The sequence below is a fragment of the Ranitomeya variabilis genome, chromosome 8 (genome assembly GCF_051348905.1).
Source record: "Ranitomeya variabilis isolate aRanVar5 chromosome 8, aRanVar5.hap1, whole genome shotgun sequence".
Taxonomy (NCBI): Eukaryota; Metazoa; Chordata; class Amphibia; order Anura; family Dendrobatidae; genus Ranitomeya; species Ranitomeya variabilis.
Genome location: NC_135239.1, coordinates 169,462,680 through 169,575,559, shown reverse-complemented (window position 1 = coordinate 169,575,559; position 112,880 = coordinate 169,462,680). Strand labels below are relative to the sequence as shown.

At 45.1% G+C, this 112,880-nt stretch overlaps 1 protein-coding gene across 5 annotated transcripts; it reads right to left on the bottom strand.

Moving 5' to 3' along the window:
- Positions 1-3,790: 3,790 nt before the first annotated feature.
- On the bottom strand, positions 3,791-92,303 carry LOC143787817 (6-phosphofructo-2-kinase/fructose-2,6-bisphosphatase 4-like). 5 transcript variants are annotated; one of them, XM_077276913.1, is made up of 15 exons: positions 39,518-39,772; positions 37,339-37,455; positions 36,309-36,405; positions 34,572-34,638; positions 34,186-34,260; positions 32,550-32,606; positions 31,499-31,620; positions 28,489-28,696; positions 23,676-23,822; positions 19,902-20,006; positions 17,656-17,785; positions 10,604-10,666; positions 8,348-8,412; positions 6,629-6,698; positions 3,791-5,997 (listed from the first exon to the last, which is right to left on the bottom strand). In XM_077276913.1, the coding sequence occupies exons 1-15, from the start codon at positions 39,723-39,725 to the stop codon at positions 5,990-5,992; spliced, it is 1,539 nt and encodes a 512-aa protein (XP_077133028.1). In that variant the 5' UTR covers positions 39,726-39,772; the 3' UTR covers positions 3,791-5,989. The 5 variants fall into 5 exon arrangements, with proteins under 5 accessions (XP_077133028.1, XP_077133030.1, XP_077133032.1 ...); XM_077276916.1 differs by lacking the exon at positions 39,518-39,772 and adding an exon at positions 92,106-92,293 and having other exon boundaries at positions 5,855-5,997; XM_077276914.1 differs by having other exon boundaries at positions 5,855-5,997; positions 6,635-6,698.
- Between the last annotated feature and the right edge of the window lie 20,577 nt (positions 92,304-112,880).

Below are 112,880 nucleotides of genomic sequence, written 5' to 3'. Positions count from 1 at the left end.
ACCGGAGAGATAACATGGCCAAACAAGTGACATCTAGTCAATAGGGAACCTGTCGGGTACCCGCGGCCTCAGAGACCGGCCCCAATACCACGAATCCAGCTTCCAGCAGTGTCTCAGGCACCCGAGACAATAGTTATTACTGGGACAATAAAGTTTTAATTCACGTGCAAACGAATCTGGCGAGTTGTAAGGAATTTTGTTTGCCGAGAACAATTAACCTTTACACGCTGCTCCTGGCCAGGAAGGGAAGACATTGCACACACGCTGGAGACATCAGGGGCCTTATACAACACCTTTTAAAAGGGACTGTCGTGAATACAAAAGTGATTTTATATCAATATATATTTTTATATATTTTTTCAATTCCGATATATATTAGAAAAAAAAAAAATTAAGTTTGGAAAAGTTATAAAAATAAGTTACCTTTTAATGCTACATTTTCATATTTTCCACACTAGAGGAAGCAGCTGTACACATTTGCCCCCCAAAATTAAAAAAAAAAACCAATAGTAATACTAACTAGCTTTATATTTGCTGCTGAGGTGGGCAGTAACGTCTCCCCTTCTGGGTGGTTAGTAAAGGGGGAGAGGATAAGGTTTGGAATCACAGTGTAGAACCTTTTTTTTTTTTTGGGGGGGGGGGGTGACGGCACTGTGATAAGTGTGTGTATGGGGCACCCTTACCCCCTTTTGACTCATTTTCTCCCTTCAGTAGAACCATAAGCCGCCAATCATAACCAAGCTTTGCTTTTGATGAACCAGAAGGCACAGTGTAAACCCGCTTTCTGCTCTTTGGCAGCGCAGTATTATGAAGTGTTGTCGTGAGCACGATGGGGCAGATCTACTAAGCTACATGTGCCAGCATTCTGGTTTAATTGGCACCACATTAAAAAGTTGCAAATGTTGAACCAGGCGCTATGCGTATTAGATATACTTATCAAGAGGTTGTGGCCTATGAAAAAGTGCCATAGGAAAAGGGTGTAATCTAAATTTATATTCTCTTAAAGGGAATCTGTCAGCAGGTTTTTGTTGTGTAATCTGAGTGCAGCATAATGTAGGGGCCGAGACTCTGATTCCAGCGATGTGTCACTGACTGGCTTGGGCATTGCTGTTTCAATACAAAATCAGCAGTAGGTCATTACCCTGACATGTGCAGGGTAGTCCACCTCCATCCCCACCACAGATTGTATAGTGACAGAAAGCTGCCAATCAGGGGTGTGGGCGAGGATATACACAGCTCAGCATTCAGAGCTCTGCTAGATCTGCAGCAGAGAAAACGGATTCTATAACAACAGCTGCACTCAGTAAACTAAGTGACACATCGCTGGAATCAGGGTCTGTCCCTACATCACTGCTGTCAGATTACATAGAAAAACCTGCTGACAGATTCACTTAAAAAAAAAAAAAAAAAATTGTGCCACAACCTGGTGTAGACTTAGTGAACCAGTCAGTCAACTAATAAGATAAATGGAGTAAACTTTGGTGCAACTTTAGTTTTTGTCTAACAGGGCGAGACATTCTGATTAGTGATGAGCGAATGTGCTCAGCTGAGGCGTTATCTGAGCATCTTCGGCGTGCTCTAATACTATGTTCTAGTCCCTGCGGCTGCATTTCTCGTGGCTGTTTGACAGCAGCATCAAATGCAGGGATTTTCTGTTTATTAGCCAATCCCTGCATGTGTTGCTGCTGTCAAACAGCCATGAGAAATGCAGCCGTGGGGACTAGAACATAGTGTTAGAGCATGCTGAAGATACCGGGATAACACCTCAGCAGAGCACATTCGCTCATCACTAATTCTAATAAGTCTGGTGCAATTTATAGACTGTCTCATCTAAGTTTGCACCCTCTAAAAGTTTGACGACTTTTGTAAATCAGCCCCAGAATGATCGGCTCACAGCCCATGTGAAACCTGAAGCTATAAATGCTCACACACAAGCCAGGGATAAAATAAGTAATGGCTACATTCACCCTCACAAATTGTTCCAATGCATCTAAACATCATAATTACACGGTAAGTGTCGTCTATTTCCAGCTTTCCTGCAGACTCCTCTCCAGGGTACACGTCAATGCTGTGGACTCTGACCCTGCAGTTGTCCTATTGCCATTTATATACTGCTCAAAAAAATAAAGGGAACACAAACAACAGAATCTAACTCCAGGTAAATCAAACTTCTGTGAAATCAAACTGTCCACTTAGGAAGCAACACTGTTTGACAATCAATTTCACATGCTGTTGTGCAAATGGAATAGACAACAGATGGAAATTATTGGCAATTATCAAGACACACTCAATAAAGGAGTGGTTCTGCAGGTGAGGACCACAGACCACATCTCAGTACCAATGCTTTCTGGCTGATGTTTTGGTCACTTTTGAATGTTGGTTGTGCTTTCACACTTGTGGTAGCATGAGACGGACTCTACAACACACACAAGTGGCTCAGGTAGTGCAGCTCATCCAGGATGGCACATCAATGCGAGCTGTGGCAAGGAGGTTTGCTGTGTTTGTCAGCGTAGTGTCCAGAGGCGCTACCAGGAGACGTGGAGGGGGCTGTAGAAAAGCAACAACCCAGCAGGACAACAACTACCTCCGCCTTTGTGCAAGGAGGAACAGGAGGAACACTGCCAGGGCCCTGCACATGTGTCTGCACAAACGGTTAGAAACCGACTCCATGAGGATGGTCTGAGTGCCCGACGTCCGCAGATGGGGGTTGTGCTCACAGCCCAACACTGTGCAGGACGCTTGGCATTTGCCACAGAACACCAGGATTGGCAAATTCACCACTGGCGCCCTGTGCTCTTCACAGATGAAAGCAGGTTCACACTGAACACAAGTCTGGAGACGCCGTGGAGAGGGATCTGCTGCCTGCAACAACCTTCAGCATGACCGGTTTGGCAGTGGGTCAGTGTGGGGTGGCATTTCTTTGGAGGGCTGCCAGCCCTCCATGTGCTCGCCAGAGGTAGCCTGACTGCCATTAGGTACCGAGATGAGATCCTCAGACCCCTTGTGAGACCATATGCTGGTGCGGTTGGCTCTGGGTTCCTCCTAATGCAGGACAATGCCAGACCTCATGTGGCTGGAGTGTGTCAGCAGTTCCTGCAAGATGAAGGCATTGAAGCTATGGACTAGCCCACCCATTCCCTAGACCTGAATCCGATTGAACACATCTGGGACATCATGTCTCGCACCATCCACTAGTGTCACGTTGCACCACAGACTGTCTAAGAGTAGTGATGAGCGAATATACTCGTCACTCAAGATTTCTCGAGCAGGCTAAGGGGTCGTCCAAGTATTTTTTAGCGCTTGGAGATTTAGTTTTTCTTGCCGCAGCTTAATGATTTACATCTGTTAGCCAACATAAGTACATGTGAGGATTCCCTAGCAACCAGGTAACGAGTATATTCGCTCATCACTATCCAGGAGTTGGCGGATGCTTTAGTCCAGGTCTGGAATGAGATCCCTCAGGAGACCATCCGCGCCTCATCAGGAGCATGCCCAGGCATTGTAGGGAGGTCATACAGGCATGTAGAGGCCACACACACTACTGAGCATCATTTCCTTGTCTTGAGGCATTTCCACTGAAGTTGGATCAGCCTGTAACTTCATTTTTCACTTTGATTTTGAGCATCATTCCAACTCCAGACCTCCATGGGATATTGTGATTTACATTGATCATTTTTAGGTTTTATTGTTCTCAACACATTCCACTATGTAATGAATTTAGATTTATAACTGGAATATTTCATTCAGTGATATCTAGGATGTGGGATGATAGTATTTCCTTTATTTTTTTGAGCAGTGTATATCCCTCCTATTTCATCTTCGCTTACTAAACATTTTTATTAAGAATCATAAATGACAGCGAGGAGGAAGCATGACTGCAGGATCTGACTACACAGGTGTTTGTAGTCTGTTACCATGGAGACAGGAAGTCCTGCATAGGGGAGTCAATATTTAAAAATTTTATTTTTTGTTTGCACTGAAGCAATAGAACAAATATCTGCAGGGGTGTATATAGCCAATAAATATATATATTTTTTACATTTTTAAAACATACCATGTTTAAGTATAGATCGTCTGTTAGCGCTTTAATAATGTATGTACAATGCAATATTTTATATTAAATTCTCTTTACTGTATATATGGATTTAGAACAAACTCTTTGGGGCAGATTCATCAAAGCTTTTACATCAGATTCTCACTCATTTGGATCAGTGCCGCCAAAACAGGCAACGCTGGGGAAGATCCAGGGCATGGCCAGGCCGGCCCGTTCGTCCAGTGCAAAAAGTGCCTGCGTTTTGTATGGCAGAAGTGTTAGTCCAGTCCCTGACTAAAGTAGCACTTCGGGCCTGGCGCATGCCACGCAAAAGATGCGCCAAATTCATCACATGGCGTGCATGTCTCAATGAATTTGATGCCTTGTAGTCCAGCAAGACCGGCACAGCACGAGCGTGTGCAACGCCAATCCTGATTAAATCGGCCCCACTGGAATTAGGTTCCACTTTGTGCTAAAAAAAAAAAAATATATAATAGCTATATAAAAGCATATGGGGAAAAAAAAAAAAAAGAAATCCCTGCCTTCACCCCCTTTATGTAAAGATGGTGGTGAATCATCTTAGAGAGATCAGTACTATACATATTGCACATTGCTTGCAAGCCCCAGTGCCCTGATCCAGCAGCTGTAGAGTTAAGCCATCTTATTTTACAAGCAAAATCATAAAAATACAAAATAGATAAAAGACAAAATCACAGAAGGAGGAGAACCAAAAAACATTTGCACACGAATGATCTGCATCAGTGCAGGAGGGTATGGACGGAGACTGCGCGGCGACCATTTCTGGGGTGAAGTAACCATGTACCTTGAGCAGAACCCTGCACTGATGCCCTCTATAGGCAGGGACCCTGGGCCTTATGTGGAATGATCTGGATTTTACAGTGATGCAATACAAAAAAAATGCATTTTAAAGTTAAACATTTTCTTGGATAGAAACGAATAAGAAAAACAACCAATAAAAATCACTTCCCCCAAAGCCGGATCCATGCTCCTTATGAAAATACTTCTCAACATCTAGGGCTTTACAGTGCAGTTATAACGTAGAAGGACGTCATGTTTCCCGGCAGAGGGGATCTCCCAACGTGAATTAGAAAAAGGAATACTTTTATAACCAAACCACGTGATAATCCTAAGCAACCCTATGAAAGGCTCATGATACATTGTGATACTTGCCAGTCCAAATAAAAATAACGACTGGTTAGAATAACTACTATGTTCTACTCTGAGATAACAAATTAACATTTTAACAGTATTTATGGCAGAAACCACTAAGTTGTGTCCATCCAAACTGCCCACTGCATGAGGTCCATGTTTTCTACGTTTTGTTTTTTTTTGCACACTATTACCTTGTTTATTCCATTGAATGCAGCAAAATCAATGTTCCCGTAAACGCCACTAAATGCTTTCCACAGCATTCATGTCTCATTAAAAGAGTTTGCCCTCTGGTGGCTAAATTCCAGTACTGCACTAGTGATGGAACAAAAGCATCTGCCCTCTGGTGGCTGAATCGCAGAACTGCAATAGTGATAGAACATGCAGAGGTTGCTTGTGCTTTCAGTGTTTAACCTGAATGTGGTAAGGAGGCATAGCTGCCATGATCACAAAAAAGGAGGAAAATGCATTGAAATGGCAAAAAAAAAAAAAAATCTGAAATCATCAGTACGTTCCCAACATAAAAACGGAGTGTTTGAACCCAAATATATCGATTACAGTATTTGTTACTTTTTAAAACCATTTATACCACCCAAACACTAAAGAACGTGTCTGCAGTTCCACTGGTAAAAAGAGACACCATGATTACAGCTGCTACATGTCCGTCTTAACCCCATCAGCGGCACTGGAAGATACTGCATTAAGAAATGGTGGCTACGGGGTCACCCCTCCGGCTAAAGATGATTCGGCACAGTCTGCAGAGCGGCTTCACTGGAGCGATCGACGTCAACGTTCTGGAAGAGAGAGGAAACGGTAATGACATGAGTACATAGTTCACAGGATGCAAAGGGAGAATCATTCTGGAAGATCCGTTACGAAAAGGCAATAATCGCTCCACTCCCCATACACCTGCTATAATACATATATCATCTATCTGTAGAGCACTCGGATGACATCTGAGTGCAGTCAGAGAGCCGCACACTTACAGAATGGAGACTTTTTTTCTGCACATCAGAAAATTGGATCAGACCGAGATTAGCATAATTGCCAAGATTCTCTTGAAGAGGAATCAGCTTGTGCGCCTGTGGCCAATACTATACTGTTCTGTGCGGACAGTGTTTCTCGCAGGGTTATCCCACCCCCCCCCCCCGGCCGTGCTACCCCTCTATACCATACAGCCATACATAGAGAGCACATGTACCGCAGACGGTCAGTGAGATTTCACATGGATTTGCAGTAATTAGATGTTAATTGGCAGCAGATTTGATTCGGAGATTAATTAGGACACCCCACACCTACAGTCACACGGCCGTCGGGGTCTTCACATGATACATAATTTGACTTCAAATTAAAATACAAATGAGCGAAATTAACCATGGATTTGGGATTAATTCAGGCAGCAGTAATAAAAACGAGTAAAGGCACCATTACTGGGTCCACGGTGGTCGGGCACAGTTATCAGGGCAGCCTCAGATGGCCGGGATATATCTACGTTCTAAGGAGCAGAATACCAGAAAGTCATGAGGCAGAGTTCTGAACAAATGGTTTTTAAGATTATATATTCTGGAAACAAAATGGGAAAGTAGGTAGAAATTACAAATATATTTAGTTCTGGAGTCCTGATTAATTACTACTGTCACAAAACAAAACAAAACAGGAAAATCTTTAAAAAAAAAAAAGTTCAGTACCCACGATCATCAGGGTATTACCCAGCTACTTGGGCTTTGCCAATATGTACTTTGCGCTCAGTGCAGCACATACAACGCCAGCGCTCAGTGGCGCATACACACACACACAATGCCAGCGCTCAGGACAGCACTCACACAATGCCAGCGCTCAGTGGCGCATACACACACACAATGCCAGCGCTCAGGGCGGCACTCACACAATGCCAGCGCTCAGTGCGGCACTCACACAATGCCAGCGCTCAGTGGCGCATACACACACACAATGCCAGCGCTCAGGGCGGCACTCACACAATGCCAGCGCTCAGTGCGGCACTCACACAATGCCAGCGCTCAGGGCGGCACTCACACAATGCCAGCGCTCAGGGCGGCACTCACACAATGCCAGCGCTCAGGGCGGCACTCACACAATGCCAGCGCTCAGGGCGGCACTCACACAATGCCAGCGCTCAGGGCGGCACTCACACAATGCCAGCGCTCAGGGCGGCACTCACACAATGCCAGGGCTCAGGGCGGCACTCACACAATGCCAGGGCTCAGGGCGGCACTCACACAATGCCAGGGCTCAGTGCGGCACTCACACAATGCCAGGGCTCAGTGCGGCACTCACACAATGCCAGGGCTCAGTGCGGCACTCACACAATGCCAGGGCTCAGTGCGGCACTCACACAATGCCAGGGCTCAGTGCGGCACTCACACAATGCCAGGGCTCAGTGCGGCACTCACACAATGCCAGGGCTCAGTGCGGCACTCACACAATGCCAGCGCTCAGGGCAGCACTCACACAATGCCAGCGCTCAGGGCAGCACTCACACAATGCCAGCGCTCAGTGCGGCACTCACACAATGCCAGGGCTCAGTGCGGCACTCACACAATGCCAGGGCTCAGTGCGGCACTCACACAATGCCAGGGCTCAGTGCGGCACTCACACAATGCCAGGGCTCAGTGCGGCACTCACACAATGCCAGGGCTCAGTGCGGCACTCACACAATGCCAGGGCTCAGTGCGGCACTCACACAATGCCAGGGCTCAGTGCGGCACTCACACAATGCCAGGGCTCAGTGCGGCACTCACACAATGCCAGGGCTCAGGGCGGCACTCACACAATGCCAGGGCTCAGGGCGGCACTCACACAATGCCAGCGCTCAGGGCGGCACTCACACAATGCCAGCGCTCAGGGCGGCACTCACACAATGCCAGCGCTCAGGGCGGCACTCACACAATGCCAGCGCTCAGGGCGGCACTCACACAATGCCAGCGCTCAGGGCGGCACTCACACAATGCCAGCGCTCAGTGCAGCACCTGTTGGCAGAGATGTAATGATCGCACAGGGAGACTGTTCGATTAAAAAATAAATAAATAGTGCCTGAAAGAATATCCTACCATCTAGCTAGATTTTTTTTTTTTTTTTTTTTTTTGACGGTTCCATTACTAGGCAGACATTCAGAGAGTGGCTTACCTCGGGTTTATCCCTGTGAGTGTTTACTGCTTCCACACTTAGACTGATCGTTTCCACTTTACAACCTATAGAGGACACCAAAAAAATCAGCAAATGTAAATAGGTCACATATAGCTGTATGTTACACTCTTAAAGTGGGACGTCATTTACTGAAAACCCATCTTCCCTGCCTGCAATTTGTAAAAAATGTTTAAAAAACTTTTAAAAAAATAAACAAAAAAAAAACTACTCTACTCACCCTTCCCAGGTCTCCGTGCAGCTCCTGATTGCAGCACTGCTGCAGTTTAGAGCAGTGGCGGAGACTCAGAGCTAGACCAGGGATGGTACACAAAGCTTAAGGCTATGTGCACACGTTGTGGATCTGCAGTGTTTTTTTCATGCAGAAACGCCGCAGATCTGCAAGTTATTTACAGTACAATGTAAATCAATGGAAAAAAAAAAAAAAGACGCTGTGCTGATGGTGCGGAAAATTCCGCACGAAAAACTCTGCGGATTAAAAGGAGCATGTCATTTATTTGTGCGGATCTGCAGCGTTTTTGTACCCATTCCATTATAGAAATCCGCAGGGGTAAAAACGCATGAAATCCGCATAAAAAACGCATCAAATCCGCACCTTCGTTTTCTGCCAAGAGATGCAGAATCCGCACAAAAAAATTCTAGAGGCAAATCCGCAACATGTGCACATAAACTCTCCCCATAAAAAATAAGGCTATTTATTTTTTTAAAACTAAAACTTACCTGCACCTGGGGGTTTTCTGGAACTGGAAAACCCCTTTAAAGTTATAGCATTATGTACCATGCTGCATAAAATACAGAGCGCTGTAACAAAACATGGAACACGACACCAGAAACGATGCATCTACTGATACTGCATCCCAGTGACGAGCAGTGCGGTGAATAAAGGGATGTGCAGATTGTTATCCTACAGAAGAACAATGTCAGACATCATCTTCATGCAGAACCGCCTGCACCTCCTCTTCGGTAGGAAAAATATTGGGGTGGAGGACAGTTTAACCCCTTGAAAAAAAAAAAAAGGGGGGCATTTATTAAGCAGATTTCGCACTTCCAACACGCTCAGTCCCAGTATGAACCACAATGCCTAGACCCCTTTCACATCAATTTTTTGTCAGTTACAATCCATCTAATTTTGAAAAAAACGGATCCGGCGACTGATGCCGCTGAATCCGTCCGTTTTATTTCTCATAGACTTGTATTAGCGATGGATTGTGACATGTGGCCTCACGTTTCATCTATTGTTCGCCGGATTCGTCGAAAATTGTTTGTCCGGCGGCTGGAGACAACAGACAAAGTAATGTTTTTTGTGTACGTCGAAAAAACGAACAGCGGCGGATCTGTTGCTTGCTAGAATGGAAGCCTATGGCGCCGGATCTGTCAAATGACGGAATCCGGCGACTGATTACGCTTTTTTTTTTTAACTGAGCATGCTCCGATCCAATTAGCCAGATCCGCTGGTCAGATATGTCGCATCAGTTTTTCACAATCTGCCAACGGATTGTGACCAAGGGCAAAAAACTGATGTGTGAAAGGGGCCTAAACCAGTCGCCGGGTCTCCAGACCAGAACTGATCAGCCTGACTGCCGATCTGGACATCGTGGTCCGTAATCAGACCGTGAATGTCTGACTTGTGAAACCTGCCAAAGAGATGAACATAAGAGGGACAAAAGCAAGAAACTGGAAGACACGGGTGTTACTGGATGAACAACCTTTGACACTCCCTGCTAGGACCAAACAGTGCTGAGGACCTCAGCTCCCATGATTTCTCCATAGTCCCTCCATGCAGCTTATTAGGAGAAAATCAGTGAGCAGGATGATCAAAAATACAAAGCAATAAGTATATAATACTTAAAAGGAGACAGTCACAGCCCCCAATAGTAAACTACAAAAAAAACAAAAAACTTCACACTTACTTAATTCTGTTCGGAGGTACTAGTCATTTTTTTGTTTGTTTTCGTGGCAGACATGAATTGGCCAATTTATGCACTAAGTACCTTAATTTTTATAAGTATATTCTATAATATCAGTACTGCAGATCAGATTCCATATATTCAGTGTTTGCAGACATCTTGGGGCTTACACAGACTGCTGCATTCTCTGGTTAGTATATTATGCAGTCAGGGCAGCTTGCACCTGTTCACACTTGCTTTATTCTGTTCGGAGGTGCTGGTCATTTTTTTTTTTTTTTTTTCCTGGATGATCAAAAAGTCTAGAAAAAGACTCAAGAAACTGTGGTCTTACCGTAAGCTATGGGCGTCAGCTTCAGGACCGTGTGAAGGGGGCACTTGAGGTAAGGCAGCCGATCTGGAAAAGTAATTTAACATCCAGTAGTGTTATAGAAAGAACAATCCTTAGAAAGAAAATATGGAATCTTGACAAATTGAATATGATGATATTTTTCCCTATAAGCTAGCAAGAATGCAGACCGTTTCTTTATCGCCTCTCATTGGGGGACACAGGAACCATGGATGTATGCTGCTGCCATTAGGAGGCTGACACTATGCAAATAAAAGTGTTAGCTCTTCCTCTGCAGTGTACACCCCACCGACTGGCATTATACTTCAGTTTAGCTTATTGTCAGTAGGAGGTGGACACGGGTCTTTCATTAGACCCTTATCTACCTCAATGTGCGTCGTTTCTTTTCAGGTTTTCCAGAAGGGATACAGGGTGAACAGTCACACCTGTAGTCCCACAAGGCGGACTATGAGTACGGCGTGTACTGCCACCCCATATCCTCATAGATCCCTCAACAGGACCAAGGACCTAGCACACAAGCGTGCTCAGAAGTCCGGTCCTGGCCCCGTCCCCCACCCACTCGCCTACCAGAGCCTGTCGGTCGGAGGAGACGAGGACGTCCGTCACCAGCTCCACGGACGTCTAATATCTTCCATGTTTTTAAGGTTAGTACGACGGCGTGGGATGTTAGGTGAGTATTTTGTGCTCCCTATCAGTTGTTCTTAGGGGGCCTCTGTGGATTCCCTACCTTTCCTGCGACTCTGTGCGGCGCCTTACAGACAGCTGCACTGCTATTTCTGCGGCCGCACTACTATCCCTGTGGCCGCACCTTTTCTGCAACTGGGCGACAATTAGGGACAAAAACCGGGCCCATCTTTTGCGCGGCGGCCCTGATGACCGGCCGCGCTGCTTCCCCACGGCGGCAATCGCACTGTCTTGTCTGCGGCCGCATCCTCTTCTCTCTGCGGCGCGGCTCCCCTACAGGCAGCCGCGCCGATTTTTTCCCCGGCGGCCGTATCCTTTTAGGTGACTCGCCTCCTGCGGCCGCCAGCTTCTAATATAGGCCCCGGCTGTTCCCGGGGCCTACTTCCGGCACCGGCGCTCCTCTTCATCAGCCGGGGCTCACGTACCTTTTCCTTTTGCTCCCGCACACATTTCGGCGGCCAGCTTCTAATTTAGGCCCCGGCTTTTCCCGGGGCCTACTTCCGGTGCCGCGCTCCACCCACTTCCTGTTTCATCGGGCGGGCTTTTCTCCCGCCCGACATTCTGTGCACTGCCCACCGGCGCCTCTGTGTCTGGCTCCGCCCCCTTCCTCCAGGGACAACGTCTGTGTGTGCTCACCGCTTCTCAGCAGCAGGAGCTCACGCAGCGCGCCCCGCACCATCGCCACCGCATCTCTTCTGCACAGCACGATCTGCGCAGAATACAGCACCTCAGGGCAGGAGTTCTCCACCCACAAGCGGGACATCTTCCAGGACCGGGTCCGTGAGTAGCTGCACTGCAGACTGACACCCTCTTCTGCCCCACTGTCCCCTAACCCGCTGGCATTTTCTTCAGGGACCTCTCAAAATGTCTAACTCTAAAGGGGGCCGCTCTCGTCCCCCTACTTCTTCATCTTCTGTCTTAGTCAAGTACTTTGCATGTTCGTCCTGTAACAGCAAACTTCCCTCAGGTCAGTCCTCTCCGCTATGTCAGTCCTGCAGCAATCTGATTGTTCCCACCGCCCAGGATCCCCCGGCCGATCCGCCTGAGAGTGATACCCCCATCCCAGGCTGGGCCTCCTCTCTGTCTCAATCGGTGGCCGATTTAACACGGGTGTCTCAAACCCTGGTGTCCGTACTGGATCGATTACCCCTGCAGACCCCTGCAGTTGCCAGCGGGTCGCAGGAACCGCCGCCCGAGCTCTCCTTGATAGACCGACGTTCCTGTCTGGACCTTTTGTGGCTTGAGTCCTCTTCTCGCTCCATCTCGCCACACGGCCCTCCCCTGCGGTCGGTGTGCCCCCCGATCCTCCTCCCCTGAGTCAGGCGAGGCATTCTCTGATGCGCCCTCGGAGGATATTTCGGAGCTGGATTCTAACCAAATCGCAACCATGAGGGATATGGTCCAGAATCTCATTGGGGCAATAAACCAAACCTGTGGCATCAAGGATCCCTCTACGGAACCCGCAGATCAGGCGGTTTCGTTTAGACGGGCCAAACCACCTTCCAAGTTTTTTGCTCCTCATCCTGAATTCGAGGAAATCTGGTCGAGAGAGAGATCGAGAGAGATCGAGAGATCGAGAGAGATCGAGAGATCGAGAGAGATCGAGAGATCGAGAGAGATCGAGAGATCGAGAGAGAGATCGAGAGAGAGAGAGAGAGATCGAGAGAGAGAGAGAGATCGAGAGAGAGAGAGAGATCGAGAGAGAGAGAGAGATCGAGAGAGAGAGATCGAGAGAGAGAGAGAGAGATCGAGAGAGAGAGAGATCGAGAGAGAGAGAGAGAGATCGAGAGAGAGAGAGAGATCGAGAGAGAGAGAGAGAGATCGAGAGAGAGAGAGAGATCGAGAGAGAGAGAGATCGAGAGAGAGAGAGAGATCGAGAGAGAGAGAGATCGAGAGAGAGAGAGATCGAGAGAGAGAGAGAGAGATCGAGAGAGAGAGATCGAGAGAGAGAGAGAGAGAGAGATCGAGAGATCGAGAGATCGAGAGATCGAGAGAGAGAGATCGAGAGAGAGAGATCGAGAGAGAGAGATCGAGAGAGAGAGATCGAGAGAGAGAGATCGAGAGAGAGAGATCGAGAGAGAGAGATCGAGAGAGAGAGATCGAGAGAGAGAGATCGAGAGAGAGATCGAGAGAGAGAGATCGAGAGAGAGATCGAGAGGGAGAGGGAGAATACCTGGTCTCCGCCTCCCTGGATGCCGCGTCTTGTGCGGCTCAGGCTTCCAGCAATGCTGTTCGCATCCGCCGGACCGTTTGGCTCAAGGCCTGGCAGGCGGACTTATCTTCCAAAAAGTCCCTTACCAGTCTGCCCTTCCAGGGCTCTCGTCTATTTGGTTCCCAGCTGGACCAAATCATTAAGGACGCCACCGGGGGTACAAGTTCTCTTCTCCCCCAGGCTAAGCCTCGTCGCCCTCCTAGACGGCAGTTTCGATCCTTTCGGCCGCTTCGCTGCGTCAAGCTCCTTTTCCCAGCAGCAACAGAGGCCACAGGCACGTCAAGAGAAGAAGGTGGTGTCCTTTAGGCCCACTCCGTCCTGGAGTCCTCGCTACTCCCAGGGTAGATCCTCCAGGCCCAGGACTGGAAGATCCACCTCTGCATGACTCTCGGCAAGACTCCAGCCCAACTCCCAGGTTGGGCGGCCGTCTTCTCTTTTTCAGCGAAGTCTGGATTTCCGCAGTAGAGGACGCATGGGTCAGGGAAGTTGTATCCTCGGGATACAAGATAGAGTTTGTTTCACGACCCCGGGATCGTTTCTTCGAATCCCGTCCTCCAAGAGATCCCGCTCTAGTTCCGGGCTTCTTCGCAGCCATCGCGTCTCTCCTCAAAGCCGGGGTAATCGTTCCCGTCCCAGAAAAGGAACGGGTTCACAGGTTTCTATTCAAACCTTTTTGTGGTACCGAAAAAAGACGGCAGAGTGCGTCCCATTCTGGATCTCAAATTGCTGAACAGGAGAGTCCGTCTGAAGCACTTCAGGATGGAATCCCTTCGTTCGGTAATTGCTTCCATGGAGGCTCAGGAATTTCTGTGTTCCATAGACATTCAGGACGCCTACCTCCATGTCCCGATATTCCCCAGACATCACCGATTCCTGCGCTTTGCGGTGCTCCAGGAACACTTTCAGTTCGTCGCCCTGCCATTCGGTCTTGCAACCGCCCCAAGAGTCTTCACGAAGATCATGGCGGCACTGATGGCCATCTTGAGGGTCAGAGGTCTGGTTCTGTTTCCATACCTCGACGACATCCTCATCAAGGCTCTGTCCTTTTCTCAGGCCCACGAAAGCCTGTCCATCGTTCGACACCCTAGCCCGTTTCGGGTGGCTGGTCAACCGGAAGAAGTCCTGCCTTATTCCTTCTCAGCGCATCATCTTTCTGGGCATGCTCTTCGACACTCGTCAGACCAAGGTCTTTCTTCCCGAAGACAAGAGATCCATTCTTCGTCGGGATATACGCGTGCTCCAGGGCCCTCGGTCTCCCTCCTTCCGATCGGCCATGAAGGTTTTGGGGAGGATGGTAGCAACATTGGAAGCGATTCCCTTCACCCAATTTCACTCGCAACCTCTTCAGCAAGCCATCCTGTCTCAGTGGAACAGGTCTGTCTTCTCCCTGGACCGCCCGATCCGACTCTCTCCCCGGGTCAAACGGTCTCTCAACTGGTGGCTCAAGTCACCTCTTGTCTCCCAGGGCAGGTCCTTCCTTCCAGTTCACTGGCAAGTGGTGACGACGGATGCCAGCCTGCTCGGCTGGGGTGCAGTGTTTCACCACCTGACTGTACAGGGCCGTTGGTCGGCGCAAGAGTCAACCTTGCCGATCAATGTCCTCGAGATCCGGGCCATTTTTCTGTCCCTTCGTCACTGGGAAAGGATTCTCAGCTGCCTTCCAATCCGAATCCAGACGGACAATGCCACGGCGGCGGCATATGTCAACCATCAATGGGGGACTCGGAGCTCCTTGGCCGAGGTATCCAAGATCCTCCTCTGGGCAGATGCAACGGTTCCGGTGATATCCGCGGTGCATATCCCTGGCGTGGACAATTGGGCCGCCGACTTCCTCAGCCGCGAGGGTCTCGCGGCAGGGGAATGGTCCTTACATCCGGACGTCTTCCATCAGATTTGTCTTCGATGGGGGACTCCGGACGTGGACCTTACGGCGTCTCGAATGAACAGGAAGGTTCCGCAGTTCGTCTCCAGGTCTCGCGATCCTCTCGCAGTGGGCGTCGACGCTCTGGCCATTTCTTGGTCACAGTTCGTGCTGCCCTACCTGTTCCCACCCCTTCCATTACTTCCCAAACTGTTGTAGAAGGTCAAAGCGGAAGGGGTGCTGGTCATTCTAATCGCCCCGGATTGGCCCAGGAGAGCTTGGTTCGCGGAGCTCGTCAATCTTCTCGCGGACGCTCCCTGGCGCTTCCAGACAGGCCCGATCTGCTGTCTCAGGGTCCGATCTGCCACCCGAATTCTCGGTCGCTCAGTTTAACGGCGTGGCTGTTGAGACTGCAGTTCTAAGAGCGTCCGGCCTTTCGGCCCGGGTGATTCACACCATGATTCAGGCTCGGAAGCCTTCGTCTTCCAGGATCTACTATCGTACCTGGAAGATTTATTTCAGTTGGTGCGAGTCCAACCGCGTTTCACCTATGTCCTTTTCCCTGCCTTCCATCTTGGCTTTCCTTCAGGCAGGACTGGATTCGGGCCTTGCTCTTAGTTCCCTAAAGGGCCAGGTTTCTGAGCTTTCCATCCTTTTTCAGAAGACTTTAGCTTCCCGACCACAGGTTAAGACCTTCCTTCAAGGAGTAGCCCACGCGGTCCCTCCGTACAGGGCCCCTGTGGATTCATGGGATTTAAACCTGGTACTGGACGTTCTGAGGGTTCCCCCCTTTGAGCCTCTCAGGGAGGTTCCCCTGTCAGTTCTATCTTGGAAGGTGGCCTTTCTTGTGGCCATCACTTCTATCCGCCGCGTTTCTGAGCTGGCGGCCCTGTCTTGCCATCATCCGTTCTTGGTCATCCACCAGGACAAGGTGGTCCTCAGGCCTCCGCCTTCTTTTCTTCCTAAGGTGGTTTCCACCTTCCACCTCAACGAGGACATCGTTCTACATTCTTTTTGTCCAGCTCCGACTCATCCTCTGGAGCGATCGTTGAACAAGGTGGACCTTGTCAGGGCAGTGGAGATCTATCTGGATAGAACGTCCACTTTCCGGAAGACGGATTCTCTTTTCGTCATTCCTGATGGCTCGCGCAGAGGCCAGCCGGCTTCTAAGGCGACTATTGCTCGCTGGATCAGAACGGCTATTCTGGAGGCTTACCGGGTCAAGAACAGAGTGCCTCCTTCTGGGATCAAGGCTCACTCTACCCTGGCAGTCGGCGCCTCCTGGGCCGTGCACCACAGGGCTTCCGCCCTACAGCTTTGCAAAGCGGCAACCTGGTCTTCCATCCACACGTTCGCCAAATTTTACAAGGTCCATACCTACGCTTCGGCGGACGCCAGCCTAGGCAGAAGGATCTTGCAGGCGGCAGTGGTGAGTCCTCTGACCTGATGGAAGTCAGTTTTTCCCGCCCTTGGGACTGCTTTGGGACGTCCCATGGTTCCTGTGTCCCCCAATGAGAGGCAATAAAGAAAACAGGATTTTTGGTTGCTTACCGTAAAATCTGTTTCTTGGAGCCTCCATTGGGGGACACAGCACCCTCCCAATGTTTCTCAGTTTCTGTTTTATGTTCTATCACTGTTATCACGTTTACAGTTCTCAAGTTTGTGGTTATGGTTTTCAACCTTGTTATTTATCTCCTACTGCTTTCTCACTAACTGAAGAGTATAATGCCAGTCGGTGGGGTGTACACTGCAGAGGAGGAGCTAACTTTTTTTATTTGCATAGTGTCAGCCTCCTAGTGGCAGCAGCATACACCCATGGTTCCTGTGTCCCCCAATGGAGGCTCCAAGAAACAGATTTTACGGTAAGCAACCAAAAATCCTGTTTTCTACAAAAGTGATAAAAGTGCAAGGCGACCACTCCAATGAGAGATTAGGAGTGAACTAGTGATGGGGGTAAATACTTCTGCACTCCACTTGTTATAATAAAAAATATGAAAGACAAATGTGAGAATATGATCCAATATCTTGCAAAAACATTCCATTAATCAATGGTACTAGGGCTGCACTCCCATGTCTACTTTTCCAGTTATGGCCTTTACCAGGGCTGTGGAGTCGGTAAGCCAAACCTCCGACTCCTCAATTTCCATGACTCCGACTCCACAGCCCTGGCCTTTACAGTCATTTACTGCGGCAGACGGATGTACAGGTTCTCCGCCATGACCAGCTGAGTGTATTGGCCGACATTCAGAATAAACGTGCAGCTAGGCGTCCGGTCCTCACCTGCAGTCTTGTCCAAGAAGTAGGCCAGCAGGCAGCGCATGACGGCTTGGTGGCAGATCACCAGCACGTTCTCCTGCCGCTCCAGCTCCATGATGACCGGTTCCAGCCGTTGCACCAAGTCCTCGTAGGACTGAAAAGCAGATCACTCCGTTACACAACATAATGTGGGCAGACGGCATTGACAGAAGAGTAACTGGACGCAGACCAAATTAAAACACTTTAAAAAAGGGAATCCGTTTTTCCCACCCAGTCTGAGAGCAGCATGATGTAGGGGCAGAGGTGTAGGAATGTGTCACTCACTGGGCTGCTGGCTGTAGTTTTGATAAAAATCGGTTTCATCAGCAGGAGAGTATCACTACAGGACTAGTAAACCTGCCGCCATGTAGTCCTCCATAATCTCTGTATAACCCCACCCCCAAAACTGACGCATAACCTGGCCGTACCCCTAACAGGCCATGGAGATTTTACACAGCTCAATTTGCTAATTTTTCAACTATACTCTGAACAACCGGTTACCAGCTGGCCATTACAAGGTGCACCCATCGGTCTCCAAGCAGGCACCGGCCATCGTGCAGCCATTAGTCAGGTCAGGAAGGCAGCGAGAAAACAGCCAGCAGCTGTCACTGCGTCCTGATTAACCTAAACAGTTTTTACATCCAAAAGACAAGAAAAAAAGGCTTCCTCTGCAATTCTGCACTATGAAGAAACAGAAAAACTTTACCGACCAGGTCATGGCTTATAAAGTCTGGGGTTACCATTTGTATGGTTTAAACCCATCTCCAAGATCCTATCCCAATATATAGTAGGTGTTATAGTAATAATATTAGCAAATACCTCCAATTAGAAATGTAGTATAGTTTTTCTGATTGACTGTCGCTTTCCTCATGTGCAGGACAATAGGTATCCATGGCTACGACCACTGATATAGTGAGTTAGCTAGTTGCTAGTAGTCGTAACCATCGATACCCAAGGTCCTGCAATGCCTGCACATGAGGAAAGAGACATAGCTAATCAGAAAAACTATACTATACTTCTAACTGGAGGAATTTGCTATTATTATTACTACTACATATGGGGATAGAACATTTAAAGTTCTCTGGGACAGCTCCAATAAGATATAGGTGTGCATTTCCAAACCACCAGAGCCTTCATCATTACTATACCTTTCCTACATTCCTTCTTAGGACACTAATGGCATATCCACTGGGGTCTGAAATGATTGTGGGGCAGAGGGGGGCTAACGAACGGAGTCAGGCTGTATACTCTAGTAGAAGTGACTGCAGACAGCTGCACAAATGACAGACCACCTCAGCATTTCATCTCTGCCCGAATCTCGTAACCACCTCACCAGGTGGGCTGGGGACCCCCTATTTTCTACAATGGTTTGGGTCGCATAGTTTTTAAAATATGTCCTTCATAGAAATATCACTCTAAGGGGTGAAAAAGAGGGAATAAATTGGAATTCATAAAATGACACTGTCGTAGGAAGCCTCACTGCTGTGACAGTACATGGCAGGTTACCTCCAGGTTACAGCAGCAGAGCCTTTCACTTCCAAAAGCATTTAGGATTTTTTTTCGCCATTTTGTTCTATTCCTGGAGAACCTCTTTACAGCAGTTTTATCATTCTTGCTTATTAGTGACAAATGCTCTACAGTATATACTGTATATTAAGGACCCAGGTTATAGTTATAGTGCACATTTTATATTCAATACCTTTAAAACATGGGCATCCTGCTCAATCAATCTTCTGGGTGGTCTTACAGAATAAGAGGCTACCTCCATATGCTAACAGGTTCCCCCAACTGTACAAGAACCTCTACATCCTACTGTACATGGGGCAGGCGGCAGACGTGCAGAGGCGGCAGACGTGCAGGGGCGGCAGACGTGCAGGGGCGGCAGACGTGCAGGGGCGGCAGACGTGCAGGGGCGGCAGACGTGCAGGGGCGGCAGACGTGCAGGGGCGGCAGACGTGCAGGGGCGGCAGACGTGCAGGGGCGGCAGACGTGCAGGGGCGGCAGACGTGCTAATGTGCAACCAGGTCAAAACTCAAGTATTCTGCAAGAGGATATTGTTGGGATTTGGGGATATTTACCAGGTGAGCACTGATGTTTTATAAGGCATACCTTATAAACGCAAATATACTGATGCAGAGAGTCCCCTAGAATATGGCATCCCACTAACTAGAGACCACCACATTCGCATTATGATCTAGTTCCAGATATTTAACCCCTTCAGAGCTACTAACCTCTCCTTTTGGATAACGGTATCTGTATTTATCTTGGTCTCGCAGGGCAAACTCCAGAGGATACGATTCCTGAATTTCTTCATAACGCATCTCTTCACACACGCCCTGGGAGAAACACAACAGGCCAGTTAGATCCACAAGTCAATGGCATGTGAAGCCCATAACTTCTGATGTACGTTTATGTCATAGGTGGCTAAGGAAAGTGTAGAGTCGGTTCAGGAGTTGAGCCTGCACCTTAAGAGGCAGATGGCGGCCGTGTTACATAGCCGGCATCTGCCTGTAACTATATTAATTGGGGCCAGCTCAGACTGCTGTAGTCTGAGCTATGTAAATGCTGTTGTCAGTCTCTGACCGCGTTATTTTAAGGACGTCAGTAATGAGGAACACATGGGCTCCCATTAACTCCTATGATGTGATCAAGGAGCAAAAGATAGGTTAGCATGGTGTGAGGCTGTGGCCTCTGATACAGCTAGGGGGCGCTGTTTGTTCTCCCCAGAATGTGCATGCAGACGGATGAAGTCCATAGGTGTGCATGAGAGTCATGGATTTCCGGTCCGGGTTTTCCAGGTGGCTGAAGGCCACAGGTTTGTGTGTGTTTAAAAGCCCTGCAGTAAGGGGTTTGGGTGTGTCAGGCCGTGCAGGCCGTGTCAGGCCAGGTGTGCGAGGTGCACGTCAGTGTCAGTCTGGTGTGTGCTGGTCTGCAGAGTGCATGGAGGCCAGCAGAGCCAGTACCCCGGGCAGCTGAATAGCCTGGCACCCGCAGCGTACACAGAGATGCAAGTCGTTCATGGTACTGGTCTCGGAGGTGGACAGTCCTGTGCCCGTAGGAGTCGGATGTGGACAGACCTGTGCCCGGAGGTGGATGTCCTGTGCCCGAAAGAGGACTAGCATGTGCAACGATTGCAAACAGGTGGATATGGTGCCCGGCTGCTATCCGGAGGATATCCTGAACTGTGTACGACTGTGTGAGTAAAGAGTCTGTAAGAGACTTTGTCTTATGTGTACCCAGCTGCACTCCAGAGGATAAAGAGTGCAGTGCGCTGAGTGAGTACAGAGACTGTGATACAGCGATGCAGGACACCCACGGGAACTAGTCAGAGGAGGGCTGGCGTGAGTAGTGTCTGCAACATATGAGGCTGTGTGTATGGAAACGTATAGAGTCTGAGATGGCGTGCGGTCGCCCAGGGAAACTGGACAAGGGAAGTCTGGCCTGTTTAGGGACCGCAAATCTAAAGCCATGTGAAATGTATTGCATTGAACTGGTGTAAACTGGTCACTGAAGTTATATGCATTTATGTGAACTGGACTTTAATGCTGTGAAGAAACACATTAAAAGAGACTTTTGTGTTTGAATTTGTGGGTCACTGCTTCTTCACTGCATACGATGCTACTACAGCTTTACAATGGTCTCTAGGTCTGCTCATCTTGGTCCTCCTGTGAAGCTCAGCTATAGGATGGACGTCTTTGGAGAACCGCTATTTCACTCCATATACTGCAATACTGTCATACTGCAGTACACAGAACTAGCAATCAAACAATTACAGGTTGAAGAACCCTAGGAGGGCTAAAGAATGATTAAAAAAAAAAAAATGTTTAAAATTACCCCCCTTGAAATAAAAACATATTTTGACAGCTTGAAAGTCAACTATCAAAATATACACTTAAATATACACTTAAAAGAGCAAGTTAAACGCCTGAAAAAAAAATAGCCAGAATTTGTCACCACACTTATTATTATTATTATCCAGAATATGGCAACAAACTAAAATTATTATTTTTGTTTACAAATTTACTTCAAAAATCACTAAACTAAGACTTAAAATAAATAAATACAATTGGAAACGTTTGCTATGGCCTTAATTGAATTTTACTGGACAATTATTTTTATCAAACCATAAAAGGCCATAAAAACAAAACCCAAAAAACAATGTCATAATTGCATTTTAATTTTCCCCCTAAGCCCTTGTAATTCCCCCATCCCCCTTATTTCCCAGTATGTTGTATAGTAAACTGAATAGCATCATTTAAAACTACAACTTGTCCAGCAAAAAAAATAAATAAATAAAAAAAAAAAAAAAAAAAAAAAGATAGCAACAGAAATTTTTTTTTTTTTTAGCACATGAGAAAGGGGGTTGGGGAGAATCACAAACAAAAAAGATTCCTGGGCCTTTAAGGGGTTAAATGCGGCATTTCAGCAAAAATATCGGGATGATTATCATACACCGCTGTATTCCTGGTATTGTATGCTCTTTCCTTTGCCAGAAACAGAATCAGCTTCCTGCAAAAGAAGAAAGGCTAACCGTTTCATTGGGGCGATATCCCTCCTTCCCTCTACGGACTGCGGTGAACCGAGGGGCATGGACAGTGTGGAGTTATGACCCAGGATATTTTCGGGATCAATGAAGGATCTCTGTGGTGGACCTCACTCAACAATCATGTTTATTTATTGATGAAGGGCAAGACCCTCTGAGACGAATGGAGGTCTTTTCATTTTGGAGAAGATCCTGGTTTGGCTTTCCATCATCCATCATGATGAGACAAGGTTATTTAAAGGGCCAATATGGACTTCTAGGATTGTTTTCCCCAATAGGTGGTGCTAGGTACCCAGTTATCTTCCTCTTTGAAGAGGCTAGTTACTTGGACTCACAAGGGTATTGTGTTGGTACTATGGACATCAAGTAGTATATGGAAAATTTGTGGATGAAGCTCACCCCATGCAATATATGTGATGTCCAATCTGGTTCCCAGGCAATCAAGTCCACTGTGCACAAATAAGGAGTGTGAGGTATCAAGTAACTTTGTTCAAAGTGTTGATAAAAGGGTTTTCGATTCAGGTCAGAGAATTAAAAACAAATAAAAATCTCTTTTAAGAATTTCATTAAATGGTGAACATAGAAAAATATCCAACGCGTTTCGCATCTGGCTGGCTTTTGATCGATGAGACTCAGCTAAACTCAAAACGCAACAGATCGTAACATGCGAATATTAAACTGCTGCGCTTCAAGTCTGACTTATCTACTATATAATCGTCTAATTCTGTCTGTGTCACAGAAATCCCGCGTCGCTGATTGGTCGCGGCCGGCTGGCGCGACCAATCAGCGATATTGGTGTGGAATTTAACCCCCACTCACAGCGCGACGTAGTTCAGTCACGTTTACGGAACAAGTTCTGTCAGTCACAGCGCGACGTAGTTCAGTCACGTTTACTGAACAAGTTCTGTCAGTCACAGTGCCATGTAGTTCAGTCACGTTTACGGAACAAGTTCTGTCAGTCACAGTGCCACGTAGTTCAGTCACGTTTACTGAACAAGTTCTGTCAGTCACAGTGCCATGTAGTTCAGTCACGTTTACTGAACAAGTTCTGTCAGTCACAGTGCCACGTAGTTCAGTCACGTTTACTGAACAAATTCTGTCAGTCAGTGCCACATAGTTCACTCAAACTTCATAAATAAACTACATACATATTCTAGAATACCCGATGCGATAGAATCGGGCCACCATCTAGTTGATTAATAGTTAGCCAGACTTGAAGCGCAACAGTTTACTATGCCCTTGCCACAATTTTAATGAAGCTCACAATAAAGATTTGCTGTGCAGGATTGAAAAACCATCATCACCTTGGCCATCAAGGTAATGTCTGTACAAAGTTTTCCGACATGGATTTTGGAGCGAATCCACATCAAAACAGCGGCCTGAAATCGGTATCCTGAGTGCCATAGCCAGACGCTGCCCTCACGTGCACCACGTGAGTGATGCCCAGTGGTGGGACACTTACAGCATCGATCTCATTCAGGGTCTTCCACTGCTCGTACGGGACGTCCAGGGCTTCCGCCGTCTGAATCGTCCTCTTCATCTGACTCGTCCACACTTTCAGATCATGGATGTTTTGTTCATGGATGTACTCTGCCAAGCACTTGGCAAACTAGGATTAAATCATAAAAATAAAAATCAGAGTAGCGTCTTTATGTAAAATTGTACGCCACATTACATATATAGTGTTACGGATAGAACATTTTCAGATTGGCGGTCAGTAAGGGCGAGTTACCACCTAGAGGCCATTGCCCAGACACGGGATTTTAAGGGCTGAGCAGTTTTGCAAGTGATGTGTGAATAAAACCAAAATATCGGATGATAAAAAATGCTTTGTTGTAACCTGACAACTGAAACCTAACAGGTAAAGCATTAGCACCTGCTGCCCCACCCTTCCTTTATCGGCTACAGATTTTCCCGTGACCCATTAGTCATCCAAAAGAATTCAACATTATACGCCAGCAACCCGTACGGAGACAATACAGCGGCACAGAAAAGGAGCCCCTCCGGGTGGAGAAGACCGCCCTACACATGGCATCAAGAGTATGCCATTAATCAGTAAGAAAATGTATGAAGTCAGAGGTGTCCATACAACTCTAGAGGAGCATAGCAACCAGTGGGGGGCAGGCACCTCGGCCTCACAGTGCGGCCCACCCGGACTATGCGATCCCCACTCATCCACACTATGCAGGAACCGTTACACCACAGAACGGCAGGGAGACATTGCATTTTAGGCAGCATTGGCATCATAAAGGGGGATTTGTGCACTGTTACGACTTTTTTTTTTTTTTTTTTTAGGAGGGGTGGAAGTGGAACTTTATGGGCATTTTTAGTATTTTCAGAGCCCTCTGAGGGCACGATTACTATTCGAGAGTACGAGAATCATTGATCATTAAATTGGCAGTTAAGAGGGCACTCGGAGTATTGGTAGTTTTTTGGCACTTATTTACTAGAGGGGGCTTCCCAATTTCAGAAACTCCCTTCCCCATTGTTGTTGTTTCCTTACCCTCTTTCGGTCGGGTGCAGAGTCTCTGCCACTAATCCCGGTACCGGTTATTGTCTCCAGCGCTGTTTGAGTGTCAGTGAGTGAGTGCACCGGCTCAGCTTAAGTTGACAGCATAAGCCGCTGACGACGCAATGTCAGTGCCGCAGACACCGGGAGCATCAGCAGAGGCTCAGTGCTGGACCCTGGGGCAATTATTACTTTTTATAGGGGCAGCAGGATGGGAGAGAGAGTTTGGAATAGGTAAGGAGGGGTATAGAAATCTAATAACTCAAACACGTTGCAAACTCTGGAGATAAGTCCTGGCTGGAGAAGTTGTCACATCGGTCTGGGCCAGATGGAAAAAGACGGTGAATGTGAAAGTGCATGACTCCATCAAAAAAAAATATCAGCTGTGAGTTACTATATTTATTATTATTTTATTATTATTATTATTATTCATTTTTATAGCGCCATTTATTCCATGGCGCTTTACATGTGAAGTACGGGGCAAATATAGACAAACACATTAAACATGAGCAAAAACAAGGCACACGGGTACATAAGGAGGGAGGACCCTGCCCGCGAGGGCTCACAGTCTGCAGGGGATGGGTGAGGATACACTAGGAGAGGGTAGAGCTGGTTGTGCGGCGGTTCAGTAGGTTCAGGATCACTGCAGGTTGTAGGCTTGTCGGAAGAGGTGAGTCTTCAGGTTATTTTTGAAGGTTTCTATGGTAGGCGAGAGTCTGATGTGCTGGGGTAGAGAGTTCCAGAGTATGGGGGATATACAATATAACTATATATACAATATAGTGTATATATATATATATATATATATATATATATATATATATATATATATATATATATATATATATATATATATACACACACACAATATAACTATTGTAATCTTATACAATTAAAGAGGACAGGTATCCATCACTACATGGTGGTAATGTCGGGCTTGGTCATTATACACTATAATTTCTATTAAGACAACCAAACCCACTAACATTTTGGGGGCCCACTGATAAGTTTTGCCCACAGCCCTGACTAGCCCGGCTCCCTACTTGGCTACGTTAAGCCAAAAGGCTGTGACCACCTGGAATTTCCAGATTGCTGCCATGATCTCTCCTGACGGCACCTCTACTAGATTCTGTGGACTGGTTATGAATCTGCTATTTTCAAGAAGCCAGATCTAACTTTTTTATTAGGCTCCAATAGCCAAACTGCAAATTTGTAGGATCGTGTTAAGAGGGCAGCACAGAGCCTCATTAAAATGGGAATATGTCTGAATCATCTACTGTGGGGCAAGTTCCACCTTGAGCAATGCCGCAATGAAGAAATGTTCCCAAGCACAGTGTTACAACCGGGTGAGGATGTTACGGCAGATTAGTCGTCCGGTTGCACAGCCGCGCTTATGTAATGCATACAGTTTCATCACTGCTCAATTAGCAATTCTATCCCTTGTCTACCAGCATTTATAACACAATCGCTTCCTTCTCTATAGTATGTGCCATACTTATGTGCCTGTCTTCCTGGAACATATGTCAGTAATGTTCCTCTTTCATCATGGTGGAAAGTTCTGAGAAGCATCAAATCTCTATACAAAATTATTCAGCCAGAGAGGTTATATTATGGGGTAGGTCCCCTATGGGGACACTATATTTAAATGCATGCATTTAGCGGCTAAAAGAAAAAGAAAATAGACGGACCATTCAGTATTTACAGTCTGTTTCCCAGCACATTCAACTTCTAAAATAGTCTGATCATAGATTATCTGGGAGGTGTTGTCAGACCCCCGGCAATAAGGAGGTTGTACACTAGCCTATGGACAGGGAATAACTTCCAAACTGGGTACAATCCCTTTATGATCAATATCAGCACACACTGAAAAGGAGAAAGTGACTGTTAAAAGGCTATGCCCATCTTTAGAAAAAGCAAAAAAAAAATTGTACAGTAGGTGCATTGTCACTAGGAATGGCGATGATATACAGTAATTAAATTAAGACATACGGCTCCGGGCTGGAGCCAAAAAACGGTTTGTGATTTTTGATAACTCATCGATAAAAAAGTATTTATTTTAATTACCATATCATCACCATTCCTAGCGGCAGTGCACCTACTATACAATTTGCCAATCTCTCCAGTTTAATTGGAATAGACCTCGGAGGGGTTTGGTGCTGCGCCTCACTTCTCACTGCTGCCTGCACAACTGCACATCAAAGGGTTACTGGCCACATCAGCACAACAATCTTCATAACAAGCATCAGCAGTACAAGCACTTTTGCAATTTACTGCTTCTTAAAATTTTTAGCCATTTGAGATAGCAACACGTTTCATTTGCTAACGCCTGGTTACCTAGGAGACCGACCACCGCTGCTAGCCAGCATAGAAAAAGGGCTGCAATGAAGCTGTCCAGGATCATTGCGGCTTCGCATTAGATTCCAATCCCAGGCAGCTTCAGCACAGTGCTTACATGCTAGGTGGTCAGTCTCCAAGGCAACGAGCTGTAAACAAAAAAAAAAAAAGGGACAATATCCAAGAAAAATAGCTGAAAATTTTAACAAACAGTAAATTGCAAGAGTGCTTGTTTTTACAATATCCACCTGTGAATATGGGAATAATCATTTAAATTAAAAACAGCTTCTTAAAAGAGGGTCTTGATCATTTTTTTTTATTCATTCATCATTATCCTAGAATTTAGAAGAGCTTTCAACACAAACCCCATAAGGACGTGGCTCAGCTGGATACTTAAGGTGTTTTCTTTCCCCATGAATGACAATGATCACCTAAGCACAGGATAAGTTATAAGGGTCTGATTGCTGGGGGTCCCACTGCTGGAACCATCAAATTTGCTTAAAACAAACAACCCAAAAAGTCCACTTAGCGTATCTTATTACTGTAACCCAGCACCGTCCCACAAGTTCTAACCATGAGACCCCCTTTAAGCACAATTCGTGTTTCTGATCTGCCCAAATAAAGGGACATTACTGACATTTAACACTAACCCCTATCCTGTAATAAATGTTGGGAATAACTCTATTTGCCGATACTCCATGGTGTAACTTGTTGTTAGCGGCCCCCTGCAACTATCCCCCCCCACCCCGTCACAAGGGCTATACTCTTTAGCCCTATAGTTTGGCTGAGCATCTGTCATTTTAGTTCATTATTGTTTGTTAATTTCCACCATAACTCCAGAAACTCTTTTACATTGTCCGGCCTTGTATATAGTGTTTAGATCCACACAGTCACACAATGCACACATCAGAAATTAACTACTTTTAGGTACAGGTGGATTCTCTAGTTTCCTTGGCTATACGCGACCTTTGCAGTCAGTGCACATTGCTCCATTACACGGGGTTAATCCAACAACGTTGGCGGACAGCCATTGACTTCCACCTTGCAAAACAAACTGTACTATCTCCCTAAGGAGGAGAAATCTCAATGTGGCCGGTCCTGCAAACATTCATAACCATCATATTTACCTGTACCAGGCGCCCTTTGCTCAGGACCATAAAACTGGTCTCTCCGAGGACCGTATGATAACAGATGGCTGAGATAATGCACTGTATACTGCAATTAATAGCAGATCAGCCAAGATGCAGAACTGTCAGTGACCAGCACACATCTCTGATGCATCGGACACTCAACTTGATGGCATGAGCGCTACTGGCGGTAATGCTATTGACAGGACGTCAACAAGAGAGACCGGCAGGGGACATAGGAAGCTGGGGCAATGAAGCACCAGGAATAGGTATGGGGAGTATTGCAGAACACCATTTCACATCACCTCCTTCCCTCGGCGAGACAGGCCAGAGTCCCCTCCAATACGTCCGTTGACATTCAGTTCGCTCTCCCCGTGCCGGCACATATAGATGGATCGTGGGGTCACATGAATATTCATGAGGTAGTAAACAATCCGGCTCTGGATATGATCCAAGACACGATTAACTAAATATCTGCGGCCAACGTCCATGATTTTAATGTAGGACAGCTCCCTGCAAAAAAAAAAAATAAAAATATGAACTCCTTATTTCAGAAAAGGTCACAATTTACAATGCCGTGCAGAGATTTCCCATTTATGACAGTGTGTGATCAGTCAGTGCCCTGTAGATACAGACTACAGGAGGCCGTATACTGCCGACAGGGTCTGCAGAGAATCAGAAAGGGGATACATGCTGAAGATTATGGGATATCTCCCATTTGTGCATAGTACATTAATATTTTGGATTGCTCTCCTATACATCTCTGGTGAAAGCAGTGGGAAGTGTAATTCCGTCTTTACACCCCAATACATTGGGCTCCATCTACAGAAGTGCATGCTCTATAACATTGCCTTTTTAATGAATCTATCCCAACAATTTGCGTTTCCTAACCCCAAGAATCTATGTAATGAAGGTGCATTATAATACTTAACGATCGCAGTCTTCATTGGTTTCCAGTGTCATTCAGGTCCTGTTCTGGGTCAAGTCATTTAAAGGAGTTGTCTACCACTCTAACTCCTCCTCCTGAATCCACACGTCTGCCCCTTGTAAAAAATGATAACACCTATACGGATCTCAGGTGTCGGCGCTGATCCAGTGCTCTCTGCACTGGCTCTCCTGGGAAATTAAGTGACATTCTGTCAAACAAACCCTGTGGGCAATCAGCGCTGGCATCACTCTTCCTGCTTTTGAACATATCATGTACATCCAGAGAAAATTAGAGACCAGTAGCCATCACTTCCTCAGGATGTATGAGATACGTCAGAAAATTGGGGTGCGAGTAAAGCCAGCATAGATTGGACACAGGGAACGCATAACCCTGTCACACAATACCCAGGAAAACCAGTGTCCACACCGCTAGAAGCGAGTATAAGGGTATATGCACACTGTCAGTAATTGGCAGCACATGTCCGCTGCGTCCAAGGTGCTGCCGGCTATTGACCACAGGTGACTCCGCATGTGATCACTGAAAAGTGTGGATTCACCGCATTCAATACATGGTATGGGTGAAATTTATCTTGCGGAGACGTGAGTCTCCGCAATAGAAATTTGCGTGCTGCTGTCTGGAGAGATGCGCCACATGTCCGTCTCCTCGGGTGAGCCGCAGGCATCTGTGGACGCATTGTAGACATGGGATTTCTTGAAATCCTATCCATTAAGCTGTAACATCTGGAGGCTGCGGAGGTACGCAGCATCCAACCTGCACTGTTTACTTTGACCGACCAAGGTGTGAAATTGAACAATGGCTGACCAACTCGAGGGCTGACCGATGTTTACTTTACATATATGCCTTATTTAATTAAACTGTACTAATCCTAAAGGTACCGTCACATTAAGCGACGCTGCAGCGATATAGACAACGATGCCGATCGCTGCAGCGTCGCTGTTTCGTCGTTGTGTGGTCGCTGGGGAGCTGTCACACAGACAGCTCTCCAGCGACCAACGATGCCGAAGTCCCCGGGTAACCAGGGTAAACATCGGGTTACTAAGCGCAGGGCCGCGCTTAGTAACCCGATGTTTACCCTGGTTACCAGTGTAAATGTAAAAAAAAAAAAACAAACAAAAAAAAAACACGACATACTTACATTCCGGTGCCTGTTGCGTCCCCCGGCGTCCGCTTCCCTGCACTGTGTAAGCGCCGGCCCTAAAGCAGAGCGGTGACGTCACCGCTGTGCTTTGCTTTACGGCCGGCACTGACACATTCAGTGCAGGAAGCTCTGAGCAGCAGCGCGGACGCCGGGGGATGTGACAGACATCAGAAGGTGAGTATGCAGTGTTTTTTTTTTAACTTTTACAATGGTAACCAGGGTAAATATCGGGTTACTAAGCGCGGCCCTGCGCTTAGTAACCCGATATTTACCCTTGTTACCATTGTAAAAGATCGCTGGCATCGTTGCTTTTGCTGTCAAACACGACGATACATGCCAATCTGACGACCAAATAAAGTTCTGGACTTTAAGCTCCGACCAACGATATCACAGCAGGATCCAGATCGCTGCTGCATGTCAAACACAACGATATCGCTATCCAGGACGCTGCAACGTCACGGATCGCTATCGTTATCGTTGGAAAGTTGGTCAGTGTGAAGGTACCTTAACTCCCATATTCTCAGGTGAGGGAGACCAAAACATTATGGTTTAAACTTGGAAGGGGGGGGGGGGGGGGGGGAAATCTAAAAAATAAATGGGTTTCGCATCCTGCTCTCAGTTCTTTTTTTGGCACCAAGCACAGCGAAACCTGATAAATGCATTTTTTACTGCGTTTTTGCACTTACTCATTGCTTTCTATGGTTGAAAAAAAAAAAACATGCAAAAACGCTGAAAGAGACATGCTGCAATTTTCCAATTTAGCCAGGGGGGAAAAAAAAAAAAAAAAATGTGCATGAGATTGCTGAAATCTCAGCTTTTGCTGGTACTGTAAAACGCAGCTTTTAATTAGTGAAAACAAAACGTGTGAACAGTAGTGATGAGCGAATATACTCGTTACTCGAGATTTCCCGGGTGACCTCCGAGTATTTTTTAGTGCTCGGAGATTTAGTTTTCAGCGCCGCAGCTGAATGATTTACATCTGTTAGCCAGCATAAGTACATGTGGGGGTTGCCTGTTTGCTAGGGAATCCCCACATGTAATCAAGCTGGCTAACAGATGTAAATCATTCAGTTGCGGGTGAGGAAAACAATCTCCGAGCACTAAAAAATACTTGAAGGATCCCCGAGCGTGCTCGAGAAATCTCGAGTAACAAGTATATTCGCTCATCACTAGTGAACATAAACCGTTTGTTGTGGAAAAGTAATAGGTTTAGATAGAATTGACATACTTGTCATAGGTCTCATCCAGCGGCTGATAGGAATTCTTGTAGCACTCTATCCTCTTCATGAAATCATCCGTGGCCTCCTCGTTGGTGCAGTTCAAATAGTCCGGGCTGCCCAACTTCACTTGCTAAATTGGAAAGGAAATACAGACAGTGACTCAAAAGGTTTATCAAGTAACAGCACAGCAGAGAATGATCACAAACCATAAAAAAGCAAAAAAAAAACAAAAACAAGGTGTATATGGCTTTTAAAATTTCAATGCCCAATCCTTTGGTTCTCCTGAGAGAGAAGCCGCCCTAGAGATGTCTCGCAGCCACTTCCTCTACTTGTCCATACAAGACAAATGCATGCTCAGCCGAACCAAGCATGCATGGGTATATGTGGGAGGTCAAGAGAAATTCAAGAGAGGATTCATAAAGTGTATGGTCAGCTTTGGCTTATGGTCACATGAAGGCAGGACCGAAACGCGCGTCGGGTCAGATGCGCACTTCTCTGGGCTGTTTAGGTAAAGACCACCTTCACATTATTGCTACTAAGCTACCATATGATTATTATGACGCTCGTACATTTGCATGCACAATAGTGGTCAGCAGCTATCTGGGCACAGGGATCTTTAATGTTCTAGTGATCGGTGTTTATACTTTTTGTCAAACGCGACCTATATTGATTGAAATAATATACTGTACACAGGAGGGTACTATGTATATATAATCCACTGCCACCTATGCAGGGTAATGCACCTCCATCTTTTATAGTACATTGTGTGACAATTTTGGTATATCCCTTCTCCCCCTCACCAGTTAATTGATATTTTAATAATAAAATGTATATTTTGTATATTAATGCTGACTAGTGTATCCTCCTTTCTTTTGCTTATTCTTATATTCACATGATGCAGCTTTTTTAAACTGCTGCTGATTTTTTAACAAACCATATTGATAAGATAATTGAAGCTTTAATAGTTTATCGTGGCCGTTTTGTGCAATTACTGAATATGGTAAACTTTTTAATATGATCAAGTAGTGCATGATGGATAAAATGGAAGGTCTACCTTACCACAATGTTTTCAGCTATAACTTCAGGATCCACGCATACAGATTCCACAAAGAAAGTCTTCAGGTGCACATGAAATGAGAAATAAATGATAAGACGTGGGTATTTACCTGCAGATTTCTAATGCTAACACCTGTCTGTACTACTGGATTAAAAGTACCGTACATAATACATATCTATATAAATGGAGTTTATAGGGGTCCAGGGCTGGTATTGGTTCTCATTCAGCACCACATCTGGCTAATACAATCTCCGTGGACAAGCCACGTCCATTCTAACAGCTGTGATAATCGGGACTACAAAAGGAATTATTTCGCTGCTGCAAATAGAAAACGGATACATTTTTCAATGGTTTGATTAAAGATTTAGATTAGGAGTAGAGTGAAGTGCAGGGAAAGAAAAAGCAAACCAGTTAGATAAAGTTTCTGTAGGCACCGAGCAGGGACAATAAGCGCACGTAGTGATCGAGCCATCTGGTCATGGGGTTGACGTGTAGGTTTATCTTTACATGAAGATATAGATGTGAGGTCATTACTAAGACATCATCTTACACTTTACCCCCATAGACATTAGACGGCTGTTAGCTACATGACACTTCAGCTGATTGTTCGGTTGGTAGCCATCTATCCCATACACAGGAGCGTTTGTTCGGACGCATGCTCTAATTAGAGAGCTGCCAATCCGAAACCATAGATGCGCGATCCACATCTCCCATGACAATCACTTGGATGGCATACAATAGTGTTGGTCAAACCCTTGGATATCAAGGATGCGGCCAACATTAGTCTAAGGTGCATGGGGTGGGGGGGCTTTACCGTACGGCTTGGGGTTGTCCCACAAACAGACATTTATTCACCTATCAATGATAAATGTCCCACAGTTGGGAGACTAAACTGAGGGTCTGGAGCCCCCTGTTCCTCCTCTTTGCACTTCCTCGCTGCTCTAATGTATGTCTATATGGCCACACATAAAAACAGCTGTAGACCAAATATTCTTCTGGCAGACAGCCATCTCTTCTGATTACCCGCATTCACAGTAGCTATGTTTTCCATGGGGAAAAAAAAGATCATCAGAAACCTCTGGCAGCTACGTAAAGTCCCTCGAAACAAAAAGATCAGCCTTTGAAATGCCAACAGCCAGATCCTTGATGACCAAGACATCTGTTGGGCAAGACCATCGAAAGTAGAAAGTGAATCGAAGCACTCTAAGGACTTCCAGGAACCAGGTTGTCCCGGTATCTAAGGACGTCACTTAGATAAATTAATCATCAGTAGAACAGTAGTCTTTATGAAGCACGCTTGGTCAAGACTGGTATTGTCGAAACATTGGACTGTTTTTGGCAGAATAAAAAGAATTTTTGCTTCACTCAAGTTTGGATGCTGTCCTATTCTACTGATGATCTCTTGGGCAAGAGTTGAAATGGATGGTCAGCTGATCCCATCGATAATCGACAGGTACAAGGATTTCCTCTAATGTGTATTGGGACTAAGTCAGGTAGATTCTGAATGCAGATCTGAAAAAACATTCACAGAAAATGGCAGGAACAAATCTTATCAGCAACTACATTGTAAAGGAAATTCCGATTCTGCTGTTGTGCCCAAGAAGTTCATGTTGTATGACCCTTAATACAAGCGCTTACTTTGAAGCCATGCTGATCAGCAAATTTAAGGATCGTTTCACGTCGCTCCCGAGTTGTGTTTGTCGCATCAAAAACCTGCAGGGGGTGGGAAAAGAAAATTACAAGCTTTAAGCATAAGTTTATAGTTTGTTATAAGTAATTAACCATTTCCATGCGTTGCTGTCAGTATCAATGATTAACAATGGAATGCCAACAGAATCATTGTCATTTAAAAGGGTTTTCCACTACTCGGACAACCCCTTCATATGAAGGCTCGAACCCTCCTCACTCACATCACTTAACTTCCTTCTTCTCATCTTTACATTAAATATAATTTAAAGTTGTATACATAAAGGAAAAAAACCTCATAAAGGTTAGTTACTGCCATGGCAGGCATAAATACTTACGGCTACATGCCCACCTTCGTCTGCCAGATATTTCTTCACATCGTTTAAAGCCAGTAAGGCACATTGTCTGTAGAGGAGTAGAGGAGAATGTAATAATAATGAAAGGTGCATATACACACACATGAAGACCTGCATATAAAATAGTGAGTGTACTGCCAACAGACGGGGGCAGACTTGGTAAGTAGAGGGTCCCAGAGTGAGGACAGAGGCGGCTTTGTCTGTAATCTGGGTCACAGCACAGGGGGGGCTCGAGGCTTCGGGAGAACACATTTCTGGCATCTTCTGGCTTAAGGTCCAGCAACTTCGTACAAAGCAAATGATTTCTAAGTCGTGCAAACAATTACATGAACGCTGCACCAGTGAGTAGTATAGGGGCTTGCAAACACTTAGCGTCCGCCCCCTAGTGGAGCAACGAGGTACAGCCTCTGTGTCCCCTAATGACACGGATGAGAAATCATCTCATTAGTCTCTCCAAGTCAGAACGTACTGGATTATAGGATCTAATCTGTAGCTGATGACCATGACAGGATAAGATACAGAAACCTGACTGTGCGAGCCGTGCTCCTGCCACTGACCAGTCAGATATAATATAGAAATCGCTCATGGGGCACCAAGTAACCCTCACTAAACAGTAATCTATATCATGGCGCATTAACGGGTTAAATACGCTGCACTGAGCATTAGCACAAAGCCATGAGCATTCAGCTAATTGCACCTAAAGTGGCGGAAATTTTGATGAATCACACTGGGGAGATTAGCGTGCCTCACCGCAGCTCCTATTTCGGAGAAGCTGGCTGGGACTGGTGTGAATACAGCAAAAGTCGCTAAGTTTTTGTGCAAAAATGTTGAGAAATTTGAAGGCGATTTCTGCCAGAATTCTAACAAACATCTTCATAAAAGTAAATTTTAATCCTAAATGTCACAATCTACTTATTTTCTAATATACTTTCATTGAGCATTCCCCATCCCTCCCTCACACCACCACCTAACTGCTTTATTTTTTACAATACGTCCTATTTGATGGGACTTTGAGAATCCCAGTGCATGCTGGGATACTGAAATGTGTTGTCATCAGTGAAGTCCATTGCAAGGACTGGGCTAGTCCCTGTTCTACTGAGCATGCGTCAGTTGTCAATTCTAACGTATGCTCAGTACGATCTATGCACTGTGCAATATTCTTATCAGTACATAGTGACAGTGCGCTCCCTCACCGGTTCTGAAGAGAAGTGATGTCACTCACGGGGAGAGGGATTGGGTCTCTGCTCACTCTCTCCTCACAATGTGCATTGACAGTGCGCTCCCTTGCTGGCGAGTCACTTCTGATAAGCCCGGTGAGGGGGTGCACTGTCACTGTGCATATTGCAGAGACAAGGTCCTACATCGGAATCGACAACCAATGCATGCTCAGAAGAGCAGGGTCTAGCCCAGCTCCTGAAACAAGGGTCACTGATGACACTTCATTACAGGGTGGGGACAGAAGCTACGACTGCAGCCTCTACCCCATGATGACGACGCATTTGAGTAATGCAGCATGCACTGGGATTCTGAAATGAAGCATCAAACAGGACATGTATATATTTTACTGTTTGAGTACAGAAGGAATGATAGGGACTTTTTCATTAAAGTATATTACAACATTAAACAGACATTCGGACCACCCCTTTTATGTTTTTACTGTATGAACAATTAAACTTTTACTATATGATTATGTTGTTTAAAAAAAAAAAATGCACTTACTTCCGTATTTTCTGGCCTTCTTCATTATCTGGAAGGAAAAACTCAAATGACCTGAAAGACTTGACAAGATCCCTGCGGTACTGCCCGACATTAAACTCTGCAACAGAAAAGGGTGGGAAAAAAAAGAAGCAGCAATTACCAAACAAACACTCATTTAATACATGAAAAATAATGGGCCTCTAAATAAACCCATACACAAAGCCCCCAATGAACGGCCCTTGGTCAGAGGCCACGCCAGCAAGGTCCTAGTATTAAGCAGACGAGCCGTGGGTCACATAGACATAGCAGGAAGGTCCACCATGAAAACCTGTTCTGCATGGCCCGCTATTGACCCACTTATGAAAGCCCTACGGGGGTCCGGCACTGGACAGCTGCTCTCCTATATGGTGGAGATCACCGGCCGGATGCGGCCTGACTTTGCCCCAGGTCAGTGCAGGGATGAACTCATTTACTGCAAGTCAGCATAGATGCAAACTCAACGAGGAGCAAAAAAACAAACTGCAAAGTAATGAAAGAAGGAGAACAGTAGTCCGGACCCTCGAGAAACAAAAACGGAGCTGTCGATCGCAATCAATCTCGGCCCAGGAGCCCCAGGGCTCGGCAGCCTCCTGCACGCTCATAACATTCATCATGACAGCAGACTCTTCAAAAACCAATTTAGTGAAGCGAAGAAAATAGCAAGTTGCTGACAAATGGGAAGTCAGGCTCTCCAAACTGCCTTCGTATTATATTAACTGGTTTATTGGCCTTAACATGAAAGATCTCCCTGTGCACCACGTTAATTAGGGGCTTTACGAACATTCGTTAGGCCAGCAGCAATCTCTCCCGACATGATGTACATGCACCCTCAGGAGAGCGTGCACGTGTTCTGTACGAGGAATAGTAATGGAGCAGGCGTTTGTTAACTAAATGACCCAATCTCTTTCAGGCATCAAACTGGGAAGAATTAGGAGCCCCTCGTTAAACGGTAGATGGTCGGCCACCATTACTGTGTATGGGGACTTCATTCACGCTCACATTAGACACTTACCTTTGGTTGGAACTCCGATCCAGTTGAGATAGCGAGTCAATTTCTTGGAGATATAAGTCTTGCCTCGGGCAGGGAGACCCACCATAACAATAAGAGTAGGGCAATTGGTCATGCATACTGAAAATAAAAAATAATAATCAATGAGACGTAAAAATGATATTTTAGCCAAAAAACAAGTTGTATCGGAAGGAGCCATTGAAAGCCACATATGTTAGGCTATGTGCACGCACAGTTTTTTGGAGCATAAATGCAAAGTTTTCGAGGAGTTGAAATTTGGAGGGTCTCCACTCGGTTTCTACTCCAAAAACTCCCAGAAAAAAAGCCTTACATGACAATGGGATATTCCAAACAGCCATAAACATCCACCAAGTGAGTAAGCATGGTGTGCATCAGGCCAGAAGGAGCTGCCCCCTATTCACAAGGGTCAGAGGTCACTAAGCGAGACCGCCTTCATTCAATCTTGCCAGTATAGATGTAATTGGGGGTCATCTTGAGTGGTTTTTCCACTAAGGAAAACTGCATTGAACACCATATGATAAGAGCAGTGGTGGTAACTGACAGGTAAGGGCCTTGGTGCTGCAATTCCTGGTCGGCCCAATGAGAATTCAACCAACTTCCTAATGGGTGCATGGCCCAGCATTCATGTGTATTCCATAAGGGGGGAGAAACTGCCGCTGTCAGACTCCTATCTCCTGAGCACAGGAGGATCGGTCATTGGACTATCACCCGCCAGAGTCAGGAGGCCCCATACACAGCAGATGGCCCCCATACACAGCAGATGGCCCCCATACACAGCAGATGGCCCCCATACACAGCAGATGGCCCCCATACACAGCAGATGGCCCCCATACACAGCAGATGGCCCCCATACACAGCAGATGGCCCCCATACACAGCAGATGTCATCAAGTCTGCACAACTTTCATCTCACGTGTACGTGGGCCTTCAGAGCGGGCACCAGCAGTTCTGCCAAGAGAACGAGGTCTGCTCCTTGTCAGCAGTTTGTGGTCCCAGGAGCTCCCCAAAATCTCTAGAAGGAGGCGGGTGATTAAAAAACACTCAATGTTGTCCTGTAGACCTTTTAGGGTCTGCATCAAAACCCACTGCTACTGGTGAAAAAGGCCGACAGTCTAATGTGCATGGGGCCCCCTGATAGGTGATGTCAAGGGAGGAGAAGGATCCTGGAACATCCTCTGTCAGGATATTACAGCAGCGCTCCTGAGTATGGGGGCGCCAGGAGAAATACCGCAGCTGGCGACCAAAGCATCATCCAGCCGACAGCTATCTATCGGGCATGGGGGGATTTAGACTAGAGACTAAAACAGCAATTCAGGAGATGACAGACCACCACGATCACATAACAGCCCATGCATCTGCCTCAGGTCAGCAGGAACAGTAAGACAAGTTTACATGGCCTGAGGAGGCGTCACTGAACACAACTGTAAGGCCGGGGGTCCCACTAGTATTACATCGGATGCGAGATGCTAAGGACACTCTGCTGCGAGGGTGGTCAGCGTCATTGCTCCGATCCGCTCTCAACTTCTCCATCTCCTCTGCTGCCGGCGGGAATCGCACTGCACTCGGGTGACATCCGAGTGCAATGATGTTTCACACGCACCCATAGACTTGTATGGGTTCCGCATTCAGCAGGCAGCTGCAGCGTGCTGGGTTTTTTTTCCTGTCTGATCAGAGCAGGAAAAAATAAAAAATAAAATATATATATATATTTAAAAAAAAAACAAAAAAAAAAAACCACCCGAGAACAGAAGCATAGGATTAAATTTGTATGAATGCAATCTCATTCCACTGATTTAATGACAAGTGGGAGCGAGGCCACAGTCTGGGAATATCCAACTACAGAGAAGCAAAAAAAGAGAAAGCCATCAGATCTCTGCCTCCTTATGGCAACAGTATGTCCCAATGTATCTCGCAAGCACACCGCCATCACAGGGAGCGGGGGGGGCGTCCTGGCTGAAGTTCTGCTGCTCGGCTACAAAGTGAGGGGCCTGGGAGGTGACTGCGGAGCCGGCGCTGCAGTGTGAGCCGGAGCTGCTGCGTCACCACAGATGCCGGCACAGGTGATGGGGAGACTAGAGGTGACACGAGTGCAGGGTCTGTGCCGGGCGCTGTGCCCCTCCGCAGCGCCATCACATGGAGCCATCACATGGAGCCCACACTACCTCTCCTCTGCGCGGTGTGCTGCACGGGACGGCCATTGTTAGACGGCACCCAGATCTTCTTCAGAGGGTTCTGTGTGAGCTCCCGGGGAGAGTCCGCCATGTCTGCCAGCACCGGCACCGCACAGGAGTCTGCAGCACGGAGCCGGACATACAGATCCTGATCAGTGAGCTGATCGGCGCCCCGCCCACAGCTACCGCAGAGTCTCATGGACGGGCGCACCTCCCACTACTGTCTGCCGTAACTCTCCTAGAAGACGCGCACGCTCCTCATCCCTTCTCATTGTCATATAGCAGCAGCTACAAAAAAACTAAAAAAAAAAAAAGCTAAATTATTAGATAAAAAAAAATCGCATATAATTATTTTTTCATATGGTATAGAGGTTTACTGTAAAGAAATGCCATGCAGACCCCCATTTATAGTATGAGCAGAGTGCACCCAACCAATGTAAGCCCCAAAGGGTGCACAAGCAGTGCCCAATATAAGCCCCTCTGGGTGCACAAGCACTGCCCAATATAAGCCCCTCTGAGTGCACAAGCACTGCCCAATATAAGCCCCTCTGGGTGCACAAGCACTGCCCAATATAAGCCCCTCTGAGTGCACAAGCACTGCCCAATATAAGCCCCTCTGGGTGCACAAGCACTGCCCAATATAAGCCTCTCTGGGTGCACAAGCACTGCCCAATATAAGCCCTGGGTGCACAAGCACTGCCCAATATAAGCCCCTCTGAGTGCACAAGCACTGCCCAATATAAGCCTCTCTGGGTGCACAAGCACTGCCCAATATAAGCCCCTCTGGGTGAACAAGCACTGCCCAATATAAGCCTCTCTGGGTACACAAGCACTGCCCAATATAAGCCCCTCTGGGTGAACAAGCACTGCCCAATATAAGCCTCTCTGGGTGCACAAGCACTGCCCAATATAAGCCCCTCTGGGTGCACAAGCACTGCCCAATATAAGCCCCTCTGGGTGCACAAGCACTGCCCAATATAAGCCCCTCTGGGTGCACAAGCACTGCCCAATATAAGCCCCTCTGGGTGCACAAGCACTGCCCAATATAAGCCCCTCTGGGTGCACAAGCACTGCCCAATATAAGCCTCTCTGGGTGCACAAGCACTGCCCAATATAAGCCTCTCTGGGTGCACAAGCACTGCCCAGGAGACCTCTGGACAATCAGGACAGTAGGCCATGATGCTTCTAGTGCAGCAACAATAGCGCCATCTGCAGTGAGACCCTCACATCCCCCAGCTCTGTGGCACCACAAAATTATTTTATGAATAAAAAAAAAAAAAATCAGCAATATTGTCTTTTCATATCACGTTCTTTATTTTTTTTTAGAAAGTAATCTTGCAATTTTCACATTGGCCACTAGGGATTTTTTGGACCTATACTTCCTGTCCTTTCAAGAAAGGTTTTCAGCAGACTCTTATCATCAGGGGCATGATTACAATGACAGGTGACATCTCTATATCCAGCTGATAACACAGGATCCACCAATAGGCAATGTTACAGCCCACCTCCTCCTCCTCCCTTCACAGGCTCATTAGAAGCTTCAATACAAAACATAGGCTCCGAGTCGGTCTACTGCTGCTAATGTACATGTGTTATTTCCTAAAACAACTGAAAGTATTTGGTGAAGACATTTCTGTGTTTGCAGGAAAAACGCAGCATAAAATTTGCTCGTTTTTATGCATTTTTTTCCCCATATATTATAAAAGGTGAAAAATGCTGCAGAAACACTGCAGGAATTAACATGCTGCACAACTGAAATCTGCAGGTAAAAAAATAAGCAACGTTTGCATGAGACTTCCAGAATCCTATTTACTTTGCGGGTACAAGGAAATCCTTTAATTTTTGTGGCAAAACTGCATGAAAAAAAAAAAAATTGGACAAAAACGCAGAAAATACTTAGTTTGTGCATATACCCTAAGGCTATATTCACACGCTGTGTTTTTGCTGCATTTTGTTATTACAAATTAAAAGCTGCGCTTTAGGGTATGTGTCCACGTTCAGGAAACACTGCGTTTTTGATGCAGCGCTGAGCCGCAGCGTCAAAAACGCAGCGTCCAGATGTTACAGCATAGTGGAGGGGATTTAATGAAATCCCGTCTCCACTGTGCATTAAAAAACGCATGCGTTTTTCCCATAAAATTTTCAGAATGCAGCATGTTGCTACAATGAGCAAAACACGCAGGAACACCGCAGGTGACCTGCCAGTGACCTCAGGTGCAGTTTTGGTCAGGATTTTACCTGCATAAAATCCTGACCAAAGCCTGAAGCAAGCCTGACCGTGGACACATACCCTTACAGTACCAGCAAAGTCTATGAGATTTCAGAAGTCTCATGAACGCCCCCCCCCCCTTAGTGAAATCTTAGGGGGGGGCACATGAGAACACAGCCACCACGATAGCAATAGGTTTTTTTACATGTTTTTAGCTGTTTCATCATTTTCTGTCATATGATTGGTTAATTGATTCTCTTGGTAAGCTGTGTCTCACACGAGCAGGTTGTTTGCTGGTTTAAACCGGTTTTTCCTCAGGGATTATTCCCGCAATTTTTATGGATTTTTATTGGTCAAACTCTGTGAGCTGGAAGAATTCTGGACCTATAAAACAGCTGTTGCGGGGACGCTCAGCGCAGTTACCTCAAGCAAGTTCTGAAGATCCCACCCTCCCTCCCTTTTATTTTTTTTTGTCGTGTCGTTTATTTTGTGGGGTAAATCGCCCGCTCTCGGGTGGATGTGGACGTTATTTTTGGTGAAGTTATACTGTTATATGGTAATATTTTAATGGAGTTTTTGGTTTATTCATTTTTATTAAATTATTTCCTATTTGGTTACCCAAAAATAAACGCCACGGCCAATTTCTTTCCAAAGTAATTTATTGTGTTTTGTGTCTTTATTTATGGATGTTGTGTGGGGTTTGTGTTACCATGCACACACGTTGTTTTCTTGTCTGAATTGGAAAACTGCAGTATGTCACTACTTGCAGTGTTTTTGCAGCATTTTTTCACCCCATAGAAAGCAATATGTGCAAAAAAGCAGATATCAGGTTTTGCTAAGTTTTAGACTCTAAAAAAGCCCCAGTGGGCGACATGAGAAAGAACTGAAAGATCTTGAAAATGACAGTTCAAATCATGCCAGGCTTACTGAATTGGGGCCATAATGCCCAGCACTATGATCCAGGTTTGGTCCTTTTGTGCCGACAGACATTATTTAAGATACTTGACTGAGATTGGATCGCAATGCTTGGACTGGCCGGCAGCTCTCCTGCCCCGAGCGTGACAGATTCATGTATTTATATGCAGCTGTCACGCTCAGGTGAGGAGAGCCACCGGCCAGTCCGAGCATTACAATCCAATCTCCGTCTGATTTATATGGCTGCCAGATTGCGCCCTGAGGCCATATTCACACATTCAGTAATTGGGGAGGTTTTTACTTCAGTATGTGTAAGCCAAAACCAGTAGTGGGTGATAAATACAGAAGTTGAGACGTGTTTCTACTATACTTTTCCTTGGACTGTTCCACTCCTGGTTTTTGCTTCCAAATTCTGAGGTAAAAAAATCACCAAATACTCAACGTGTCCACGTGGCATTAGTTTCTGCAAGCAACATGGTAGCCAGAAGCAGAAAAAAAAATCAGCTCATAAACTACAAAAGAAATTGGCTTGTAAACTATGAGGAAAAGTACATTTACGTGATCGAAACCACGTCAGGAAAGAAAAGGTTTTTTTTTTTTTTTTTTACAGCTTTAGGTATATTCGCGTGTGTCATATATAAAGCAAAATCCAAGATGGATGCTACACCAAAATCTATGCCCATATGGAATCCATTTGTTTGCTTTTTTCACACCAATTGAAATCTGAAAAAATGATGAGCCTAGCGCAGAGGGCAGGTTCACACAAGCGCATACAAAATCGTTCAGAACTTCATCCAGAAAAGTGGGCGATTTGTTTCTCACCTGTCATCCGTATATTATCTAATTTTTACAGCAGTTTTTCATCATTTACAGTTTCCCATGTTACAGAACTGCAGTGTATCCGGAAAAATGGGATGTTATACTGTGGCTCCGTGGCATCCAACTTTTTTTGGCGCACCCATAGACTTAAATGAGTGAGATTCATCCGGTTTATAGAAGAAACTAAAGCATGCTGCCATTTTTTTCACACACAAAATAATTGCCCCATTGAATCACATTGGTCAGAGTGCTGTCCGTTTTTTCCAAAGACCGAATATATACGGTTGTGTGAACGAGCCCTAAGGGTATGTGCACATGTTGCGGATTTTGATGCGGATCCGCAGCGGTTTTGACGCTGCAAATTCGCAGCTCTTTTCCCTGAGTTTACAGTACCATGTAAACCTATGGAAAACAAAATCCGCAGTGCTCATGCTGCAGAAAAAAAAGCGCAGAAACGCTGCGTTGTTTATTCCACAGAATGTCAATTCTTTATGCGGATTCCGCAGCGGTTTACACCTGCTCCATAATAGGAATCCGCAGGTGTAAAACCGCAGGTGAAATCCACACAAAATCTGCAAAAAAAACTGCGGTAAATCCGCAGGTAATCCGCAGTGCGGTTTACCTGCGGATTTATCAAAATCAGTCTGGAAAAATCCGCAGGACATTCCGCAACGTGTGCACGTAGCCTCAATGTGATTTTTTGCAACACAGACTTTTGGCCTGTTTGGGAATAATGTTCATTGAAATAACAACATTGATTAACATTGCTCCTTCTATGTGGGAGCCATTTTGCAAACTGACACAATTAATGCGCACATGTAAGCAGGGGCGGATTATAATGAGGTCACTCTGGGAGGTAGCCCACGGCCCAGTGGTGTGGGGGGGCCCTGGGCTACCGCTCAGATTGACCGCCGCCATCAGGGCATTACTGCCCTGACTGACGTATGGGCCCGGTGGGCAGAGAGGGCCAGCATCGGGCCCCATCTCATCTGCTCACCGGGCCCCTACCGGCGCTGCGGCAGTTTAACGCTACTGACGTGCGGGCGCCCGCACGTCAATAGTTAACAGCCGCCAGCCAATTGGAGGGAGCTTCACCGAAGGAGCGCGGACAGGTGAGTTGAACTCGTGTTTTTTTTTTGTTTGTTTGTTTTTTATTGCGAATGGCAATCCGGGGGGCCCGGGCCAGAATGCTGGACAATGGGGGCAGAGATACTGGACACACAGGGGGCAGAGATGCTGGACACACAGGGGGCAGAGATGCTGGACACACAGGGGGCAGAGATGCTGGACACACAGGGGGCAGAGATGCTGGACACACAGGGGGCAGAGATGCTGGACACACAGGGGGCAGAGATGCTGGACACACTGGGGGCAGAGATGCTGGACACACTGGGGGCAGAGATGCTGGACACACTGGGGGCAGAGATGCTGGACACACTGGGGGCAGAGATGCTGGACACACTGGAGGCAGAGATGCTGGACACACTGGCGGCAGAGATGCTGGACACACTGGCGGCAGAGATGCTGGACACACTGGCGGCAGAGATGCTGGACACACTGGCGGCAGAGATGCTGGACACACTGGCGGCAGAGATGCTGGACACACTGGGGGCAGGACTGGAGATAGATGGGGTAGGATTGGAGACATGGGCAGAATGTATATACGGGGCACGACTGTAAAGACGGGGCAGAATGAAAGACATGGGGCAGGATTGGAGACAGATCGTGCAGGATCATGGGGCAGGATGGATACGATGGAGACTGATGGGGCAGGATGGGGAGACCATATGGGGCAGAATGGATACTCATGAGTGCAAGATGGGAGAACATATGGCTGGAGCCAGGAATGAGATACACGGGGCCAGGATGGGGGGTATTATTATTACCATAGGGGCTAATTAAGGGATATTATTACTGCAGTGATGTATTTATTTAATTTTTTGAGGACACTGTTTTAAATGGGGGGGGGGGGGGCGGTCCTGTTACTGTGTAGAGTGACACTGTTGCCTCTTTCTCTTCATGTGGTGTAATGTAGAAGTTGGGAAAAATTAAGTAATGTGTTCTCAAAGCGAAGCTCGAGATAACTGTGTTATTTCCTGCAGAGACGAGTCCTGGCTGGATGAAGTGATGGCGGTCTGTGCTGGATGAAAGATGAAGGACTTCACCTAGAGACGTCACTGGTGAGTCAGTGTGTTACCTATACACTGACACTATACACTGTATACTATATACAGAGCTCCTGTGTATAATGTCACCAGTGATCGCTGTATAACCTCTACACAGACACTGCATACTAAGTACAGATCTCCTGTGAATACTGGCACTTATGGTGATAGTATTGTTTTGGGGTTTTTTTCTTCCTAACTGAAGGGTAAATTGACTAGATCAATGGATGTTTGACAGGTTATAGTTTCACACAGCAACTATTTTTCTGGAATAATTTGGTTCAGGTATATGATGACCCCGTCGCATGACCCCATCACATGACCCCATCACATGACCAGGGGGCCACAGTATCTGAACAGCCCGGGGCGCTAGCTACCCTTAATCCACCCCTGCTTGCAATATATGAAACGTGATTTTTTTTTCAAATATAAAAAAAGACAAACAGTCTTTATCTATCGGATGACTCAGTTCTGACTTATGATCCATATTACAACTGTCAGGAATGTAAATTGCTTCAACCTTTGTCAACCGTTTAGCAACATGGCTGATCCTGCTGGACTCCTAACCATGTACATACACTGCTGTCAAACAGGTCCAGGGTTACACGTGGCCACAGCGGCAGTGGCACTGTCACAAACCGTTTTCTTCTTAATTCATTAATATTTCTTAGCACTGAAGTGGTAACTTTACCCAATTCAAGACTGGGCCACTTTCCCCCCATTTCTGACCAGCCACTTTTTTTTTTTTTCCATGCGTGTGGTTAAAAAACAATTTGTTTTTCTGTCTTTTTCTGGGATGAAATTTATGTCACCGTTATATTCTTCACTCCTATCTTTGCTGATATCGGACAATATCCATCAGAAAATAAAGGAAATAAGTGTCCCCTCCATTTTTTAAGGCAAGAAGGGACCATTAAAATACATTTAAAAATATTTTTCCCATCCTGTAACAATTTTCATTATATATCAAACAGGTTTTTACAGGGGCGGGGTTAATATCAGCAATTTAGATTAAGGAACAGCCTTTTTATTTATTAATTTTATTGATACATTTCATGATAATGTGTGCAAAAACTGTAAAGCACTGCGGAATATGTTGGCGCTATATGGGTATGTGCACACGTAGAATGGTCCACTGTGGATTTTTCCACAGCAGATTTGATAAATCCGCAGGGCAAAAACACTGCGTTTTTCCTGCGGATTTATTGTGGATTTTCCGCTGTTTTTGTGCGGATTCCACATCGGTTTTACACCTGCGGTTTTCTATTATGGAGCAGGTGTAAAACTGCTGCAGAATCCGCACAAAGAATTGACATGCTGCGGAATGTAACCCGCTGCGTTTCCGCACAGTTTTTTCCGCAGCATGGGCACAGCATTTTCGGTTTCCCATAGGTTTACATTGTACTGTAAACTCATGGGAAACTGCTGCAGACCCGCAGCTGTGGATCCGCTGAGGATCCGCAGCAAAATCCGCATCGTGTGCACAGAGCCTATAAATAAAGATTATTATTATTATTATTATAAGTATTAATTTTACATTTATTTTATTTTACACACTGTGCTTCCGTGAGGTTATACAAGTCATTTGGAGGGGGCATTTCAATATTTCAATATTTTTATTTTCATCTTAATTTACCTTGAAATTGGGGATTGTAAATTATGCTTAAAAGATACAACTCCGCCCTTCACCTCCCCAAACAAACCTACTTCAACACCCTCATCAGTTCACTATCCAATAATTCTAAAAGACCCTGACATTTTCCATTCCCTCCCCAAACAGTACAGGCCTCCACCATCGACATCAACGCTGGTGATTTGGCCATTTAAAAAAAAAAATAAAAATTTGACTATATCTGACAGGAAATTTACTCCCAATCCCCTAATGTTATGCATCCTCATCCCGCCCACATCTATCTCACTCTCTGTCTTTTAACCAGTCACAGAAGAAGTGATCAGGCTCCTTGCATATTCTCACCCTACGGCCGGGATCACACATGCGAGAAATACATCCGAGTCTCGCATGGTAATACCCGGCATTGCCCCTGTCACTCAGGAGCGGAGCGTGTGGCCGCATGTATTGCTATGTGGCCGCACTCTCCGATCCTGAGTGATGGCGGCAATGCCGGGTATTACCATGCGAGACTCGGACGTATTTCTCGTATGTGTGATCCCGGCCTACTACTTTCACCAGTGACCCTATTCCCTCACATCTCCACCAGTCCCTTTCCCCAGCTAAATCCACTCTCCTAACTAAAATATTTAATCTCTCCCTCATATCTGGTATCTTTCCTTCCTCATTTAAACACGCCAGCATACATCCATTACTTAAAAAAACAACCCTCGACCAGAACTGCGCTGCTGACTATAGACCCGTCTTTAATCTCCCCTTGATCTCTAAACTCTTGGAAAGCTTGGTCCACTCCCATTTATTCCACTATCTCTCATATCACTCTCTTCTTGACCCCCTACAATCCAGGTTCCGCTCTTTAACCTGTACTGAAACTGCCCTCACTAATGATCTACTAACAACTAAATCTAATGGTCAGTACTTCCTGCTGATCCTCCTGGATCTCTCTGCAGCATTGGACACTGGATTATCAGCTCCTCCTCACTATGCTCTGCTCCATCAGCCTCAAGGACACCGTTCTCTCCTGGTTCTCCTCCTATCTCTCTGACCGCTCTGTCACTGTATCTTTTGCTGGCTCCTCTTCCCCTTACTGTTGGGGTTCCTCAAGGATCAGTCCTAGGCCCCCTCCTCTTCTCTTTGTATACTGCCCCTATTGGACAAACAATCACTGGATTTGGTTTCCAGTACCATCTCTATGCTGATGACCCCCAATTATACACATCGTCTCCTGACATTAACCCTGCATTACTACAAAACACCAGTGATTGTCTTTCCGCTGTCTCTAACATTAAGTCATCCCTCTATCTAAGGCCAAACTCCTTGTGTTTCCTCCCTCCACTGACCTACCTATGCCCGATATTGCCATTCCCCTGGAACATCACTGCAGATTAAAAGTAGGACCATCAGAATTTTTAAAAGTCTATGGGTGGTCCAGGAGTGATTAAGGCTGCATTCACACACCATGGTCGTGTTGTGGCTTTTAACCACAGCAACCCTATGACACTGTGCTCTTTTTATGGCTTCCCTGCAAAATCATCTTGCAGGGAATTAGCGGTTTCTCCTACAAGAACGCCCGGCCAGATGTTTTTTTCAGGTAAAACATCCATTTCCAGTATTTCCATGGGCTGCCATGGTTAAAAACCGTAGAATGACCACAACCTAAACAGTGTTTGGTAAACCTTGCTGAGTGCCAAATTCTAAAGGGCTTGTTCACACGCTGTGTTTTTTCAAGGCTGTAAAATTCTGAACTTTGCAGTACGAGCAAAGTGAATGAGATTTCTGAAATCTCCTGCACACGATACTTATTTATTCCTTGCGGATTTGAACCATAAAAAGGTTTTTTGCAGCATGTCAATTCTTTCAGTGTTTTTCACCCATTCAAAAAAAAAAAAAAGAGAAAGTAAAAATGCATAAAAAATGCACACAAAACCGCGTTAAAAAGAGTATGTATTTTACGCAGCATTTTCTGACAATAGTTTGGTTTTTGGTGCCAAAAATATGTGATTTGTATACTTTTGGCCACTTCCAGACTAGACGTGTCTAGCCTCACTCAATACACTTGCATTGAGGGAGGCCGCGCACATCTAGTTGGCACGTAACCACAATGTCTGCAGACTTATAGCCAACCATAGACTACAGATAGTTGATGGTTCAGCCGATTGTTCGGCCGCCATGTATCACTCTTGGCTCTCACATACTGAAGAGCGCTCGCTCAGCCTGTGTTCTCCGTGATAAAGTTGCTGCCAGACTACTTTGGCAGCCGCTTATTTCCAGGAAGAATAAAAGGATCAACAGTCAGAAATCAAGCATGTCGGATCCAGTGTCTGTCGACAAAGCCTACCGATATCAGATTGGGTTTGGTAGATGTTAGGGGGGCTGTAGTTGGCGCTCCCCAACAATACGGAGTGACCAGATTTGACCATATCTAGGCCATTTTAAGGGTATGTGCACACAGTGTCTTTTTTATGCAGATTCTTCCTGGAACCAGAATCAAAAAGTGGTAAAAACACCACAAAGAAAAACATGAACATAATAAACAGCAATGCCAAAACAACTTGCTATGCACGTTCCATCTTTTTTTTAGCTTCTCTTAATTGCTTAGTGCATTGAATGCCATGAATAGCTTTTCACTATTTATAGTTCCAATCATAATCATGAATTTAAAAAAAAAAAATAAAAATTACTGAATTCCTTTTTTTAGGCCTCCATGATGATTTTTTTTTGTTTTCTTTTCACTTTTATCATTTTTTTATGCTTTTATAGAAGCCTATGGAAAACAAACACGAAACAACTTCATACTTAGAGAAAGTTGCATCTGTAAAAAAGACAGTAAAAATGCCATAAAAACGGGCGCTGTTTGTAGAGTTTCAATTTCCCCCGCTGACTTCAAGCTAATCTGTCCGCAGAGTATTATCATCCCCTCCATGACAGTTTTCTGCTATAAAAAAAGTTGCAAAACTTGTCGAATGGAGTGCAAAAAAAGTCGGCAGGGTTTAATAACTACTCAAATCAAACACCATGCGACAAGTTCACAATCATTTGCAGCGGTGAACTGGTATTTTTTGGGCTGCAGACGGCTCAAAGTTGGCAAAATTGAGGAGTGTACCGCTTCATGAATATAGCACGTTACTTCAGTGGGTTTTATGTTTAAGGCTGGTGTATGAAACAGTCCCCAAAATTGCCTCCTAAATTATTCCCCCCCCCATACAGAAGAATCTGAACCCTTGTGTTGCATTAGGAAGCCACTCGCTGCGCGTGACCACCATTATGGCAATAGGACTTGAGAATGCGCTGATGCTTTGTCCTGAAGATTAAAGACCAAACACTCCATCAGATTATTATTTCATCCCCCTTAGGCTACTTTCACACTAGCGTTAACTGCATTACGTCGCAAATGCGTCGTTTTGCCGAAAAAACGCATCCTGCAAAAGTGCTTGCAGGATGCGTTTTTTCTGCCTTGACTAACATTAGCGACGCATTTGCGACGCAATGACACACGTCGCAACCGTCCTGCGACGGTTGCGCCGTGCTGTGGCGGACCGCCGGGAGCAAAAAACGTTACATGTAAAAAAAAAATTATAGAATCCCTTAAAATAATCCCAATTTATGGTGGAAAATATTACAATAAAACATTTACATGACCATGGTGCGGAGTATGTAATGTAATTTTAGCATCTGTAAAATAACTTTTGGGTAGAAATCACTTAGAGGTTTGCGATATACCATTATATATAAGTGGTGCTCTGGCACCACCAAGTGGTCATTTTAAGGTAGTGCAAGAAAGTAGCTGGAGAAGGTTCCAACCAGTCTCACACCACTGAAGGTCACTATACCTGTCTTCCCTCTATTCCTTATTTATGGATGCATTTCATACATCAAAAACAAAAATCTCTGCTCTACTCCACTGCTTGTACATATAAAAAGGGAGCCATCACCTCCAACAACATAGTTACCGCCATAGAAAGGAATGCCCCTCCAAAAAATGGCACGATGAAATGCGTCATCTATCGATGCGGATTTGCTGCGGATCCGCAGCGGATTTTTCCGCGCAGAAACGCTGCAGATCCGCACTGTGATGTACAGTACAATGTTATTCAATGAAAAAAAAAGCTGTGCAGATGGTGCGGAAAAATCAGTGCGGAATTGCTGCGGATTTCAAAGAAGTGCATGTCACTTCTTTTGTGCGGATCTGCAGCGTTTCTGCACCCCTCCATGTTAAAATTCCGCAGAGGCAAAAACCACTGAAAATCCGCACAAAATCCGCATCAATTCCACACAAAATCCGCATAAAAACAGCGGTAAATCCGCGGCTGCGGATTCTGCCAGGAGATGCGGATTTTGTGCAGAAAATTCTGCACCGCTTTTCCTACATGTGCACATAGCCTAAGAATTAGGTCATAGAATTAGTGCAAAATCGCTGCTGTGTTTTTTGGATGCTTTTTTTCAGGCTCCCTATAAAAGCCTATAAGGAAAAACGCACCAAAAATGCGATTTAAAGGCACAGAGTGCAGAAGTTTTCATGAGTTCACATCCTCTCGGCTTGATCTCTTAAACACAGTGACCCTGATTCATCATTTCCGTTGCACTTGATCTTTTGTGTTTTGACCTATATTTGTCTCGCCCCAGTTCATTATTTTATTTGCGCTATTTTTCACGTCTATTTTATATGTGTTTGCCTGTTTGCTTTTTCGTTTTCCACTTCGTGGACAGAATCTAGCAAGCCAAGATGTTTTCGTCTGATTCATCAATTGCGATTTTTTAATGAGTCCAAAATTAGGCCCATCTCCATCCCAGGGTGTATTTTTGAGGTTGCCAAACTTTCTGCACAATTTGTGTGACTTCAGTTGACAAAATGTGGAAAAATGTGAAAGACCAAAAGAAAGCCTATTTTTGACATTGCGCCAAACTTGTGAACATTGTTTTTTATAAATTTGAAGCTAAAACGAATTCAAAAGTAAAAAAAGGAAAGTAGCTAACAAACAACCTGCAAATAATAAATGGGAGCCAGTGTTAAAAAAAAACAAACAAAAAAACCAACCATTAAGCCGTGTTCACACAGTACATTCCCAACACAACGTAGGTGGCACGAGCTGCTGAGCTCAGTGATTGAGTGCAAGCGCTGTCGATGAGATGTCACTGCAGCCGATCAACAAAGACCGGATCTGCGGAGAGAAGCAGCGCTGGACCCCTGAGAGGGTGATAAAGCCCCTTTCTGACATCTGACGTACTATCCTGTCGAGGTGGCCTGGGCCCGTATGACCACCAACGGGATAGTACGTCATCACCGATCAGCCGCACTCACGGGGGGAGCGCGGCTGATCGGGCCCGGGTGTCAGCTGACTATCACAGTTGACATCCGGCACTATGTGCCAGGAACGGTCACAGACCGCTCCCGGCACATTAACCCCTGGCACACTGCGATCAAACATGATCACAGCGTTCTGGCAGCATAGGGAAGCATCGCGCAGGGAGGGGGCTCCCTGCGTGCTTCCCTGAGACCCTCGGAGCAACGCGATGTGATCGCGTTGTTCAGAGGGTCTCCTCCGACCACCTCCCTGCAGGCCCCGGATCCAAGATGGCCACGGGGCTCCTTCCGGGTCCTGCAGGGAGGTGGCTTGTAAACGCCTGCTCAGAGCAAGCGCCGGCAAGCCTCCCTGCAGTGCCTGTGTGATTGCTGATCTGACACAGTGCACTGCAAAGTGTCAGATTAGCGATCTGACACTATATAGTCATGTCCCCCCCTGGGGCAAAGTAAACAAGTAAAAAAAAAAATATTTACATGTGTAAAAAAAAATCCTAAATAAAGAAAAAATATATATATTGTTCCAATAAATACATTTCTTTATCTAAATAATAAAAAAAACAAAACAATAAAAGTACACATATTTAGCATCGCCGCGTCTGTAACGACCCGACCAATAAAACTGTCCCACTAGTTAACCCCTTCACTGAACACCATAAAAAAAAAAAAAACCCGAGGCAAAAAACACTTTATTATCATACAGCCGAACAAAATGTGGAATAACACGCGATCAAAAAGAGGGATATAAAAAAACATGGTACCGCTGAAAACGTTATCTTGTCCCGCAAAAAAACGAGCCGCCAAACAGCATCATCAGCAAAAAAATACAAAAGTTATAATCCTAAGAATAAAGCGATGCAAAAATAATTATTTATATAAAAGAGTTTTTATCGTATAAAAGCGCCAAAACATTAAAAATTTGATATAAATGAGTTATCGCTGTAATCGTACTGACCCGAAGAATAAAACTGCTTTATCCATTTTACCAAACGTGGAACGGTACAAACGCCCCCCCCAAAAGAAATTCATGAATAGCTGGTTTTTGGTCATTCTGCCTCACAAAAATCGGAATAAAAAGCGATCAGAAAATGTCACGTGCCCGAAAATGTTACCAATAAAAACGTCAACTCGTCCTGGAAAAAACAAGACCTCACATGACTCTGTGGACCAAAATATGGAAAAATTATAGCTCTCAAAATGTGGAGACGCAAAAACAATTTTTTGCAATAAAAAGCGTCTTTTAGTGTGTGGCAGCTGCCAATCATAAAAATCCGCTAAAAACCCCGCTATTAATAGTAATTCAAACCCCTCTTCATCACCCCCTTAGTTAGGGAAAAATAATAAAATAAAAAAAATTATTTATTTCCATTTTCCCATTAGGGCTAAGGTTAGGGTTGGGGCTAAAATTAGGGATAGGGTTAGGATTACATTTACGGTTGGGATTAGGGTTAGGGGTGTGGTTAGGGTTATGGTTGGGATTAGGGTTAGGGGTGTGTGGAGTTAGGGGTGTGGTTAGGGTTGGGATTAGGGTTAGGGGTGTGTTTGGGTTAGGGTTTCAGTTAGAACTGGGAGGTTTCAATGTTTAGGCACATCAGGGGCTCTCAAAATGAGACATGGTGTCCGATGTCAATTCCAGCCAATTTTACATTGAAAAGTCAAACAGCGCTCCTTCCCTTCCGAGCTCTGCCATGCGCCCAAACAGTGGTTTACCCCCACGTATGGGGTATCAGCGTACTCAGGACAAATTGCACAACAACTTTTGGGGTCCAATTTCTCCTGTTACCCTTGGTAAAATAAAACAAATTGGAGCTGAACTTAATTTTGTGTGAAAAAAAGTTAAAATGTTCAATTTTCTTTAAACATTCCAAAAATTCCTGTGAAACACCTGAAGGGTTAATAAACTTCTTGAATGTGGTTTTGAGCACCTTGAGGGGTGCAGTTTTTAGAATGGTGTCACACTTGGGTATTTTCAATCATATAGATCCCTCAAAATGACTTCAAATGTGATGTGGTCCCTAAAAAAAAATGGTGTTGTAAAAATGAGAAATTGCTTTTCAACTTTTAACCCTTATAACTCCCCAACAAAAAAAAAATTTTGGTTCCAAAATTGTGCTGATGTAAAGCAGACATGTGGGAAATGTTACTTATTAAGAATTTTGTGTGACATATCTCTGTGATTTAAGGGCATAAAAATTCAAATTTGGAAAATTGCAAAATTTTCGCCAAATTTCCGTTTTTTTCACAAATAAACGCAGGTAATATCAAAGAAATTTTACCACTATCATGAAGTACAATATGTTACGAGAAAACATTGTCAGAATCATCAGGATCCGTTGAAGCGTTCCAGAGTTATAACCTCATAAAGGGACAGTGGTCAGAATTGTAAAAATTGGCCCCGATATTAACGTGCAAACCACCCTTGGGGGTGAAGGGGTTTTAACTAATAAACTTGTAATGCTGAGTCATACTGCGGGTGCAATGCGAGAAAATTGCGCACCAATACCCGGCACTGCCACCGGCACTCGGGACCGGAGTGTGCGGCTGCAGGTATTTCTATGTAGCTGAACGCTCCGGTCCCGAGTGCCTGCGGCAGTGCTGGGTATTGATGCGACAGACTTGTGCGAGTTTCTCGCATTACACTTGCAAATGTGACCCCGGCCTAATATGGAGACTTGTATAGCCACAAGAGGCCCCACACATTACAATAAGAGGTGAAAATGACAATTTGAACCATAATGAACATCTGTCATGTGTGACATGAAATTTATCAAGAACCCAACATTTCAGCTGTCAATGATGGTAAATGCACATGTACGGTAGTTTGCTTCCACGCGCCCTCTAGTGGTCGATGGAGACAGCCGCACTCTCTACTCTCTAGGATTCCTTTATCTAGAGACTGTAACAATCTGTAACATTGACCAACGAGCATTAGTTTCTGCAGCCATGAGGCACCCAAACCGTACAGTACTGCCTAGATAGACAACATCAAATGGACGGGGTGCATTCTCCAATTTATCTGTCCCAGGGAAGATTTAAAAAAATACACAGATACAAACAAATGAAATAGAAAGTAACCTAACATACTACAAAAAGAAAAAACAAACATTTCATAATGGTCCAGATCAAAGTAACAGGCAGTACCTGCATGTTGGGCTAGGCTATGTTCACACGATGAGTTTTTGCATGTCGTTCAGTCCTTACCAGCCTGTCTCTTTACCAGTATGTCCCCTTACCAGCACGACTCCTTACCAACATGTCCCCTTACCAGCAAGACTCCTTACCAACATGTCCCCTTACCAGCACGACTCCTTACCAACATGTCCCCTTACCAGCACGACTCCTTACCAACATGTCCCCTTACCAGCACGACTCCTTACCAGCATGTCCCCTTACCAGCAAGACTCCTTACCAACATGTCCCCTTACCAGCAAGACTCCTTACCAACATGTCCCCTTACCAGCACGACTCCTTACCAGCAAGACTCCTTACCAACATGTCCCCTTACCAGCATGTCCAATTACCAGCATGTCCCCTTACCAGCACGACTCCTTACCAGCATGTCCCCTTACCAGCAAGACTCCTTACCAACATGTCCCCTTACCAGCAAGACTCCTTACCAACATGTCCCCTTACCAGCACGACTCCTTACCAGCAAGACTCCTTACCAACATGTCCCCTTACCAGCATGTCCAATTACCAACATGTCCCCTTACCAGCACGACTCCTTACCAGCATGTCCCCTTACCAGCAAGACTCCTTACCAACATGTCCCCTTACCAGCACGACTCCTTACCAGCAAGACTCCTTACCAACATGTCCCCTTACCAGCATGTCCAATTACCAGCATGTCCCCTTACCAGCACGACTCCTTACCAGCATGTACCCTTACCAGCACGACTCCTTACCAGCACGTCTCCTTACCAGCATGTCCAATTACCAGCATGTTTCCTTACCGGCATGACCCCTTACCAGCATGTCCCCCTACCAGCATGTCCCCTTACCAGCATGTCCAATTACCAGCATGTCCCCTTACCAGCATGTCCCCTTACCAGCACGACTCCTTACCAGCACGACTCCTTACCAGCATGTCCCCTTACCAGCAAGACTCCTTACCAACATGTCCCCTTACCAGCACGACTCCTTACCAGCATGTCCCCTTACCAGCAAGACTCCTTACCAACATGTCCCCTTACCAGCATGTCCAATTACCAGCACAACTCCTTACCAGCATGTCCAATTACCAGCATGTCCCCTTACCAGCACAACTCCTTACCAGCATGTCCCCTTACCAGCATGTCCCCTTACCAGCATGTCCCCTTACCAGCACGACTCCTTACCAGCATGTCCCCTTACCAGCACAACTCCTTACCAGCACGTCTCCTTACCAGCATGTTTCCTTACCGGCATGACCCCTTACCAGCATGTCCCCCTACCAGCATGTCCCCTACCACCATGTCCCCTTACCACCATGTCCCCTTTGTTGGCCCATTTGTACACTGCTGGGCTCTGGTTGTCAATTAGCAGGGCCAAATTATTCCCCTAGTTTGCCTTATGGAGATATTGCTTCCTTTAGGTGTACCTAAACACTTTAAATAAAGTACGGCGCCATTCAGACATTTTTTTTTCCTTTCTTGTACTGCGCTGGATACATTTTCAGCAATGTTTCATTTAAAAAAAAGAAAAAAAAAATTCAAGCTACTCCTACACATAAAATTCGGTCAGTAAGTTTTTGCCACCTAAGGCCTCATTCAGATGCCAGTTTTCTGATAAGAACGGTATCTGTTTATTTTCTTCACGGATAACATTAGTACCCATTATGGTCTATGGGACTGTTCACATTTTGAGCGGTCAACGGAAAAAATTATCCATTACACTGGTCAACGCAATTTTTCTGGCAAAAGGGTTTAAAACATAGTTTAAGTCAATTTTGGCTGCTGATTACGAATATGAACTCCGTTTTTGGCTATCACATCAAGATTTCGAGATATTTTCAATTTTTGATGAAAATTACTCCTAATGTTTTATGATAAAAACACATGATTTTCGGTACTACATTTTGTATATTTTTAATCAAGGAATAACAAAGATTACAAAGTCTATGTACAGCAAATCAAATATACTTCACAGAATTAAACTACAAAATATAAGAACACATATATATGGCACACAGATGAATGGCAAATGGCAGTTATTTGAACTTTCTTTTCTTGGCTGATCTGTGATGTACAGCTTCTGGGTTGTCTCTCATCAAGCTCCAGCAATAGTCAGCCATCATATGCGAGTCCCACCGGCCCTGATACCGTTCTTCCATTGTTTTAATGTCCCGATGAAAACGCTCCCCTTGTTCCTCGCTCACATCCCCAAGGTTCTCTGGAAAAAAGTCCAAATGGCTGCGTAAATAGTGAATCTTGATACTCATTCTACATCCAAGATTTCTCAGAGTCATTAGTAGCTCTTCCACAATCTCTTCATAGTTGTCTGCTTTCTTATTCCCTAGAACATTCTGCACCACATTACAAAATGCATTCCAAGCTCTTTCTTCTGTCTCATTCATTGATGTGATAACATTTGAGTCTCTCATAAGTGTTCTCATTTGAGGTCCATCAAATATTCCAGGCTTTTTCTTCTCTTCACTAAGACCAGGAAAAGTTGAAAATATATAGTTAAAGCATTCTCCACTGTGATTGAGAGCTTTGACAAACTGCTTCATCAATCCAAGTTTTATGTGTAAGGGAGGAAAGACAATATCCTTCCTATCCACTAGAGGATCATGGATGACATTCTTATCGCCAGATGCCAAACTCTGTCGCTGAGGCCATTCAGTTTTCACCCAATGCTCTGCTGTAGCTCTACTGTCCCAGTAGCACAGAAAATAAGGGTGTTATCATAACAAATGGGAATTATGCATGTTTAAAGAATACAAAGATATTCTCACATTTATTGGGAGACTAAATGAAAACTAAATTTACCTTAGTGAACCGTATAAACCAGCACTTTTCATACACTACTTATATTTATCATGGAATTCATGAAAATGGGCTATATACCTGTAGTACAAAAATGTGATGTGATAGAGAAATTATAAGATCAGATTTGAATTCAGCACCCTCAAATTAGTCTAAAACTGTTCTTAAAGTCCATGCCAGAAATTTTTTTTTTTTTTTTGTAGACCAGTGTTATCGTTCCGAGTGTTGAATCAAATTCATGAATGCAAGTGTATGCGTCTGAAAAGAATCAAACAGAATACGAGTGCAGTCTGATTTTTTAAGGACTGTTAGGAGAAGATGGAAAAACTTTTTTGAAAAACATATGAGAAAAAGTGATGAAACTCAGACCAAACTGTTGACTTTCTGATGAAACCAGCTCCGTTTTTCTCGTATGTAAAAATAAGTGATGTGTGAATGAGGCCTGAATCACGTCTTTGTGATTTTGTTTTTTTTTGTTTGTTTGTTTTTTTACAAAAATACGGTTCGCAAAAATACAAGGACATGTGGAACAACCCCATTGCGTATAATTGGTAAAAATCATGGAAAAAAAGATGTACACTATGTGCAAAATGGACGTCTGAATGAGGCCTATTGGTCCAAAAGAATAGAGACAGCTGACGTGCATCTAATGTACAGGGAAATCTATATCGGTTCATGACAAATTATATCAACAGTTACTATGCATATAAAACTTGCTATTGGAAACCTGGTGGAAAATTGTCATTTTGGTAACACATCCTACCAATAATATTAAATTTCCAGTTTTGTGAGGAATAGTTTTAATTCACTGGCAAAAACTACAATCTGGATCCAGAGGTCTGGAAATCCTGCAAATCTGGGAAACATCCAATGCTGGATTACCATCACATTACTGTTAGTCCAGTGCTATCAGCCAGAAGTTACACATTGGCAGCAGATCAGACCGAAGCCAATGTTGTCCATTGTCAGAAGACTGTAATATAAACACGTCCCTTTAACCTTTGGTTTTCCACCGTGTCCTTCATCCAACATTAATGTAGGGGTCCATTTTGCACCCTAATCATTCTAATGATGCTGGAATATGTAAATATCGCCATACGTAGTATCCTTTATGTTAATTGTTTCCATACAGAATCAGACAATATAGTATGCATGTTTGTGAACACGCCTGAGATAGGAAAATCACATTGTAAAATTTCACTTGCATAGGCCACGTTCACACCATCAGTATTTGGTCAGTATTTTATCCCATGATTTGTAAGTCAAAAAAACAGGAGTGGAACAATCAGAAGAAAAGTATAATACAACCCCTGGCAAAAATTATGGAATCACCGGCCTTGGAGGATGTTCATTCAGTTGTTTTAGTTTTGTAGAAAAAAAAAAAAGCAGATTATAGACATGGCACAAAACTAAAGTCATTTCAAATGGCAACTTTCTGGCTTTAAGAAACACTAAAAAGAAATCAAGAACAAAAAATGTGGTAGTCAGTAATGGTTACTTTTTTTTAACCAAGCATAAGGGAAAAAATTATGGAATCACTCAATTCTGAGGAAAAAATTATGGAATCATGAAAAACAAACAAAAAAACACTCCAAAACATCACTAGTATTTTGTTGCACGTCCTCTGGCTTTTATAACAGCTTGCAGTCTCTGAGGCATGGACGTAATGAGTATCAGACAGGACTCTTCATCAATCTGGCTCCAACTTTCTCTGATTGCTGTTGCCAGATCAGCTTTGCAGGTTGGAGCCTTGTCATGGACCATTTTCTTCAACTTCCACCAAAGATTTTCAATTGGATTGAGATCCGGACTATTAGCAGGCCATGACATTGACCTTATGTGTCTTTTTTTCAAGGAATGTTTTCACAGTTTTTGCTCTGTGGCAGGAAGCATTATCATCTTGAAAAATGATTTCATCATCCCCAAACATCCTTTCAATTGATGGGATAAGAAAAGTGTCCAAAATATCAACCTAAGCTTGTGCATTTATTGAAGACAAGATGGTGGCCCGATTCTAACGCATCGGGTATTCTAGAATATGCATGTCCACGTAGTATATTGCCCAGCCACGTAGTATATTGCCCAGGCATGTAGTATATTGCCCAGCCATGTAGTATATTGCCCAGTGACGTAGTATATTGCCCAGTCACGTAGTATATTGCCCAGCCACGTAGTATATTTCCAAGTCACGTAGTATATTGCCCAGCGCCGTAGTATATTGCTCTGCGCCGTAGTATATTGTCCAATTACGGAGTATATTGCCCAGCGACGTAGTATATTGCCCAGTTACGTAGTATATTGCCCAGTGACGTAGTATACAGCACAGAGCCACGTAGTATATTGGCCAGTCACGTAGTATATTGCCCAGCCACGTTTGTCACAGGTTAAAAAATAAACATATACTCACCTTTCCGAGAGCCCCTTGTAGTCCACGGCAGCTTCCGGTCCCAGGGTTGGTCTGAGCGCAGGACCTATGATGACGTCGCGGTCACATGACCGTGTAGCGGTCACATGACCGTGACGTCACGTCAGGTCCTTTCCGCGCAGGACTTGTGATGACGTCGCGGTCACATGACTGTGACGTCATGGCAGGTCCTTCTGCCATACCATCTTTGCCACCGCAACCTACAACGGAAGATGGTGGGAGTCGCAAGCGGCTCAGCGGATTACAGAGGGTGAGTATAACAGGTTGTTTTTTTTTATTTATTATTTTTAACATTACATTTTGTACTATTGATGCCGCATAGGCAGCGTCAATAGTACAAAGTTGGGGACACACAGGGTTAATAGCGGCGGTAACGGAGTGCGTTACCCGCGGCATAACGCGGTCCGTTACCGCCAGCATTAACCCTGTGTGAGCGGTGACCGGAGGGGTGTATGCGGGCGCCAGGCAGTGAATGCGGGGAGTAAGGAGCGGTGTCATGATCTCAATGGCAAGAGAACATAGCATAAGCATATATAGGAACTAGCTCTTGGAAGATGGGAACTGAGCTGACCATGAACTAAACCTAACGCACAACTAGCAGTGGCCGGGTAGCATGCCTACGTTGATTCTAGATGCCCAGCACCAGCCGGAGGACTAAATAATGCTAGCAGAGGAAAATATCAGTCCTAGCTCACCTCTAGAGAAATACCCCGAAAGGAGACAGAGGCCCCCCACATGTATTGGCGGTGAATAAAGATGAAATAACAAACGTAGTATGAAAATAGGTTTAGCAAATTTGAGGTCCACTTACTACATAGCAGAAGACAGAAAGGACACTTTCATGGTCAGCTGAAAACCCTATCAAAACACCATCCAGAAATTACTTTAAAACTCTGGCATTAACTCATAACACCAGAGTGGCAATTCCTGTTCACAAGAGCTTTCCAGACACAGTAACGAAACTACAGCTGTGAACTGGAACAAAAATGCAAAAACAAACATGGACAAGAGTCCAACTTATCTAGTAGTTGTCTAGGAGCAGGAACAAGCACAGAGAGGCTTCTGATAACATTGTTGACCGGCAAGCAACTAAGGGTACCGTCACACATTGAAATTTCCATCGCTACGACGTTACGATTCGTGACGTTCTAGCGATATCGTTACGATATCGCAGTGTCTGACACGCTACTGCGATCAGACACCCTGCTGAGAATCGTACGTCGTAGCAGATCGTTTGGAACTTTCTTTCGTCGCTTGATCACCCGCTGACATCGCTGGATCGTTGTGTGTGACAGCGATCCAGCGATGTCTTCGCTTGTAACCAGGGTAAACATCGGGTAACTAAGCGCAGGGCCGCGCTTAGTAACCCGATGTTTACCCTGGTTACCAGCGTAAACGTTAAAAAAACAAACCGTACATACTCACCCGTCGGTGTCCTTCAGGTCCCTTGCCGTCTGCTTCCTGCTCTGAGTGCCGGCCGGAAAGTGAGAGCAGAGCGCAGCGGTGCTGTGATCTGCTCTCACTGTACGGCTGCACTCAGAGCAGGAAGCAGACGGCAAGGGACCTGAAGGACACCGACGGGTGAGTATGTACTGTTTGTTTTTTTACGTTTACGCTGGTAACCAGGGTAAACATCGGGTTACTAAGCGCGGCCCTGCGCTTAGTTACCCGATGTTTACCCTGGTTACCCGGGGACTTCGGCATCGCTCCAGCGCCGTGATTGCAACGTGTGACAGCAGTCTACGACGCTGGAGCGATGATTATACGACGCTGCGACGTCACGAATCGTGCCGTCGCAGCGATGAAAATTTCAATGTGTGACGGTACCCTAACAGAGCAGCAAGGTTATATAGCGACTCCCACATCTTGATGGGAACAGGTGAACAGAGAAGATGAAGACACCAGTTCAATTCCACCAGTAGCCACCGGGGGAGCCCAGAATCCAAATTCACAACAGTACCCCCCCCTCAAGGAGGGGGCACCGAACCCTCACCAGAACCACCAGGGCGATCAGGATGGGCCCTATGAAAGGCACGAACCAGATCAGAGGCATGAACATCAGATGCATTCACCCAAGAATTATCCTCCTGGCCGTATCCCTTCCACTTGACCAGATACTGGAGTCTCCGTCTGGAAACACGAGAGTCCAAGATTTTCTCCACAACGTACTCCAACTCACCCTCAACCAACACCGGAGCAGGAGGCTCAACGGAAGGCACAACCGGTACCTCATACCTGCGCAATAATGACCGATGAAAAACGTTATGAATAGAAAAGGATGCAGGGAGGTCCAAACGGAAGGAAACAGGGTTAAGAATCTCCAATATCTTATACGGGCCGATGAACCGAGGCTTAAACTTAGGAGAAGAGACCCTCATAGGGACAAAACGAGAAGACAACCACACCAAATCCCCAACACAAAGCCGAGGACCAACACGACGGTGGCGGTTGGCAAAAAGCTGAGTCTTCTCCTGGGACAACCTCAAATTGTCCACCACCTGCCCCCAGATCTGATGCAATCTCTCCACCACAGCATCCACTCCAGGACAATCCGAAGATTCCACCTGACCAGAGGAAAATCGAGGATGAAACCCCGAATTACAGAAAAATGGGGACACCAAAGTGGCAGAGCTGGCCCGATTATTGAGAGCGAACTCCGCCAATGGCAAAAAAGCAACCCAATCATCCTGGTCAGCAGACACAAAACACCTCAGATATGTCTCCAGGGTCTGATTAATCCGCTCGGTCTGGCCATTCGTCTGAGGATGGAAAGCGGACGAAAAAGATAAATCTATGCCCATCCTAGCACAGAATGCCCGCCAAAATCTAGACACGAATTGGGTCCCTCTGTCAGAAACGATATTCTCCGGAATACCATGCAAACGAACAACATTTTGAAAAAACAGAGGAACCAACTCGGAAGAAGAAGGCAACTTGGGCAGAGGAACCAAATGGACCATCTTAGAGAAACGGTCACACACCACCCAGATGACAGACATCCTCTGAGAAACAGGCAGATCTGAAATAAAATCCATCGAGATGTGCGTCCAAGGCCTCTTAGGAATAGGCAAGGGCAACAATAATCCACTAGCCCGAGAACAACAAGGCTTGGCCCGAGCACAAACGTCACAAGACTGCACAAAGCCTCGCACATCTCGTGACAGGGAAGGCCACCAGAAGGACCTTGCCACCAAATCCCTGGTACCAAAAATGCCAGGATGACCTGCCAACGCAGAAGAATGAACCTCAGAGATGACTCTACTGGTCCAATCATCAGGAACAAACAGTCTACCAGGTGGGCAACGATCAGGTCTATCCGCCTGAAACTCCTGCAAGGCCCGCCGCAGGTCTGGAGAAACGGCTGACAATACCACTCCATCCTTAAGGATACCTGTGGGCTCAGAGTTACCAGGCGAGTCAGGCTCAAAACTCCTAGAAAGGGCATCCGCCTTAACATTCCTAGAACCCGGTAGGTATGACACCACAAAATTAAACCGAGAGAAAAATAATGACCAGCGCGCCTGTCTAGGATTCAGGCGCCTGGCGGTCTCAAGATAAATCAAATTTTTGTGGTCAGTCAATACCACCACCTGATGTCTGGCCCCCTCAAGCCAATGGCGCCACTCCTCAAAAGCCCACTTCATGGCCAAAAGCTCCCGATTCCCAACATCATAATTCCGCTCAGCGGGCGAAAATTTACGGGAAAAGAAGGCACAAGGCCTCATCACGGAGCAGTCAGAACTTTTCTGCGACAACACTGCCCCAGCTCCGATCTCAGAAGCGTCGACCTCAACCTGAAAAGGTAGAGCAACATCAGGCTGACGCAACACAGGGGCAGAGGAAAAACGGCGCTTAAGCTCCCGAAAGGCCTCCACCGCATCAGGGGACCAATCAGCAACATCAGCACCCTTCTTAGTCAAATCGGTCAATGGCTTAGCAATATCCGAAAAACCAGCAATAAATCGACGATAAAAGTTAGCAAAGCCCAAAAATTTCTGAAGACTCTTAAGAGAAGAGGGCTGCGTCCAATCACAAATAGCTTGAACCTTGACAGGATCCATTTCAATGGAAGAGGGGGAAAAAATATATCCCAAAAAGGAAATCCTCTGTACCCCAAAAACACACTTAGAACCCTTCACACACAAAGAATTAGACCGCAAAACCTGAAAAACCCTCCTGACTTGCTGGACATGAGAGTCCCAGTCATCCGAAAAAATCAGAATATCATCCAGATACACAATCATAAATTTATCCAAATAATCACGAAAAATATCATGCATAAAGGACTGGAAAACTGACGGAGCATTTGAAAGACCAAAAGGCATCACTAAGTACTCAAAGTGGCCCTCGGGCGTATTAAATGCGGTTTTCCACTCATCCCCCTGCCTGATTCGCACCAAATTATACGCCCCACGAAGGTCAATCTTAGAGAACCACTTGGCCCCCTTTATGCGAGCAAACAAATCAGTCAGCAACGGCAATGGGTATTGGTATTTAACAGTGATTTTATTCAAAAGCCGATAATCAATACATGGTCTCAAAGAGCCGTCTTTTTTTGACACAAAGAAAAAACCGGCTCCTAAGGGAGATGACGATGGACGAATATGTCCCTTTTCCAAGGACTCCTTTATATATTCTCGCATAGCAGCATGTTCAGGCACAGACAGATTAAACAAACGACCCTTTGGGTATTTACTACCCGGGATTAAATCTATGGCACAATCGCACTCTCGGTGCGGAGGTAACGAACCAAGCTTGGATTCTTCAAAGACGTCACGATAGTCAGACAGGAACTCAGGAATTTCAGAGGGAATAGATGATGAAATGGAAACCACAGGTACATCCCCATGAGCCCCCTTACATCCCCAGCTCAACACAGACATAGCTCTCCAGTCGAGGACTGGGTTGTGAGATTGCAGCCAAGGCAATCCTAGCACCAAATCATCATGTAGATTATACAGCACCAGAAAGCGAATAATCTCCTGGTGATCCGGATTAATACGCATAGTTACTTGTGTCCAGTATTGTGGTTTTTTATTAGCCAATGGGGTGGAGTCAATCCCCTTCAGAGGAATAGGAGTCTCCAAAGGCTCTAAATCATATCCACAGCGTTTGGCAAAGGACCAATCCATAAGACTCAAAGCGGCGCCAGAGTCGACATAGGCGTCCGTGGTAATAGATGACAAAGAGCAAATCAGGGTCACAGATAGAATAAACTTAGACGGTAAGGTGCAAATGGAAACAGATTTATCAAGCTTTTTAGTGCGCTTAGAGCATGCTGATATAACATGAGTAGAATCACCACAATAGAAACACAACCCATTTTTCCGTCTAAAATTCTGCCGCTCACTTCGGGACAGAATTCTATCACACTGCATACTCTCTGGCGACTTCTCAGTGGACACCGCCAGATGGTGCACTGGTTTGCGCTCCCGCAAACGCCTATCGATCTGAATAGCCATTGTCATGGACTCATTCAGACCCGCAGGCACAGGGAACCCCACCATAACATCCTTAATGGCATCAGAGAGACCCTCTCTGAAAGTCGCCGCCAGGGCGCACTCATTCCACTGAGTAAGCACAGACCATTTACGGAATCTTTGGCAGTAAATTTCCGCTTCATCTTGCCCCTGAGATAGGGACATCAAATTTTTTTCTGCCTGAAGCTCCAAATGAGGTTCGTCATAAAGCAACCCCAAGGCCAGAAAAAACGCATCCACATTGAGCAACGCAGGATCCCCTGGTGTCAATGAAAAAGCCCAGTCTTGAGGGTCGCCCCGGAGCAAGGAAATCACAATCCTGACCTGCTGTGCAGGGTCTCCGGCAGAGCGAGATTTCAGGGACAAAAATAATTTGCAATTATTTCGAAAATTCTGAAACCCAGATCTATTCCCCGAGAAAAATTCCGGCAAAGGAATTCTCGGCTCAGATACAGGAGCATGACAAACAAGATCTTGCAAATTTTGTACCTTCGTGGCGAGATTATTCAAACCTGCAGTTACACTCTGAAGATCCATTACAAACAGGTGGACACAGAGCCATTCAAAGATTAGAAGGAGAGAGAAAAAAAAAAAAAAATTTCAGCAGACTACTTATTTCTCTCCTTTCTCAGCCAAGGATTTTAACCCTTTAGTGGGCCGGTCAAACTGTCATGATCTCAATGGCAAGAGAACATAGCATAAGCATATATAGGAACTAGCTCTTGGAAGATGGGAACTGAGCTGACCATGAACTAAACCTAACGCACAACTAGCAGTGGCCGGGTAGCATGCCTACCTTGATTCTAGATGCCCAGCACCAGCCGGAGGACTAAATAATGCTAGCAGAGGAAAATATCAGTCCTAGCTCACCTCTAGAGAAATACCCCGAAAGGAGACAGAGGCCCCCCACATGTATTGGCGGTGAATAAAGATGAAATAACAAACGTAGTATGAAAATAGGTTTAGCAAATTTGAGGTCCACTTACTACATAGCAGAAGACAGAAAGGACACTTTCATGGTCAGCTGAAAACCCTATCAAAACACCATCCAGAAATTACTTTAAAACTCTGGCATTAACTCATAACACCAGAGTGGCAATTCCTGTTCACAAGAGCTTTCCAGACACAGTAACGAAACTACAGCTGTGAACTGGAACAAAAATGCAAAAACAAACATGGACAAGAGTCCAACTTATCTAGTAGTTGTCTAGGAGCAGGAACAAGCACAGAGAGGCTTCTGATAACATTGTTGACCGGCAAGCAACTAACAGAGCAGCAAGGTTATATAGCGACTCCCACATCTTGATGGGAACAGGTGAACAGAGAAGATGAAGACACCAGTTCAATTCCACCAGTAGCCACCGGGGGAGCCCAGAATCCAAATTCACAACAGAGCGGCCATTTTTTTCCGGACTGTGCGCGTCGCTGATTGGTCGCGGCAGCCATGACAGGCAGCTGGCGAGACCAATCAGTGAACGAATAACCGCGACAGACAGACAGAAGGACAGACAGACGGAAGTACCCTTAGACAATTATATAGTAGATGTAATGACAGCCATATCCCCAGTGTCTTTACCTGACATGCAGTCCCATTTCATCAATGACTGTGGAAATGTGCATGTTCTCTTCAGGCAGTCATCTTTATAAATCTCATTGGAACGGCACCAAACAAACGTTCCAGCATCATCACCTTGCCCAATGCAGATTTGCGATTCATCACTGAATATGACTTTCATCCAGTCATCCATAGTCCACGATTGCTTTTCCTTAGCCCATTGTACCCTTGTTTTTTTCTGTTTAGGTGTTAATGATGGCTTTCGTTTAGCTTTTCTGTATGTAAATCCCATTTCCTTTAGGCGGTTTCTTACAGTTCAATCACAGACATTGACTCCAGTTTCCAACCATTCGTTCCTCATTTGTTTTGTTGTGCATTTCCGGTTTTGGAGGCATATTGCTTTAAGTTTCTGGTCTTGACGCTTTGATGCCTTCCTTGGTCTACCAGTATGTTTGCCTTTAACAACCTTCCCATGTTGTTTGTATTTGGTCCAGATTTTAGACACAGCTGACTGTGAACAACCAACATCTTTTGCAACATTGCGTGATGATTTACCCTCTTTTAAAAGTTTGATAATCCTCTCCTTTGTTTCAATTGACATCTCTCGTGTTGGTGCCACGATTCATGTCAGTCCACTTGGTGTAACAGCTCTCCAAGGTGTGATCACTCCTTTTCAGATGCAGACTAACGAGCAGATCTAATTTGATGCAGGTGTTATTTTGGGGTATGAAAATTTACAGGGTGATTCCATAATTTTTTCCTCAGAATTGAGCGATTCCATAATTTTTCCCCTATGCTTGGTTAAAAAAGTAACCATTATTGACTACCACATTTTTTGTTCTTGATTTCTTTTAGTGTTTCTTAATCCCTTAAGCCCCGAGGGTGGTTTGCACGTTAATGACCGGGCCAATTTTTACAATTCTGACCACTGTCCCTTCATGAGGCTATAACTCTGGAACGCTTTGACGGATCTTGGCGATTCTGACATTGTTTTCTCGTGACATATTGTACTTCATGTTAGTGGTAACATTTATTAGATATAACTTGCGTTTATTTGTGAAAAAAATGGAAATTTGGCGAAAATTTTGAAAATTTCGCAATTTTTCAACTTTGAATTTTTATGCCCTTAAATCACAGACATATGTCATGCAAAATACTTAATAAGTAACATTTCCCACATGTCTACTTTACATCAGTACAATTTTGGAACCAAAATTTTTTTTTTGTGACGGAGTTAAAAGGGTTAAAAGTTGACCAGCAATTTCTCATTTTTACAACACCATTTTTTTTTAGGGACCACATCTCATTTGAAGTCATTTTGAGGGGTCTATATGATAGAAAATACCCAAGTGTGACACCATTCTAAAAACTGCACCCCTCAAGGTGCTCAAAACCACATTCAAAAAGTTTATTAACCCTTCAGGTGTTTCACAGGAATTTTTGGAATGTTTAAATAAAAATGAACATTTAACTTTTTTTCACACAAAATTTATTTCAGCTCCAATTTGTTTTATTTTACCAAGGGTAACAGGAGAAAATGGACCCCCAAAGTTGTTGTACAATTTGTCCTGAGTACGCTGATACCCCATATGTGGGTGTAAACCATTGTTTGGGCGCATGGCAGAGCTTGGAAGGGAAGGAGCGCCATTTGACTTTTCAATGCAAAATTGACTGGAATTGAGATGGGACGCCATGTTGCGTTTGGAGAGCCCCTGATGTGCCTAAACATTGAAACTCCCTACAAGTGACACCATTTTGGAAAGTAGACCCCCTAAGGAACTTATCTAGATGTGTGGTGAGCACTTTGTCCCACCAAGTGCTTCACAGAAGTTTATAATGCAGAGCCGTAAAAATAAAAAATCATATTTTTTCACAAAAATTATCTTTTCGCCCCCAATTTTTTATTTTCCCAAGGGTAAGAGAAGAAATTGGACCCCAAAAAATGTTGTGCAATTTGTCCTGAGTACGCTGATACCCCATATGTGGGTGTAAACCATTGTTTGGGCGCATGGCAGAGCTTGGAAGGGAAGGAGCGCCATTTGACTTTTCAATGCAAAATTGACTGGAATTGAGATGGGACGCCATGTTGCGTTTGGAGAGCCCCTGATGTGCCTAAACATTGAAACTCCCTACAAGTGACACCATTTTGGAAAGTAGACCCCCTAAGGAACTTATCTAGATGTGTTTTGAGAGCTTTGAACCCCCAAGTATTTCACTACAGATTATAACGCAGAGCCGTGAAAATAATTTTTTTTTTTTTCCTCAAAAATGATTTTTTAGCCCCCAGCTTTGTATTTTTACAAGGGTAACAGAATAAATTGGACCCCAAAATTTGTTTTCCAATTTGTCCTGAGTACGCTGATACCCCATATGTGGGGGGGAACCACTGTTTGGGCGCATGACAGAGCTCGGAAGGGAAGGAGCGCCATTTGGAATGCAGACTTAAATGGATTGGTCAGCAGCCGTCACGTTGCATTTGCAGAGCCCCTGATGTACCCAAACAGTACAAACCCCCCACAAGTGACCCCATATTGGAAACTAGACCTCCCAAGGAACTTATCTAGATGTGTTGTGAGAACTTTGAACCCCCAAGTGTTTCACTACAGTTTATAACGCAGAGCCGTGAAAATAAAACATCTTTTTTTTCCCACAAAAATGACTTTTAGCCCCCCAAATTTTTATTTTCCTAAGGATAACAAGAGAACTTGGACCCCAGAAGTTGTTGTTCAATTTGTCCCGAGTACGCTGATAACCATATGTTGGGGTAAACCCCTTTTTGGGCGCACGGGAGAGCTCGGAAGGGAAGGAGCACTGTTTTACTTTTTCAACGCAGAATTGGCTGGAATTGAGATTGGACGGCATGTCACGTTTGGAGAGCCCCTGATGTGCCTGAACAGTGGAAACTCCCCAATTCTACCTGAAACCCTAATCCAAACACACCCCTAACCCTAATCCCAATGGTAACCCTAACCACACCCCTAGCCCTGACACACCCATAATTCTAATCCCAACCCTAATCCAAACCGTAAATGTAATCCAAACCCTAACTTTAGCCCCAACCCTAACCCTAACTTTAGCCCCAACCCTAGCCCTAAAGGTACCGTCACACTAAGCGACGCTGCAGCGATAGCGACAGCAATGCCGATCGCTGCAGCGTCGCTGTGTGGTCGCTGGAGAGCTGTCACACAGACCGCTCTCCAGCGACCAGCGATGCCGAGGTCCCCGGGTAACCAGGGTAAACATCGGGTTGCTAAGCGCAGGGCCGCGCTTAGTAACCCGATGTTTACCCTGGTTACCAGCGTAAAAGTTAAAAAAACAAACAGTACATGCTCACCTGCGCGTCCCCCAGCCTCTGCATCCTGACGCTGACTGAGCTCCGGCCCTAACAGCACAGCGGTGACGTCACCGCTGTGCTTTCACTTTCAGTTTAGGGCCGGCGCTTTAGTGTCAGGAAGCAGAGGCTGGGGGACGCGCTGGTGAGTATGTACTGTTTGTTTTTTTAACTTTTACGCTGGTAACCAGGGTAAACATCGGGTTACTAAGCGCGGCCCTGCGCTTAGTAACCCGATGTTTACCCTGGTTACCAGTGTAAAATATCGCTGGTATCGTCGCTTTTGCTGTCAAACACGGCGATACACGGCGACCTAGCGACCAAATAATGTGCAGACCTTCTAGCAGCGACCAGCAATTTCACAGCGGGATCCAGATCGCTGCTGCGTGTCAAATACAGCGATATCGCCATCCAGGTCGCTGCAACGTCACGGATTGCTGGCGATATCGCCTAGTGTGACGGTACCTTAACCCTAGCCCTAACCCTACCCCTAACCCTAAACGTGACTGAAATACGTGGCACTGAAATACGTGGCACTGAAATACGTGGCACTGAAATACGTGGCACTGAAATACGTGGCACTGAAATACGTGGCACTGAAATACGTGGCACTGAAATACGTGGCACTGAAACACGTGGCACTGAAACACGTGATACGTGGCACTGAAATACGTGGCACTGAAATACGTGGCACTGAAATACGTGGCACTGAAATACGTGGCACTATGACTGTCAGAAAATGTTCATTAAACGGTTAGGGGTGAGGTTAGGGGTAGAGTTAGGGTTTGGATCCCTTTATCACCTTGATGGTGGTGGGTGGCTTTTCAGTGTGTTTTGTTGTTTTTCGATAAAAACGCATGCGTTTTTAACGCAAACACGTGTGCTTAAAAACGCAAGAAAATACTGCAGGTTGTATTTCTGAAAATGAACGCATGCAGAAAAAAAACGCATGCGTTTGAAAACGCGACCAAACGCGTACAAAAAAACGCATGCATTTTCAATGTTAAATATAGGGAAAAAACGCATGCGTTTTTTTGTGCAAAAAACGCAGACAAAAACGCAAGTGTGAAACCAGCGACGCTTTTTATAGCAAAAAAGTTTTTGCGTCTCCACATTTTGAGACCTATAATTTTTCCACATTTTGCTCCACAGAGTCATGTGAGGTCTTGTTTTTTGAAGGACGAGTTGACGTTTTTATTGGTAACATTTTCGGACACGTGACCATTTTTGATCACTTTTTATTCTGATTTTTGTGAGGCAGAATGACCAAAAACCTGCTATTCATGAATTTCTTTTGGGAGAGGCGTTTATACCGTTCCGCGTTTGGTAAAATTGATAAAGCAGTTTTATTCGACGGGTCAGTACGATTACAGCGATATCTCATTTATATCATTTTTTTATGTTTTGGCGCTTTTATACGATAAAAACTATTTTATAGAAAAAATAATTATTTTGGTATCGCTTTATTCTCAGGACTATAACTTTTTTATTTTTTTGCTGATGATGCTGTATGGCGGCTTGTTTTTTGCGGGACAAGATGACGTTTTCAGCGGTACCATGATTATTTATATCAGTCTTTTTAATCGCGTGTTATTCCACTTTTTGTTCGGCGGTATGGTAATAAAGCGTTGTTTATTGCCTCGTTTTTTTTTTTTTTCTCTTACGGTGTTTACTGAAGGGGTTAACTAGTGGGGCAGTTTTATAGGTTGGGTCGTTACGGACGCGGCGATACTAAATATGTGTACTTTTGTTTTTTTGTTTTTTATTTAGATAAAGAAATGTATTTATGGGAATAATATATATATTTTTTTTATTATTTATTTAGGAATTTTTTTTTTTTTTTTTTACACATGTGGAAACATTTTTTTTTTTACTTTTTTACTTTGTCCCGGGGGGGACATCACAGATCGATGATCTGATAGTGTGCACAGCACTCTGTCAGATCACCGATCTCACTTACATCGGTGCAGGCTTACCAGCGTCTGCTCTGAGCAGGCGCTTGGTAAGCCACCTTTCTCCCTGCAGGACCCGGATGCCGCGGCCATCTTGGATCCGGGACCTGCAGGGAGGAAGGAGGTAGGAGACCCTCAGAGCAACGCGATCACATCGCGTTGCTCCGGGGGTCTCAGGGAAGCCCGCAGGGAGCCCCCTCCCTGCGCGATGCTTCCCTATACCGCCGGTACACTGCGATCATGTTTGATCGCGGTGTGCCGGGGGTTAATGTGCCGGGGGCGGTCCGTGACCGCTCCTGGCACATAGTGCCGGATGTCAGCTGCGATAGGCAGCTGACACCCGGCCGCGATCGGCCGTGCTCCCCCCGTGAGCGCGGCTGATCGCGTATGACGTACTATCCCGTCACCGGGAATTAAGTCCCAGGTCACCTTGACGGGATAGTACGTCATACGGGATTAAGGGGTTAAAGCCAAAAAGTTGCCATTTGAAATTACTTTATTTTTGTGCCATATCTGTGATCTGCTTTTTTTCTACAAAATTAAACAACTGAATGAGCATCCTCCAAGGCCGATGATTCCATAATTTTTGCCAGGGGTTGTAGAAACTCGTCACCACTTCTGTATTTATCACCCACTTCCGGTTTTGGCTTACACATACTGAGGTAAAATACTAAATGTGTGAACGTGAGCATAATCTCGCTATAGAGATGAGCAGGGCCGGACTGGCCATCTGGCAAATGCCAGTAGGGCTTGTCTGGTCATGGGCCACCTTGTCTGCTACATTGTTAACAGAATCGGTGTTCTCAAGACACCCATACTGTTAAGAGTTGTGATGGAGCACAAAGTTGCTGACTCCGTCACTTATCCCAGCAGGCTACAGGTATCATTAGACATATTGGTCTTGTAGAAAATCTTTGTTTCCTCCATCCAGGGTAATATTAGTAATATATCCCATTTGGTTCATGGGGACGGGGACAACATGGGCCTGTGTGATTTCAAATGCCAGGACTGAATTTCAGCCCCAGTTCGTACCTGGAGATGAGAGTTCAGTTTGGAGGTTGCGAATTGTCTTTTTCTCTATATTGAACTTGTAAAATATAAAGGCCTCATTCAGACAACCATTTTTCATGTACTTGTTCTACTGGTGTTTTTTACACATAGATCAATAAGCCAGTATAATCTATGGAGCTGTGCAGATGTCAGTGTTTTTTTGCGGCCCACAGTCACACATTGTTCCACTCCTGGTTTTTGCTTCCAAATACTGAGATAAAAAAACTCACCAAATACTCAGTCAGAGGAAAAGTATAATAGAAACACGTCACCACTTCTGGATTTATCACTCACTCCTGGTTTTGGCTTACAAATACTGAGGTAAAAAACTCAAATACTGAACGTGTGAACATGTCCTAGAGTATTTAGTAACTTTTTTTTTACCACAGTATTTGTAAGCCAAAACCCTGAGTGGGTGAAAAATACGGAAGTGGTGACATGTTTGTATACTTCTCCTCTGATTGTTCCTCTCCTGGTGTTATCTGAGCATGCTTGTGTGCTAACCGAGTGACTTTGGTGTGCTCGTATACTATGATCAAGTCCCCTCGGCTGCATGTCTCACAGCGGTTCGAGAGCTGCAACACATGCAGGGGATTGATTGCCTAACAAACAGGCCACACCTGCGTGTGTTTGCAGCTGTCGAACAGCCGTGGAACATGCAGCCGCGGGGACTCAAACATATTTTTCGAGCACGCCGAAGACGCTCGGTCAGCACCAGGGCATGCTTGTATAACACCTTATCCCATCACTAGTGGTGAGGAGAGTAGGTACACAGGATCAGGCCTCTTGCAGCATCCACTGTAGCACAAGCAGCCTATGACACAAAACCCAGTGATCTACATTACCAATGACCGTGGCTTGAAGGTCACAAGGACAAGCAACGTGATTACCAGCGTGAGCTGTCATCTTCCAAAAGTGCTAGAACGCACTAGCGCGGAGCTCTCGTCATATTCCCAGGGCTGTTATTACATGGAATTAGAGGAAAGGTCACAAAAGATTCCACACTGCTGGGGATAATCTATGTATATAATTAACCCATTCATTACCAGATCAAGCACTGGCATTTTCAGGCCCGTGAGCTTTGGACCATTATTTTGTAAGATTTCAATATTTATCACTATCAACGTAAGTAAATCGGCTACTGCGAAATGTAGCATCATCGAAGGTAGCAATTAAATAGAAATATTTGTGAGTTGATGTCGCAGATTGCAATGTAAAACCATAGGAAAATATTAAATGCCGCTATGTGGCCGGTTAATCAGAAGAAGAGCCACAGATTCCAGGTAGTAGGAGGAGGTTCACATGGCTCCCATCCGCCTGCTACAAATTAATGACCTAGATGTTAGACCGGATCCTGCAAATTGATTTACACCAACTCTAATAGATTTGTGGCACAAAAAAATGAGGCTTTTGAACTGCCACATGAGACAGCTTTGCCTCTGCAGCATCAGAAGCACAGTGACAATGACGTTGACCTGGATTGGGAGCAAGCAGAAGCTTCCGCAATCCCTGCCGACCTAAGGCTATATTCACATATGCGTGTGTTACCATCCAAGAAAAATTTTACTTTTTTTTTTTTCAGGTGTCATCCTAGCTGCATCTATTTTTTTTCCTCAGGTATAAACTGTCTGGAGACCAGGCATGGACGCGGCAGGGAACATACATTCAAGGAGCCATCAGTCTCTGTTGGGCCGGTTTCACACGTCAGTGGCTCCGGTACGTGAGGTGACAGTTTCCTCACGTACCGGAGACACTGACACACGTAGACCCATAAAAATCAATGCATCTGTTCAGATGTCATTGATTTTTTGCAGACCGTGTCTCCGTGTGCCAAACACGGAGACATGTCAGTGTTCGTGGGAGCGCACGGATTACACGGACCCAATAGAGTCAATGGGTCCGTGTAAAACACGGACCTCACACGGACGTTCTCCGTCTGGGGTCCGTGTGCGTGCAGGAGACAGCGCTACAGTAAGCGCTGTCCCCCCCACATGGTGCTGAAGCCGCGATTCATATGTTCCCTGCAGCAGCGTTTGCTGCAGAGAAAATATGAATAATAGTGTTTAAAATAAAGATCTATGTGTGAGTTGTGAGTATCTGTCCAATGGGGTCTATGGACTTTGGAGCGTGCATCCTAGTCACTTGAGTGCTGATGTTCGTTGCCTCTTGTATGACATCTGAGTGCAGTCTGATGTCCCGCTCACTCGCAGAATGAAGAAGATGGAAAAATGTTGTTCTCCATCTTCTCACAGTGAGCTCCGATTCCCTCATCTGAGAAAATCGAATGGCACTATGTGGACACTTGGATCAAACTCTGATGAGCGTTAGATCAGAATGTAATTTGCATAGTAGGCCTGATTATCTCAGATGAGAATCTACGGCCATCTGAATGAGCCCTAAAATGGAGTTCTACCAGCAGGCTTTACAGAAGTATCTGGACCAAAATGATCCTGATGAAGACCGTATTTGCAGGTTTCTCTCCTGTTTATTGCGATCTGCTCACATTAATGTTTGGAAGCCAAAAATCGATAGAAAAAGTATTTACCTATTGGTTTAATTCCCTAAAGTGGTGCTAGTCTCAAAGTGTTTCCATAGAGATTGCACGTAGGTCATCTAGAACTCCGCTTCTGTAAGTGACTCATCCCCGAATCTGCAGGCTTCTTCCTTGCAACACATTTTTTTCTTCCTTCTCTGCCTCTGTTTGCAACAACACGAATATTAGGGTAGCTCTGTGCTGCAGCTTGTGTCCTAGCTTCACATTGCTAGCTATTTTTACCCTTGTTATGAGGCTTTTTTAATGTCTTTTTTTGCTTCTCATTACTTTTTTATTTGTGGGTCTTTGTAAAACCATTTACAAGTATACTGATGGGCACAAGAAAAGAGTTTCTGAGTTTAAAAACCAACCCTGAAAAATAGATCAAGAACAATCCCGATCTTGTGTGTGTCAATGACCCCCCCCCCAAAAAAAAAAAAAAAAATAATCCCAAAATATCCTGCGTACCCCACTGATATAAACCAGTAGGGAAAATATCATTTCAGTTAGTAAAGACGGATATCAGCGGATTTGTTATGATCTGTGTGCTGTATTCTGCTGATAGACCTCTCCACTTCCTCAGAGTATCTGTCCTGTTCTGGGATACCTGTACACACCGGAAAACGTTGGGTCTTTTGCCAAAAATTCCCTTACTACATGAAAGCAGACACAGCAGATCAACAGGAGATCCACTCTAAAAAAAAAAAAAAGAAAAAAAAGAAGATTCTACAATACCAATCCAAAGGTACGTTTACACCTAGCGTTTTTGCAGCATTTTATTCCTGCATGAGATACCGTAAGTAGAATTTTGCAAGCGGATGGGATCAAGCTCAACCACTGTTAGGTGCTCAGGGGTAAAAACAATAAGACAATACAACAGATCAAACCCTGACACACTCCAAAAAAGTGAAGAGAGAACTTGTTGCTTTCAAAATTTTAATTACCTTAGTTTATCTTGTACAAAAAAGTCGTTTCCAAACAACGTTTCGGCTCAGGCACGAGCCTTCATCAAGAAGACAATTAGTAGTTATACCATTTGTTGATCCTGAATTTTCGTATTACGTATGTCCACCTTAATACACATGCATTCCTAGGAAATTGATAAAAAGACCATTTCTGACAGTATCTATAGGATAATCTGAAAATTCAGGATCAACCAACAGTATAACTACTAATTGTCTTCCTGATGAAGGCTCGTGCCTGAGCCGAAACGTTGTTTGGAAACTACTTTTTTTTTATACAAGATAAACTAATTAAATTTTTGAAAGCAACAAGTTCTCTCTTCACTTTTTTGGAGTGTGCCGGGGTTTGATCTTTTGTATAAGCAGAATATTGGCAGGTAAAACTCTACATACAGTATAATACCTTCTGAGATTCTATGACTTTTTTTTTCAAGGTGTTTTTTTAAGTGCCATTGTCTCACTCTTCTTACCCTGACAGAAGCAACAAAAAAGCGCAACAAAAAGGCATGGAAAACTTTCAACTGAGCTTCTGCTGCATTGTTTAAGACCCTTGTTTATCTCCATAGGTAAAAAACAAACAAAACAATGCTGCAAATGCGAAAAAAAGAATTGACATGTTGCGCACCACAGGTCAATAAACACAAGGTAAATGTAGTCAGCCTGGGCAAGAGATTTTAGAAATCTCATAAATGTTTCTGCTACTGTAAAACGCTGCATGTTTATACATGATCAAACAATACGTGTGAACATTCCCCAACGTGTATGGTCTTTGTCTCATTTTGCTTTAACAGGCGGAGTTGTTGGTTTTTTTTTTGCTTATAAACCTCATACCATGATCTCATTAAAATTAGCATAAGAGGAAAAGAAAACAACTAAAAATAAAGATGTGACACATTGTACACACCTTTGCCGACAAATACATTTTCATGTGAGGATACATATTTAGTGAGAGCACTCACTCCATCACTTTATTGGGAAACTGAAAAAATACTAGGTTTAGAGACTTTTTTTGTTTTAATTTACTGTATTGAAAGTTTGTTGTGAACCAAGCGTTGTTAGTAGTGATGAGCGAACATGCTCAAATAAGGTGTTATCTGAGCATGCTCGGGTGCTAACCGAGTGTCTTCAGCGTGCCCAAATAATATGTTCAGCATGCTCGGATAACACCTTATCGTTCACCCATCACTAGGTGCTAGAACTAGAAAAAAAATGATTGGAAAGAGACATGTGGGGACTTTATTGTAGGTTAAACAAAATATTTAAATAAATAAAAATACATTCTAAGGCCAAGATCACATGTGGCGTTTTTTCAATGCAAATTTTCAGCTGCGTTTTACACTACCAGCAAAGTCGATATTTCAGAAATCTCATGCACACACTGGGTTTTTTTTTCAATCAGCATTTTGTGCTTTGCATGTTTTTTTGCACAATAGAGCTTGTCACTTTCTTTAACAGTTTTTTCAGCGTTTTTCACTCATTGACATGAATGGGTGATGAAAAAATGCTGAAAACCCACAGCAAAAAGCAGGAATCGGGTTTTGATGCATTTTTTTGTGCCAAAACCGGATTCCGTAGAATAGGATTTTTTTATTTTTTTTTTCCACTAAACTTTTATCAGCATGCACAAGAGACAAATCTAGCATGGCAAAAAATCCACAAAAAAGCAGCAAGAAAAAAAATGGCTTTTTTTCCACAGCTTCTTCTTTCCTGCAAAGAGATCAGGTTTTACTGCAGAAAAAAATGCCTAGTGTGAACTTACCAATATATGTGTATATGTATACAGTACAGACCAAAAGTTTGGACACACCTCATTTAAAGATTTTTGTATATTTTCATGGACTATGAAAATTGTACATTCACACTGAAGGCATCAAAACTATGAACTAACACATGTGGAATTATATACTTAACAAAAAAGTGTGAAACAACTGAAATTATGTCTTATATTCTAGGTTCTTCAAAGTAGCCACCTTTGGCTTTGATGACTGCTTTGCACACTCTTGGCATTCTCTTGATGAGCTTCAAGAGGTAGTCACCAGGAATGGTTTTCACTTCACAGGTGTGCCCTGTCAGGTTTAATAAGTGGGATTTCTTGCCTTATAAATGGGGTTGGGACCATCAGTTGTGTTGTGCAGAAGTCTGGTGGATACACAGCTGATAGTCCTACTGAATAGACTGTTATTTGTATTATGGCAAGAAAAAAGTAGCTAAGTAAAGAAAAAGGAGTGGCCATCATTCCTTTAAGAAATGAAGGTTAGTCAGTCCGAAAAATTGGGAAAACTTTGAAAATGTCCCCAAGTGCAGTGGCAAAAACCATCAAGCACTACAAAGAAACTGGCTCACATGAGGACAGCCCCAGGAAAGGAAGACCAAGAGTCACCTCTGCTTCTGAGGATAAGTTTATCCGAGTCACCAGCCTCAGAAATCGCAGGTTAACAGCAGCTCAGATTAGAGACCAGGTCAATGCCACACAGAGTTCTAGCAGCAGACACATCCCTACAACAACTGTTAAGAGGAGACTTTGTGCAGCAGGCCTTCATGGTAAAATAGCTGCTAGGAAACCACTGCTAAGGACAGGCAACAAGCAGAAGAGACTTGTTTGGGCTAAAGAACACAAGGAATGGACATTAGACCAGTGGAAATCTGTGCTTTGGTCTGATGAGTCCAAATTTGAGATCTTTGGTTCCAACCACCGTGTCTTTGTGCGACGCAGAAAAGGTGAGGATGGACTCTACATGCCTGGTTCCCACCGTGAAGCATGGAGAAGGAGGTGTGATGGTGTGGGGGGGCTTTTCTGGTGACACTGTTGGGGATTTATTCAAAATTGAAGGCATACTGAACCAGCATGGCTACCACAGCATCTTGCAGCGGCATGCTATTCCATCCGGTTTGCGTTTAGTTGGACCATCATTTCTTTTTCAACAGGATAATGACCCCAAACCACCTCCAGGCTGTGTAAGGGCTATTTGACCAAGAAGGAGAGTGATGGAGTGCTACACCAGATGACCTGGCCTCCACAGTCACCAGACCTGAACCCAATCGAGATGGTTTGGGGTGAGCTGGACCGCAGAGTGAAGGCAAAAGGGCCAACAAGTGCTAAGCATCTCTGGGAACTCCTTCAAGATTGTTGGAAGACCATTCCCGCTGACTACCTCTTGAAGCTCATCAAGAGAATGCCAAGAGTGCGCAAAGCAGTCATCAAAGCAAAAGGTGGCTACTTTGAAGAACCTAGAATATAAGACATAGTTTCAGTTGTTTCACACTTTTTTGTTAAGTATATAATTCCACATGTGTTAATTCATAGTTTTGATGCCTTCAGTGTGAATGTACAATTTTCATAGTCATAAAAAAAACAGAAAAATCTTTAAATGAGAAGGTGTGTCCAAACTTTTGGTCTGTACTGTATATATAGCTGGACCTATAAGCCATTGAGATGTCCTCTTCTGTTCTAAAGTTTATTCAGAAGTTTCATGACTACAACAGTTTCCAAAAATGCAGAACCCTCAATATTACCATCACTATGGCTCCCAGATATCCATATAGATTATCACAGAATACAGTGCCATGATTCAGATGTGGTAGAATGAAGATATTCTCTAATAGAAGCATTGCCCCCAGCCAAGAGCTACATATATATATACACACTCACTGGCCACTTTATTAGGTACACCTGTCCAACTTCTTGTTAACACTTAATTTCTAATCAGCCAATCACATGGCGGCAACTCAGTGCATTTAGGCATGTAGACATGGTCAAGACAATCTCCTGCAGTTCAAACCGAGCATCAGTATGGGGAAGAAAGGTGATTTGAGTGCCTTTGAACGTGGCATGGTTGTTGGTGCCAGAAGGGCTGGTCTGAGTATTTCAGAAACTGCTGATCTACTGGGATTTTCACGCACAACCATCTCTAGGGTTTACAGAGAATGGTCCGAAAAAGAAAAAAAATCCAGTGAGCGGCAGTTCTGTGGGCGGAAATGCCTTGTTGATGCCAGAGGTCAGAGGAGAATGGGCAGACTGGTTCGAGCTGATAGAAAGGCAACAGTGACTCAAATCGCCACCCGTTACAACCAAGGTAGGCCTAAGAGCATCTCTGAACGCACAGTGCGTCGAACTTTGAGGCAGATGGGCTACAGCAGCAGAAGACCACACCGGGTACCACTCCTTTCAGCTAAGAACAGGAAACTGAGGCTACAATTTGTACAAGCTCATCGAAATTGGACAGTAGAAGATTGGAAAAACGTTGCTTGGTCTGATGAGTCTCGATTTCTGCTGCGACATTCGGATGGTAGGGTCAGAATTTGGCGTAAACAACATGAAAGCATGGATCCATCCTGCCTTGTATGGAGCATCTTTGGGATGTGCAGCCGACAAATCTGCGGCAACTGTGTGATGCCATCATGTCAATATGGACCAAAATCTCTGAGGAATGCTTCCAGCACCTTGTTGAATCTATGCCACGAAGAATTGAGGCAGTTCTGAAGGCAAAAGGGGGTCCAACCCGTTACTAGCATGGTGTACCTAATAAAGTGGCCGGTGAGTGTATATATATATATCATATCAGCTGGACAAACACAGAGGAACAGCTGCTCTTTTTGTTGTTTTTAACACCTGATTTTTAAGTGTCCTCCTGACGGCTTTTACGATATAATGAATGAAGATATGATGTGGCCAGTATAGTACAGTACAGCGTTTTTAATCATTATGGACACTGCCATTTCAGCCACCAGACCATTATCTGATGCAGAATCCTCAGTATGGGCACTTTAGTGATAAAACAACTTCCTGGAGAAGATAGAGTAGGAAACAATACTTGTAGATAAGATGGGTCATGCAGGCAGCATTCTGAGTGCCAAGCGATGATATAAAGCCAATCAGGATTTGTTAAGACCCTTTGACATGAGCTGAAGCAAATCGTATAGGCAAGGAATGATCAATAAGATGGTTTCTTGTCTTGCAGATTACATATTACAATGATTTTTAGGCCACGTTCGCACTAGCAGTATTTGGTCAGTATTTTACATCAGTATTTGTAAGCCAAAACCAGGAGTGGAACAAATAGAGGACAAGTATAATAGAAACATATGCACCACTTCTGTATTTATCACCCACTCCTGGTTTTGGCTTACAAATACCGATGTAAAATACTGACCAAACACTGCTAGTGTGACGGCAGCCTTAAGGTCACCCAAACGATCCAATCTGCCATCAAACAAGCATTTTGCTCGTTAATTGGCTGGTACGTTTCCATGATTGGGAACGGAATACATAATCGGGACAATCTTAATTTAAATGTGGCCAATATTGGTCAGAATCAATTGGCCTCTACTTACTATATATGGATAATGAAGCTAGTATCTGACTAAGGGCTCGATCACACGAGCATATAACTCGGACGCGTGTTATCTTATGTTTTATCGGATAGCACTCGGACCGACTTTATACTATGGGGCAGTGCAGATCTGGCTCTGCAAATCGGATCACGAGCACCCATTCCAGTGTATGGGTGCTTGTAAAACATCGGACTGCACTCAGTTGTCATCCAAGTGCAGTCCGATTTACGCAAACACAGACAATGGAGAAATTACCATAAGTTCTTCATCTTCTCCACACCTGTGATACGAGTAATAAGTCATAGTAAGCGACACTGATCAGTTTGAGCAGATTGTCGTTACCATAGTCGATCCGATTCGCTTGGAAGAGAGAATCATCGCTCGTGTGTGAGAACCCTAAATATTAAGGTATGGAGGAAACCACCGTATTGAGGAACAATTGGCTACATTCCTACGATGAGTTTTTTTATATTGCAGATTTTCGGCACCATTTCCGCACTCATTAAGTAAAATAGGTTACTTGCATTCTTTTTGAAAATATGCAGCGTAAAAGTCACCATAAACTGCTTGTGTGAACACAGTATTATGTCAACTCATCATGGAAGTCTATAAAGTGACACGCTTTGGGGCACAGTACTCCCCAAAAGTTACCAGATTTATACCAGTAAAGAAATACGGGGACTGATGGCAGATTTTTCCTTTCTCATGTATGATAGGGACAGTGTATATCGGATACAGCAATCAGCACAGTCTACCATTCAGGGTATGTGCCCACGTTGAGGATTGGAGTGCGGATTTTTCCGCACTGTTTTTTGCTAAATCCGCAGGTAAGCCGCACTGCGTATTACCTGCGGATTTACCGTGTTTTTTGTGCGGATTCCACCTGCAGTTTTACACCTGCGGATTCCTATTATGGAGCAGGGGTAAACCGCAGCGGAATCCGTACAAAGAATTGACATGCTGCGGAATAAACGCAGCGTTTCCGCGCGTTTCTTTCTGCAGCATGTGCACTGCGGATTTTGTTTTCCATAGGTTTACATGGTACTGTAAACTCATGGAAAACTGCTGCGAATCCGCAGCGGCCAATCCACTGCAGATCCGCAGCAAAATCCGCAACGTGTGCACGTGGCCTAAAAGCTTTCCAAAAATGGAGTAAGGACTCCAGCACTAGAGGACTCCAAATAACCACTGATCCATTAAATGTAAAGCTTCCCTGGCTGCAGTACCCACCATAATGACCCCAGGGTTTACAACTCATTATCATTTCAGCTTACCACAATGTTTTGAGTCATTGCTCTACTTACAGAAGTGGATATTCAGCAATAAAATATGCACCTCTTAATAATTAGTTCTTTATTCAGTCCCATTACCACACATGTATACAATCGAGCATGCAGTCTGCTTTTACAAGCTTTTGTGATAGAATGGCCCCCTTAAAGAGCTCACTAATATCAGCATGGTCCTGGAATAGGATGCCACCAATGTAACAAGTCATTTCTTCCTTCATAAATGTTGGACGATCAGCTGCTGTCAGTGGTATGATTGAAAATTGGAACTGTTTTTGACCAACAGAATCACCCATGATGTGGGGACCATATAAAATGATAGACCGGGATCACTGAGCGCTGAGGAGTAGAGGGCAGAAAAGTCACTAATACTCTGTTGACGCCAGAAAAGCTGCATGCAAGCTTTAGATCACCAAGATTCAGATGACGTGAAGCAAAACACAAACCACTGGACTCTGGCTTGTTATCAGCTGCCAAGAGAACATCACCAGCCTGACTGCATTTTGTCAACTTTAGGCTATGTGCACACGTTCAGGTTTTTTCGCGTTTTTTCAAGATAAAAACGCTATAAAAACTAATTAAAAACGCATACAGTATGCATCCTATCATTTAGAATGCATTCTGCATGTTTTGTGCACATGGTGCGTTTTTTTCCGCAAAAAAAACGCATCGCGGTAAAAAAAGCAGCATGTTCATTAATTTTGCAGATTTTCTGCGTTTTTCCCGCAATTCTATGCATTTGGAAAAAAAACGCATGAAAAAAACGCATGCGGTTTTCTGGCACAAATGTCCGGTTTTTGTCAGGAAAATTTCTGCAAGAAATCCTGACGTATGCACATACCCTTAAAGTTTGGTGAGGGATAATGCTATGGGGTTCAGCCTTGGCCTCTTAGTTCCACGGAAGAACATTTTTAAAATTTTTAGCAAACAAGACCCAAGGACTACAACCTAGGTTTCGCCCTTGGCTTTCTCACGGTCTAGTACGAAACGGACATCGGAGTCTTTGGGTCTTGTATCACATGCTATCTTTCTCTTTTATGGTATGTTGCTTTTGTAGTATGTATATGCAGTGTATCTATTTACGTATGGAAATATTTATTAATTTATTGGTCTATGTGATCGGTATATGCTGCATTTAATTTTATATGTAACCCCATCCCACATATATGTCTTATGTATAAGTTTGTCAACTTTCTTATTTTTTTCCGTGTATTGCTCCCCACCATTTTAATATATTTTAACTGTCTGTATTAAAATCTATACATTTTAATATATTTTTATGTTTTGTCTGTGGTCATTCACTCTTTTGTGTCATCAAGGTTATATTAAATCTGAGAACTTCATATAAAGGAACTCGTCCAGGATGCGTCAGCCATGTTCAAAGAGGAACCTTCACGGAGACGTCTCCCTTATCGAACAAACATAGGAACATTTCCAAACACATGATGGAATATACTGTATATTAAGAGAATAAATGTAGGAAGCATGTTCGGATCTGTTATTCCATCTTTCTGAGAAGAACATTCTACAGATTATAGTGAAAAACACGCCATGGATAGGTTCTCCTGCAGTACAACAATTGCCATTGATGCCTTGATTGCTGCAGTCTGATTGATACTGTAGTTATAGTCAGGGGAAAAGGCCAGCGACTTATTTCTGTGCTATATGTCTCCTGTACATTCCAGATGGACACCCTACTACAGCATATGAGGCAATGCCATGTTACCCACTGTCCCAGACAGCCATTTATAGGCCTATCACACTGGCGGCTCCGAAGAGATTACAGCGGCGAGGACATAAGAACAACAGAGGACTAGTAAAGGAGAGATGTAGAGGAAAACCAAAAATCATCCATTTACAGGCCTGCAAAGAAAGAATAACCACACTCTAGTAGTGAAGAATCTCCAAAATGGCAGCCAACACTAGTAAATAACTGTTGGTGTGGTAACCATGCATGAAGGCCAGCACTTGGCTTCAGCTGCCGTATAGGTTTCCTATTGATGACAGAAATCAATGTAATGACTGATTTATTTTATAACACGTCTATAAATACACAGAAAGCCTCAATGATTTGTACACAGACCCGATTCCAGAAATTTCACCCATCATAAGGAAAGAAACAGAAACTGGTTTATATATAAACATCAAATGTGGCTTCATTCCCAGAAATCTAAGTTACAAAAGCTCTGGGCGCTCTGTTAGAGCCTTGTTGGAGGTGTACAGTACCTCAGGAAGATTTCCTATCATGACCCGCCAGGCGTAGGCTACTGTATATGCATATGTTTTACGCACAACCGTTGTGCTGTATACAAAGCACACATTGAAGTGTATAGGGCTCTACTGCACCCATATACATCTCCAAGTTTCAGAAAACTGCGTATTGCTACATCAGACGCCATATTACTGAGCTATTCTCCTTTAGCAGCACTGCATTTAGAGGACAGTATCTCTGTGATACGGTGTTGCATGGACGTACACTTAGAAACTAAATTATTCATCACCCATTGCGAATTAGGTTTATTAGCAAAAAGTTGTCTCCAAAGTGCTCAAAGCCACAGAATTGTTGGGACTTTGTTATGAAAAGCAATTAAACTAGAACTTTTCAGACCTATGGATCAGCAGTATGACAGGGGAGAGATGAAACATGTGCTGAAAGTAACACTTTGCCTAAAGTGAGACATAGCGGTGTCTCGGTAAAGCCTACAGTGAAGCATGACGGTGGCTCGCTGATTTTTACAGTGAAGCATGGCGGTAGTTCTATGATGCCTACAGTCAAGCATGGCAGCGGCTCGGTGATGCCTACAGTCAAGCATGGCAGTGGCTTTGATGATGACGACTAGTGAAGTATGGCGATGGCCTTGATCATGCCTACTTTGAAGCATGGTAATAACGGAAATTTTGCAATTTTCAAACTTTGAATTTTTGTACACTTAAATCAGAGAGTGGTGTCACACAAATAGTTAATAAATAACATTTCCCACAGGTCTACATTACATCAGCACAATTTTGGAAACATCTTTTTTTTTGTTAGGAGGTTATAAGGGTTAAAGTTGACCAGCAATTTCTCATTTTTCCAACAAAATTTACAAAACCATTTTTTTAGGGCCCACCTCACATTTTAAGTGAGTTTGGGGGGGGGGGGGGTCAATATAACAGAAAATAACCAAAAGTGACACCATTCTAAAAACTGCTCTCCTCAAGATGCACAATACCACATTCAAGAAGTTTATGAACCCTTCAGGTGCATCACGAGAACTTAAAGCAATGTGGAAGGGAGGAATGAACGTTTTACTTTTTTCACAATTTTTTTTTTTACTTTGGAACCAATTGTTTTTACTTTCAGAAGGGTATCAAGAGAAAATGGACCACAAAATTTGTGCAATTTCTCCTGAGTACGCCAATACCCCATATGGGAGGAAAACTAATCGTTTGGGTGCATGGCAGGGCTTAGAAGGGAGGGAGCACCGGTTGACTTTTTGAAGGCAAAATTGGCTGGGATCAATGGTGGCGCCATGTCGCGTTTGGAGACCCCCTGATGTACCTAAACAGTGGAACTCCCCCCAATTCTAACTCCAACCCTAACCCCAACCCCAACACACCCCTAACCCTAATCCCAACCATAACCGTAACCCTAACACACCCCTAATCCCAACCTTAACCCTAACTTTAGCCCAACCCTAACTTTAGCCTAACTCACTTTAGCCCAACTCTAAGGCTGAGGTCACACTTGCGAGTGCAATGCGAGAAACTCACACGAGTCTCTTGCATCAATACCTGGCACAGCCGCTGGCACTCAGGACCGGAACGTGCGGGTGCATAGAAATACATGCAGCTGAATGCTCCGGTCCTGAGTGCCGGTGGCAGTGCCGGGTATTGATGCGAGAGACTTGTGCGAGATCTCGCATTGCACTCGCAAAGTGTGACCCCAACCTAACCCTAATGTAAAAATGGAAATAAATACTTTTTTTTATTTTATTATTTTTACCTAACTAAGGGGGGGGGGGGGGGGGTTTGATTTACTTTTCTTTTTTTAAAATTTTATTTATTTTGATCACTGATCGGTCTATCACAGCGATCAAAATGAACCAATAGGAAAAATTTCCTATCGTTGCCATTGCCGATATGCGCCCGCCATTTTCTCCTGGAAGAAGACGCCAGCAGCTCGATGGACTTCACAGGGGGACGCAGGGACTCTGGAGGTATCGGGGGTGTCGGGGGACCCTACTTCTCTCTTCTCTGATGTGCGATCAGATCAGAGGAGAGAGAAATTAAATGGAAAATTGGACTTTTCTTTTTTTTTTTGCTGTTGCTGTTATACAGTTAATAACAGCGATCGCAACACTGGGGTCAGTAAAAACTGACCCAAATCATGTTCTTTGGGGTCTCAGCTACCCCTGGTAGCTGAGATCCCGGAGAAATTCCGACTCTGGGGGCGCTATACACTTATTTCTCAGCGCCGTTAAAAAGCGGCGCTGAGGCATAAGTACCCTTAACTGCCGCTGTTAAAAAGCGTATTGGTCGTTAAGGGGTTAATTGCACCTGTTGGAACTCGTTATCTGTATAAGATACCTGTCCACACAGTCAATCACACTGCAACCTCTCCACCATGGCCAAGACCAAAGAGCTGCCTAAGGACACCAGGGACGAAATTGTAGACCTGCCCAGGCTGTGATGGCCTACAGGACAATAGGCAAACAGCTTGGTAAGAAGGCAACAACTGTTGGCACAATTATTAGAAAACGGAAGAAACACAAGATGACTGTCAATCTTCCTCGGTCTTGGGCTCCATGCAAGATCTCGCCTCGTGGGGTAAGAATGATTCTGATAAAGGTCAGGAATCAGCCCAGAATTACACGGGAAGACCTGGTCAATGACCTGAAGAGAGCTGGCACCACAGTCTCAAACACTACTGTTAATTAGTGATGAGCGAGTGTACTCGTTGCTTGGGTTTTCCAGAGCACGCTCGTATGACCTCCGAGTATTTATGACTGCCCGGAGATTTAGTTTTCACCGTGGCAGCTGAATGATTTACAGCTACTAGCTTGCTTGATTACATGTGGGGATTCCCTAGCAACCAGGCAACCCCCACATGTACTCAGGCTGGCAAGTAGCTGTAAATCATTCAGCTGCCACGATGAAAACTAAATCTCCAAGCAGTCATAAATACTCGGAGGTCACCCAAGCATGTCCGGGAAAACCCGAGCAACGAGTACACTCGCTCATCACTACTGTTAATAACACACTACGCCGTCATGGAATAAAATCCTGCAGGGCACGCAAGGTCCCCCTGCTCATGCCAGCACATGTTCAGGCCCATTTGATGTTCACCAATGACCATCTGGATGATCCACAGTAGGCATTAGAGAAATTCATGTGGTCAGATGAAATGAAAATAGAACTTTTTGGTATCAACTCCACTTACCGAGTTTGGAGGAAGAAGAAGGATGGGTGCAACCCCAAAAACACCATACCAACCGTGATGCATGGTGGGGGAATAATCATACTTGGGGTTGCTTTTCTGCAAAGGGGACAGGATGACTGCACCGTATTGAAGGGAGGATGGATGGGGTCATGTATGGTGAGATTTTGGCCAACAACCTCCTTCCCTCAGTAAGAGCATTGAAGATGGGTCGTGGCTGAGTCTTCCAGAATGACAATGACTTGAAACACAAGGCAACTAAGGAGTTGCTCAGTGTGAAGCATTTCAAGGTCCCAAGTTGCCTAGCCAGTCTCCAGATCTGAACCCTATAGAAAATCTTTGGAGGGAGCTGAAACTCAATGTTGCCCAGTGACTGCCCCGAAACCTGAAAGATCTGGAGAAGATCTGTATGGATGAATGGGCCAAAATCCCTTCTGCAGTGTGTGCAAACTTGGTCAAGAACTACAGGAAACGTCTGACCTCTGTAATTGCAAACAAATGTTTCTGAACCAAATATTAAGTTCTGTTTTTCTATGGTATCAAATCCTTATTTCATGCAATAAAATGCAAATTAATTATGTAAAGATCATATAATGGGATTTTCTATTTGTTATTTTTACATTCTGCCTCTCACAGTTGAAGCGCACCTACGATAAAAATTACAGACCTCTCCATTCTTTGTAGGTGGGAAAACGTGCAAAATCAGCAGTGTATCAAATACTTATTTTCATCACTGAATGTGGATTAATGTTACCTATATAATATTATTTTCTACAAAACTTTATGGAGTCTTGAGTGGTTAACACTCCCATACACTGCTGCTATGGATACAGATGACAGCGTAATTACAGGTTGTTGTTGTTTTTTCTTCAACAAACTTTATAGAGAGTCTCTGGCGATGAACACTCAGCCGTACCTGCGGTATCAGTAAACAAAGGCACTGTATATAGGGCAGGGCTGCCGACCGTGTTTACCACACACTGGATGTGATACAAAATCACCAGATACAGCAGCAAAACTGTGCACTAAATAATGGCACAACCACATCCGACTCACTGATGATGTAATGTTGATAAATAACTGACACTATTGTCTGGGACACTTACTCACTGCTCCAGCAGGTATCACATGCACAAGAAAAATGTTTATTTTTGTCTCGGCTACCAAGGAAAACATGTCAGTGTGACAAAGGTAATGGTGACACAGACGCCCCATTCCGTCACACGCCCTGTGTACCCGACATGGTGACAGGTGTCCTACAGTGACCGGACCAGGAGTCAAAATGACAGCAAAATAGTCGCCCCCGACATTCCTGCATTTGGTTTCGGCACATGAGACATTTAGTAACACAAACGGTTTTTACAAGGCCAAGTGTGGGTGTACGCCAGTACTGTATGGTGAGGTACGACACGGGTGACAGCTGGATCTGCTGTACGCACGGAGGTGGTTACACTGGGTGTCAAACGTTAGGCTACATCCACCCTGACAATAACACCCGTGGCACGTCATAGATTATATATATATATATATATACACATATACACACATACACACACACACACACACACAGGGTGGTAAACATTCATATGCACATACTGGGGCACACACATTGATATATACAAAGGTACACACACATGGGTGCACAGAGAGGCACACACACGGGTACATACAGGGGGAAACATACACATGGATATATACAGAGGTACATACAGGAGTACACATAGTACATACAGGGTCACACACAGGTATATACAGGGTACACGTACACACACATGGGTATATACAGGGCACACGGGTATATACAGGGGTACACATACATACACGGGCACGTACAGGGCACAAACACACATGGGTATATACAGGGTACACGTACAGACACAAAGGTCTATACAGGGGCAGATGTATACACACATACGTATACACACACATGGGTTTATACAGGGGCACACGTATACAGACATGGGCAGTTATACACGGTTATATACAGGGCACACGGGTATACACACACGGGTATATACAGGGGTACATGTACGCACACAGGGTACACACAGACGGGCACACACATGGGTATATACAGGGAAGCACACAGGGTACACACACATGGGTATATACAGGGGTACACACGCAGGGTACACACACACACGGGCACACACATGGGTATATACAGGGACACACACACACGTGTTTCCATGCATAACAGCACGTACACATTCTCGAACCCCAGCATTAACCCTGTGCAGTCCGTCTCCTACCTCTCCGCCCCCTCCCGTTGGTGCCGCCGCCGCTGCTGCTGCCCCTCATTGCCCCGGTGCTGAGCGCTGATCCCTCCGGTGTCAGCAGAGCGGAGCTGTGGGGAAGCCGGGCCCCGCGCCCGCCGGCTGCATGCTGCTCTCCTCCGCCTCCTGTGTCAGTGCAGCTGCCCGCAGCCTGCCATGTGTGGGTGCCACCTCCTTATTAGTGCCCGGACATGGGCACCCGAGGAATGTATGTGTATGGACCCTCCCAGGGGCCTGGCCCTGACACACTGCACGGCCATAGGACGGGCTGACAGCGGGGAGGAGGCCCTCACACTCGGGCAGTGTACACACTGGAGGCTCGTCCGCCAGCTCCCATCTGTAACCCTCACACTGCCGGGTCCCTCCTGCTCCAGCCTGGCATCATGATGACGGTGTACCTCTAGCAATGTGCTGCCCGGGGCAGGAGCTGAGGACCGTGACACAGGAGAGGCTGCTGATTGAAGTTCCTGTCCATTTTATAATGGAGGGAAGCTATAGTCACTCTCTCCCAGACTGAAACGGCTGATAACAGGGAGCAAAAAATTCAACATACATACATTCAACATAGTAGAAATAACCTTTCCCAGCATTAGGGGTTCTCACAGGTTATCAGTGGGACGGGTGATAAGTTTCTAGTTTACGGGTGTCCCACCACTAGGACCCCAAGGGTATGTGTCCACGTTCAGCATTGCATCAGGATTTGGTCAGGATTTTACGTCAGTATTTGTAACCCAAAACCAGGAGTGGGTGATAAATACAGAAGTGGAGCATATGTTTCTATTCTACTTTTCCTCTAATTGTTCCACTCCTGGTTTTGGCTTACAAATACTGATGAAAAATCCTGACAAAATCCTGATGCAATCCTGAACGTGGACACATACCCTAACTGGTTGGGAGGACAGCGAATATTTATTCCTGAGAGGTCACTCATTTCCATGGAGCAGTAGATCTGATGACTGACAGCTGCTCCATTGATTGTCTATGAGGCTGCCGGAAAAGGCCGAGTGCTGCCCTGCACAGCGCTCTGCAGGGGAATGGTGGTGGGCACTGGTTGGGCATGAGCACAGCACTACGCAGGGGAATGGCAGTGGGGCACTGGTTGGGCATGAGCACAGCGCTCCGCAGGGGAATGGCGGTAGGCACTGGTAGCGCATGAGCACAGTGCTCTGCAGGGGAATGGCGGTGGGGCACTGGTTGGGCATGAGCACAGCACTCCGCAGGGGAATAGCGGTGGGCACTGGTTGGGCATGACCACAGCACTACGCAGGGGAATGGCAGTGGGGCACTGGCTGGGCATGAGGACAGCGCTCCGCAGGGGAATGGCGGTGGGGCACTGGTTGGGCATGAGCACAGCACTCCGCAGGGGAATAGCGGTGGGGACTGGTTGGGCATGAGCACAGCACTACGCAGGGGAATGGCAGTGGGGCACTGGTTGGGCATGAGCACAGCGCTCCGCAGGGGAATGGCGGTGGGGCACTGGTTGGGCATGAGCACAGCGCTCCGAAGGGGAATGGTGGTGGGCACTGGTTGGGCATGAGCACAGCACTCCGCAGGGGAATAGCAGTGGGCACTGGTTGGGCATGAACACAGCGCTCCGCAGGGGAATGGTGTTGAGCACTGGTTGGGCATGAGCACAGCGCTCCGAAGGGGAATGGCGGTGGGGTACTGGTAGGGCATGAGCATAGCGCTCCGCAGGGGAATGGCGGTGGCAGGGCCGGCGTTTGGCACAGGCAGACCAGGCAGACGCCTGGGGTCCCCACCTAGAAAGGGGGCCCTCTGCCTCTGCAGCCCCTATATGAAGTGCCCAGAGGGTGGTCAGCAGTGAATAATGCTGTGCATTACTCTGAAGTCCCAGAGCATCTCTCCCAAACCCCCCTTGAAACCCCCCAGTGCTGTGATTTACTCATGTGGTCCCGGAGCTCTGTGCTGTTTGCTGTAGGATCAGGTTTCACAGTCACATACAGCAGCCATCATCATGGGCTCTGACCAGTCACTGAATCATTGCTTGTAATCTGACAGGACGACCTCCTGTCACTACTGTCTGGATGACACAAGACAGGAATATTATCTGCTGAATCAGGGCATTTATTATATAGAAATAAATGAATTCCCACGTGAAACAATAAGGGTAAACTATACACATATATAGTACAGGTGTGCATAGGAATCAGCGTTTTTGTTGCATTTTTTTTGCAGCCAAAGCCTGCTCTCTTGGCAGTAAAAACACTGCTTTCAAAACACCCATTTTTTAGGGTATGTGCAGAGGATCCGGAAATGGCAGCCCTTTGGATGCAGCGGACATGTGCTGCGTCCAAAGTGCTGCCATCTTTTGAACACAGGTGATTCCGCGTGTGTTCATTGATCTGTGCTATACATTGGAGTGGTGAGATTTCTCTGGTGGAGACTCGTGTCTACGCCATATAAATTGACATGCTGCAGCCTGGACAGACGCGCCCCATGTCCGTCTCTGCAGGTGAGGTGCGGGTTACAGTGCACGCATACTAGAGATGGAATTTCTTGAAATCCCATCCACTATACTGTAACATGTGGTCGCTGCGGGTTAGACGCTGCGCAAGTACACAGCAGCCGACCCGCAGCGTTTTCTGATTGTGGACACATACCCTAAGGGCTTGTGCACACGCTGCGGATTCCATTGCGGAATTTTCCGCAGCGGATTTGATAAATCCGCAGTGCAAAACCACTGCGGTTTTTACTGCGGATTTATCGCGGTCTCTATTGCGGTTTCCGCTGCGGTTTTACACCTGCAGTTTTCTATTGGAGCAGGTGTAAACCCGCAGCTTTTTTCCGTAGCATGTGTACTGCGGATTTCATTTCCCATAGCTTTACATGGTACTGTAAATGCATGGGAAACCGCTGCGGAAATGCTGCGGATCGGCAGCAAAATCCACAGCGTGTGCACATACCCTAACATACCCTAACATACATTCACAAAAAGCACAGAGAAAAACAACGTTGCAACATTTGCAGCATTTTTTTAACTTTTTCATTGTTTTCTACGGGTGAAAAAAATTGCTGAAAGAAGTGATATGCTGCAGATTTAAAAAACGCTGCCGTTGAGAAATTAAGTCGGGAAAATAAAAGGGTGTGCAGGAGATTTCTGAAAATCTCAGTTTTTGCTTGTGCTGTAAAATGCTGTAAACTTCTTATTTGCAGAACAAAGAGATGCAAAAATTCTGCATATGAACATGGCGAAAAGCTGCTTTACAAAGTGCCAGCAAAACATAGGAGATTTCCGAAATCTCCTGCAGGCGCTTGTTTGTTTTCTGACTGGATTTCAGAACTGTAGCGCTTTTTAAATCTGTAGTGGGTCACTTCTTTCAGTGTGTTTTCACCCGTAGAAAGCAATGAAAGAATAAAAAAGCTGCAGATATTGCAACAGCATTTTTCACTGCAATTTTTTAAGTGGTTTTGGTGAATTAAACTATTAGGTCTCGTTCACATGTTCAGTATTTCACATCAGAATTTGTAATGCAGAAACAGCAGTGGAACAATGAGGCTATGTGCACACGTTGCGGAATCTGCTGCGGATTTTTTCACGCAGATTCCTAAAAATCTGCAGGTAAAACGCCCTGTGGATTTATTGTGGAATTACCGCAGTTTTTGTGCGGTTTTCAACAGCATTTTTACACCTGCGGATTCCTATTATGGAGCAGGTGTAAAACGCTGCGGAATCCGCACAAACAATTGACATGCTGCAGAAAATACAACGCAGCGTTTCCGTGTTACGTGTACTGCGGATTTTGTTGTCCATACGTTTACATGGTACTGTACATCGCATGAAAACTGCTGCAGATCCGCAGCAAAATCTGCAACGTGTTCACATAGCCTGAGAAACACATCACTACTTCTGTATTTCTCACCCTCCTGGTTTTGGCTTACATATGCTGATTTGAAATACTGACCAAGTACTGATCGTATGAATGTGGTCTTAAACATACTGTAGACAAAGCAAACATCCTCACTCCAAAAAAAAGCTGAAAAAAGTGTGAAGAACACCACAAAACAAGCGGAAAAACAGGTGTTTTGAACGCAACATTGTACTGCTAATAGAAAAGGTTTTGGCTACTGAAAAAAATGCTGCATGTGAGCATAGTCTTTGGCTACTTTCACACTAGCGTCGTACTCGGCCCGTCGCAGAACGTCGGGCCGACGTACCGACGCTAGCGTTGTATACGCCGCACAACGGGGGCAGCAGATGCATTTTTCCAGCGCATCCGCCGCCCCATTGTGAGGAGCGGGGAGGTGGGGGCGGAGTTCCAGCCGCGCATGCGCGGTCGGAAATGGCGGTCCGTCGGCCCCAAAAAACGTTACATGTAACGTTTTTTGCAGCCGACGGTCCGCCACAACACGGCGCAACCGTCGCACGACGGTTGCGACGTGTGGCAATGCGTCGCCAATGCGTCGCTAATGTTAGTCAATGGTGAAAAAACGCATCCTGCAAGGACTTTTGCAGGATGCGTTTTTTCGCCAAAACGACGCATTGCGACGTATTGCAAAAAACGCTAGTGTGAAAGTAGCCTTACTCTGAAACGCTATGTCTATCTGTGGTGTTACACAGGACTGCATGTGACATCTACTACATTATCTGTACTCAGAGAGTTATCACTGCTATCTCTGGTGTTACATAGGACTGCAGGTGACATCTACTACATTATCTGTTCTCAGAGAGTTAGCACTGTTTTTTCTGAAGAGTTAAAAAAATAATTAAGAGGGGGTTGGGGGCAACTCTTTGTCTTGGGCCCCCAATCTTTTCTGACCCTAGCAACGCCCCTGCATACAGCTGATAGTGGCAGACCCGTTGGCCGATATAAGGCCCCTAAATATGGGGGCCACAGTGCAATGTTATCATTTGGGGCCCCCACTTTAAATTTTTGCCTAGGGCCCCACTTTGTTTAAAACCGGCCCTGGGCGGTGGGGCACTGGTTGGGCATGAGCACAGCGCTCCACAGGGGAATGGTGGTCGGCACTGGTTGGGCATGAGCACAGCGCCCCGCAGGGGAATGGCGGTGGGATACTGGTTGGGCATGAGCACAGCGCTCCACAGGGGAATGGTGGTGGGCACTGGTTGGGCATGAGCACAGGGCTCCGCAGGAGAATGGTGGTGGGGCACTGGTTGGGCATGAGCACTGCTGCTGCTCAATCATCTAATGTGTATGCGGGTCCCAGACTGTCCCCCGATAATTGGAATTAAATCCAAGCATCTAATGTCTGGCGAGCATTAAACAGTTATTGTAATGTCAGACATTTATGGCATAAAATCAGTGTCCGGTATCATGGCTGCTGTGAGCGCAGAGGTGGTCGCAAATGTGCAGGACTCTCCATTGACTTCTATGGAAGTTCCGAAAATCGAAGTACACAATGGATATACCATTGATATCTGAGATGAGACATAAGACTTCGATAACCGTCCCTTATTCTGCTTGATCCCGCCATGCACGTGCACACTCAATTTGGCTCCGCGTGCAAGTACTTTCAGTAATCCGCTAGTAAATTGATTCTAATTGAAGGGGGTTGAATTGAAATCCCCCCTAGATTTGCTTTAAACGGATGTCTCAGCTTTTTAATTTGGTAAACTTGAAAAATGCTTAAAAAACTAGCAACTTTGCTATTTCCCTTTTATTATAAATTCTCTCCTCAAGAGCGGAGGGATTTTTAATTGTGTAGTTTAATGCTCGTTGCTTAGGTTACCGGCCACCACTACAGTCTATCAGGAGTGGACGATCTAGGCAGGGAGTGCAGTGCTTACGAGCTCTTTGCCGTAGAGCCGTAGTTTGCAATCGTTGTTCTGAGGCTGGATGGGTCGCTGGGTCTGGCCATCGTCAGTGCCCCGCATTCTAATTCAGTGCTGCAGAGGTGAAGCTTACATAATCAGAGAGCGATCAGTTTGGGTCGGTGTCTCAACCATGCCGCTGGTCTGCACTGTCAATCATCAAGAGCAGACCGCCCTCCCCTGCAAGCAGGAGGCAGGGGGGCAGTACACTCCTGAACAGCAGCATGCTAGTACCCCTATTAATTAGTTATAATGGGTGGGGAAGCTGGATAATGAGTGTTAGGGTTCAATTACAAGATATTCTCAACTGAGAGTATCAGGACAATTATTCTAATGACGCTCTGATCAGAGTGTCAGCATAGTGTGATCAGAATCTCTCAGGTGACAGAACCGTAGCACAAGTGACAAGATGTATAACAAACTTTGTCCATTTTCTTCATTGTGTGTCCACCAAATTCTGACTGCACTCAGATGTCATCCGAGTGCAGTTTGATGTTTTCCAAGCGCCCATAGACTTGAGTGGGTGAGTGGCATCCGATTTCAAAGTGAAATCACAGCATGCTCTGATTTTGTCACTGACAGAATTGATCAGTAAAAAAATTGGGCTCAATAAAATAACATTGGTCCGATGTATACGTTCATGTGAGCGAGCCTTTAGGGAGCGCCTTAAGGTTAACGAGCCACTACTTGTTTGTATAATAGGCAGCACGCATTTTCTATGCAAACATAACGATTAGTAATAGATCATTCTGTGGTCATAGACTGGCATTGTTCTCGCCAGCACAAGCTCTGTTTACACAGGATGATGTGCTGTCGACAACGATGATTTTCAAGCAAGTAAAACACTCATTCGTCGGGTGATCAACAGCCTGTTTGCACTGCCTGATAACCGACCAGCATTAAAGCAACTTTAGGTTGGCAGACAGCGCCACCATAGGAGAAAGTAACCACTGCACGTTGCTTGTATGAATCAGTGTAATGCAGTTTAGGACCTATCCTCTGGGGCGAGATTTACTCTGTGTAACCGCTCTCCACATTGGTTAATAGACTAGAATGGTAAATAATGGACTCTCCATAATAGGGTTTATGATAATGGGCAATCTAAAGCCATCAAGTCTAAAGCCCGCCATACACATTACATGGCTGTGTGCCAAACAATGCTTCAGCCAATCGTTCGTCTGCAGCCATCTCAGCCGACTCTCCCATACATAGCCAAGTGCCCCTGTGTTCTCTATGAGAAAGCGGCAGACGGACATGTTGGGTGATGGCTTATCCCCGGGAGAACGATGTGATTGACAGTCTGAAATCGGGCATGCCCAGTTGACATTTCCGCTGATAATCAGTTGTCCAGGGCACCTGTACACATTAGAATGTCGGCCGAACCCATCCGTATCGGTGGGTTTGTCAGACATTAGTCTATTATGTATGGGGGGCTTTCGAGCAACCATGCTGATTGAAGCCTCCTCATTTTTCTCCTGTCTGTTATCACAATCTCTCTTGATGTTAAAGAGGGAATAATCCAGGGGCGGATATACCATTGGTGCAAGGAGTAAGCGGGCCACTACCACCTCCAAATCAGCCAGCAGCTTCTCTCATAGACAGAACTGTTGTGTCACAAGTGTGTCACGTCTTCCTGGGAGATCTGGGGTTAGAAGATCACTACATATTGTGATTGGCCGATGTTCCTTTTTAGCCTGTGTGTTTGTGTCCCAGGTTAAATGTATGTGGTTTTCTTTGGTGCTGAAGAGGTTAATGACCATTTCTATGCCGGTCAGAAACCTGCAGCTCCATTTTCAGCTGCTTCTGATCTGGTCATTACCTCTCCCTATAAACCTGGCCAGACCCTATCTGTCTTGCATGAGTAAGCTTTGCTTCTTAGCTCCTTGAAGATGCTGTGCTGAATAGGAATTGTTGCTACTGGAGATTATCGCGTGCTATTTTTGGGTGTATGCTTTCCTCATTGTCCTCTTCCATTTGCTTGGTACATTCCTATCCTTCCCTCTTTAGCTCTTTACCTTTGGTGTTTGTATGTTTGTTGCTTTCTATTATCCCTGTTTTGTCTTTGTGTCCTGTGTCCCTTATATTAATGTCCCAGGTCTCATGGGGTGGGGGAGGGGAGAGATCAAGGTTTAACAAGAGCATAGTAAAGTTGGAGACTCAGGCCTCTCTACCTTCAAGAGTACCCCCTGGGACAGGGATAGTTAGGGTCCCAGTTCCAGGGACAGTTTGAGGCCCCTTTCTGAAAACCGTGACAGTGTGACATATCGTACTATCAAGGGCCCATATGCAGTTCTTGCACAGGGGCGCTTTTCTATCTGTATTGGTTTGCAATAATAAATACATTTTAGGGAATTACTCTAAATGCAATTCCCAAATATTCATAGAAACATGAGGCTTTGTGGCTGAGGAATTGCAGTGTTACCGTAGCTAGTAGAGCAAATGTGACATGTTTCTACAACAGATGCAAGTCTGCAATAAGGGAAGACAATGTGAGCTGCTTTTAGTATCCATTTGTATAATTGCACTACTTTATATTCATAATTGCAGCCTGTAAAACTTACATGTCTGTAATCTGAATACACCAATGTCAGCCATGTCTAGTTTATAAGAAAGAAAAAAAATAAAGCAAAAGAAACTGTACAAACCCATTAAGGAGTGATGGATGAGGGTTAATTAAATCCTGATAAAATAATTGAAATGAAAAAAGAAAATTCAGGATAATGCCTCAATCATTGAATTACCAGTGTCAAGTTTGTTCTCGTGGAGGAAAGAGACAGAGTAGTGTCCGCTGGCTGTACAACTGCTAATATTGCTGCTATTAGGGTACGTTCCCATGATGAGCTTTTGGAGAGGTCTTGATTTTACAGATTTTCTTCATCCATTAAGTAAAATAGGTTACTATCATTTTTTCAAAAATAAGCAGCACAAAGAAACTCATCAAAAACTCATCATGAGAACTTAGCTTTAGGCTGAAGAATAGCAACTTCCAAAAAAGTAGTGGTCAAGGGGATGTGAGGGGGTATGGAATGAAGAATATAAGCCATCAGCCCTTCCCCCATAAACCAACTACTTAATTCCAAACGTACACTCTAGAGAAGCATTTTGGAAAGTTCTGAGTCAAAAAAGGAAAGAAAACACATGAAAAAAACAGCAAAGCCAGCAGACTGGACAATCCCTGTAAGATATCCAACACTAGTGGTCAGATAACTGGGGCATTAGTCAGTGTCCGCATCTACACTATGTTTAGATACAGTACATGAGTGTGTGGGATCAGACGTGTTTCTTCTGCCCTTTATCACATTGACTTTTCATGATTCTACATGTCATCAATAAGGGCAAATGGTTCAGAGTAAGGTCCAAATTGTGGGGGTTCAGCTCATCATTTGGGGTTTGTTTTATTAGGGTAAATTACAATGGAAAAATCTTGACCTACCAGAGTATCGTCTGAAAATCAGGCCCGTATCACCCTGTGAGAGAAGAAACTGTACAAATTCAGCATTGTACATTTCCATAGAATAGGTGTAGAATTAAACGATTATTTCCATCTTCATGGATGGGCGTTAGGACTAATTCAGATATCAAATTTTGTATCTGTAGTTTTCAAGGGTAGAACGCATGCCCATCAGAGTCTATAGGGCAGTTCATGTGTCTGTGTATTTTTGCCGGCAAAATTATGAAGACGACCAATTTTGACCCAAGTCGTGGATCAGTCTCACCATTGCAAGTTATTGGCTCTGTGAAAAAAATCGAACACACTCGGATGTCATACGAGTCAGATTTTCATGGACTGTTTCATAGAAGAAGGTTGGGAAACCTCCTTCATTTTTTTTTTCCATCCGAGAGAAACTGATGAAACTGACCAAACTCTGAGGGTAAGAACTAACCAAACTCTGAGGGTAAGAACTGACCGATCTCTGAGGGTAAGAACTGACCAAACTCTGAGGGTAAAAACTGACCAAACTCTGAGGGTAAGAACTGACCAAACTCTGAGGGTAAGAACTGACCAAACTCTGAGGGTAAGAACTGACCAAACTCTGAGGGTAAAAACTGACCAAACTCTGAGGGTAAAAACTGACCAAACTCTGAGGATAAAAAGTGACCAAAGTCTGAGGGTAAAAACTGACCAAACTCTGAGGGTAAAAACTGACCAAATTCTGAGGATAAAAACTGACCAAACTCTGAGGGTAAGAACTGACCAATCTCTGAGGGTAAGAACTGACCAAACTCTGAGGGTAAAAACTGACCAAACTCTGAGGGTAAGAACTGACCAAACTCTGAGGGTAAGAACTGACCAAACTCTGAGGGTAAGAACTGACCAAACTCTGAGGGTAAAAACTGACCAAACTCTGAGGGTAAGAACTGACCAATCTCTGAGGGTAAGAACTGACCAAACTCTGAGGGTAAAAACTGACCAAACTCTGAGGGTAAGAACTGACCAAACTCTGAGGGTAAGAACTGACCAAACTCTGAGGGTAAAAACTGACCAAACTCTGAGGGTAAAAACTGACCAAACTCTGAAACTCTACTAAAACAAAACCACTAATGAAACCCAGACCATTTTTTAATGTACTAGAATAATCACTGATGTTTAAACGAGCCCTTATTTATTATTTTCAATTAATTGTTTATTAATATTTGCATTAATTCTTAAGATAACACTTTTCTTTTGTTTGGAACTTGTTTCCTAGGACTCCATCCACCACTGCTGCCTAGCTTGTAAGTACTGAGCTGGAGCTGGCCAGGATTAAGGGTATATGCACACGATGCGGATTTCTTGTGGATCCGCAGCGTTTTTTTACCATGCAGAAATGCTGCAGAGCTGCAAGTGATTTACAGTACAATGTAAATCAATGAGAAAAAAAAAGCTGTGCAAATGGTGCAGAAAATTCCGTGCGGAAACGCTGCTCATTAAAAGAAGTAGCATATCACTTCTTTTTTGCAGATCTGCAGCGTTTTTGTACCCATTCCATTATAGAAATCTGCAGGGGTAAAAAATGCAGTAAATCCGCAGAAAATCCGCACAAAATCTGCACAAAAATGCGTCAAATCCGCACCTGCGTTTTCTGCCAAGAGATGCAGAATCCGCACCAAAAATTCCTAAGCCTAATCCGCAACGTGTGCACATAGCCTAAGAGGTAACAGTGCGTTCCAGCGATCCCAGCCAGGGTCAAACCAGTGCTTACAATCCACTATATAATTGTCTAAGGGTCACTTCCGTCTGTCTGTCTGTCCTGTCTGTCACGGATATTCATTGGTCGCGGCCTCTGTCTGTCATGGAATCCAAGTCGCTGATTGGTCGTGGCAAAACGCCCACGACCATTGCCACGACCAATCAGCGACGCGCACAGTCCAGAAGAAAATGGCCGCTCCTTACTCCCCGCACTCACTGCCCGGCGCCCGCATACACCCCTCCGGTCACCGCTAACACAGGGTTAATGCCGGCGGTAACGGACCACGTTATGCCGTGGGTAACGCACTCCGTTACCGCTGCTATTAACCCTGTGTGACCAAGTTTTTTACTATTGACGCAGCCTATGCAGCGTCAATAGTAAAAACATCTAATGTTAAAAAAAAATTAAAAAAATAAAAAATGATTATATACTCACCTACGCCGCCTTTCCCTCTCCTCGCGATGCCAGCGACACGTTCCAGTGGCAAGGATGGTCTGGCAGAAGGACCTGCCATGACGTCATGGTCATGTGACCGCGACGTCATCACAAGTCCTGCGCGCCTGCACGGAAAGGACCTGCCGTGACGTCACGGTCATGTGACCGCGACACGGTCACGTGACTGCGACGTCATCACACCCTGGGACCGGAAGCTGCCGCCTGCACCCCACACAGGCGACAGAGCTACAACGCGCCTGCAGAAGGTGAGTATGTTTATTTTTTATTTTTTTAACCTGTGTCATACGTGGCTGGGCAATATACTACGTAGCTGGGCAATATACTACATGGGCTGTGCAATATACTAAGTGGCTCTGTGCTGTATACTACGTCACTGGGCAATATACTACGTGGCTCTGTGCTGTATACTACGTCACTGGGCAATATACTACATCACTGGGCAATATACTATGTGGCTCTGTGCTGTATACTACGTCACTGGGGAATATACAATGTAACTGGGCAATATACTACGTCGCTGGGCAATATACTACGTCACTGGGCAATATACTACGTAACTGGGCAATATACTACGTGGCTCTGTGCTGTATACTACGTCACTGGGCAATATACAATGTAACTGGGCAATATACTACGTAACTGGGCAATATACTACGTCACTGAGCAATATACTACGTAACTGGGCAATATACTACGTCACTGGGCAATATACTACATCACTGGGCAATATACTACGTGGCTGGGCAATATACTACGTGGCTGGGCAATATACTACGCCACTGGGCAATATACTACGTGGCTCTGTGCTGTATACTATGTCACTGGGCAATATACAATGTAACTGAGCAATATACATTGTATCTGGGCAATATACTACGTCACTGGGCAATATACTACGTGGCTGGGCAATATACTACGTGACTGGGCAATATACTACTACTACGTGGCTCTGTGCTGTATACTACGTGACTGGGCAATATACTACGTGGCTGGGCAATATACTACGTGGCTGGGCAATATACTATGTAACTGGGCAATATACTACGTCACTGGGCAATATACTACGTCATTGGGCAATATACTACGTGGCTGGGCAATATACTACGTGGCTGGGCAATATACTACGTGACTGGGCAATATACTACTACTACGTGGCTCTGAGCTGTATACTACGTGACTGGGCAATATACTACGTGGCTGGGCAATATACTACGTGGCTGGGCAATATACTACGTGACTGGGCAATATACTACGTGGCTGGGCAATATACTACGTGACTGGGCAATATACTACGTGGCTGGGCATTATACTACGTAGCTGGGCAATATACTACGTAGCTGGGCAATATACTACGTTGCTGGGCAATATACTACGTGGCTGGGCAATATACTACGTGACTGGGCAATATACTACGTCACTGGGCAATATACTACGTCATTGGGCAATATACTACGTGGCTGGGCAATATACTACGTAACTGGGCAATATACTACGTCACTGGGCAATATACTACGTCATTGGGCAATATACTACGTGGCTGGGCAATATACTACGTAGCTGGGCAATATACTACGTTGCTGGGCAATATACTACGTCACTGGGCAATATACTACGTCATTGGGCAATATACTACGTGGCTGGGCAATATACTACGTAGCTGGGCAATATACTACGTAACTGGGCAATATACTACGTCACTGGGCAATATACTACGTCATTGGGCAATATACTACGTGGCTGGGCAATATACTACGTGACTGGGCAATATACTACGTGGCTGGGCAATATACTACGTGGCTGGGCAATATACTATGTAACTGGGCAATATACTACGTGGCTGGGCAATATACTACGTGGCTGGGCAATATACTACGTGGACATACATATTCTAGAATACCCGATGCGTTAGAATCGGGCCACCCTCTAGTCTTTTATAAAGAGCTTGTAAGCACAACATTTTCGGCCACTGCTGTTATACAGCACAAAATCCTGACAGAACTGCATGCGCGGGTAAACCTAAAGCTATATCGAATTCCCGAAGACTGCCACGAGGTGATTTAGAAAGAAGTGAGGTTAATGTTGAGTCTGGGCGCTATTGTCCTTGTGCCGGAGCCCGATGGAGAATGTCGCTTTTGTAATGATTATAGGAAGCTGAATGAGGTGTCCAAGTTCAATGTGTATCCGATGCCCTCTTCAATGAACTCATTGAGAGCCTAAGGTCAGCCAGATCCATCACCACCTTTGACCTAACGAAAGGGTACTGGCAAATTTTCCTGTCCCAAAGTACCAAGGAGAAAATGGCCTTCTCTACACCTGACGGTTGCTTCCAATACACCAGAATGCCTTTTAGGCTACAGGGAACCCCAGGCACCTTCCAGAGGGTCATGGAGCGGATCCTAGCGCCTCACAAGAAGTACGTTGCAACTTACCTGGACGATAATGTGATCTTCAGCCCAGATTGGGGAAGTCATTTGCAGTAGGTCCAAGCTGTACTGGATGTGCTAAGGAACGTAGGGGTTTACCATGAATGCAAAGATGTGTCTCAAGGGGAGGGAGGAGGTCACATACTATTTTGTCAGGAGGGGCGTAATGAAGCCGCAAATGAACAAAGTAGACGCAATCCAAAATTGGCCGCAGCTGATCTCAAAGAAACAGGTTAGGGCATTTCTGGAAATTCTGGGATCCTATTGGCAGTTTATACCAAATTTCACCATGACAGCTGCACCCCTGACTGACCGTCTTAAGGGCAAAAAGATGTGGATGGCCAAGTAGTCTTATGAAGCTGTGATGGCATTCCAAGAGTTCAAGCTCGACTGTGTAAACAGCAGATTTTGATTGCACCTGTCTTCAATAAGGAGTTTGTGATCCAGACACGCCTCAGAGGTCGGGTTGGGAGTCGTGTTGTCCCAGGATATAAATGGTGAGGAGTATCATATACCTTAGTAGAAAACTCTCCTTTGAACAGAATTATGCTATCGTTGAGGAAGAATGCTTGTCCATCAAATGGGCAACTGACACTCTGAGGTACTACCTGCTAGGCAGAAAGTTTAAGCTAGTGTCAGACCATGCGTCCCTGATATGAATGAGAGAAAGGAAGGGGAAAAATGCCCAGGTAATCAGGAGAGCAGACTGTCAGTCATTACATGTCTCACGCCCCCATTCATGTAAAATAAGCTCTGGAGGCTGATTTTTATCAAAATAGCACCACGCAGTCCAGTTAGTGCTACATCACTGGAATCAGAGTCTCTCTGTCCCTAAATTATGCTGCTCTCACATTAAATAGGACAAAAAAAGCCTACAGATTCACTTTAAAGACATGATTACATACATTGTTTGGAGGCTGATATAGCACTTCAAACACATTACGGGGTAAATTCTCCTGTCAGGTTCCCTTTCAAGGAGTATTCCCAGTGTACAATGCTAGATATTCCTGCATATTATTATTAGTCATATTTCTTATTACTTCATAGTACTAGGATATGTGATAATACTAAGATTTTTTGGTGTCAATACCCTGGGTGCAGCAAGTGGTACTACTTTGAAGAAAATAAAGTAGGCTCCTTCCTACTGAGAATTAGTAGAGATCCTTACAATTAGATCCCCGCCAGTCAACAAAAACTAGCATCAACTCACTTGTCTGTCAGCCTCTGCTAATCCTGACTCTCCTTGTCCACCAAATATTACATAGGGAATATTTGGGACAAACCAAAATGTCGTCCACTATTTTGAAAGTAATAATATTACATATGTTCCATCCAATAGAAGCAAATATTCATGTAATTCTTGCTCAATTTGTCATGACTTGCTTAAGACTAACTGGTCCAACAGAGACTCTAAGAGTCTACTGTGAAGAGAAAAAAGACAGCATGACGGGACAAGTATAACACCATGGCTACATTGTGAAATCCGCAGTGTTGGCAGAGCAGAGGGAAGGTGTGTTTGCTGGTTTTATTTACACTAATACCAAAAAGACGTTAATGAGGACCTTCCACGGGTTTGAGTGTCTTAAACTGGCCACCTCATGGAACAGTGGTTGCAGAGCTGAGTAAAACATTTTCTTCTAACTACTCATCTCCATTGCAGAGAAATTAGCATGTAAAGCTTAGATTCTAATTTTTCCTTCATCCAAGGGGGAGTTAGCAGACATTCATCTTTGGGGGCAGCTACTTTTTTTGCAGAGAAAAAAAATAACATGAGACATGTAATGACACAGAGCCCTGCTCTCCTCACTGAACATATTGCAGCGCCCCCACTGCCGCAGGGCCGAGGGGTACCCGGTACCGGGCCTCTGAGTCTCTGCTCTGGGATTGTCACGGTGGCTAGACCCGGTCCGTGACCCTGCTGAGGGGCGCCCAATGATAGGTGTGCGAGATGGTGATGATGTTGTAGTGGTGCGGTGCAGGTTGCAGTAAATAACGAGGACACCAGGTTGCAGTCTCTTTACCTCTTTACTGAAGGCTTCAGGATCCTCAATCCGGAATACGGTTAACCGGGCTGCGCAAGCCTGGTCGGTCCGATGGCACCTCCAGAGTTCCCTTTCCAGGTGGAAATCTGTGCCTACCTGCTAGCGCTTGTGTGTTGTAGTCCTTCCCTGCTGAGCACCACGGGATAGTCCTCACAACTGTTGTGTCTGTTTCTCGTGTTCCCTCACAACTCGATTCTGATGTTCTTCCACGTCCCCCAGATCTTATGGTTAGGACGCACCCGTATGACGGGGAGGCTCGGAGCTCTTCCGGGACTCTAGCATCGCCCCACTCCTGTTGTTACCCCCCTGTGTCTTCCTAGGTCAATTGGGTGAGACAGCCCGCCTATAACTGACTGTCCTGCCGTAGGTTTGAAGTTTGGCTTGGAGCTCTATACTTCCTCGGCGTTCCGGCCACCGGTTATGCGCCTCAATAGGATGTTGCCTCGTCTTACAGCACGACTCCTACTGGTATTCCCCTTGTTGCGTTGATCTCGTTTCTCACTCAGCACAATAAACCTCGCTTCTTGTCCTTTCTTGGGGTACCGCCGCTATATCGTGCAGGCGCGGTCCCGTAATGTTCTCTCTGGTTGCTAGGCCTCTGTCAGGATCCCACCCCTGACAGGGACCCCTCTGAATCTTCCCCTACAACACCCTCTGCCACAAGGTGTTGCCTGGTTCCAACCCAGTCAGCTTTCTCTCTAACTTCCTGCCAAACCCCCAGTTTTACCAGATTGTGAGGAGTGGCCTAATAAATAGAACCCTTAGCTCCCCCTGGAGGCCAGACTGTGAAATGTATTGGTGTCTGTGATACCTGGTCAGAAGAACTCCTTCAGTGCCATCAGACGTACCATAGCCCCCCTTAGCGGCGGAGCTACAGTACTGCAACGACCAGGACTCTGGGTCGCTGCACTCCCCCCCGGTTAAATCCAGTACTCCTGGACTGGGAAGAAAACAACAATACATGTCAGCAAAAAGACATACAATTTTGAAAATGCAAGTACAAATAAACTTTTTAACAGAGCTTCCCTTTATGGGAGGTGAGGACACTTGAACGTTACAAACATGGTTAAATATTTTAAATAACTTACTATAAATAACTTCTTTTACCCAACCGGGTATTCTACTTAGTGCAAATTTCTGAACAATAATCCAACATTGCCTTTAAGGACGTACTCGCTGGATCCACTAAAGACCTTCTTATAAAACATTATAAGGCTAATCAACTTTTATGCATTCTCCTTCTTTATATCTGCAGGACCGCCTGTCCTAACTGCTCCAGACCTACTGCCTCTCCTTTCTGTCACAGGACCGCCCCTTTCTGCCCGGGCCTACTGTCTTTCTACTACTATACACAGTATAGAACATATCATCCATCTTTCAGTTCGGATTACTGAGCCATCTCTGTATGGCTCTTAGGAGGACTCACTGACTAACCCCGTACGGGTTCTGTTGTGAACTGTGTTTCTGGGCTCCCTCTGGTGGTCACTAACGGTATTGTGTTAGGCATGTCTTGTTGCAGGCCTGAGCTCCAGCTGTGTCGTTAAGCAGCGGGTGTTCCCTATTTGAGTCTCCTCTGGACTCAGTCTCTTGCCTGGCATCGTTGTATCCAGACCTATATGGTCTCCTCCGGATTCCTTTCAGTCTGCCTCATGCAAGAAAAGCTAAGTCTGTTTTGTACATTTGGATCATTTGCATTATTCAGTGTTTTTGTCCAGCGTGCTTTACATTTGATTTTCTGACTCGCTGGAAGCTCTAGGGGGCTGATATTCTCCCTCCACATCGTCAGTCGGTGTGGGGGTTCTTGAATGTTCAGCGTGGATGTTTTTGTAGGGTTTTCTGCTAACCGCATAGTCCACTATCTATTTTCTACTATTTAGACTATTGGGCCTCACTTTGCTGAATCTGGTTCATCTCTACGTTTGTGCTTTCCTCTTGCCTCACCGTTATTATTTGTTGGGGGCTTTCTATATCTTTGGGGTTCAATTTCTCTGGAGGCAAGTGAGGTCTTATTTTTCCTCTCTAGGGGTAGTCAGTTCTCCGGCTGGCTCGAGACGTCTAGAACCAACGTAGGCACGTTCACCGGCTACTTCTAGTTGTTTGTGTTAGGATCAGGTATGCGGTTAGCCCAGTTTCCACCTCCCTAGAGCAGTACTTGTATTTTTGCTTTCTTGCCGGAATATCAGAGATCCTCAGCCATTGGGATCATAACAGAATGCCAGGCCTAAAAGAAAATGTTTAATGCATCGCAGAAGCGGGATTAAAAAGAAGTTGAGTTTTTTTTTTGTTTTTTTTTGCTGCAGTTTGCCTAGCTTCTTCCATCCCCTTTTTCTCTGAGTGGCTGAAACTCTGCTGCAGATATGAATGTCCAGACTCTGACTTCTAGTGTGGATCAGCTTGCTGCTAGGGTGCAAAACATTCAGGATTTTGTTATCCATAGTCCTATGTCTGAACCAAAAATACCTATTCCTGAGCCGTTTTTTGGAGATAGATCTAATTTCCTGAATTTCAGGAATAATTGTAAATTGTTTCTGTCTCTGAAACCTCGTTCCTCTGGTGATTCCGCTCAGCAAGTTAAGATTGTTATTTCCTTCTTGCGCGGCGACCCTCAGGATTGGGCCTTCTCTCTGGCGCCAGGAGATCCTGCATTGGTGAATGTTGATGCGTTTTTCCTGGCGCTTGGTTTGCTTTATGAGGAGCCTAATCTTGAAAATCAGGCTGAAAAAATGTTGCTGGCTATCTCTCAGGGTCAGGATGAAGCTGAGGTATATTGCCAAAAATTTAGGAAATGGTCCGTGCTTACTCAATGGAATGAGTGTGCACTGGCCGCAAATTTCAGAAATGGTCTTTCTGAAGCCATTAAAGATGTGATGGTGGGGTTTCCTATCCCTACAGGTCTGAATGACTCAATGGCTCTGGCCATTCAAATTGATCGACGTTTGCGGGAGCGCAAATCTGTTAATCCTTTGGCGGTGCTGTCTGAACAGTCACCTGATTCTATGCAATGTGACAGAATTTTGACCAGAGCCGAGCGACAAAATCATAGACGTCAAAATGGGTTGTGTTTTTACTGTGGTGATTCAACACATGTTATCTCAGCATGCTCTAAACGTTTAAAAAAAGAAGTTAATCCTGTCGCCATTGGTACTTTTCAGCCTAAGTTTATTTTGTCGGTGACTTTAATTTGTTCATTATCTTCTTACTCAGTTATGGCTTTTGTGGATTCTGGTGCTGCTTTAAGTCTGATGGATTTGTCGTTTGCCAGGCGCTGCGGTTTTGTCCTGGAGCCTTTGGAAAATCCTATTCCTCTTAGAGGAATTGATTCTACGCCATTGGCAGAGAATAAACCTCAGTATTGGACGCAAGTGACCATGTGCATGACTCCTGTACATCAGGAGGTGATTCGTTTTCTGGTACTGCATAAAATGCATGATGTTGTCGTTTTGGGTCTGCCATGGTTGCAGGCCCATAATCCAGTTTTAGATTGGAAAGCTATGACTGTGTCTAGTTGGGGGTGTCAGGGGATTCTGGCGATCCTTTTGTGCTAAGATGGGTATTGATTTGTCTTTTTCGTCGGCTTTTCATCCTCAGACTAATGGCCAGACCGAGCGAACTAATCAGACGTTGGAGACTTATTTGAGATGTTTTGTTTCTGCTGATCAGGACGACTGGGTTACCTTTTTGCCTCTGGCCGAGTTTGCCCTTAATAATCGGGCTAGTTCTGCCACCTTGGTTTCACCCTTTTTCTGCAACTCTGGTTTTCATCCTCGTTTCTCCTCGGGTCAGGTTGAGCCTTCTGACTGTCCTGGGGTTGATTCTGTGGTGGATAGGTTGCAGCGGATTTGGAACCATGTGGTGGACAATTTGAAATTGTCACAGGACAGGGCCCAGCGTTTTGCCAACCGCCGCCGCGGTGTGGATCCCCGACTTCGTGTTGGGGATTTGGTTTGGTTGTCTTCTCGGCATGTTCCTTTGAAAGTCTCCTCTCCTGAGTTCAAGCCTCGCTTTATCGGTCCTTATAAGATTTTGGAAATCCTTAACCCGGTGTCTTTTCGCTTGGACCTTCCAGCGTCATTTGCTATTCATAATGTGTTCCATAGGTCCTTGTTGCGGCGGTACGTGGTGCCTATGGTTCCTGCTGTTGAGCCTCCTGCCCCGGTTTTGGTTGAGGGCGAGTTGGAGTACGTGGTGGAGAAGATTCTGGATTCTCGTATCTCTAGACGGAAACTCCAGTATTTAGTTAAATGGAAAGGCTATGGTCAGGAGGATAACTCCTGGGTTGTTGCCTCTGATGTTCATGCGGCTGATTTGGTTCATGCCTTTCACGCTGCTCATCCTGATCGCCCTGGGGGTCTTGGTGAGGGTTCGGTGACCCCTCCTCAAGGGGGGGGTACTGTTGTGAACTGTGTTTCTGGGCTCCCTCTGGTGGTCACTAATGGTATTGTGTTAGGCATGTCTTGTTGCAGGCCTGAGCTCCAGCTGTGTCGTTAAGCAGCGGGTGTTCCCTATTTGAGTCTCCTCTGGACTCAGTCTCTTGCCTGTCATCGTTGTATCCAGACCTATATGGTCTCCTCCGGATTCCTTTCAGTCTGCCTCATGCAAGAAAAGCTAAGTCTGATTTGTACATTTGGATCATTTGCATTATTCAGTGTTTTTGTCCAGCTTGCTTTACATTTGATTTTCTGACTCGCTGGAAGCTCTAGGGGGCTGATATTCTCCCTCCACATCGTCAGTCGGTGTGGGGGTTCTTGAATGTTCAGCGTGGATGTTTTTGTAGGGTTTTCTGCTAACCGCATAGTCCACTATCTATTTTCTACTATTTAGACTATTGGGCCTCACTTTGCTGAATCTGGTTCATCTCTACGTTTGTG

Bases quoted from the DNA above. Each gene is read 5' to 3' on its own strand.
- LOC143787817 (XM_077276913.1), bottom strand. From the start codon at position 39,725: ATGAGACTCTGCGGTAGCTGTGGGCGGGGCGCCGATCAGCTCACTGAT. The intron at 37,456-39,517 runs GTAGTGTGGGCT...TTTTATTTTCAG, and splicing joins GCACACCGCGCAGAGGAGAG to TATGCATGACCAATTGCCCT. The intron at 34,261-34,571 runs GTAAGTATTTAT...CACCCCCTGCAG, and splicing joins ACGAAGGTGGGCATGTAGCC to GTTTTTGATGCGACAAACAC.